Here is a 118,593-nt window from a genome sequence, read left to right on the forward strand (position 1 = left end):
GCGATGTGCGAATGGAACCGCCTGCCGCTTAGCAAACGCGCTTTAACGGGAAGGGCGTAGTGAAGAGAAGGAGGGGTAGCGGAGTGACACCGGAAATTCAAACTACTTCCTGTTTGTAGCTGGTATTCGTTAGCCGCGTTTTCATTTGAACTCCAGTTTGGTTTGACTTGATGGATGGCTACGGCGCCGATTTGATTTGTTTTCATTGTAACAAGCCTTTTATTAGCCAGCCTTTCCTCCTCTCCTCCCTCCCTCTGCTCGTAGCTCCTCCTGCCTGACTGCCTGACACATCACTAATACCAGCCTCTGACCCCAAAGCCATCCCATTATCGGCCTTGGCGCGGAATTTCGGCGAGCGTGCTTGTTATTGCCCTTATTGTTGCTACTGGCTTGCACAGTGGAGCATTTGCTCATTTGTTGGCGGAAATACTTATGAGAGGCACGCTTTTCTAATTACTAAGTCTGTGAACTCTAAAAGGCGCTGTCGTTGCGATTCATTTGCTTATTGAAGAAGTGTTCGTTTACTTAGTTTTTAATCAATTTTCAGTCGAATGGATATTACCTACCATTTTATCAAAGCTACGCTTTGTGGTCAACAGCTCCACTATGCGTGGCTGTGGCGCTCTTCGTTAAATGCAAACACTAAAAAGGGTTTTCAAAAAAACAAAAAAAAAACACCAACAATCAACGCCAACAGCAACGGCAATAGCAGGAGCAACCCATCCAGAAAGCCAGCAGGAGCTAGTGACCGTCCAGCCAACTAGTACGACCACTTGCTCTCGTAACTCACCAGGGGCTGGAAAGCAGACGGCAGTCGACCCAACGAAATAGCCAGGGGCGCAACAGCGGCACCAATGCTGCCCACCGCCAGTGGCAGCAACCACCCCTTTTCGATTCTGTTTGCTCGGCCCTGGCGGCGCACAGTGCTGCCCAACTGAACAGAAACGATTGCGAATTCCTCGATCTGGGTTGGCTTCTACGTATCTCTCTCTTTCCGACTTTCTCTCTCACTCCCTCTATCTCTCTCTCTATCTATCTATGGGTCTATCTGCCTTTGGCGTTATTATTTTATTCGATGAATATTCAACTGTTATACTAAAGCCCTATTCGAATGAAGCAGACTGTATTATTTTTTAATTGCAAGACATTGTGCGTTTATATGTATGTGTTTGTGCTTGTGTGCGTGTGTGTGTGTGTTATTGTCAGTCTGTAGCAAAGCGATTTGCATACAAATTTGGCACGAAGTGTAAATATTTAAGCAGATACAAAGTGTGAGTATTAAATTTTTGATACTAATTAATTATGCATGTGTAAATGTTGCTATGAAAATTATTATAACGCCATATTTCGGCTTACCACTTCAATGGTGCACACACACACGCGCACGCACACACATCAGTTCGATAATTCAAATTAGCACGCACACAAATAAATTCGAGCTGGAGAGCTACACAACAATACAAAAACAAAACAAAAATCAAATGCACTACACTTGATTTGAATGGGATCCTTGTTTGCATTTGGACGCTTGCGCTGCCCAATGTTGACGAGGGCTTTAGTTAATTGCGTAATCGCGATGCAGGAGACTGCCTAGAGAGGGGACGTGCACCTGTTTATAGCTACACATAGCTATCCTTCGGTTCATTTACCTTCGATTAATAAGCCGTTCGAGTAAGTCGGACAAAGTCTTGTAAAGCCGAACGAAAATACCGCTCGAGTGAGCATTTAGCTCGCAGATACAATATCAATAGAAGCAAAATAATAATAAGTATCGAGAAAGAAATTCTATTAAAACTTTTTCACTTTTCGCTTTTCACTGTGTGCGCAAATGGGTCGCCGGCTCAATGCCATTTGTTGGTTCAATTCAAAAGCCAAAAATACCAATAAATAATTTATGTACACCCACACATGTATAGATAGGCACACACACACACACATACATACATATGTATACGTACTTCACATATATATATGTGTGTGTGTCTGTGTGTGCTTCTGTAGAACTGATATCTAGTGCAGTCTTAAAGCGTATTAGCTGCGAACCGGCCAACCGGCCAACCAGCCAACCGGCCAAGTGGCCGAGTGGCAGACGGACTCCGATGATAGTAAGATAGCTTGGCGAGAGTAAAGTGCTGTGGATAAGATATTGAGCTGCTTGCTAAAAGAAAAAAAGCAGTGGGAATGTAGTGGAGCCCAGCCGACCACATAATACTTGCTCACGCAGCTCCTTATTTACAGCGGCTCTGTGGACATAGCGAACAGATTTCTGCACATGATTAGAGTCTCTAACTCCAAAGAGATGACGGACCGAAAAACAGCCACTGCAGAAAGCCAATATAGCCACTTTACTCTGTGAGCAAGTGTAAAGACGTAAGCTCAGCCCGTACAATAGGCTATGGGTGCTTGTCGCTGAGCTTTGGATGTCCTTCTCTACCAGCAGTAGCAGCAGCAGCGGCGCAACCAGCAAGTGCGAAACTGTCTACAAAAGTATAATCTATGGCCCAGACCACTGCAGACTATTTGTATTAATTTGTTGTTGTTGTTATTGTTGTTGTTGCCGCAAAAGGCAGCTATTGAATATGAAAACTGTACGCTGGCCAGCCAGCTAAAAACTCTAAGGAATTTGTCCTTGCATTTTTCGCAAAATGATCCTTCTATCGTACGTTGTTTCATAGGACTGCCGCTGCCAGCCATATTGATGCAAGTCGCAGGGCAGCGACTGAGTTGAGAGCAGAGCGGAGCTATTAAAATGTCTGCGCGTACGAGAAGATAAATGTTACAAACACAATCCAGCCGGCTACAGTCAAATAGATAACGAACCAAACCTTAAAGTGGAGAGGACAGAAAGGAGAAGAACTTGCTTTCTTAGCTCTGTGCCACTTCTACTCTACGAATCCTTGAGAACAGAAGAGAAGAGAAAGAATAGAAAGAACCGCAGAAAAGAGAATCGCCCCGTTCGAGTGCTTTTCTTTGCCGTGTTCCTATTCAATTTCCTGCGCTCACGGACCCCATCTCACTTGGATAAACCTCGCACTTGCTCAGCCAAATAGTCGCTAAATGATGGACAGCTCCTGCGTCTGTCCGCCTCCTCCCATGGAGCTGCTCTGCCAGTCGACCATTAACTACGGGTTTTAATTCAAGCCAAGCATATCGGATGCAAAACTTGCAAAACGTTTCATCCAATTAGAAAAGTGTTGTTTTATTGTTAATTGCCTCGGCGGATAGTGCTGCTGATAGAGATGGTGATAGAGATGGAGATGGAGATGGTGGAGCTGGAGGTGGAGACCGGGATGGAGATGGAGATGCAAATACAAACTCGGCCGACGCGACGACAACCACATCTAGATTGCTGCCAACAGCGCAACTTTTCTTTCCTTTCACCGCCATCCTCGTCGTTCTCCTCGTTCTCTTCCTCCTCAGAATACTCAATGAGCCGTAATTAACTTTATCCGAAAATCTTTGCCGCAACAGCAGACGAGTGCCAACGAATGGTCGATACTTGACTGCTTGAGAGTTGAAGCTGAAACAGAAACAAAAGCTAGAACTGGAGCCGGAGCCGGAACCGGAACTGGAACTGGCGACTGGCAACTGTAGCTTTCAATCTCTATTGAAGCCATAAAAATGAAAGTAAATAATGTAACGAATATTAAACAAAACAAAACATTCTGTTTGTTAATCCTGAATATGATATATACCTAAAATACATAAGATTTGTCGCATTCTTATTCAGGGAAACATGTTTGGATAGGTTGGAAAAGAGGCTAAACTGACAGCACTGCCTACGGGCGTACATCCAGATCTGGATGTGGATGTGGATTTGGATTTGGATTTGGATTTGGGCTTGGTTAGTGCTCTACATGGCTGCCGCTTTCCAAGCTTGAGTTTTTATTAAGTTAAGCAGCTGCAATTGTGTAAAGATGCTTTAATTTATTGTAGGCGGCCATGGGCGTGAGTGTGAGTGTGAATGTGAGCGTAGGCGTGTACGTGTGCGTGTGTCTGTGCGTGGTCATTTGGTGCGTGTCAGGGAACTCGACGTAGCAAAGCAAACACTTAGGGCACATCTCCCTATTATTCTTACACCCCCGACATCTTACCGTTGCCCACTTGCCGCTTGCCGCTTGCCGCTTGCCCCTCCCTCTCATACTTTCAGACATTTCCTTTTCTGTTGTGCCTTGTTCGTGTTCTTGTTCTTGTTCTCGGACTGTGGTCGTTATCGTCGGAAGGCTTCGGCCATACCCTCTTGTAGCAGTTGTTGTTGTTATTGTTGCTGCTGCTGGTTGTTTCCTGATTATTTTTGTAATTGTTGTTTAAGTTGTTGTGGTTACATCAGTCGCATTTGCCTTTATGTAGCATCTAAGCTGCTGTTTTTCGGGCGTGATTTAATTGAAATCAATTAACGGTAATGAGAAGTCATTAAGCCAGCTTACCAGCTTAGCTGCCCCTCGATGCCACTTCAGCAGCATCGCGGCGGTAATTACGTAACTCACTTTGCCCCATCAGAACTTGGCCAGAACTTGCTCTCGACTCACTCCACACTCACTCACACACACACACACACACACACACACAATACACTCGGCTTCAGATTGAGATAGTAATTAACGTTCATGAATGCAAACACATTTAAATGTAAAGCAGCAGCATGCGAATTGAAGGCAAAGTTAATAAATATATTTCAATTAACCGAAACTCAGTCTGAATACGAGCCGGCCAATGCGGGCCAAGCCAGAGTTGGCTACAGCAGCAGCGCCCGCCGCTAACAATAACAAATTAACTGCGCCAGATGCAAGAAGTCTTGCAGCCCCGCTCTCACCAAAACTCAACCCCCCCCCACACACACACACACACCACCATCTCATGGTCTTGCCGCTGCCGGAGAGGTCCGGGGTAAGACCACATATTAAATGGAGGCATAACATTTTCTTTTGCAGTAAACAAACCTAACCAAAAGTATTCAGCAAAAAAGTTTGCTATATAAATTGGTAAATGGACAGTGGGTCGCTCGCACTTAAAACTTTAAGGGACTAGGGCCGAAACACTGCCATGTACATACATACTGCATACCCTGCATTCAAGCACCATCAGTGGGTCCGCCATGCTTCAAGTGGGATGCGTCGTACAGGATATGCTTGGCCCACTGACACCGATGTGCACAGCGATGCCGTCCCCTACAGTTCTGCTGAATGCGGCGTATGCAGGGTATATGCTGTTGATCTAATTGACATGAACTAGTATGCTTATTTGACGTTTATTTACTTCTTTCTTTTCGCTTAATCGAACTCTTCATATCATTGGCTGTACCTTAGAAGAGGTATGCGCTCGCCTGCCCATTCGATTGGCAGCATAATGCGTATGCAATGCCTCCATAGACGCTGCCGCCCAATGCTGGGTATCAGCGCACAGTTGCACTGTTCTGAAATTGGCGCTTCAGTTGCTGTGTTTGAGCTTTATTTTTTCGTTGCCTACTTTTGTGCGCGGTTGGTTGCTTAGGGTGGAAGTGGGACCGGGAAGTGGGGAACGAGCGAAGAGCGAAAGCGAGAGATGCAGGGAGCTCGTAAGCAACAAGGGGCTAAGGGCAGGGTGTCGGTCCACTTGGCAAAACGTTACATCCTTTGCTTTGTCGACGTTGTTGGCTCGTTTTTTAAATTGTTTTGCTGTTTATTGCAAAATTACACAAAAACAATGCACGTTGATGAAGACGGCAATGTTGACGACGACGACGACGTCGACGCTGATTTCGACGTCGAAAAGTAAATGGTAAAGGCAAAGGCGATGCCAAAAACAAAGGAGATAACGGCCATGGGGCGGAGATATTAGAGCGTTTTCTACATACATACATACATATATATGCAGGCCTGCTTATGTATGTGTGTGTGTGTGTGTGTGTGCGTCTGCGTGTATGAGCGATTGTATGTGCGTGTGTGTGCTAGCAGAAGTGAGTGCAACTGCAGTAGAGACGCCACAAAACACAAAGTTTTCAAAATGGGAAAACTTTTTTACTCGGCGAGGACAACAAGGACACTAGCAGTAACAACAACAGCCAGCAGCCAGCAGCCAAGAGCTAACAGCTAACAGCCAAGAGCCAACAGCCAACAGCCAACAGCTTACAGGCCAGGCAACACAGCGAGGCCAGCGCCAGTAACGAGGCAAGTTGAAAAATCTTTATTGTGTATCAAACCATTTGTATTAATTAGGAGCAGAAGCAAAATAATTACAAAAGTATAATAAAAAGGAGGAAACAAACCGAAAACCAAATGCTTTGTGCACTTCCCTCTATTTTTTGTGTTTTTGTTTGTGTATGTTTCGGGAGAATTTCACATCTAGTTTTCAAAATCTATTTAATTTGAAAGTATAAAGTCGTTCACAAAGCGTTTTGCGCCCTGTTGAAGGTACTTGCAGTGGGTAACATGTTAATTAGTGGCAGGTCCCAACAGAGACCTATTCAAGTCAGCTCTGTATGTGGGAATTAAAGCTGTAATTAATATAGCTTCGATTGCAGCTGCATCACTTCAGTTCCGGGGGGAAGGGCAGAAAGGGGCTAGCCAGAGATAAGCTGTAAAGTTTTTGGCTGCGAGCACACACAGCAAATAGACGCGTCTAGTTTTTGGGGACCGACCACGAGCGACAACGGCGCGATAATAAACTTATTTATTGCATAGTTTATGCGCACCAGCTATCACTCATACGACATGGTGTCGCACATTTAACATGCACCCTTGTGTAAAAGGCGATAGGAATAGCAGCAAGTGCGTCCGCAGACCAAAACCAGAATCTGAAAAACGAAAACGAAAACGAAAACGAAGCCCAACTGGCTGGAACAAGCGGGAACATAGACATACATATGTATATATATGGAGGCATGCATGCAGACATGCACACATGCACACATGCAGACACTTGCGCATTATCTGCTTGTATCGAATGACGAGACGAGTGGAATATCTACAAAAATATAAGTACCTACAAGTATAATGCGATCGTAAAAAGTCCTTTCATTGCGTGCATAAAGTATTAAGCTACTTTGCAGCATCTTTGCATGCATTACCAAGGATAATAAACAAATACACAAACACACAGCATCTGGCTTAAAGGTACCCTCGGCAGGCACAGTGGATCGCCCCTTGGACAGCCTGTCAACTTGAGGAGTTTCCCACAGTACATCATATGCATATAGACAGACACACGCCATAGCAGTGGCTGGGGGAGGCTGGCAGCGTAGGCAGCGTGATTGAAATTCAACTTAATTTACACATCGCTTGATTTAGTCAAAATAACACTGTCAATAACAATGTATGTAGCCATTCAGAGGAATGGGAAACGAGTCTATTTCCGCAAGACAACTTTCTCTTATTCGATCCAGTACAAATATGAGTGCACCACTGTGCAACCACTCGGAGCATCTAGTGAGTCAACCAAACCCAGCCCAGTTCCCGTCGCAGCGCGGCTCGTGCCTGTCAAAAATATCTCGAAATACATATGTATGTATACATTTCGGGCCTTTCTTGCTATCTACTCGACTAGGCCATAGGTTATGGGCTATAGCTGGCTTTGGGCCTGGGATATGGCTCGATTATATATCTGGCTTGCCAACAATGTAATTATTGCTGCAATACGCTAGCCCAGCCAGCAACACCTCCGAATGGGACTAGTTAAGTGGCAATTGCTTCGATTATCCCCTGCCTGGGTTCGTCTTTGATCTAGGGATGAACGAGCGCTTATGTATCCTCGCCTAATACCAGTTTATGCTCCATATATTCATATATGTCTGTTTACTGTTCATAAATAAATGGCAACCAGGCTCTGCCATCAATATGCTTATGCATGTATGTATGCACGTATGTATGTCTATATGTCTGTATGTATGTATTTATGTACGTATGTATGTCTGTATGGCTTTGATGGCTTGTCAAAAGGATTAAGTGAAGAAAATACGCGAAATTGAATTCCCTGTCATCGTTGTTGTTGCCCCCCACCAACCCCCTTGCTTACGCGCACACACACGTACAAACACACACACACACACACACACACACACACACACACACGCACACACACATGTTTTATAACTTGTTCAAGGAAATGAAATTGCCATTAAGGACGAGTGAGTGTACTCGAGTTGCTGATGTGAACCATTTCGAAAATACCCTATAAAAGCGACAGTTGTGTATTTATACTTGCGGCTAGAGCCTCTCGAGCTGTTGAACCCAGAGCGTGTTGCAGCATTGTTGCACCACTTTGTTGCAGTGGCAGCACAGATGCAGACACAATACCGACTCCGTATCAGTCGAGTGGATCTGTCAACATCCTGCTCCTAACTAGTTAGTTGCCCGCTGTCCATCAGGCAGACTGCTCAGAAGTGAGCCACGAAACTAAATAAAATCTAAACTCTGATTGGTTTTTTCTACAAACAAAACGACAAACTCTCTACCTCGAAATAGGTGTGTGTGTGTGTGTATGTGTGTGTGTATGTATTTGCGTGCATCTGTGTGTGTAGTCATAAGTTCTTTAACGTTATTAGAATTATGTGAATGCTAAGCCGCTCTTAAGATATGCGACTTTGATTTCAGTTCAGTTTTCAAGGCGAACGGATCGTTTCACTCTGTCATTCTTATATGTATGAGCGACACATAGACACATACATGCACACACATACAAGCAACAAACGGTCGGTTGGTCGGCGACATTTTCGTTTTGGCATTTCGCATGCAATTTGCGGTTCATTGATTCGGAAGTTTTCCCATTTAACTTAAGCCTCTTTAACAATCCTATTGACGCAAATTTCTACTTACCGCTGCTGAATACCTGCCGGACGGGCACAGGTGTAGCTGCAGGTGCAGTCCAGATGTCATTCAAACTGAAAGCACAGGCTAAATTTATGCTTTTTCATCACCAATTAGACTTAATTGAATCTTGGCCGGCTTTTTGCTATTGCCCATCTATCAAACTATATCATATATACTTAATATGTATGTATATGTATATGCATATGTGCTTACATATATGCATAAATATTTTTTTATAACATTTCGCTGCCAGCCGAATGACTGACAAAATGGTAATGCAGGCTAAACGGCTATATTAGCCCAACACACCGCAAAACCGCAATCTCGAGGCAGTTGTTGTCTCGTCGGGCATGCTCGACTGTCAGTTGCCCTACAGTGTATGTGCACGTGTAATTGGCGATAGAGCCGGCTAGACTAACCTAAGTGAGCTGAGGATGTGAGCGTAGTCGATAGTTTTCCGAATTATTCTTCCGACATTTTTCCTTCTTCAAGCCTTATGGCGCATTTAAGCCAAACAGGGTATAGGTGGCTTGGGGCACTAACCGGTCGGGCAGTTGATGACAACGGCGCCAGCTTTAACCAGGTGCATCCATAAAAACAACAACAGCAACTGATATAAGAGCAAACAGCTACAAGGAGATGTCATAGAATTACCCTAAAGCCGCCCACACACACACACACACACATACACACACATTTGGCCACGTACACAAAAGCTGGGCAGACTGAAGCCGTAAACCAAAATGCCGTCCAAAAGACAGGTGCAATGTGCAATCTTTTGGTATTTTGTTGGCTTTGCACATTTGGCGTAATGCCAAAATACAAAAAAAAACAAAAAAACAAAAAAAAAACGATAGAATAAAATAAAAAAGAAGGGAAGAAAGAATTGGAGAGAATGGGAGGGAAAGAAAGCAAAGCAAAACAAGTGCGGCAACAGCAAAGACAAGTACAATGAAAATTCAACACCTGAAAAATGCAAACACTTAAAAGACGTCCCGCCAAACGACGTCAAGAAGCAAACTCGACGTGGACGGCAAGGGCGAGGGCAATATCGATGTGCCAGCACTTCAGCGCCACTGATGAGGGCACAGTGAGGGGAGTGGGGAGAGAGGAGGGTGAAGAGAGGAGAGTGAAGAGTGAATAGTGGAGAAAGCAGAAAGGATAAAGAACAGATGAGGAGAAGAGGAGGCGGCTGCTCCTGAGCCTTGGTCTGAGCTCCGCTACAAAAACAGCAAGGACGTGCATTCATTCAAATCGACTACGGCTCGAGTCTTACCGTTGCGAAGCACAGCGCATACAAAAGAAATTCATTTTAATGCACAGCCGGCACAGCCGGCACTGAGCCGAAGTCAAGTCGGAGGCAGGAAGCCATTGCCAGTGAGGTCGTCCTTCGGGGTCGGAGTGGTGTCGGTGTCGGAGTCAGAGTCGAACCCGGAGCCGGTGCCGGAGCCGGAGTCATAGTCAGTGTCGAGGTCTGCGTGCGCCTAAACGCGGCAAATGCTTTATTCTTCGCGCTTGTTGAATTTAAGCGGCCAAAGCGCATTGCAACTGGAGTTGCGGGCGGGGCAGCTGGCAGAGGGTGCAGACCCGAAGCTGGCAACTGGAGCTGTAGGCGGCCAAGTGGCAAGTCAAGCCAAGTTGAGTCTATAATTTTTGTTGTGGTTCCTGTCTATTGTCTTACGCTGTCTCCTCCTTGAAGCCCGCACCATCCGCTCCACCCGCCCATTCGTTTTTTTGCCGCGTGGGCCGTTTCCCTTAAGCTAAATGGTAGACTAACTCCGACGCTTGCAATATTCAAAGTAGACATTAGCCTTCGCCTCTGCCTCCGCTTGTGGTGCCAATGCCGATGCAAGCCTGACTCGCAGTTCTGAATTAAAAGAGACCACGCTGAATGCCTTTAAAGACGCACTTAACAGATTGGAACGCTTTCAAATATGCTTTCAGTATGCTTTATATATACTTTAGGCCTGGCTAGAACATATTTTCAATATCGTAGCAGGATCTTCAAAATTCAATATATGAATCAGTCAATTGGAATATGTTTAACAATCGATTACATTTAGCTAATGCCATAACTAACATTATTATTATTTTATTCATTTTCCTTATATTATTTTGAGTAAACATATTTAATGCCACCTAATATATCCATAATAATTAGAAAATCGTATTTTGATTAAACAAAAAGAGGAAAATGACTCAACTGCCCAACGCCCTCCAGTGAGAACGGCTATATGCCGACTGAGGCTAAGCTAAAACTTGTTGAAGCCAAAAAGCTGGCTAAAAGCACATGTGTTGAGTGAAAGCTCCGGAATCCCACTCAAAACAAAAGCGCATGTGCCCAATCGTGGAAGCAGCTCAACATTTGTGGGTGGCGCCAATTTGTGCTCAATTTTTTTTTTTTAACTTCTCGTTCGGACTGGCTGTCGTGCTTGGCATGCATCCTTTGCTAATTGTCGTTCTGTGTGCAACCTGGCTTCGGGCTGACTTTCGGGCCAATTCGTCTTGAGCCTTGCAAGGGAACTGACAAATCAGTACTCATCCGAAGCTCTGATCATTGTCACCGACAGACCGATAAATCGACAGCCCGACAGACCGAGAGACCGCCATACAGGTCTAGGCGACTTATATACTTATATACTTATATACATACTCTTTAATGATAAATTGATTATCTGTTGATTAAGCCAATTCGTCATTTGTGTCTCGTGAATCTTGGACATTGAATTAGTAAATTGTCAAATTGCTCCATTACTTCCGATTTAAATTCGCCCGCCAAACAACTGCTTAGCCAAGACAAGAACCTTGCGCTTGGTTGCATGTCTGCATATTGCTGTAATGTTGCTCAATGATATATCGATAACTTGCCATCGATGCTGTTTTTTACATCCCTACGCCAAAACAAGCAGCACGAAAAAAATACAACAAAAACAAAAGGCAACATAAACTGAACGCAAACCCGATAAACTGCGACGAAAACAACGAAATTCAACAAATCAATTTCATAAATAAGATGGTAATTAGAAAAAAGCAGCAACTCTAGCTAACTGGTGTCCATTCGTTAACCAAACGCCAAGTGGACTTGACGCAATTATGCAAGTTGCAACTGCGGCAACAACTAACTGTACTTGGTGCTAAACCTGGGTGGGTTGCACCAATTCAGTCAGCACTGGGCGGCGATGCTCAGCGCTTGCAAATCGTTATAATCACACTAAAATCGGTAGCCGCAGAAGCAGCAGTGAGTAGAATATGCAATGCGATGATGGGAATTCAATAAATCGGCTTACATTTTGTTTCGCAGCAATGAATACCAAACATTCCGAACCATTCTATATATCATCCAGCCTGTTCGATAACAGGCGCCTTAGGCGCCGCATCAGCAAATGGATGGAGCGGCTGAGGGAACGTCAGCAGCTGTACATGACCCACTCGGCCGCCTCGAAGACTGATCGCAGCAAGCGACGTTGCCATCTGATGCTATCGCGGCGTCACGTGGCCGCTGCACTACCTGCTGACATCACCATTGACCTGCTCTCTGATGACGACGGCGACGAAGATGACATATCCCAGCCAACTGCACCAGTGCAGCCTGTGTTGGCCAATGGGCTCTTACGCCATGGAACATCTGCCTCGCCTGAAAGTTATCAGTTATCAAAAGTACCGAATATCACTTTAGTCCCGGTTGATTATGCGCCGGCGCAGAACTCGACGTCGATGCACCTGATGCCTGATGCCAGACGCTTGTTTCGCAAAATTAAGCGCCCTGGAGGCGTTACACCGAGCGCAGCAGTCACAGCATCTGCGTTAAACGAGAGCATAGTCTTGACCAGCGATGACGAAGATGTCAGGCTGAACCATAACGGGCGTCAGCTGATGCGCTCTCCGCCGCCCCTGGCGCCACTGACCTTTTCCGATACCATCGAGGAGGTGACCGTGTCGCTGGTTCCGCGTAGCTCAACCACAGCCAATTGCCAAGCACGTCAGCGACGGCGACAGCCATGTGAGCTGTCCTTCAACAGCAAACCCAGCACCTGCAGCACACCGAGCACCGCGTCCCCAAGAAATCACTACGATGGCTTCTTGAGGGTCGATGTGCCCAACGAGGAGACGGCTGCGCTACCGGATGAGACAACCGTGCATACGGTGATCGCAAATCGCATCTATGAGCTGTCGCTCAGCAAGCTTCGAGAAGGACTTGCCAGCGGCGTGCCAGAATACGCGAATGATATGTTGCCGGAGCAACTTCAGAAGCTTTCACCGGCGATGCGAGCCAAGGTAGCGCCCATGGTGGCACCGTCGCCTCCTGCGCCCATCTCTCTGAAGCTGTCGAGCGACCTAAGCATCTCCCTGATCTCCGATGACGACGATTGTGATAATGGAAATGCGGGTGCAGGCATGGGCGGATGTGGCGTGGGCAGAAGTAGCAACGATCTGCTACAGCCGGTGGTGGCGGCCGAGGCGCATGCGGCAGCCAAGTTGCTCAAGCAACAGCAACCCCAGCTGTCTGTGGTGCAGCATCTACAGTATCCGGGCCATGGTTCACCCGTTGCTCTGCCTGTTATGGCACTTGCGGCTACGCCCCCAACTGTGCCAACGCCCTCGTCGACCAGACGTCGCAAACTAGGTTAAGGTTCATGGAACGCCACTGAATCATTCCCCGACCCAAACGCCTTCATCCACCCACTCACACACAAATGTAGCGGTCCAGAATTATATTATTTTTATTTTACTAGCCTCTAGTGCAAATATATAAGTAATATACCATATAGATTTGTAGCTCCTAACCGATTTCAGCTGCAGATAGCAGTGCGTCTCTTTCGGGCGCAAGCTTACCCCGAATTCTCTCTCTTTTTCCCTCGTGTATACATCCTCCGTCTCACACGTCTCTCTCTCTTTCTCATACTTTAAGCCAGTTGCTCGAGAAAACATAAAATCAGTAACAAATTCTAATACTTATGCAAACGGGACACAACAAATTATACAAGCAACAATATATTATGAAATATATGAAAGCACACATACATATATATAAATAGATATATATCCGAGGATTATACAACTGTTATCTGTACAACCGGTCAACGTTAGGTCAGTTTAATTTGTACATACTAAAATATCTTTTTGTAATAATTGTGCATTGTTGTCTACATATATATACATAAGCGATGAAAAATAAGACAAAATACATTTTTATATGCAATCGAAACAATCACACACTTCTACTACTCTTTATCCCTACGGTCAAATGTAATAATCTAGAGAAGGGTAAAGGATATGTAGGTTTTGTTCCACCATTATATGGTTATGCAGCTCAAATTATTGATTGATACAGGTCCTCCATGGCAGTTGAATATACATATATTCCATCTCTATGCTAAGTGATCCTAAGTCGACGTCACTTATCTCTTTAGAGATGCCTTCAAAGGCGAAGTGTGTTCACCATCTCAAGTTGCTTTTTAAAGGTCGGTGATCACAACATAAGACTTTTAAATATGTAAAAAGACTAAGAAAAAAAAAATCTGTAAATGTACATATCATAAGTATTGGCCACAATTTTGATCAAATTTTTAAAAAGTATTAAAAATGTATACGTATGTATAGGTTATTTATATTTCCTTGCAATCTTTCTCAGGTTGGATTATTTTTCGACTTCAAGCTAAATATAATAGATAATTATAATATATTTTGTTTATTTTTTATTATTAGTTCGTTTTGGTTTTAGCGGCTGTAGGGACTTTGATTTCGATTGTGTAAATTGGCAGCACCAGTGCAGCAATTGTCATCTGCAAATTGGCAGCACTGAAGCAACGATTGTCAACGCATGCGCCATGGGTGAGTATTCCGTGTAGCTTTTAGGGCGGAAACGCATTCTGATATACCAGAAATAATTTTGCTGTCGAGTGTTAAAACGTATCGAACGGGTTTTAAACGCGGTCAATTACGACGACTCCGACAAACGTGAGATGAGCTCAAGCATCAGCCAAATCTAACCGACAAGTGTAGAACTGTTTATTTATATATTATTATAGATTAATATATATATATATACATATATATATATATATATATGTATATGCATATGAGAATACGTTGAACAACCGGCCATGGTAGTGCTCCAACACTTTTTCATTAACTTAATTTTCACGTACATACGCACATTGATATGTATGTACATATATGCGTGTGCTTACAGCCCATTCAATAGTCCTCATTTGTGTATAAACAATTTCAAAATTTCAGTAAATAAGTGAATAGAAGCTCGCATCAAATGAGTTTCAATCAAATGTAAATACGAGCATTCGCATACATATGCATTTCTGTATACTAAAGGCGTCGCTTCTGCCGTACACCCATACATACACCTGCACAGTGCCATACATACATACACATGCATATGTAAATACAGCTGTGAGCGATGCCGAAATCTAATATAAATATGCATTTATCATATTTGTATATTTATATATGCATAAGTGCATATGTATGCATGTATTTACAAGTATGTACATATAAAATGAATTAAATATATCCATAGAAATCAGTTATTCGGGCATATGGATATGTATTTATGCACATACATATGTATGTGTGTGTGTGTTTGTTTGCAGGTGCCGAACGAACAAAAGTATTCGTACTTATTCGGCGTCTATCGATGCTGGCCGTTTTGCCACCACACCCACATTAAATATACATACATATGTATGTATGTACATAGTGCTACATTCCCATACATACAGACATGCACACCTACATACATATAGGAATAAGTAGATATATCCAACTGTTTATTGGTACGGTTGCTTTGTAAGCCGAAAGATTTTGATTAACATACATACATATGTGCATACATGTGTACATGTATTAGTAAATATACAGATATGTGTTATGAATGTACTCTTGGAGAAATCCATATTTACATACATATGGGGATGCCGGCATCAAATGTAAACAAAGTTTATATGAGACAGGCTCTAACATCGACTTGTATGCATGTATGTATGTATGTACTTATGAATGACAATTTAGCAATGTACATACATCTATCAGCTTCCACAGAATACGTATAGTAAGTGTATAAAGTACATATATGTATGCTTATTTACATACTTACAATATGCATACGCTGGTAATGTATGCATATAATGCTTATACCTACATAGTACATATATAAATACATACATACATATCTATGTATACAGTTGCTATGCTGTCAAATTACACCCATTCAACAGCACAATGTATACATACACACATACTACAAGTACATACATCATATGCATACATACATAGATGCGTGCACATTATGTATTTTCAAGTGTACATATGTATGCACACACATAAATAATTGCGTCTTGTGTGTATGTACATATGTACATACTCATATGTATGTATCTGTAATGCAGAGCAAGACTTCGGCCCATTCCTGTTGCAGTGTACGGAGTTAACGCGTATGAACTTTTAAACGAAACAGATTAACTGATTGCTCAAATATAAGTATAACTTGTGAAGCGGCAAAATGTTGATCCGCTGGAAGAGTAAAGATAAAAGTGCATCAACTAATCAGAGCGGCAATGCGAGCAGCAGCTCATCATCGAAGAAGAAGCGCAAGGGACGGGAAGGAGGTAAGCAAAACAAACATCAACAGCATACATACATGCACTTTTTGTGTGTAGTGTGGATGGCATACAATCTGACCAGCATACATATACGTATACATATGTACATCAAGATTAAGGGAATTGGAAAACTAACGGATAGTCTGCACATATAGCCGGACATTCATATGTATGTTTGTGCAATATGTACATACATATGTACAAATAGTCCAATTGGAACCAACCTAAACTATCGATAGTATCGATATGAAAAGGGCTCGGTTGCTAATTATATTCCTTTGCAATTGCGTTTTTCAGAAGAAGACTGGCAAAATGAAAACAAACCGTCTCGCCTGCAGAGTAATGAGCAAGGTAAGAAACATCAACTGCTTATATGTCTATGTATGTATGTATGTATATATTCACTTTCGTGTTTACTTAAAGGTGGCGAAGAGCGTAGACGCGCAATGCGACGCGATGATCCGCGAAGACACACACTCGGCGGTGATATTCTGGTCTACGGCAGCTCCCAGCATCCGCATCCGCATCAAATGGCGCAGCAACAGCAGCGAGCCATGGATCTGGAAGTAAGCATAGGTCAGCTTTATCAATATCAGCAATCAACAAGAAAATCGCTCTTCCATTACAGATGAGCACACGAGCGCAGAAGAACAAGAAAAATCAACCGATGCGCGGCTATGCACCTGTTAATCAAGGCCCCTTGTTCGATGACGATCCTGGCATTATGTCCGAGGTGGAAACAGCCAGCACTGGGTTTCGAAGGGGCGGCAAACAGCGCTCCTCGTTGCCAGTGGTGCGTACGCCCTCAAAGACGCTCGAGCGACCGCTTGGACTCGTCTTCTTGCAATATCGCTCAGAGACCAAGCGGGCATTGCTTCCAAATGAGATCACTTCGATAGATACGGTGCGTGCGTTGTTCGTGCGTTCGTTTCCTCGTCAGCTTACAATGTCGTACTTGGAGGGACCCAACGTCAAGATCTACATACACGATGCCAGCAAGGACATGTTCTATGAGCTGGAAGATGTGCGTTCCCATCTGCGTGAGATACGCGATCGCTCCGTCTTACGTCTGTTTGAATCAACAGAGGTAGCCGCACCTCCACAGATTCTCCCTGGTGGTCCGGGCATACCACAGCCCTTACCACAAGCACCTTCTAGCTGGGATCAGGATCAGAGCTATTTCAGCGAGCCCGAGTTCGATTCGGATTTCAAGCATCAGCACATCCACAAATCGAAGGTAAGACACAGACGGACCCAATTCAGAGACCATTTGGATACTGGCTATTTGTTTATTTATTTATTTGCTTTAATATTATTTCAACACCCACAATTGATATTTGTTAAGATATTTCTATAAATATGTGCATATGTACATAGAGGTGAGAGGGTCTGCTACGATACGATATTTAAGCCTGGGTATCCAGCCATGTATACTTATACCTATATACACTTACATATATTCAAGTACATTCAAGGCAACAAAAAAAAAAAAAAAAAAAAAACAAAATCAAACAAAACAATATATGTATGTATGCATAATAAGCGTTATTTGCAGCACCCTGTTTAAGAGTATATTTTGCGGGATATTGACAGGATTAACTGCTGACTGAGTGGGTGATTGGGAGGGCGGTATTAGAAATTTCCACAGTTGCCCACACTGTGGCCTTTGAGCGTGTTGTTCATGTGCTCCTTGACGTCCTTCCAGGCAAAGACAATGGCGCCTTGGAAAGGCTCGGGATCGCAGTTGCTACAGATTCCCATAACGGCCTTGACCTCCTCCTCGGCCGGCTCGCGATCGTGTGTGCTGATCTCCTCCTCGAGAGTCATCTTCAGCGTCAGATCCTGCTTGAATTGCTGCCCACCAAAGTCGGCCAGACCATTGTACTTACTGAAAACCTCGCTGCTGTCATCCAGTTGGCCATCATCTACCACGGATCCATCGGCGAGCAAAACCAAACCCCGCTTTTGCACCTTTCGCTCCTGTGGTGCCTCCCGCTTAAATTGTATGTGTGTCTCTGTCTCATCTATGAACTGCACATTGGCTGAGTTGCTAAGCATCTGGAAACGTCCCGTTGTCGCTTCATTCGAGGTCGTGGGTATCCCGCGAGGATAGGGCGACAGACCGAGTAGCTGCTGTGCCACCAACCGAGAGCCTGCATTAATTTGCCCATTAACAAAGTTTGTGTTCACTGTAATCGCTTGGTCTGCCACTCCGTTTGGTGGATTCTGTGTGGGCATTGAGTTGGCCAGATTGATGCGGACTCTAGTTGGAATTTGTCCGCTTGCGAGCAGCGAGTGCATCGGCTGTGGTCGATTGATCTGAGATTGTCCATAAATATTACTATTAGCTGTAGAATCTCATTGAGCATACGAACCATTGGAGGAGCACGCGTTGTGCTGGACAGCTCCTGTCCCTCGTGATCAAAGTGGTGCACATGATGATGTTTGTGGTCTCGATGTGCCTTGCCCGCGCTCAAAGCGACGCGATAAATTTGCACGAGCGTCACCTCAAAGTGGAGGCCATGACTTACTTGCCCAGTTATTGAACTGCCGCCCGATCGCAGTTTTCCCTTAGCGGGTATTTTATGGCCTACCAGCTGCAAAATTCGATTTCGAAGTTATGAATTGCAAAACAAATTCAACCAGTTGCAGTGTGGCTAGTCAGGCGCGTTGTCGACTAGCAAATACCCTGAGCCCGTGTCGAGCTGCTGGTTCAGATATTCAGCATACAAAATATTGCGACGAGTAAAATTGACTGGAGTTTATATTTTTGCAACCAAAACTGATCAAGTCCAATGATCTATTATCACTATCGGACAAACAGAGTCACATTAGAAGATCGATTCGGATGTTGCATACACATGGGCACAACTAATATGCCTTGAATCCCCACTCCCAGTGAGTAAAGTAGAGTAGGATTAATGAACGATTATTGACTGATGTGACAAACTGATATTCAATATTTACTGTAACAGCTGCAAGTCAGTCTGGTCTAGTTAGTCGTTTTCGTTCCGTTCCATCGAGCTTGGGTAATTGGAGATTACTTACTGAATTGTGGAATCCACGTCCAATGCGCTCTGCTTTTAGCCAGACCTGCCACTCGCCGGTTTTCCCATTCCACGAGCTGCACATGTGATGCCATTGCCGCATACGCAGTGGATAGTTCAATCTGTATTCCATAATTAATTCGAGGTTCATATGCAGTCAGATATTTCGCTATATCTATGTGTATTGATTAGAAACAACGTACCTGTACATTTGCTGACCTTTTATGGCCATCGATAGGAAACTGGAATTTTGCGCGTTCGCGACCCAGATTTGTATTTCGCGTGGTTCCTTTTCGACTGTAGAAGTGGAGACGGAGTTAATTTGAGAAATAAAAATGTCGATGGCTGTTATGAAATCAGAGCAAATTGCGTGATGCTGAATTGCAATCGGCAAACCAACCAGCCAGCCAGCCAGCCAACCAACTAGCAAACTAAGCTGCCTAATTGAATGTTATCCGAAAAGTGAAAGAAGCTTGATCTATGCAATGCTGCACGACACTGCTACCAATTTATGTTGCCTTCTCAAGCTATACTATTATACTCATACCTCGTATTGTAATGATCTAGTGTGACGAGCAGTCCAGTGGCCCTTTCAACCATTGTAGTAGATGATATAAGTAGATGATATAAGCATTGGAATTCTCTGACCTATAAGTACCTAAAATTTGGTATGCTCCTCTTCACCTGTTAGATGTTATCTTTTCTCTACATCGTCCAGGGTATCAACAATACAATCAATAACTGTCTCTTTGAGTCTAAGAAAATATACATGTAGCCTACTCCATAAAAATGTAATAAGCCTGCCACACTGCAAGCTGGGGTAATTACATACATATATATCCGCTGGCCGGTCGGCTATGATGCCAGTGAGAGAGTAATAGCGGGAAATATGCCGAAAATCCTGTTAAACATAATAGCTGAATATGTAATATCTATTTGCTGAGAGCAGCCGTCTACCAGTTTAGTTGGCTTCCCATTGCAAAATTGTGTTTAGTGGAGATGGGGCGGGTCGATTGATGAGGTGTTGTCGCGAGGGTCAAGACGACATCTCTCAGTTTCTCAGTTACTCCGGAAGCTTTTCACGCAGCTCACGTTGCAACTTTAAAATAATCTCAAGCAGTTAAAATAACAAAAGCAGCAGCAGCCGCAACAACAGCGGCGGCAGCCTACTGCAAACAGGTAAATTTAATGCTTATGTAATACGGTCTCCAGTCAGCGGGACAGCTGAAAATGTTTAAGATAATAGAGACAGTGTGTAAAAACTCTCTTCCTATAGTATGATAAACTCAACTGTCGCCAATTCTCCTTTTCTTTTGAAACATTCTTGACTGCTGGTATACTTATCAATACTTATCATATAAAATGTCGACTATGTTGTGAAAACATTACATGTCAAGATCATCCCAAGTTGTCTTATTATAGTATTATACAGTAAATGAGATCAGCGTTGCCGGCTGACATTTAGAAAACAATCAATATACCCTGTTTTCGATGCGTTCTAGGGTATAATAATAAACCGTATTATCGCATCATCACGGCTAACAATGTTGACCATCAAACAGTTGTTAAGCCTCGTCATCATGCAATCATCTCATCTCATCTGTCAATTTCACATCAACAACATCACAAAACCCCGTCACATCAACAACATGAACAACAACAACAATATTTGGATCAGGAAGCTGAATCCCTTTCACTTTTTGGGGCCATGTTTCGACCCACAACTTTTGTTGGTCACAGATCTCGCAGCTAACGTCTTTTGTGCTAGTCGTTTCGCTGGCTACGGGGGCCCGAATTATGTAAAAGGTCGTAGCTGATTTTGATTGTGTTTATGATTAAAGAAAGTATCTGCAAAGGTCTTGCCTTCGTTTCCATATACAAAGTGATGTAAGCAACGAGACAGTAGTCGCTGTGCTTGATGGATTAGCCTCGCACTTACCTTCGTAGGTCAACATGACATGGTCGCCGCTGTGATTTGTGAAACGCATCCAAAAACAAAGCGTAAACTGATCCAGCTCGGGCAACTCGTTATCATACTCCACTGCCCCGTCTTGATTGAATGCAAACTTCTTGACACTGCAGCGATCGGAAGCATAGAGATTAGAGCGCGGAAAACTAATAGTGGGCTCTTCGATTGCATCATCTTTTAAGCCATATGACTTGTAGTGATTATCGTGATCGTCAATCAATGTAATGGGACGCGAAGACTCAACTCCATTTATTAGAGCGGCTCGCGTCAAAAGCAGATCGTCTTCCTCCTTGGAATCGCCGAATTGAGCATAGCTGGTGGCCAGCTCGTGGCTGCTGCTCGCCTCGCCAGGATGCGATTGCTTTAAGCTGTAGGATGTTATGGGGCTGCCCGCTGACGCGATTGGCTTCCATCCGAGGGAGTTGCCGACTTGAACGAGAAGAAGAAACGCACTGAGCACTAAGCTCGCGCCCCAGCCTGTTTTCCAAAACATTTTACCGGGATATTATGTTTTTGGGCTTTTGTTTTTGGTCTTTTTATTTTGTAATTTAAATCGCAGCGATTGTACGTCCGTCTGCGGCGGTGTCTCGCACTTCACTAGTCGGCTACGCATGCTCCAACGCTGTGCCGACCGTAGTCGAAAAGAAGAAGAAAACATAAAAAGCCAAACCGCATACACCGAGCCCGTCGCCACGTACAGTGGAGTTTTAAACAAATTTGTATGGAAATATAAAGACTGAGAGTGCATGATTATTTTTTAATTAGAACATTTTTTAGAGGAAGACATCCTGTACATAAAAGATACTATTAAAATCTATTTCAAATGTTTTTAATCGGAATGTAAATCAAAATTTCAACGGACACAACATTTATTCCCACTGCTATGCGAGAATTGTGAGCGAAAAAGACTTTAGAAACTGATATCATTTACATTTATAGTATAGCATAGTCTAGTAACTGTTCTTTCTCTTTCACTATAGAACAATTGGTTTGGTATGATTTGACAACCGTTTATGAGTCATGGCCCACTGTGCGATGTTTGTATGAGTACGTCCGTCGACCAGTTGTAACAAATGGTAAAATTGTATTGAAATTGAAACTGGTTGGGTTTTTGTAATGCCCTGCGCTTCTGCGAAATGGGTATGCAAGATCTCGGGGCACAGACTATTCCGAGCTGACCTTAAAACACTTTTGGACTTTGCTACAAACCGTTGCCGTGTTGAGCATCTTTTCAAACAACAAGCGCACCAAATTTATCAGCGTTACTGAAAAACTCTTAGAACTGCTGCAGGGCATTTGCTAGTCGAGCATACTCGAGCTGAGCACTCTCACTTGTTTTGTTTTTGTGCGCTGTAAAGCCGATCTTTTCATTTCAATGCAACAACGCTATAGCCACATATATGTGTGTATGTATGTATACAATGAAGCTAAGCATTACTATCTGCTAAGCACCGACATACTCGAAGCTTCCTCTCTGGCTAACCCTAGTCGCCGGGACAGTTAAATGCGAAAGTACATACATATGTACATACATGCATAAATATATATGCTTATAATAATAATATATGCATTTATACTTATGAACTAACTGTCTTCACGTTGTCTGTGTTAGCTGCACATCATTAATAAATCAGTCAACATTCCAGTGGCAACTATTGTGTAATGTACAAATAAGAGTAATAAACTGCCGATCAGAAATCGCTTCTACCAGAAGGAAAGAATGAATGACTGAATATGTGCAGAACGAATATGTACAGAAATTTGTATTGATTCTTTTGATACAAATTTAGGTATGAGATTAAATAAAAATATAAAAGTCGACCCATTAATCTGACAGCTCTTAAAAAGTACTTTATCTTAATAGAAGAAATACTGTTGAAACAGCTACTAGTTCTTATATGTATGTACGTCTTATCAGTTTTATTTGCAGTGCAAAGAATGAATATAAATATTATATGTACCTGAGAAAGTGAAAGCCTTTTTAGTTTCTACACACAAAAATAATTGGCAAAGAGTTTGATTGCCTGGGTGTGTACTTTGTTACAACATTGAATCATTTTTTTGTTTCGCGATTTGTTGGCCCAGCCCCTGGGGCTTCCAGCTATAGTTGTTTTCAACTGAATATCACAATTGACTTCAAATCTATACGCAATTCATTATTATTTCATCCCAATGATATGTAATTGAAGAAATTTGTACATTTTTTTATTTGCACGTTGTCAAAAAAATTATATATAAATATATTATTATATAGTAATGTATTATATGAAATTGTTTTAGATTGGTAAACAGCCAGCTCCGTATTATGTGGGCTCGTCGCAGACCTTGCCACGTGGGATGTACGGATCAGATCGTAACAAAATCTCAATGGGTAAGTAATATATGAGCTCATGGCTTATCACGCATCTAATTTTCATTTATATTTTAAGAACCTATCTATGTATATATTTAAACATTATTTTGTGACCCAAAGAACGTCGTACAAGGTCACATATGTGTGTACTTACATATACTTACATATGTATATACATATACTCATATATATTATGCATTCTAGTTCTACAATATCAAAACAGCATAAATATGTATACGATTGTTGAAAAAAAACTCCAATGTAAATGTTTTATGTATTTTTAAATTAAATATGAAATATAAACAAGAGTCTGGGCTGTACTATGGAAAATCTTTGTATTGGTCAAATGCACCAACACAGAAAATCGAAATTCTCTAGGTCTAGCAATATTCGATTTACGCTTTGCTAATCGATGAATATTTTTCAAAAATATTTATTTATTGAAAAATACTAAACTGTGCGGCCTTTCAGATGGATATACCAGCTCTCCAGAGCGGAGTACACGGAGCAACTATGAGGAGCCATACTATAGCCAATATGGTACGCGCGGACCTGTCGTCGCGCCTATCATAGATGAGGAGCAAAGGTAAGCTGGAACTAATTTCTTTCCGCTTACCCCAAATTTAGGAAAAACCTTTTTCAAATGCTAGCTAACTTTCATCATGGTTACCATTATTGCGCTCCACAAATTTTATTAGGAAAAAAGAGAAATCAGGAAATAAGCTCTAGGGGCAAGCAATACAAATATTGTCGATTAGATATGTATATGCTATAAGTCAATTCAATAGTAAATCTCCTAATTTCGCTAAAGGCTTTGTTTACCTATACAGTAGGAGTAAGAAATGTTTTCTAAATTGATTATTCATAAATTATCAGAAATCAAATACAAATAATGATTACGTCGACTTTTTTGACTGTATCGATAGAACTGAATACTGTGTAATATTGTCAATATGCATTCTTTCTCTCTCTCTCTCTCTCTCTCACACATACTCTCTTTAACACTGAGTTTCACTCTCTCTCTCTCTCTTTCACAGCGATGTCGCCCTCGTGGAAGATCAATATTCGTTATATGGGATAAAAGTTGGCCCAAATCGTCTGCCGCACCGTGGCAATCAGATCTATGATCCGACCAGGTGAGCACCATAGGCCAATTCTTGATCACGCACGGAGTTATTGTATGTCGCATAATTACCAAAGAGCAAATTCGAAATGTGAATCTGAGCATTGTGGATGCTGCGGCGGCGTCTACTGCGCCTATAGATTTTTATACGCTTCACGCTGCCATTTGTATTCGTAGTGGTAGCTGTAGCAACCGGGTGGAAGTAGGTTGTACCTTTGCTTTTGATCGCCTGCACTATGAGGCACAGCAGATAGCCGCCAAAGGAGAGAAAGGCCAGAGCAGTGATGCTGATCTGAAACAGGGTCTGCAGCTTGGATGGCTTCTCTTCAACCCAACTGGCTACAGGATCACTTTGCCATGGATGCGAGGAGCCAACGGCCGACGTGCCTCGATCGCTCCTTTAAAAAGATACGAAAACCAGTTCTAAGGAACTTCTGTAAATTAGTATGCTTCCTACCGATCGGCAGCCATCAAAGCCAGTCGCTGGGGTCCATCAGTCGTCTCACTGCAGCCAGCAAAGGCCTCGTCAACGTTTGTCTCGTGGCTCTCTGCGTGGCCCATCAGCTCCATTGATTTCTTCAATACCAACAAATCGTGTATCTGAAAATTCGCCAAACAGCTTGCGAATCGCTCTTGCGTGCTGGTCACTGTTGGGCAACAACAAAGCATCGAATGTTCTTCAAACTGTTAGTTAAGGCCCGCAAATAGAGTACATATCGCTTACCGCTGCAGTAGGCCATGGTGCTGTATTTCCTCCACACCTAGTCGACGCGCATGCAAGAAGCGACTGTGACCAAGAATGGCCATGGATGAAATTGTGCTACAACTCGTACGACTGCAGCAACAGCGCTGGCAACGCTTGCTTGACTCAAGTATTTCGACTGGTTGAGTCAACAGGGTATACTGGCCTTAAAAACATTTTTATTAAAAGCAACAGTCATCTGCGACCAGACGAGAACTAAATAAATGCTAAACTTTCAGCTGAAGAGCAATTCTAAATAGAAAAGTTTTTGTTTGATTTCGATTTCATCTGCATATGTGATTCCTGAATTATTTCCTGATAGTCATAGATCAAAAAGGCGCAGAGTATTCGCTAGCAGCCACTGCCCATTATAGCACTCGTACTTGTCAAGCTTGGCTGATCAATTAGATCTTGCTGACTTGTCACAAACAGTGGCTCCGACCTATGTGTGAATTATAAACTGTTAAATTTGCTCAAAAGCGTGTCGAATGTTACATTTCCTTTTATTTTACAATATTTTAATATTCTTTATTTTGTCTAAATATTTGCAGGCCAGAAGATTTGCATCGCATACGTGTTGAGCATATGGAGCGTCAATTGGCGAACCTGACTGGATTGGTCCAAAAGGCATTAGTTAACCAAAATCCCCAAATTGCGCCGATACCGGTACCCACACTGGACTCCAACTATCTCGTCGTGCCAACCCAAATGCAAGGTATATAATTTTCTTTGCATAGCTATAATAGCAGTACATTGAATAGAGTCAATTTTTAGAGTAGAAATAAAAATAATGGGGGCAAAGATATTATTCGTATATGCAAATGTGTATCCTGTTATATTATTTATATTGTACTATATTCATATTTAGAAAAGTCGAGCTTAGCCATCCTACATGTATATTATCACGATCAGCAGTCGAGTATATCTAGCCATTTCATTTTGTATGTTCCTCCGTCCGTCCCGGAATCTAAAAGAACTTGAGCTTTAGTAGTAGATTTTCCCACAGATTGCGCATATCAATAGCTTTTCTCATTTTTGATGTGTTATGTATATAATCGAATATTGAACGAACTCTGTCTTATGTATATTTATATTTAGCCAATGGTTCTGCCGATGAGCTATACATTAGAGAAAAGGCACCTAAACTTGGCAAGAATTCATGTCGTAAGTGTATCCAAAGCGTTGCCACATGCCTCAGTATCCAAATCCATTTTTTTTTTTTTCAGAAAAATCCGTGTCCTTTGAGAAATCGGTTTCATTTAGTGACGATATACAGGGAATACCCAAGTCACATAGCCCCCTACATGCCGGTAAATACAAAAAAAATAATTAATTATTTATAAGCCATCATTTTCTGTTACATTCTTTATTTTAGCTTTTTTGCTTCGCATTTGTTTTAGTGTTTTTTGCTTAAATTATTTTGTTCTTCCTAATCATCATACGTATTTAGTTAAGACTCGTCGATGTGGACAATTTATGCGTTCGTTGACTTTGATTTCATTCTGACATTTAAGAGAGAGCGTTGTAAACCTATTCCCACTGAGAATACAGATCCAAACTGTTTTGTAATTATATATTAACACACATACCCTATTCAAAAAATAATTCTCTGTACCGGACCCAAAAGCTGATACGAAACCAACCAAGCCGGCAATAAAGTCGTCTACCTTGCCACGTACATCCTCCCAAGGTAAGAGCGATATATGAAAGAAACGAAGGCAATTATTTCATTAGTATTATAATTTTTATCAAAAGAATCACGCATGTATTATACGCAAATCACATGTGCCATATATATATATATATATATACATATATATATATATGAATGCTTATTGACTAATTACATTTATATTTTCCATATTCTGAACCGATATTATCTTTTTGAAAAGAAGAAAGGAAGAAAGTTCACCTACCTCTCTGTCTGTCTATGTCTCGTTGATCTCGAGAGCTACGAAAACTAGAGCTTTGAAATTTCAAATATACTAAAAATACCAAAGTAAGTTTGTAGTCTCTCGTAAAGTCAACGCAGATTACAAATGTTTCCGATCTTCAATAAAGACTCACCATTATTATTATAATTATTTCAATGAAATAAAGCTTGAGCTTTGCTGCAAAAACACAATTATGTTTCATATTTAAGTCCTGAAAAGAAGAAGATAATACATCTAGAAGCGCAAGGTTCAGAGTATCAGCTAGTCGGGTATGCCCGACTAGGCTATCACTCTTCATTGCTCTATAATTTAATGCAATCCACAGAGCGCGACCGCTTAAAGCCTCCGCCACCGCCAAAGCCGATTGTGCTGGCTCAGACTGCGCATCCCAACTACAGAGCAGACATTGCACTTGCCCCCGAGGTCTACAATCATTTGCGTGGTCTGCAGAAGAAGGCGAAGGACTTGCGCATGGAAGTGCGCACTCTAAGAAGGCTATCTCAGGCTCAGTCCGTTGCCGTACGGGAGGACATCAAAAGTACCTTCATGCGTATACGTGCCACATTGTTGGCAAGCAGCGGTGGCAGCTTTTGGGGCCAGGGCGATCAGGACACTACGCGTATATCGCGAGAAGAAGAGCTGTACAAGCAGGAGGTCATACGGCTGGAAAAGGATCTCAGTGACTTGGAAGCTTCGGTTGAAAATCTTCGGGGCGAGGTGATCAATCGACGTACGCGCGTCAATATGACTGCCGTCGAGGACATGGCCCTGGTTTTAAGTCGCGCAAGGTATGACCTGCTACCATTCGTATTCTATATGCATAGCCCAGCTGAGTCTCTGTCCTTACAGCAAAACTGTCGCTGAGCTGAAGCTCAAGTTTCCGACTTTGTCAAATGGTTTGCGCTGCATACTGTCCAACGAGATGGAAAAAGTAGTACGAGAAGAAAAGTTCCTAAAAGAAGAGCCCGATCGGTTGGAATCGGCTTTGCGTCGCTGCAAAAAGTTAACGGGCACATTAGTTACACTTAAACGGTTTGTAGATTTCCCACACCATTTTTTGTATACCCTGAAACCCATAGTGAATAGCTAGGCAAACATATATCGCGTTTTGTAATTGTACATGAAGATCATACATTTAGAACTACATGGGTCTAGGGTATCTGGCTAATCGGGCATCCCCGACTAGACCCCTCTTAGTTGCTATTGCTGATGGAACCATTTCTCATTCATTAATTAGTTTGGCGAGCGTACAGGAACAACGTTTGCCCCCTAATGAGCCGTCAGTCAATGAGGAGTCTTTACGTTCCGCAGATATTTCGGTCCCCGACAAGGTAAGTTGCCCGATTGATAAATCTATAGAGATATTTTTGATAAACAAATACACAAAAAAGAAAATAGTTATTTAAAAAACACCTAGGGCTGTATAGCCAATACTAATATTTGCGCATAAAACACCGTTTCATACCGTGTCATACATATTAATATATATATATATATATATAATAATGATTAACGAATATTCTTTGTATTATTTTGATGACAAAAACTAGTTGCTTTTGACCGAAAGAAGTATTTGCATTGGCTGAGTTTCGTTTTAAAAGATGAACCTATTTTGCACATTAGAATCCTTGCTAAATATTGTAAAACCCGCTGACTGAATAACTTAAATAACGTTGCATCGAGTGCCTGAAAGGTGGCCTTGTTTGCATTGATCTAAGGTATTAACAACAAATCAACCTTTCAACTTTACATCCGTCCATTAACATTTTTATTCATACATGTCTAGTCTGTCCATCTATTTACTTCAACAACCAAAATAGAAATTCAATTGCTGATAAGAAATGTTTTATAAAGTGCCCATTAGATGCTGATAAAATACAAAAAATAAAAACAGTTAAAGCAGATTAAGTGATATTTTCTTTTCGCAAGGTGTGTTAGAAAATATGCAAAGCAAATACTTAAATATTTTTTGATATCCATGTCCTTCTCTTCAATGCCTTCTAGTGCGATATTCCTTGGCCAAAGCTCTGTCTAATCCAATGCAAATTGTTGTACTTTCATGTAGTACTATGAATTTTGACGGGAAATGTGTAAAAAAAAGGGGAGCTTAGAAAATCAATAGTTGTATGTCAATTTTGGATAATTTATATTAAACTGTAATAGACATTCCAAATATATTTTTGAGCACCCCGCTATTCAATGCATTGCAAGTGCATTATTTAAACCTTTGTTTTACAAATCAGCAATTGAATGGACATAACAGATATATATCTAATGATATATGTAAGTGGGATTTCATAGACAATTAACTGAATAACAATCATTTGGCCTATGTCCTTGACTGATTTGTATACAAACTTATTTTAACCTCATTTTATCCTTAATACTGCGCATCGACTATTATCGACAGTTTTTGATTGAAATTACAATCTAGTTGTGCAAGGGTTTTATATAATATATAAGCAAGCTATTTAGTGCTACCTTAGTCAATCAATTGTATTTATTCAATTCGATTCATTTGTACGTATGCTTTTTTATAGTTTAATTTGATTTTAGTTCTGGTTCCTCTGTTCATTTCTGTGCTGTTTTTACTATAAACAAGTTGCAATTGGCTGTTAATAAGTAGTTTCGTTTGTTTTAATTTCTACTGCGTCCACTTCATTGTACTTGATTTTGTTTATGTATACATACGTGTAGAGTTTACTCCAATCCCGAAACAGTTTATAAAAGGCGATGGCTTCACCGATATTTCCCAAGGGTTAATATACTCTCAAACTAATTTAAAGAGCATTTTTGTTGTTTTTAGTTCATGTTTGAATTTTGTTTGATAAAGCGAAAGCGTTTTACGTATTGAAACACGAAAATTCATATTCATACGTTTGACAAAACAAACACTACCAAAAATCAAAAGCTTAAAGTCTTATTAAATGAGGTTTACCTAGTGATATCGTTTTCTTCTTCTTGCCCCTTTTTTTCGAACTAACAATTTTTGATATCGTATACAACAACAACAACAACCCACATAGTTTAACTGGCGATGGAGTTCTAACTTCAAAGAGGCAATTACTGAGTAATGACTGAAAACACAAAAACCAAACCAAACAAAAATACAAAATATAATCAAATAATAATTAAACTGAAAACCATTTTCAAAACAAAACAAAAAAATGAAAAACTCTCATTAAAAACTATGTCCATTTTATTTTAGCTGAAACATTATTTGCTCCGCATTTAAAACATAACTAGTTTATATTTTTGTATACCACTTACTAAACTTAACTTCTAAACTAATACAAAACTCATCAAATGCTATCTATAAGAACAAAACACATTTACCAACTGCAATTATATATCACTAGTTACCTAAATACATATATATGTATATAATATATATATATATATGTATACATGTATATAATATATATGTGTATATACATATATATGAATGTGTGTGCGTAATGTGCTTTCCAAAAGGGGTTTCTCTGAGCTATGCGTTGCAAACATCTCGGCTGCAATACTTTCAAGGAATTTACATACATATAAATGAGCTACGGATCAGAGTACTTGCCATACTACCATACCACTATAAGATAATGTAGATCGAAATTTTTGTATCGCTAGTCAAATTTCAAGTAAATCAATCAGTGAATCACTGAATCAATCAAGAAAGGTAAATAGCATTGTAACACAATTTATTATACATGTTTTGAAAGACTTAAACAGCAACAACCTCTGTGGTAGATAAATCGTTTTGATTCCCCCTTCCATTAACTACATACTTTCTTCCCAGATGTCCCCTTAAAGTACTAATCAAGAATACAAAATACAACAACAATATCAACAACAACAAATTAAACAAATATGTGATCTCCTCAACACCTTCCTGTGTGCTCAAATGTTTCTATTATTAATAATTGTTTTCAATTGCTTTCGTCTGTGATCGCCCCTGCACCCTTCTACTTCACACACATCCTACTATTTCTATACTGTTTGGATTGTAAAGTTATCATCAAAGGGGTACAAAGGGTTAATTTATAAATTTCATTATATTATATATACTGGCAGGCAAAACAGCTTTTGAAATGTTATAGCAAAATATACTGTTAATCAATACTTTTCATTATAGAGCAAAACAGAGCAATACCTAATTACTTCTTTCCTTATAGAGTAGATGTAAACAGTGTAACAGTATTACAGATTTTGCTATAAAATCATTTTCACTGTTTAAAAATATATGATACTTAGTATCATCATATGTAAATCAATACTTAGCCAACCGACTACAACAGTATAAGAGATTTTGCTATAAATACATTTTAGAATAGAGCAATAGACATATATAATTTACTACATATATATAAATCAGTTTCAAGTCAGCTGAATATAGCAGTATAACAATATTACAGACTTTACTAAATATATAGAAGATAGCTCCAAACCGAGCATAACAGTTTGGCAACATAACTGAATTTACTATAAATACAATAGAAAAATGTGGATGTGGAAAACATCATCTCATATGGCGAACAGTTTTAATACGACAGAGTGTCCCTTATCTATGCAACAGACAGACAGTAAAAACATTTGTTTACGAATAAATTCTTTTGGACATTATTGTTATTATTTGATAGCAGTTGGTTCCGAAATGATGAGATAATTTGCAATTGCAACCTTTTTTCCGCTTTTTGACAATTAGCGAAAAATTCCACATTCTTTTCAAACTAACTACAATCTGTTTTCTACATCGATTTCTTATTTGTGTTGATTGATTATGTTTTTCGCATTTCTTTCTGTTTTTCTTTTCATTGGTATTCCTTTTGTAAAAAGCTCAAAAAGTTTAAATATGATACTTAATCAATTTGTGTGCATGTGCATATATGTGAAGGCCCCGTTAACTTTCTACTGGCTAACAAAACCAAATTGTAAATTTAATTTCTGTGCTTAATTCATCGAAAACGCATCAACAACTCTGACAACAACAAAATTACAGCATTTTCAGTTCAGTTCACATCTAAGAAAAAGACAACAAAAGAACACAAATTAATTGAATTAAATAACTTTTTCCCTGGAATACAGCCGCCGAGTTCTCCAGATTCACGAACAAAATATTACATGCAAAAAGGACGAAAATCAAATATAAAACAACTTTTGGAAAGATATTGCTTCGGAATTCCGAAGACTTGAAACAAATATGCAAACATGTTTATAGAATGTTAATTTGCAAGAAGAATTTCTTTTTTGTTTGTTAAGAAAAGCTAGTTGAAAATTGAAAACAGAACAACAACAAAAAAAAAAATAATAATAATAATAATATTTTTGTATTAATGTTGTAGTTGAAAAATGAACTATGTCTATATACAAAATCTAGTATCAACCTAAATGTACCTTTGTTAATGTATACACAAATCATTCTTTTAAGCGTGCAGTCAATATACCAAATTAATCAAATCAATCCAATTGAACAAATCGAATTCTAAAGCTCAAGCTCTTCAAAATGTTCTCACTCATCGATTGTTGTCTTTGAAGTTTTAACCATCTAACATGTTTACCCATCCATCATCGATTTCTCTCTTTCTCATTACGTACATATATATATATATATACATATATATATATATATTATTTTGTGTTCTTTTTTACTATGACTACCATGTACCTTTGCTAAAAATATGTGCTTAGCAATATATGCCGTACTATCTCACAAAATATTTAATCGGTGGAGCTTTGTTTATGTATATATATATACATATTGTATATATACGTATATGTATCTCCCATGTAATTCATTGTTCCTTTTTATCTTTTTTTTATTTTTTCTTTTTCTTTTAATAAATGAGATAATTAGAAATCGAATTCCAAATTATTAATTGTGTAAAATTTATTGGAGCAAGCATGCCCTTTAATGCATTGCATGCGATTGGAGTAGTTAGAGAAAGACTGTTCAAAATATTACTTTTTGTTATATTTTTGTTATTACTAGCAAAGCCAGAAAGCCTTGAAATTTATGTTTTTACTTTTTATTTTTGCATGTCATGTTAAATTAAAACTACCAAGTCATTCGAAAACAGAAAAGATTGGGTTGAGTAATGCGAAGCGTGTTGTGGGTGAGGTATCTGACTTCAAAGTGCCTTTGAAGCAATTATCACTTACCTTCAACTATAAATCATTTTCGCAGTGGGTGCTAGACAGACGTATGACTTCATATAGCTCTGTTTATCCTTCAATGCTAAACATGCGAGCAATGCAACATGGCAAACATACATAAAGATGTCATAAGTTAGAGCACTTGCGACCGGAAATGCTCGACTTAAAAATACCTTGCCGGGATGCTATTTCAAATGTTTCAGCAGCATGATTAGGACTACAAGGGCCTCAAGGCATCTCACAGTGGAACATGACCAACTGCTTTTTGATTTGTTTTTGTATTTGCCTGTATGTTGTTTTATTATGATTGCTGTAGCGGATTTTATCTATATATCCTAAAAACAAATATGTACGTTATTACTATGCACAGCATGATTTATTTTTCGTATACACACATTATTACATTGACTATTTTTCTATGTTTTAGCCTGTCTCACTAGATGGGTTTTCATACAATGTATTAATTCTACAATACAGTACCACATAAGTAATTATATACATTTATATGTATAAATGTGCAATGTTTTTTTATTAAACTTCATTTGATTTCACAAATTGTTGGCAATTTTTTACATCGATTTACAATTTTACTGTAATTATGTATTCTTTATAGCCAATCCCAACACCCAGGATGGGGTCGTTCCCTGTCGGCGGGGGACTCGCACCCGAAAACGCACTCGATGCTCTGCTAGACGAGTTAAAGACATTCTCAAAGCCAATTGCCCAACAACAACAGCAGCAGCAGCAGTTGCAGCAACAACAACAACAACAAATGCAACAACAGCAGCAACAACAACAACAAAAACCACCATTTGAGGTAAATGATTAGGCTCCAAATATATATAGATCAATTTCCATTTTGACATTGTATATACATATACATATATCACGAATATATGCATCATAGGTACGCCCTGAAGATTCGACATCTGATGAAAGTGCTCAAGCAGCGATACAGAGCACCGTCACCACGCAAATATCTCAGGCACGCCTGCTCACAGAGGCGAACGTCGTCAATATGCAACAGGCGACCACCAACAGCATGGTCATGGCCGTTTCTAGTGCTAGTGGGGCAACATCGCATTTGTCGCGTGGTGCATTGACCCATCAGCAGTCGCAACAGCAGCTGATGGTGCATACCAATATAGGAAGCTTGCGTCGCCTGCATTCATTTCCCAGCGAATCTGACAACGAGCTTCCACCCCCACTCGCTAATGGTGGTGGCGGTGGTGGCGGTGGTGGTGGTGTTGGTGGTGTCAGCGTCAGCAGCAACAACAATAAACCACCAGTGCCCGAGCGCAATGCCGATTTGATAACAAGAGTGGGTCACAAGCGCATACCGCCACCACCGCCGCCGCGTACCAGCTCACGTAGTCCACTGGCCAGTCCGACAAGCCCAAATATGCCACAGAACATAGCCGCTGCCACAGCCGGTGCTGCTACCGCCACCGCTGCCAACATGGTTGACAATAATATGATGAGCATCGAGACTATCGTAATCGGTAGTGGTGACACTTCAAGCGGCGACAACTCCAGTGGCAATGAGTCTGGCAACGATCACGCACAGCGGCAGGTGGCACTTGAGATGCGCCACCAGGAGTTATTGAAGAAGCAAAAGCTATTGCAGGAGCAGTACCAACGATTACAGCAAATGAGCAAGATACCATCGGTTGACATATCCGGGCCCCCACATCCCGGCAACGAATCGAATATACAGCAGAAAATAGCCGCAATCAATTTGTTGGCCTGTGAATCCATGGGCAGTGATCCGGCTGCAGCAGCGGCGGCGGCAGGAGCTGCTGAGAATGCAGCGGGTACAAATGGTGTATTGAACAGTGATGCTACGGGTGGTGTGGTTGGCAGCGTTGTTGGTGGTGGTACAAGTGCAGGAGCTACTGCTTCTGCTGCTGTTGCTGCTGCTGCAAACACCACAATGACCACCAAACAGGTGTACGAGACGGAGATACTCTAACACAATTGGAAATTGGCGTGGAGCGAAACGAAAATTGATATTTAACTGTAGCATCATTATACATTCTATATACTATATATACACATACATATGTATATGTGTCTCTGACACGTCGCACAAACTGCAGCTTAGTATATCTCTATCTCACTCTCCCTCTTCCACTCTCAATCTTTGTCACGATTGTATATGTCTCTCTGTCATATGCATGAATTTCTGCTCTGATCTGTATTACACTCTTACACTCTTCCTTCCCCTCTCTCTCTCTTTCTCTCTCTCTCTCTCTCTCTCTCTCTCTCTCTCTCTCTCTCTATTTGTCATCCTTGCCAAACACAGACATCAGACGAATCATATACGAAGACTAAAAGCCTTCGGCTCTGTAATACTATTAATACTTGAATAATAGGATTGTTAAGAATGTTAAGCAAGTAAGAAGTACTCCCATGCGTGTTAAATCTAAATGTCTTATATATATTCCATAATACGTTTGTGTGCCAGGCTACATGCATGTATGTATTGCCGAACGAAAATCAAAAATTTAATGAGAAACCCAAAAACAAAAATATGCGATGTAGCTCCATCGCGATGTAGATGTGCATCGAATAAATGTACGCACTAAGCTGTTTTGTCCCTGCTCAAAATATTTTGAGAAAATTGCCAACATTAAACATTATTAGAATAGTTAGTAAGACATGCCAACACATTAATTGAATTAAATTGCCTATCCTCCACACAAAACAACAAAAATATATGAAAGAAGCGGAAGTGAGAACAACGACCATCTTACTTAGCTAAGAATGCGTGGGTGAATATGTGTCGTATAGTTAATGGTCGTACATGGAGGAAAATTAATGAGAGGTAGATACTTTGCTATTTAACTGTTTGATCAAGTTTACTTTCATATATGTCTCATTTTACCTTTTTTTTTGTTCTTTGGTATGGGACGTGAGACTGATAGTTCTATATATCTAGGTCATCAAAAAAGTGAAGAATTATCTTCAATAATAAGTACGAAAATATTTCTTAGAAAATAATACTAGCTAATTTTATTCCAGTACACGGTAAATTCTTTCCAAAAATAAATTTAAAAAATATATATAAAAAACCGACATATTCTGCATGCCGTTTGTTTTTGAAGACCCAACGTTTTGGTTAACAATATTTGATTTTTGGGAAGATTCGTTTTCGGAGTTCCGAAAATATATATGTTATAGTTGATCTGTACATCCCATAAAATGGGACTGGGGGTATACATTAATTTACTTCTCTATGATCGATTGTAGTTAAAAGTCATATATTTGATATCTTTTTATTGCACAGCACTTCCTAGCTAAGGATTTTTAGATACATATAGGTTTAACACATGATTTTAGCCAATCGGAATGATTTTAATTTAAAACAAACGAATTTTGTATATACCATACAAACTTTTAAACCATATTAGAAAAGTCTCAAATATTACATTTAATTTAATATTTCACCCATACGCCATATATGTAGCTATGGTAGATCCTTTTTTACTTAAGTCAAATATTTTGTAAAAAGTCATTAATAATATATTTCCTGGTTCATCAATGCATATACTATAGACGCATATATCGACATTGATCGATCAATTTCAATTCTCACTGTTTCGAATAAAACCAAAATGTGAAATAGTGTAAAGATACTTATATGTCTTAAATTCATATATATATTATCGCTCTAACGATAAATAATATATAATATATTACAAATCACTGTACGAAATATCTTATTGAGTTTTGAATTATTTAGTCAAATGAATAAAAAAAGGAAGCGAGAAACGATGCGCTCAAAAGATTTATACACATTAATACATACTATTTATGATAATAGAAGGCACTTTGTTCTTGTTTTTGTTATTGTTTAATTCGAAATTATTTGTCATACATACAACGAAAAAAAAATAAGAATTTTGATTACAGCGATAAGAAGTACGAAGCTACATATGTGAAAGTATTTATCTACTATAAAGCTGCAAACATAATAATATTTATAATATGCTACTTATAGCAAACTATTTTAAAATATTGTAATCTGCAAGTGTATGCGTGTATTGTATGAATACGTAAATGTTTTTCTTATAAGGCACAGTAAGCACACACACGATTGGAAAACTTATAGTGAAAACCTAAAACGTTCATGAAATTACGTATTATGAACATTAATAACAATGATAATAATACAAAAATCAATATCGAAAATCATCATGCATGGAAATGTAAACATAACAGATGCGCATTTTTTTTGTCTTAAAATTATTGTAATAATAATAATATAAAATTAAATTGCAAGAAACCACAAACAATAAAGATATCATATGCAAATTGATTTCCACTGTGTTTTTAATTAGCAGTGTAACAGTATCATGTTCGATAGCATTTTCTATGTTATTCACGATCAACATCAATTTACAAAGTTCACATGATTCTTAGGCACGTAAGATGCACATACATAGCATCCCATTTCAACTGTGTATATGTGCTATTTAAAAATAGATACATTGTTTAGAAAAGGCACATTAATATTGATATACATTGTAATCTGTCATGGTCAAGTGACAATGGGATATGTTACTTTTTATCTACTTCGATTCATTTTATATGTAGCTTTATAGCTAATCTCAAAAATGTACTTCGACGCTTGCTTAAAACAAAAGATGTACATATATATCAGCTATATAAATTTGTAGTCGAGCTCTACATTTTAACTTATCTATGATTCACAAAGACAGTCGCAAGGCAGTTTTGGCATTTTGCTAGCTGGCCATGGTAGATAACCAGCTGTTTTGAAGACCCAATAGTCGTACGAAACTTTCGTGATCAGAGCTAGCAAGAGAATTACCTCTGCGGCTATTAGATAGTATATGTAGTCAGTCCAATCCGGTGGCGACTGGCAGAGCTTTGTCTCTTGCAATTCAATAACACTCTGAGGTAAGTTGCGACATCTAATATCCATGTAGTCTGGTATATCTGTGCTGCGCTCCTTAAGCCAGTTTTGCAGTGTTTTTGCCGAATTACAATCACATTGAAGTCGATTCTCTGCTAGATAAATGCGACGCCCAATGCCAGTATCCATAAGAGCATTGTTCAAAAAGTATTCGGGAATCTAAATATAAAATAATATAAAGTACATATGTGTAATGTATTTTTTAAATATGTGTTATATATTTACCTTAGTCAGTGAATTGTTGCGCATGTAAAGGCGTTGAAATTGCTCAATAAACTTTGTGCCCTCAAATTCGTAAATGGATGATATATGATTGTTATCGGCGTCCAGTTTGACAATATTGTAATAGGTGGGATTCGTATGGAAGTGATCGCCAAGAGTGCTTATTTTGTTGTTGCTTATGTTTAAAGTGAACGTATTGTCCGGCAGCAAAGATGGGAGTTCAAGCAGGCCAAGATTTGAACAATCCACATGGCAAACGGTACGAGACTGATCACCCTGTATTATCATCATATTATATATGTTACAAGAACAGTTCCCATGGTTCGGAATAACTGGGCACTTGGTACCGCACTTTTTTATACTCTCAAGCTGTTTGACCGACACTAAATTTGTTGAGTTGAACCACTTGTGTGTCGCATTATACAAGCAAAAAGAGTTTTCCGGATTTACAAAGTTGAATGAATCACCGTATATAATCTCGTTTAAAGGCTCACAGAGCAAACGCATGTTCCCACTAAAGAAAATATTTCTGTGTAATTATAATAAACTTGATTTGCCGTAGAACGTGAAGCTTACCTAATATCTAAAGCTATGTGTTTGTTCTGGTTGCGATTCGGAACACGGGACAGCAGATTTTTCGATATACCAAAAAACTCCAGTTGAGGCACATCCTTTACGGCTCGCGATGCGATATCTGATATATTATTATTTGATATGTTAAGGCACTTCAGTTTCGAATGACGCGGAAAGGCATTTGTTAATTGCATAATATTGCCATCCGTAACGGCGAGCGACTGCAGCGATCGATATATCGGATTGGAAAGGTTCATGGCCTGCACGCTGAGGTTACGCACATGCAAATTCGTCCACTTGGATATGTTACTGCAACTTGAGATCATCGAAATGTGCGTAATGTTGCAACAGTACCACGAGTTGGCTCGAGTCGGATGCTCCCGGCACTGACAGCTGTTCGCATCGCGATCACGAGCTTGGAGATTCTGGGATTGCAATAGACTGCCATTCTGCGCACTAATCGCAGTCATATTGTCCGTCATGTTTTCTTCACCATCATCTAACTTAACACCAGAGACATCCAAACGATCGAGTACAGGTGGCTCATCGCCACTACTGCCATTGTGGCGCCGCCAGTTGAGACACAACTCCTCTTCTGCGTAAAAACAATTCTTCAAATAGTCCGGCAATTCAGAAGAGACTGCAGCCGACGGCGCTGCAGCGGTTGTGCTTGCCACTGGTGTTACAGCGGGCACTAAATCCGCTTTCTCAACCTCAATTTGCCTCTCGATGACCGCCTGATGCGGTATGGGTGGGGGCGTAATAGCAGACGTCTCCATCGATTGCGTTACCGACTGGGCCGACGATGCCGCGGGTGTTGCAGCCAAGGACAGTGGTGGAACTGTTTCTGCTGCTAGCTCTTCCGGACGTGCGCATGCGTGAGCAAGCATTACGATTAGAACTAACTGCAAAAGTGGAATTCAAACAGTAATTATCTGCTGATAGCGGAAATCATAAACAATATGTATGCATGCAAATATTGACAGTGTACGCCCTCAATATTGACGGAGATAATTAACGCGCAGCTGTAATTCGATAAGACGAAGGCTTGGCCAGCTGTTAAGGCAATTAAGTTAAGTGTGGGTCAAGGGGCGAGGGTCAATAGAACCCTTAAGCCACCCAGCCGAATTCTTAGTTTGCGGCACAGCAGGATTTATTCAAATAGTAATTAGATATGTCAGTAAATAAACACATACATATGTATGTGTATGTATGCATGCAAATGTATGTATAGCATATACATATGTACATATGTACGTGATTTATGGATTACGGCTACACATCTAAGATGATTGCAAATGCACATACCTTTTGATATCCATTTACAAATATATTCTTTAGCATGGACAAACATTGAACTTTATGGGATATTTTACAATGTATTATCAGATACATATATGCACATATGAACATTTTGAGTGAGTTTTGCAAATTCGCAATGACAAAATGCAGCTTAATGCCATAATACATGACTTTATGCACGAAAGATGTACAAAAGCAAACAGTTCAAATATATCGCACTTTGATGCCGTTTAATTACATTCAATAAATGCCTTTGATAAAGCTTAAGCACACAAAAAAAAACAACAACAAAACACAAGTGAATATTTATATATAAAGACCCCATTCATATGTACATATGTAGGTATATACAAGCCGTATACATATGTAGGTGCGTATGCGCGTGTGACTTACATCTTTAAAGGCAATCATTGCATTTGCTGCGTAACGCATCAACGGAAATTGCGATTTGGAAAATCAGCGTTTTTATTTTTGAAAAACAGATCACATTTTATAATAAATCTTAATTTTTAAACTGTCTGCGCATGCTAAAAATACAATATTGCAGAATCGTTCTCAGCCATATCAGTTAGGCACATACGTTAAATAAAAAAATTTTACTTGCTTAAAAACACTACTTAAACAAAAATACAGAAGTATATATTTTAATCAGAAATGTAGAAAAACAAGATATTAGTGTATGTTATCGACAACAATGCGAACGCAACAGTGTTAAGGCTTCCCAGACAAATCGTGGGTGTTTTGCACACAAACGAAAACTAAAATGGTACTAAAAAATACTATGCTCAAGAAATAATTCAGTATTTTTTTGTTTGGCATTTCATTTCATAGATCCGCTCTCTTCATACAAATGTATAGATGGGCTTAATGAATCATAATTTTATTGACTTTAATATTGCGATCTCTTTCTAAAGATCTAGCAAACAAGCAAGTAGCTGTTCTTTGTACCATGACGCGTTATCAGATGTTGCACCGAAGTGTCAAAGAGAATCTATCGCGGATAATTTAAAGCATTTGAATTTCACCAATTAAAACATCCTTAAGTTATTTTTCATACACTGAAAACTAGAATTAATTAAAATGCCAATTGATACCCGCGAGCTAATGGAAGCCATTGCCATCATAGCCGATGAACGAAATATTCGGGTTGCAGTAAAACAATCAGGAAAAGGAACAGCGATTTGTGCTGCTTGCTGCTTTGCTGGCGGCTTATTAATGGGTCCTGTGGGCCTAGCTGTTGGCGGCGCTGCCGGAGGAATTGCTGCCTATAAATTAACCAGTGGTTAGTTTTTTAGTGTTACATTACTAACTCTTAGTAAAACGTGTGTTCATTTATGTATATATGTTACAGGTACATTTAGGCCGCTGGGGGAAGTTATATTGAACGACTTAACAGACGCACAACGCGAACAGCTGGTGCAACATGTAACAACAGCCGTAGCCGACGTACGACCAACGGATTTAGTAATGTTGCTGCCTTTGATAACACAGAACGCATCTATTCAACAGGCAGTGCTCAATACAATTATGTCCTTTGTTACAAATGAGCTACGGATGCAGATCATTGATTGAACTGTTAAATGCGAGCATGTGATTTTACCTATGTACCATAATTCTATAAATAAAAATGCCCTAGAAATTATATGTATAGTCTTATCAAAAATGCACAAAAACAACAAAGCCGTCGAAATTATCAACAGCAATATTAATGTAACTAGGTGTTTAAATTGTCCCATAAATAATTAATTGCTACAATATAGTACAATATACTGAAGAAGAAAGTAAATACGACGTTTTACTAAAGTACGTAACGTAATTTTTTTTTTATTGATAACAAAATATATGGCCTAAATACTATATGTACATGTGCACCATGTTAATAACTGAGATGTTTCTGCTATTCCCACTCCACGTTGACCTGATCCCAATCGTCAACGAAGGGTTGATCAATGGTATCGATTAGTAGTCCACAATATAGACAATCGGCGGCAAGGATATCTTCAATCTCCGTTTTGAGATCAGCGCGCTTCTTTAGTTGATCAGCTGTGTTATCGGACGATCCGATTGTTTGTGCCATTAACGTTTCCAGCTGTTGCTTGAGTAACGTTAGCCGGCGACTTTGGTCCTTGCTGATCATGGGCATCACCTGCTTCTCCAGGCAGTCACTGTGGAACTTATGTCCACAAATGTACACAAAGAAGGGCTTAACTAACAAAATGAGATCACATATATCGCAGGCGTCCTGCGCTTCCATCCGAATGCTGTGTGCTTTTAGTTTACGCAACTCCTTGCAGACCCGATCTGATTGCTCCTTCGACTCAGCCATTTCTCGCTGCAGCTCCTGTATGCGTTGATTATAGTCCTGCGGGAAAACTCATTTAAACTTAAAAAGCAAATTTAAAAAATGTGAATTAAAACCTCACTTTTAGAGCATCACAAATAGCCTCTTTAAAGTTATCAATCTTCTCAAAGTCCGAGAAAAAGGGTAGCAGATCCTCAATTCGCAGTAAATCGCACTGCTTTAATAAACTTAACGCCTTCTTCACGTCGTTTGTACCCTTTATGTCATGGTATGCTACAAGTTTAAAAATTTTTTATATACTTTCGGTTTCTGTTTAAATAAGCACAATTGGATAAAATCTTTACCAATTCGTAGCCACAATTTGCGTCTTGTCTCTCTGTCCTGGGGCTTGGACGCCGTGTCTTTGGCCAATTTCATATCGAATTCCAGGGCCAGGTCGACTGCAGTTGTCCACATGCAGAGCATGCACTGAAGGAACACACAAGCTACCTTTACATCCAGCTCGGTGCACACTTTCAAAGCAAAGTGAATGTCGTAGTGCACTAAGGACTCATCACGTCCCTGAATCTCTAGATATTTCATCAGCAACTTTTGATCGTATTTCGCGTACAGATGCAGGAGAAAGTTGTGTATAGCTTCGTTTACAGTGTTTAGTGTGTAGACGGCAAACTCAAGATAGCGTATCACCTGCTCACGCTGTTCCTTCGTATCAATTACCACAAGAGTAGGCACTACTTTCTCTATCTCTAATTTGGCACCTTGAGCAATTAAGGCATCTATAGTTTGCTTTGGCAGCCGTTCCATAAGCTTGGGTGCATATTTGTAGTATAGCGTAAGATCGCGTTGCTTGCACAACGTTTGCAATGCCATTTCATACTGATCTGCATTCAACTGTTGCCCGATCACCTCGTCATAGTCGTCTATAGAGATAGCAAACTGTGCCAAATTATGTGGATCGGCATGCTCGTTAATCAATTGACGGACTGCTGTGCGATGATTTCTTGTAATAGTCAAAACCGTTGGTTCACGCATAAACTCATCGTACTCGCTTTGCCATTCATTCCGCCAAGGGGCGTCCTTGCCGGGTAAATTGATTTGTGTAAGATATAGATCAATTAACCAGATAATCAAAGCCTTTACAGCATCAGTTTGGTTAGCATCCGCACTTGCGGTCAGCTTGTTGAGTCGCTTCTTAACGTAGTTAACTATCGGTCGTTTATCGGGCAGAACCATAAATTTAAGGCATACCGTTTCGAATGCCTCGTCGGTTTCAGCATAGTAATTGGCTGCCACTTCGTAAGAGCCCTCTTTGAATGCAGCTTCGGCCCGCTGCTCCAATACTAATTTCAGATTTTCAGGCACTTCGGCTGCATATGCCGTTGCCAACTCATATTGGCCGCGATTTAAATATATGCGCCATATGTTTCGCTCTTCATGGACTATACGAAGCGTGAACACAATTTTGTCCGTGTAAACATAAATGGCACCGGTCACGGCATCCCGCTCCATATTCAAGAGTTTGCCAACTCTGGGCTCATCAAATGTCTCATGATAGACCATCTCCTGGTTAAGCAAGCATATGGCTTTTATGTAGTCTGAGTAGAGGAGAACGGCATGGTACTCCGTCAAAACAAAAGACTTGGGGACATTTATACGTCGCTCATCATAAGACATATGTTTGCTCTTCTCAAAGTCGAGATTTATCAATGTATCACCTAGTAGCGCGTTGCTTCCGTTTGCATCTATTGAAAGCTATAATCAGAAAGAATTTGTTTTAATTTCAGTTTAGAGGTGTGCACCACATACCTCTCCAACGCGAAGACCTGAGCCGCAAAGCCACGCCCATTGTTTTGGATATTTACTTTTGGGTGGAGCGAAGAATCGTAGCACTGAGTAACCCAAATCAGTTTTGTGCTTCTCACAGTGCGGCTCCCGTTCGCCATTTACATAGCTTGCAAATATAGGCTGTAGGCAACGCTCCTCCTGCTTGAGCGTTTCCTGGAATGTGTAAATACAGTCGGGTGTTGTGACAACGACTATCCAACGATTGCTATTGGGCATTCGTAGCACCACCAACCCATTAATTGGATATTTGCTTAGACCCAATCCTAGGTCATAAAGCTGTTTACGTTGTGTATCGCTAGCTGGCCCCAGCTCCATCTCAAAGATGAGGCCACGACTTGTGCCTAGGAGTATGAAGCCCGTTGTTGATTCATTGCCGTGATACATATTAAAAGCCACTGCTGTGATTTCGTGGTCTTTCAACTTCTCGATTCGGCGCACTTTTAATTGTTGTGCTTTGGTTGTCTCGGTGCTGTGTATGTACAAAAAGTCGGATGATACACCCGGGGATTTGGGCACCAATGAAATAATTAGATGATGGCCAGTACTATCCAGAAACATATTTGTTATTTTATATCCAGTTACATATTTCTCCAATCCAGCCTCTGTAATCAATTGCACATTACAATCTACATACATGCATACGTACACATATAAAAAAAAAAAAAAAAAAAGTTTGCTCACGGCCTGGTGGTATTGCACGTGGAAGAAAAAAACGTAGCAAAGTTAGTCGTCCCTCTGCAGACAGCATACAGAACAGCCAATTCTTCGAAACGGTTAAGTTTGTCAAGCTTCCAGGACAGTTACTCGGTATATTGAGCGTCATCTTTCGTTTACTGAAAATTTCTTCGTCTTCTGACTCAAAGGGATTTCCTCCGGCGGTGGCAACGTACGTATTTGTGCTCGCCGATGCATTGTTTTCGACACGGGGCAAAAATTTTGGCTGCGATGTCTTCGCCTGTGCCATTTTGAACGGTATTTGTCTTTACTGTCGATGGGTTTATTTGTAATATTTTTCAACTTCAATTACTTGTTATATTTCATCAAACGCCCAAAAATGTGTGACCAGTAGAAATTCACTAAAAAATACCAAAATATACATTTCAAAATATACAAGTTCCATGACGTAAACATACTAAATTTAATGAAATTTTAAAAAATTAAATACAACTTTTGCTTAATATTATACGAATCTGATCTAATTATTATTTACTATGTAGATAATTTGCAAATGAACCTTTTCGTTTTTGACCATTTCCCCAAAAAACACCCATTTTTCATCAGCCAGATGCGCTTATTGATTATCTGAGCGTGCTTTTGCCCTAAAACCGCCTCCAATTCAAATCGACGTCGCCTTTTCCGGCGAAAGGCCAAATTGTTGGTTAAGACGAACTGCAAGACAGTATGTTATTATTAACTTATAAATTTAGGCTAGGATGTCAGCACTTACGGTTAAATTATGCTTCATCTGCAGTTTACGCATAACTGTATGTAGTTCCATCAAAAGTTCCGTGCGTGCGAGTATGTTGTCCAAGCTTCGAATTGCAAACGATATTGAGTCAACAATAATCAGTTTGATCTGCAAGTAAAACCACTTTTTAAGCAAGCTTCTTTACATTGCAACTATTTCATAGCGTACATTGGGTTCCCTTGCCAAATACTTGTAGCAATTCAATAAGCCAGCTACCAGATGGGCTGCAGTGTGGCAATCAACATAAAACACATTTCTTAGCATCTCAGTTGCTGTGGGTAGTAATCCAGACGTTTGTCTAACGCTTGGGCGTGTTACAAGCTCTTCAGCCAATTCTGGGTAGATTCCGAAAAATATATGTTACTCGGCTATAAATACATATATATAATACTTACGTACCTTTCAGCCTAATAGGATCAAAATCCTTTCGAGTATCAAAATATATAGCTTTGGCCTCCGATCCATACTCATATTGGGGTAATTGAATATTTAGGCAGAGCCTCATGCTACAAATACCCTTGCTTAGTGAATTTTGAAAGCAATAAGTATCAAGAGACTTGCCATAATTGTGTTTTCCCGGAACCTGCTCTGCCTACCAGTTCATATACTTTTCCTTGCTGAAGACCACCGTTTAAATATTGATCGAGCCCACTTATGTCAGTAGCAATGTTTGCAGACTTGGCGTACTTAAGACACTTAGCACTCTTTAACTCCATTGCGATTGCATTGATTCGTGCTGATACTTTTAAATACCTTGGGCTGCTATCGAGACTTTGATCGTGTATCGATATATAGTCAGCTGTAGCTATCAGTCCACTGTTAAGTTCATCTTGTAATAAATATTGAGTGATAATAGGTCATGCAGAGCAGCCTGTTAAGTTAACAGTGTGACGTCAGGATTGGAGAAATTGATTTTTGTATGAAAATAAACACCTTTGACATTGCTATCTATCTAACAAAAAGGAAGCGTGTGGTCAATCGAACAATATAAGGACTATACTAATTCTTACTAATAATTGCTAATAGAACTGTTAATCAAAATTAAATGATAAGTATTAATCATATGGATACTATATAGTTTTAAAATCATATGAATACTATTAGTTTAGAATAGAAAATACCATTAATTCATATGTTTTTCATAGTCTTTGTTGTATCATAAGCTCATTCGAAAATGGTTGGTAGAAGGAAAAAAACAATATTTATATTTTTGAAATTTTTAGAACTTTTATTTATAATTTGTGGCTTTCTGTATACATGTAATTGTAGTATGCTATAACTATATACATATATATATATATATATATATATATATATATATATATATATATATATATATATATATATATATATATATATATATATATATATATATATATATATATGTGTGTGTGTGTGTGTGTGTGTGTGTGTGTGTGTGTGTGTGTGTGTATGTGTGAGAAAGTATATGTATGTATGTATATTGAATTTTATGCTTTTGTTGCTCATGTAGATATAATTGTTTTATAATTCATAAATGATTAGTATACGTCAACATACATGGTTCCTTGTGTTTCTTTGTATCTTCATACGTATGTACTATGTATGCAAGACAGATGTATATAGATGTAACATGTGTGTACATATAAATATATGTGTGCTCATTCATGTACATATAACTTCGATTTCAACTTCGGCCCTCTTTACTTTCGTTTCTATGCTATACAAATGCATTCATGTACGCGTGCATGTGTATTTATATATGAATCTAAGCATACACATTAAAATTGTTCTCTTGTCTTTGTGAGTGCAATTGATTTGCTAATTGTTGTTGTGTGTGTTCTACATTTTCTTATTCTTCTTATATAGCATTTATATAAATTCGGACTTTTTAAGTGTTCGAAGATATAGCTCAATTATCCTAGTAAAATCTAAAAAAAAATAATAATATACATATATATATATATATATATATATATATATATATATGTTCATGTATTCATATGTATGTATTCATACACATATATCAATATATATATATTTGTATTTGTTTTTTAGAAAAAACGCTAAAAATGGAGGTGTTACAAAAAAAAAAAAAATAAATTAAAATATTTATGTCGCAGTTTTCTTATTGAAAAATGCGTTTAGATACTCGCTTACGCAGTGAAGTCCGATTGCAGACTTGGAACTCGGAGCATATAAGTAGTCTCATCCTAAGCTATGTGGAAGTCGTGCTATAGTTTTACAGCTCATTGATTAACGACTATAGATCTACAGTCAATTGCTTTATCAGCTGGATCATAGTCAGCTCAACTGGGCAGTTGCAGCTGGGAGCGAGATTGTGCCGTCAGTAACGCCCGGCAGCTAGATGCCACTTATATAACTTGAGAAATGCAACTGTATAATAAAAACATTTAACTTAGCAAACATACTCAGATGTAAGTTTGTATAAGTTTTTAAAATTTAATTTTGTTTTTCTCTCGTATCTAGATATTTAAACCAAAAGAAGTTTGTGTTAGATTTGATTTAGAGTTGAATTGTGGCTTTTGTGCTATACAATTTGTTTTTTTTTTTTTTTTTTTTTTTTTAAATCTTTAAATCGTTAAATTTTGTAGGTAATCACAGATTTTTTTTTAAATACCGAAAAGTTAAGTTGAAATCAATGAACAGCATAGTTTCAAATTTATTTGGCTTTTTTTTTATTTATTTATAATTTTGACTAATAATTTTCAATTATCTAAATGTTTGTCTCATATCTGCTGTGTGATACATTAACTCATTTTACATTTTGCTTCCAAGTATTTCCTTGTTTCATAATTTGATATGCGTTGCATTTTCAACAATTATTTAAGTAAGTGTGTGTGTAATATGCATGTTTCAAATAAAATGCAAACACAATGGTTCGCCTCGCAGTCTCCCCAGCGACTTCGTTATTCTGGCAAATGCTTGCGAGTTTGATTTCTGTTTCTGTTCAAGAGAGGGCTGGATAGTTGTTGCTGGCGTGTGTGTGTGTGCGTGTGTGTATGCATACATCCATTAGGTAAGTAGTTACACCTGTCGACCCAAGTGGTGTGTAGGGGTATAAATGTTGTAATTACATTATACAATTAAGTTTTAAGCTATTAATTACATCAATTTGGGGAATATTATTTATGACTTTCTCATACTCGTCCGAAGAATGTTAACCGAGTATATGGTTATATACAATATTCGTTAGATTTGATATTTTTAAGTGTTGGGAGTGTGGATCTGCTATGCTCTGCTCCTGCTACCATTTCGTAAGTTTGGACAGAGTTTGTCTTTCCTTGTATATTAGAGTTCCCCTGAGTTAGTATAGTCTATTTGTAGTTCCTGATCAAATATAATATATTGTATGTGAGTTTTACTTTGCCACATCTATGTATTAGCTTATTGAGCGGTCAACCGAAAGAGGTGAACAGAAGACACAAAAGATACAAATATCTTGAAATGTTCATTGAACATGTTTCTCTTTCGCTTATTCAGAAAAAGAAAATATGATAAAAATTAAAATTTGGAAAAAAAATCATTTATTTATAAGCGATTTATTCAAGTATATATTTTTGAATACAAATATGTAAATAGAAAAAATTTACAAAAAATAATACAAAAGTTTGCACTCTTTGCGTTCACAGTTACAGACAAGTTGAGAGGCCTAAACAACAATTTTGCATAGTAAATAATTTAATAAAATTAGTTAAATAAACTAAATATCCAAAACAATGAATTTTTTGTACAAAGAAAACAAAAATGTTCACTTTTTAACGTCACACAAAGATTTTGTTGTAAATCACAGTTTGTTTTTCTTCTTTTTTCATTTCATTTGCATTATTTTTCGTATTTGTGCTTTTTTTTTCTTTTTTGATTTTGTATTAAGTTTTAAAATGCTTAGGAGTAAAAAATGTGGCTTTAAAATTTTAATTTTAATTTTAAAATAAGTAAGGGATAGGAAAGGAAAGCTTACAAACAGCTGAAAAAAATAGGGGTGGCCGAGACAGAGAAAGTGGGATAACGCTTATATGTATATTAAATATATCTGAATATGTTTATTCCTGAGTAGAGCTAAAAGTAATTTTGTTAGATTCAATAAATTATTTATAAGCTATGTAAAAAAAAATAGAGCCGCTCGAATTAGAGGTAGCATATGGTTCAACTCTTTGCCTGCAGACAGGCAGACTAACTGACAGATCGATAGACAGAGGGAGCGTTTCTAAGGCTATACACATCCATGAACTCTGATTGACTGTGGTGAATTGGACTCTGACAGCTTCCATGGTAAGGATGCGTCCCCGCTGAAAGACCCACTTCCACTGCCTACTTGACATCTTCACTCTGCTTCTGGGAGCTTATTGCTAAACCGAATGATCTTTCACATCTGCTTTACTTACATACATCAAAATATGTCGCATACATTTGCAAATTGTTTTTTGTTTTTTTTTTTTTTTTTTTTAAGAACTTTGTTCCTTAATGTATGTTTAAATCCTTACATTATTTTTAAAAAAAATTTTATTTGTGTGAGAAATTCCTGAGACAGTTTTTTTTTTTTTTTTTTTTTTTTGGATATGTGTGCAAATAACAATGTTGACAATTTTTTGTACAGTTTTTTCGTATTATTATTATTTTTTTACTCTTTTCTATGTGCTGTGTCTTATACTTAGCATTTGTTTTTGCTTTCTGTCCATTTTCATTTCGAGTGTTTCAAAATATTTAAATATATAAAGGTAACTCAATTGTTTTGATTTGCATTTCAATTGTTGCCTTTTTGCTGTTGTTTACTCTAGATTTACTTTCTTTACTTTGCTTTCATTTTTTGTATTTCTTAATTTTGGGTTCCCTTTTCTTCTTCTTTTATTTATTAAAATTTCTGAATATTTGTACTTCACTGGTAGAAAATCACTGAGTTAGTTAGCGGTTTGTTGTTGTGCAAAAATTGTCTGCGGCTTGTATAAATAAACATACAGATGTGTATGTATGTATTGTATATATAGTACACACATATATATATATATGCATATGTGTATGTTTGCGAATGCATAAATGCCAATTTGCTTTGTATGTAAATACATATCGTATGCTTTTTGTTTTTAATATGTTTTCGTTTACAATTCTGTTATTTTATTCGTCTTAAATATATTTTATTTATTTATATATATATTTGTATATATATGTTAATATATATTTATAAAAAAAAATGCTTAACTCTAGATACTTGATATATAATCCCTGATAACGTTTTACTTTGTTTTTGTTTATATAACTTTTCTCTCTACTTTTATTCCTGTGTTAGGTATGTATCCAAATGTATAGATTTATATATATGTAGATATATATATTTTCCTTTCTTTCTTTTGGAATATGACTTTTTAGAGAATTTTTGTTTGATTTTAAACTAAAATTAAAGCTAAAAAATATATAAGAAAACAACAAGAAAATTGCTAACGCAAATGTTTTGGGCAGTCTGGAGCTCTCAGCAATTCGCTCTCTGCTTTGACCCTCTCTTTCTTGATTTCGATGAGATTATTGCGTATACGCCCTGATATGTGCCAATGTGTGTATCTACTTCTATACGCATTTACCAAATTCTGCCCAAAGACTAATTGATTTGCTTAGCTCTTAGCTTGGTATAGTCCTTCGCTCTCTTTCCTTTTGTTGTTGTTGTTGTTGTTGTTTGTTTGTTTGTTGTTTTGTTATCTGAATAAATCTTAATCTAAGCAAAATGTGTTTGTTGTTTAAAGTAAATTAAATTTAGTCCAGCTTATTTACACAAATATTAGATGCGCACGTTGTAAATGATTATTGATTATTATTTCCTTTTGTTTGCTTTGAGGTATTGCACATGAAGCAACGTTGCCTGTCTCCACGTTGCTTCAACTACTAAGTAGTTGGAGAGCATAATTTTAAGATACAAAACCAATTGATAACATTAAATTAATTTCTAAATAAGATACAATTAAGAATATATATATATATATATATAATATTATATATATATAAAAAAAAAAAAAAAACATTGATGTCTCTCTAATAACTAAATGTGAGCACGAACAATGGCCTGTGTTGAGGAGCCTATGGCTCACTGTCACAAATATATATAAAATTGTGAAAGAAGTGGGGGTGTGTGGGGGAGGGCGAAGTATTTGTAGCTGGTATCTGGACACTAATTCTCTAAAAAATTGCATTCCAACGTAGATCCTATTGTATGCCCGGTGGGGGCTGGCCCAACTCGCTCTTGAAGTCGAAGAGGCTGCTGCGCGAGTGGGTAAGCGAGTGATGGTGATGGTGGTGCGGATGGGCATGATGACCACCAACTAGGCCGTGCTTTATGGCGGACGTCTTCAGCAGCCGCTTCAGCATGCCGCTCGAGCCACGGTGCTGCAGGCTCTTATGCGTTGTCAGCGAGTTCTTAGTGCGATATCGTCTGTGGCAGAACTCGCACACGTAAAGCGTGTCGGACTGCTCGTGCTTGTCTTGAAAGTGCCGCTTCAGCGAGTAGTAGCAGGAGAACGTGCGTCGACAGTAGGGGCACTCTTGCGGCTCGTTGATCCCACCACTGGTTGGCGGCGGCATGCGCAGCGGCAAAGGTGGCACTGGGACAACACCAACGCCAACTCCCACGCCTACGCCCCCATTACCCGACTGGGGCGAAGTTGATGTGTTGTTCAGGTTAGCACTGGCATTGGCATTGGATGGACTCATATTGTTGCCATGACTGTTGCTGTTCACATTCGCATTCGAGGGCGAGCAAAGGTTGCTGCCATTGCCGCTGCCGCTGCCGCTGCCACTTCCCGGAAGCGGCGGCGACGTCTTCAGATGGTACACGGCAGCAGCTAAGCTGCCGTTCAGCGAGTAGGTCGGCGAAGTCAACGCGTTGGACGGCGACGGCGGCGATGAGGTAGAACTGGTTGGAGAATTGGCCGCGGATCGTTTGATATTGAGTGTTCCTTCATGTGGAGAGAAATGGACATAGATAGAAGATATAGAAAGATATATATATTAATCAAGGCGAGTCAAAGAGTAATTCATATAACTTCATTTATGTATCGAATTTTACTTTTTATAGGTATTTTGCGATTATTGAGAAAATGAAACTAAAAGTGCAAAGTTAAAAGGTGGAAATACAAGTTTTTTTTTAATATATGTGTGTTTTCAGAAATAGGGAAATGTTCAGATATGTATATATAATATATTATTTATCTCCTAGATTTATACATGTATACATATACATATATATATAAATATATATATATATATATTTAAAGATAGCAGGATAAGCGTTATATAGATTACTAGTGAATTTCTTTTTTTTATTATGTATAGAATCGATATGCTTTACAGATTCAAGAACCGAAAATCGAGGTGTCCTCGTATTTTTGCAAATAAGAAATTTCAGATTTTTTTTTTTACAACGGAATAGATAACAGTAGGATATATATATAGTTTATCTATACATTAAATTTTGGCCAATACGTAATTGTTTTTGGGTATTACTGGGTATTTTATAGATACATAACTAACATTGACTACATCACTTTGCCTATACGATGAAAATCAGGCCAAGTTGTTGAGAGTTGTATTGAATGCATGCATGTTTACGGAAACACGAAGTGTTGTTAATAAGTAAGCTGACTTTTCACATCTGGCAAGCTGTACAATGAAACTAAGAGCTAGATACAAATGATAGATACATTACAGGTGCATACAGGTAAGAGAACGTGCAGATCAATTAACATTTTACAGTTTATAATTTAAAAACAGGCCAAAAATCAAAATAAAAGAAAGCAATACAAAAGCAAATGTAAATGCATATGTATGTATGCACATATGTGTATATATGTATGTATGTATTTGCAAGGTTAAACCACGGCAGTGCACATGCTTAGACATTAAGTAGGTAGCAAAGTCTTTCTTAAGCAAAAGCAAAAAGCAAGTTATCAAAGGAAAAGCAATGAAAATAACTTTTTCAATTTATATTTTTTATGTGTCGTCGAACTTAAGGCGGAAATAATTGGTATTAAAGGAAATGGAACTAATAACTAAACTGAACGCAACAATCAGCTGCTGTATGAGACTGTATATATGACCGAGGTGTGCTCAAAAATTATTTTAAATATAATCATTATTAACTCAATATAAAAAAATGCTTGTAATATACATCTGAAATTTTTGAGCGCACCTCGCTTAGCTGAGGAAATGCTGAAGCAACTCCTTGTTGCCTAACTCAATATTCAAATTTTATATATTGCTGGTGTAGTAGAAGAAGTAGTAGTAGTAATAGTAGTAGAGAGACAGATAGAGAGAGATATAGAGACTAGGAAGTGTTTATCAGAGTTCGTATATTTGTATATATATTTCATATAATGACGCAAACTTACCAAAAAGAAAAATGAAGTATACAAGCACTTAAGTAGGTAATGTTAAGTTATATAACTTGTTGCTTTCGCCTCTTGTTATATTTATTTGTTCATTGGTTATGAAGCATATTTTGTACAGTTGATTCAAAGCGTGGAGCATTTGGCAAGGGCAGAGTGAGACAGAAGAAATATGAATAGTGACAGAGAGAGACAGAAAGGGTTTAGAAAAAGCGATCAACGTGTAAAGAGAGCTGTCGTAGCTGAATGGGGAACAATTGCGAGTAGAGTCCTTGGGGGAGTAGAAGCAACGCGCCGAGACAAAAAAGTGATTAAGAAAAGGAAGAAAGCGGGAGACGAGCGAGTAGAAGGGCGACTCAGCGAGTACTTACACAGCCTAGAGTGTGAACCGTTCATTACAGGACATGAATTAGATATAGAGAGCGGAGGAAATGGGTCTTAAAGGTACAGACAAATTCGAGCTAGAAGACTGAGAGTATGGTACGTATGTATGTATATCTATGCAGGTGGTAGGTTAGCTTTACAGATGTGTTAGTGTAAATGAAATCAATATACATATATACATATACTCTTAGAGAAGTAAAGCAAAGAGTTTCTGAAGATCTTTTCGCAAGACTCTCGATATTTGTGCTCTCTAATAATTACATAAGCTTATATAAATATATTTATTTTTGTAGAGACAGAGAAAAGACAGAGGTGAGAGCGACAGAAAAAGAGAGAGAGAACTAGAAAGAGAAAGAGACAGACAGACAGAGAGAGAGAGAGAGAGAGAAGGAGGGGATTGAAGACTGGAGCGAATAGACGACCTCTAGCAACCATAAGATCTGAATGTCGACCAGTCAGGCAATACAGATTTGAGAGAATATATTTATATATTGCGATAGTGGTGAGAATTAGACTGAAGATTGCCTACACGAATAAATAGATGAATGCAAAATAGTAGTTCCAATGTAGGTTCATTATATGTAGTGTATATCTATAGCAGAGGGGGAAAGTAAGAGAGTAAGAGAGGGAGTTCGTCTATATACGATGAAATATAGTCAAGTTAGGAAGATATACATAGATGTATCCATATATACATATAAAGAAAGGCGGAGAGAGAGAGATAGAGTCCAGAGCGAGATGTAGTACCGAAGTGTTTGCCAACAAGCTGCAGATATTGATTGATTTGTATTTTGTAAACTAATTGCGTGAATACTTTTTACAGTACCGATATATTAAACTATCGAAAATGGCTTGATGAACGTTCTCTACACATATGCATGTAAGAGTTATTTATCAACTGATAGATATATATATATCATATATATTTATATATATATATATGATACATGTTGTATAGTGAGAGGGATAAAGAGAGAGATAGAGAGAGAGAGAGCGATACACTTTATACAGACTGGAGTATATATAGAGAGAGAGAGAGCGAAAGAGAGGATGGGAGAGGCAAAAGATTGAGAGAGAGAAAGCGGGAAAGAGAGATAGAGGGAATGGCAGAGACAGAGCATGTTGTTTATATACTAACTACGTATCTTCTCATTGTTTTTTTTTTTTTTTTTTTTTTGCTACCAATGTAGTTTTTAAGAGTTGTTAGGCTAACCTTTAGCAAGACTGACTAGCCGGGAGTACCGGGATAAATCGTTTGGGTACACCCGGATAGTGGACACTGAGTACCGGGAGAGTTAAAGTTGTAGCAGTCACGTTTTATAGTTGGCTTGAAGTCTGTGAAGTGAACTCTCAGCTCAGCTCAGATCTCTCCATTTTGACGCTACGACTTTTGGGGGTGTTATGGATGCTTTACTTTGCTCTCTAGCTCCAATCGGCAAATTGTGTATATATGTGCTGCTTGTTGATTGCTTGCTTGCTTGCTTCTCGTTGTTGTCGTTGTTAATCTCGTTGTGGAGCGGGCTCAGCACTTTTAACACTAATCACAAGTTCAGCGGCAATTGTCATTTTGTTTGTATTATATTCGTTTATAAATTATATATAAATATCTATATATAGATATATATTCAGTTATTTATAGCGATTCTTTGTATACATATAAAAGTGTGTCAGTATGTGTTCGTGTGTATTGAGTGTATTGGTGTTGTAAAGTCAAAGTCGATTAGAAAAGTTAGTCAAAGTCGATTAGAAAAGGCAACTTGTGCAACGTCCTACGATTTCGTCGATTGTAGCATTAATCCAAATTCATAGCATTAACAAACAAAATTTGACTACGAGTACGTTGTATGAGGTATAAAGAAGGCCACAGAGTATAAGCAGTTGCCCAGCTGCATATATAGTTAATAATGCCACCGTATATGCATGGGCGCTACTGCTTTATAAGTTTGTGTGTAAATGGTCCAATAAGCATGAGTCGTTACATAGATACATATATCAGCAATAGGTCAACTTGATGTTGATGTACACCGTGTACATCTTACATCACTACGTCCATAAAAAAGAGTACTAAAGTGTCAACTATATCTAGCTTAGAATCTAAATGTCTTTTCTCGTATATGTTCATAGTGTATAAGTATATGTATGTATGTACGTATAGTATAATGTAAGTATGTAAATTATAGATATATATATATTTGTTTTTCTTTTTGTTGTCTTTCGTATGTAAACGTATGTATGTATCACTACAGAATGGCATTGCTTTAAGTTTAAGTTTAAGTTTTAGTTGCGAGTCATCTAATTTTAGTTAAGGTTTAGTTGTATATGTTTTTACCGTTAGTCGTTCTACTATGCTGCTGTAAATAGTAATCGTATAATGTCATCAACTGTCTTTCTTGTGTATAATGTGTATTGTTGTATTGTTGCTGCTCGTGTGACAACACTGCATTTAGCTGCTGATGATGATGCAGGTAATCGAATTCTACATCATGGATAGTTATATTGTTGTTATTGCTGTTCTTGTTCGAATGAAATTGATTCGCATTGATCTTAGCTTTCAGATATTTGTTTTGATATTTTGTCACGGCTTTTTTCGCACTCTGAGCAACTGTTGTCGCTGTTGCTGCTGTTGTCATTGCTGTTGCTGTTAACCCAGACATGGATGTTAAGTCTCAGATAGACGAATTAAACTGATTATATAGCTTAATGTCCTTCATTTCCATTTCGCCGGGCCGAGACTTGTGATAGGTATAAATGTGCGTCATTAGGGAATTGCGAGAGCAATACACCCGCTCACAGATAGCACAACGATACTCCTCTTGTCGCACGGCATGTTTATCGGCAATGTGTCGCTTAAGTGAGGCTTTCGAGCAGAGGAGCTTACCGCACAGTTGGCATGAGAACAGTTTCTTGGGTGAATTTCCTGTAAATTGGTTTTGGATGTTTGATGGTTTTTGTATATATTGTTATATATATAGATATATATAGGTGATAGTTTGCTTGATATTTCATTCAGGTATTTGCGTTTAATTTGCTATATTTAGTTTTCCTTACTTTGTTCATTTTACTTTTGGTTTGGATTAAACTTATCAAGGATTAAGTTATTGGATGTATATGTATGAATGAATGTGTGTGTAGGTAGGGTCATACGTGAGACATATATTGGGCGATAACGCGATATATATGTATATATAAATATATCGTGTGTGTAAAAGTATAAACATTTTCCTTTGTATATGACTTGAATTGCAGAACAAAAAATAAAAATATAGCTTCAAATATTACATTTAGATTTATATATATAATATATATAAATCTAAATATATACACGTTGCACAAATAACACAGATAACAATATGTAAATTATAACATTAAATCATTGTACCTTAATATATTTTTGTAGTGAAACTTGTAGATGGGAACGAGGACGGGGACGGGTACTGGGGCAGGTAGCGGTGGGACGGTGGGACGGTGGGGCCAACAAATTCATTTAGCACAATGTAGGAGTGTCATTTGGTATTTGTATAATGTGCTTTTGCATATAGAGATGGCAGTAGTATGTGTTTGCGTATATGGCATGTAAGTAGAGACTTTGGACTAAAAGTAACTCGTTTTAGTGCAATGGATTAGATAAGGCTCTGCGCACCATTCACTTGAACAATAAAGACATAGACATAGTTACATAGATGAGCGTATAGTAGTTCAACATTGTTAGTGCAGTGTTTATATACATATATATGCATATATGTATGTACATATATATGTATATATATAGTACTTGTACGATTATGTATATGTTTACCCTGTCATATATAAGCGTACACATACAACACAAAGTGATATAAAAGAGGAGAGGAAAGTAATAAAGAGAAAAAGACATACAGTTAGAGGAAAGAGAGAGATACAGAGAAGAAGAAAGAAAGAGAGAGAGAGTATATATGCCTAGAGATGATGGGAATGTATGACAACGTACGTAGCTCAAAACGCTTTTAGTTAGGTAAACCCTCTTAAAACGCACACACATGCACACGCTCGCGTATACACAGAAAGGTATGTCGTATTCATTGGTCAAGCCTCACCCGCAAAGGCCTCAATCTTGCTAAGTCCAAAAGCACATTTGACTAACATAAGTATAAAGTAACAACGATTAGCTCTCAAATCGGTTGGCCTAGCCGACTACAGCAATAGCTGAGAGCAATCCCAATACACATACATATATACATATGAGTGGATATATATGTATGTAGGTGGTCAGCTCATCTGGGTTCCGGCTGAGCAGATAAGCCACATGGTTGAACGTAAATGAAAGCAAATTGTGGCAAGTTGCATTTTATGTACACATTGAATTTTTATTTAAATAATAACACATTTTTTGTTGTTGTTTTTATTTTTATGAAAATATTTACTTTCATTTTCTTGTTTTCGTTATAAACTTTACGAATTTATGAATTAAAGGATTTCTCAGTTTGGTTTTCAATTTCATTCTTTCGTTTTACTTAAGGTTTGTCTATTTGACATTTACATAAAAGTATTTTATTTTGTTCCTTAATCGAAATTCATATATTTATTTTGTGTTTAGTTTGTTTCTCATTTACTAAATGACTTTTTTGAAATAGGTTTACTTCATTTATCATATATACAAATGTTGAGAATTAGCTTTTATTTCGAACAGAAGCAGAAACTCAAGAGTTTACCTTGATTGCAGTTGAGAGATGAGTGTGTGTAAATGAATCCAAGTTACGTTTATTATTTATTGATTGCATATATATACTGAGTGTATATATATACTGTATACTGTATTCATTAATACAATTATATATGTTTGTGATACATAAAGTATATATGTATTAATTGAGTGGACAGTCGAGTGCAGAGAACAAATATTTTCTATTGCTGCTATTACTCTTGCTGTTACTGTTACCTTTGCTGTTTTTGTTACTGTTACTGTTACTGTTACTATTGCTGTTATTGTTACTGTTATGAATTTGTCGACCTATTTTTGATATTTTTCTAGCCCAATTCCCAAACTTTGTTTATTCTCTCACTCGATTTGCCTTTTGTTTCAGTTTGAGTTTAACACTCCACTGATTCTTTGTTATAAATGTTCATAGATTATGTTTATACTCAAGTAGTAGTATATGATATCGGCTGTTGTCGTTAGTTACTGTTGCTCTATTTAAGTTGTTGTAGTTGCTTTCTCTATGGGATGTATTGTAGTACTGTAATTATAGTTTATTGTAAGCAATATATTTATATATGTGATAAAGAGTGCGGCTTGGAGCTAATGTTTCATTGAATAAACATATATGTATATATACATATATATTATATATATTGTTTTGCTTAAAATGGACTGGGGAAAGCATTTTAAGTAACTATTTTAAAGCTGGAGAAACGAAACGGTACTCATTTATTACCTCTTATTCTTTTTGAAAACAGAGAACATATTTACTATGGATTTCATTGCTCTTACTGTTACGGTCACTGTAAATAACTGTTAGTGTTTCTGTTACTATTACTGTTAATGTTTCTGTTAATGTTTTTCGAGTATGATATTTATATGCTTAGTTGTTTTTTTGTTTTTGATGCCTTATGGTTTTACTTTAGCTTGGATTAGCTCAAAATTTGAATACTGTGTATTTTTCTTTATTTAATTTTATATAGATATATTTATGTTTTTGTTTTGTTATGGAGTAACCTGTTAACATAAATAAAAATACAATGATTGAAATATAGTTTTTGTAGTTTCTTTCTATGTTTTTGTTTCGGTCTATGCATCGTTTCTAATCATACAAACAACATTTAAAGTGGAGAGCATTGTGCAAATTGAATTATATATTATATATATATATCTGTACACGGCTATGAACTAGGTATGTAAATTTGATGTAAACCGTATTAAAAGTATGCATTTATCTTATATTCTATTGTTTATCATTTGTTTTTGTAGCTGTAAATAAAACTTCTTTTTAGTATTTGCTTTTTGATATTTACACTCATAGTTTTTTCTCCATATCCTTTATTTTATTTCATTTATTTATTTTTTTTTTTTTTTTTTTTTTTTTTTTTTTTGGGCATTTGCTATGTGAAAAAAAAAAGATATTCAATTGAAATGCTTATGACACAATTTCAGAATAATAAGTAATAAGATATATATATCTTGCGATAAGGCTGTAATGGTTGAGCCATCAGTCAACAATCAATCAATCAATCAATCACATTCCTGCGTAATCGAAGGTTTTCTTATTGTTTTTGTAAACTTATTTGTAATGCCTAAAACTTTGCGTTCATAAAATTTGGTATACAAAATAAGAATTATATATAATAATAATAATAATTATAATAATAGTAGAATAGTATAAACATCAGTTGGGTATATATATATATATATATATATATATATATATATATATATATATACAAATTAAAACGATTTCTCAGACTTTTCGTTGTGCCAAAAAAAAATTAGTTTTCACTCTCTCAACGAGTACCGTTTATCTTCACATGGATATAGCTATGTATATATGTATATACATATACATATGTATGTAAAAATGCATAAAAAATAAAATTTCACTACACGGTCTACATATTTATGTATGTATGAATGTAAGTATGTACGTATATACATTTGCATATGTTGCTTCCCATGTACATCATGTATGATGCATAAAACCACGAGTAAACTTTATTGAGAAAAATATGAACATTAAAATGTAGATGTACTTCATCTGATGCATGCATAGTAACATATTTCATATCCATTTACATATATACATATGCATGCACTGATGTAAGCAAAGGGCTAAATGATGTACAGTATTCACGTTGTTCGTCGACTATTCCGAAATTGCACGCTTATCAATAATGCTATTCGTTCTTTCCTCCTCTCCCTCTTTCAATTGCTTTCAATTGTTTTTGTTGTTTTGTTTTAAGGATACTTCAAAAGTTCAGTCTTTAAAAATCAATATGTAATGCAAATGAAAGTCTAAAAATACGTCGTTTAGTCCGAATTCATTTTGATTATACATTCATGAGTTCCATTTCAATTAGTATCTTTTCGGATTTATTTATGTGCCAATTGAGAGTTACTGGAAACAAAACACGTCGTCCCGTTAGGATGGGCAATTAAATTGCCATACTTCTTCTTCTTCTACACCAGGTTAATAAAAATGTATGAACATAATTTGGATCTCTTATAATAATTTTGGATTAATTTGCAATTCGCCATTTGGGTTGTGCCTAAAAACTATCAGTCCTTCTAGCTTTATCCGTTTTGAACCTAAGAAAATCTCTGCCAAAAGTCCTTAATATACACGCATACATACATATGCATATATGTATGTGTATATATTGTTAAATAAAATTTTGGTTTATCTTCGAACCAATTTGATGATCGAAGGCTACAAAATGTAAAATCCGTCGTTGTGTATATGTAGTTTACGTAGCTATATCTGTGTATATACAGAACTTTATACAATTTCAATTCTTGATTTTAGATATACTTAGATTGATGTGCAAATTATACATAGCATTTTTCTCGCTGTGTAATTTGTCGAATAAATTGAAAATCGACTAATGCTTTTCTTATATGTCAACATGTACATCTGATATATGTATGCATTGATTTACATTCTCTCCATTATTATTATCGATATATTGTACACATATGCATAATTATTATTATTTCCATAGTTTTCAGTGTATAGCTACAAAAAAAAAAACACACACACAGTTATGCTTAAGACTAAATACTACTACAAGTGGTTTATAATATATATATATATTTATATATTAGTTGTTTTTTTTTACATTGATTTTAAGTCTAAATGCTTGTGTATATATATAGTATATATTTATATAATTATGTGAGTATGTTTAAAAAAAATTAAAAAAAAAAAGAATATGTATAATATAAATATATATATATATATATATATATATACATATATTATACATATATGAATATAAAAAAAAATTGAGCATACGCGTGGATAGTTTGTTGTACATTGAATGTTAGTTAATATGTTGCATGTTGTATGTTGCATATTTTGCTGTTGCCGGCCAACAAGCAGTATTGTCAAAACGGAAAGTGTTAAAGTAACTAGTGTTGTAAAGTAGTGTGTAAATAAGTAGTGTTTGCAAAGAACTGTTTATGAGATACAAAATTCAGTTTGTTGTTTGTCATTTAGGAATATGGAAGCTGCTACAATAATGACAAATCAACCCTATTCATGTACCTATATATATATATAGATATATATACATACTGCTGGTCGTTGTGGGCCTGTGGTAATGAATCATCGTATCTATCTGTCTCTTTGTCGCGTGAGTGTTGCGGATAACATGATTAATACTCAAGAGGTAAATTATTCTTATTCTTATGAATGAATGCAGCATGTGCGTGCATGTGTATGTGCTGTGTCTGTCTGTTACTTCGTTTGTTTCGTTAACAGTCTTTTACGCTTCCCTCGTTTTCCACGCTATTCTCATTCAGTTTTCCTACACTTAAAAAAAAAAAAAAAAAAAAAAAAAACCCTATTGCATTTTGGCTTAGCCAAATTCAGTTTTTTCCATTAAAAAAAACTGCGCGTTCTCAATTTTTATTTAATTACAATTTTTTTTATCGCATCCTTTTCAAAGACGTAAATTGTGTTGATTTTTCATATTTTTTTTTTTTTTTCTTTTTCATTTATGTTTTTTATATTTATAATCAAGTTTTTGTAAAAAATCACAGTTTTTTCATTCATTTGCCTAAACATGTTTTATCTTCTTCTTCTTCTACATCCTCTTCTTCTTAGTTGTTCCATTTGAGTTGTTGCTTGCCGAAACATTTTGTTTTTTGTTTTGTTTAATTTTAATTATTGCAGTTTTCCGCCATGTTGAGATCCAAAGTGTATGCAATTTTGCATGTGTGTGAGTGTGTGGGCGTGTGCGTCTATGTATGTATGTATATTTATATATGTATATCTATGTATATAGATTCAGTACAAGATTATCCGCTCTGTCCTCCTCAATCTGTATGTTTGCATTCAGTAGTAGATCATCCGCTATCCGCTATCTCCTTTCGTCTCTCTCTCTCCCTCCTCTTTTGTCGTATATCCTCCGATTTCCTACGAGTGTGTGAGTATGTATGTTATGTGAACGGGCTCATCGGGCGATGACGTCACGATTGTGTAGTATTCATTTGAGCGCTCTGCTTATTGGTCTAATAAATTCATTCGTTCATAGCGATGATGATGCTGGGCATGAGTATGGCTATGCTGGTGCGGATGCTGGTGCTGATGCTGATGTGGGTGTGGCAGGGAGTGGGAGTGTGGATGCATATGGGCCAAATGGCCGTGTTGTTGTTGCTGCTGCTGCTGCTGTTGCTGCTGCTGGTGCATATGAAGGGCACGCAGGTCTGGAACTCCCCCATCCGCTGCTGCCGCAGCTGCCGCTGCTACGGCCGCCGCCGCATAGACACCGCCGCTGCCCTGGTCCAATTGGGTTAGATCAACCGTTGGCGTGGCACCCACCTGCTGGCCGACGTAGTCGCCAGGCTGGGGCTGGCAGGCCGATGCTGCCGCCGCTGCTGCTGCTGAGTTGTTGAGTGCAACATGGAACAGCTGCTGCAAGAGTTGATGCTGATCTTATAAGAAGTCTATGCATGGCTTGACTATGTTCGGCGAGGACTGCTGCTGCTGCTGGTGCTGCTGCTGTTGCTGCTGCTGCTGATGCGCCGCCGCCAGTTGCAGCGTCGAGCTGGCCGTACCCCCGGCGACAGCAGCGGCGCCCACAATCGGGGACAGCAGCAGCTCCGCAGCAGCCGCAGCGGCAGCCGCAGCAGCAGCCACAGCATTGCCGCCGGCGCCACCGCCACCGACGCTGTTGTTCACAGCTGCGGCAGCGGTCAGCGAGCTAAGCGACTGATGCAGCCGACTGCCGGGACTGCCCGCCTGGCCAACGACTCCGCCACTGTGATGGAAATACGAGTGGTGATTCTTCTGCCGGCGATGGTAGATGCTCTTGTGGTTGTTCAGCGAGTTGAGCGTGCGGAAGACCTTGTGGCAAAGGTTACATACGGCGTTGTTCAACGGCTGCAGATGCTGCTGCTCCTTGTGCCGCTTCAGCGTTAGCTTCGTGCTCAACAGCTTGCCGCACACATCGCAGCGATGGCACGCATTCAACGGCAATGGCAGGAGCAGGCGGTTGGCCTGCGCCACATCGCTGGCGCGCGCTGAGCTCAGCAGATTGCTGGCCGCATTGCCGGCGGAGCCGCGGCCGCCGCCGCCGCTGCTGACTGACGCCGAGGGCGACAGCGAGGCGCGCCGATGGTGCTGATGCAGCAAGTGGTGGCGATCCACAAGCGGCGAGGCGGCACGGGCCAGAGCATGCGCATGATGTGCAGCAACCACCGCATGGGCAGCGCCAGGCGACAGCTCGTGGTGCGAGTGCAGCTGATGCTGGTGATGGCTGGATAGCATAGCCAGCGGATGTTGACTAAAGTGCGGCGGTGGTGCTGGATGTCCGTGATGCGATGTCTGTGATGGCGGGGGTGTTGCGCCCGGCGTATTGCTCCGTGCTCTTTCAATATCCCGCTCCCGCTCCCGTTCCCGCTCCCTCTCCCTCTCTCGCTCCCTTTCACGCTTGTAGCTGGCATTCGGCGACGGAGTTGCGCTGCTGCTATGCATTGCCATGCCCTCACTGATGCCACACTGCGATGAGCGTGAGAGGCTGCGCTCGCTGTTGCTGTGTAGATCACTCGCCTTGCTGCTACGCTCTCTATCTCTATCTCTCTCACGTTCACGTTCACGTTCTCGTTCGCGTTCACGTTCACGTTCTCGTTCACGTTCTTGGTGCAGTTGTTGTTGTTGTTGTTGTTGTTGTTGTGGGTTATGTAGTGTGGAATGATGTTGTTGTTGGATTTGGAGTTGTTGTTGTTGGAGTTGGTGTTGTGATGTTGGCTGTTGTTCTACTTGTTGTTGTTGTTGTTGTTGTTGGTTGTTACTACTATTACTAGGGTTGTCACTACCACCGGGCACTATGACGCCGCTGAGTAGGCTGGTGCTGCCACCTATACGTCATATAGGAAGAGAAGAAAAAAAGAGACAATAGTGACTTTTCTGTATATTTGACTTTGTTGCTATTGTTGTTGTTGTTGTTCTGGTTGTTGTTGTTGTTGTTGTTGTTTTTGTTGTTGTTATTGTTGTTCTGGTTGTTTAGGGTTTTTGTTTTTGTCTGTGGTCTTCATATGTGGTTAGTACGTACACACACATACACATACACACACATACAAACACAAGCATATATATATATATATATATGGATGTACTTGTCATGTAGTTGTGCATATAGAAGTGTGTGCGTTTATCCGTGTCTCTCTGTCTGTGACTGTGTCTGTGTCTGTGTCTGTGTCTGTCTAGTGAGTTAAGTTTTTTGTGTTTTGTTTTTAGTTTGTTGTTGTATTATTTTACATTATTTTACACTAACAAATCCAGGCTCAAAACCAAATTGAAAACTTGCTGATTTTGCTATTTATATATCGAAATATATAGTTTATAATTTTGCTTGTTTCTGTTTCATTTGCATTTGCATTAAAATCATTGAAAAAAAAACGCTTTTTGGTTCTTAATTTTGGTTTTTGGTTTCTCAAAAAACATGAGTAAATAAAATAGTAATAAAAACTGTTTTTCAATTTTCTGTTGTTGTATTTTTCTAGCTGTTGCATTTTCACTTGAAAATTTTGTAGTTTTTGCGGCGCACAAACAAATTTTTGTTTGATTTCAATAAACAATTTTTTTGTTTTTTTGTGGAGTTCGAAGAAATTTCTTGTAGTTGTTGCTGTTGTTGTTGTTAACGTTCGTTTACGCTCGAAGGAAGATTTTCTGTAGCATACCCTAAGGCTGCTGCGTGGTGAGTTTCGTGAGAACTCACCACAAATAGTGTTTAGACAGTTAAATTTTGGTGACGCTACCAATTGTGAATGTGTCGTAATTTTTTGTTTGTTTTTTTTTTTTTTTCTTTTATAATATTTTTGAATAACTTTAAAAACCAATTAGTCGTTTATTGTTTTGTTTTTTTTTTTTGTTTTTTTTTTTTTAGCAAAATTTTGAAACATGTTTTGGCCTGATTGATTTGTTGTATATAAAATGTGTTTTTAGTAATATTTTTGTTTTTGTTGTAATTTTTGTTATTTTGTTTGACCTGGTGCAGCGAGCACCAAGCACTCTAAATTTCTGTTGTCACTAGTGTCTCTTTTTTTCAAACTCAAACGCAGCAGCACCTTTTGTTGCCTGTGTGTGTGATGCGATTCGATTGATTTGGTTGGGGGTTAAGATAACAACCAAAATATACCAGATTTCAAATGTGCTTTTGGAGGGTAGGCGGGTGGGGCATTTGGGGCATTTGGGGGTGTGTGCATCAGGGTAAGTAGGGCGGGTAAACACACAATTTTTTAGATGTTACGCCTTATACAATATATATACATATGTACATATGTATACATACATATGTTGCATAAATCGACTTTTTGACAAATGTAGGGAATTAATAAAATAGGTTTATGTGTGAAAGAGAGAGTGTGGGTGCGAGTGTGTGTGTGCGTGTGTGTGTGGCATTTGGATTGATACTTAACATTGGTAGATTAGAACAAAGAGCTGCCCCATTGGCAGCTGTTGTTTGGTGATTCGGGATTCGGGAACACAGGTACAGCTAGCTGGTTGGCCAGCTATGGGAGCACTAGAATACTGGATGCTGAGTGGACTTAGGGGTAATGGATAGTATTGTAGAGGGATATGGTTTGTTTTTTGTTTTGATTTGTTTAATAAGATTAGTAATTGTCGCTCAGAGAGAGAGAGACAGAGACAGAGAGAAAGAGACAGAGAGACTTAAGTACAAATAAATGGTTGCGCAATAATCGATTCTTCTATTTCCTCTTCTCCTTCTTCTTCCGACATAGTCCTTCCAACTCGAGTAAAACAGCGAATTTAACACAAGATCACATGATGCAGCAAGGACTCGCATACATAGACGTGGTGTACTCAAGAAATAAGTATGACGTTACACAAATACACAAGTCGGAGGCAAAGTTTGATTCAATAATCGATTACGCATGATGTTTTGCATGTTTGTCATCGATAAGAAGTGAATAAGTGCATTCGATTCAGTCACACTTACTTATCGAGCACACCTCGCATATGGTAGCTAAACTGTACCACGCGACAGAACTCTACTCACAGGGTATTTCAAACACTGACCCTGGCGCTCACAAATAGTTGTTACATTTGTATGCGAGATAAACAAACAAACAGTTGGTATAATGAGGGAGATGTAAATGAATGTGTGTGTGTGTGCGTGTGTGAGTGGGTGTTAGATATGTGAGAATATGTGTGATGATTTTAAGATATGATTTTACTGATTGATTGATTGCTTGAACTAGCTTTGCAAGAGATCTGAGTCGAACGAGCGATCGTTCGATCTGCCGCGTAAGTAAGCCTTACTTACATAACATACTGAACTTAAGAGCTGTTTAAATCAAAATATATTTATTTTCATTTTCTGTGTAGATTTTTTATTATTATTATTATTATTATTATTATTATTATTATTAGATTAATAATTAAAAGTTTTCGATTTCTGTTGCAATTGCAATTTGCTTACATTCATTCAGCTACGTTAAATGTATGTCGATGTGTATGTGTATGTGTGCGTGTGTGAGTGTGTGTATGTGTGTGAGTGTGTGTGTGTATGTGTGTGTGTGAACGTGTACTTATTTGCTTTAGGCATTGGGTCTTACCTAATAAAAAAAAACTTATAAAGTCTAACGAACACAGGTGCACTCATAAAGTATCCGGTTAACATATTACATGTGGGCATGTGTATGTGTGTATAAGTATATGTATGTATGTATCTACAAGTTTTTTCTTATTCTCTTAAGACTAATATAAAAAATATATGTATATTGAAAAAAAAAAAACAGAATTTACCCTACGTGTTAACAGATTTCATATATATGTATGCATGTACATATGTATGTATGTATAATGAAAATTGTATAGTAATACGATTTCTTTATATAAAAATGTTTAAATTATACCTATAAAATATTATATATATATATATATATATATATATATATATATATATATATATATATATATATATATATATATATATATATATATATATATATATATATATATATATATATATATATATATATATATATATGGATGTACATGTGAACGTGTGTATGTGTGTGCTTAGCTTATATCCCTACATATGTGTATATGTATGTATATGTATATATATATAGTAAATCATCATGCTCCATTGGTCGGTCGTTCGGTCGGTCGCTAAATCCTGATATATATGTGTATGTATATATCATCTATATAAATACATATCAATTGTATCGCTTGTATGTAAGTCTATGCTATGTATAACAATTACGAAAAAAAAAATCATGAGCTTGGTCTTAATGATGTATACAAAGATTTAAAGGCTACAATTTGCACAACTGCGATTTGATTTGCGCTGCTTAGGCCTAACTAATTTACTTAGTATCTGTATTTGTATTCCTAACATGTAATTTGTTTTAATATTTCTTTTTATATAATTTTTTAAATTTTATTAAAGCCATTTTGAAGAATTCACTACCGGCACCTTTTGTAATTTTTCATTTCTCTTTACTACAAATCAATACATGTATATGTATATATATGTATATATACATATATAAACAAGACAAATGGACAAAAATTGATGTGAAGTGCTATATATATAGAATAATAACTGGAGCATAGCTTAAAGCAAGTGCTGCTTGCAGCCATATCTACATATGTATATATGTCTATGAATCTGTATCAGTATCTGTATTTGTATCTTCATCTCAATCTGCATCTTCATCTTTATCTTTATCAATATCTTCCATATTTAACGTTATCTGTTTCGGCTTAAGCTACAAAAGGCAACTAAGTGTTACTAGCCTAGACTGAAATTATTTTTTTATTTCATTATTTATTTCCTCTGCCCGGGACAAATACATCAGCGTGTACATTGAGTGGATACAGAGGCAGTGCTTGTTGCAACAAGAGAGAGAATTACGATTCCCTCTCTTTCCATCCAACTATTCTGTAAATGTCGGGCATGTGCGTGTGAGTGTGTGCGTGTATATTGTATATATGCATGCATATTAGCGCTGCCCAAATCAACACCTGTTCTTATCCGCTCTTTAACCTCTGCCTACAATTTAGCAACAGAGGCGTTAGGGTCAGTGCTGCGCACTTAGCCTTATTCTCGATCAAATCTATGTAACTTGCTTCCTCATCATATCATTATATCCTCATATGCTTTAATTTGTAGCTTTTCTTAAAAATGTTTTACTTTTGTTTCGTGAGAAATGATTTGGCTATTTAGACAGGAATAGATATATATAGATATTATCAGCCAGACCTACGAAGAATAGCTTAATCTTTAGATCATATCTAGATGGTATACACATGATTTGTAGGCGAGGCGATAGGGCTTATTGGATTTCTTCATTCTTGTAATTTTTATAAAATATCAATATTTAATAATATCTTGACTTGTTTTTATCCATCTCGATAGGCAGCTTTGATGCACATATCTGTGTATAGATGTGTCTACATACGTATATTGACATGTATGTATGTATATATAAGTTGTTATAATTTGATTATAATGATAAAAAGAGTCAAACTCATTTGCAAATTGAACTCGCATTTTCACAAACTTAACAAAGATTTTCTTTACTCTCTTGCTCTTTCCCCACACATACATGTCCGCATGTGCACATGTATGTATGTATGTATGTATGCATATGTATGCACGCTGCTATGCACTCCTCAGCTCAGCTTCAAAAGTTCGCATCCGCCTGCTGATAGTCAAAGTACATGAAATTCTATGAGGACGAATGATGGTGATTCAACTGCTGGTGGTAGTAGCTGTTGGCCGATTGCTGATTGGCTGCGCCGGCTGGCTCCTGCTTGGGCTGCTTGAGGTTGCGATGGTAGATGCTCTTGTGATTGCGCAGACTGTTGAGGGAGCTGTAGACGCGCTTGCAGATGTTGCAGACGGGCTCCTTAGTGGGTCGCATGTGCACGTTCTGGATGTGCCGCTTGAGCCGCGTTAGCGAGCTCAGGTTCTTGTTGCACGGATTGCAGCGAAAGTCATCACCGCCGCTGGACGCGTTCAGACTGCCGCCCGATGTATTCAAATTGGAATTGTTGTTGTTCAGCGAGCTGTTGCCGCTGACGCTGGCCGAGGCCGATGCTGCTGCCGTTGCTGTTGCATTCGCTGTTGCTGCCATATTCGCCATAACGGCCGCAAACATTTGCTGCTGTGCGGTTGCCGGTGGACTACAGGTGAGCATACCATTCGTTACCTGGCTGCCGACATTGCTCAACTGGTGTTGTTGCTGTTGCTGCTGCTGCTGTTGTTGTTGTTGTTGCTGTTGTTGCTGCTGTTGCTGTTGTTGCTGCTGCTGCTGCTGCTGCTGCTGCTGTTGACTTATGCTGCCGCCACAGTTGCTGTTGCTGTTATTGTTGTTGTTATTGTTACTGTTGTTGTTGTTGTTGTTGTTGCAATTGGCTGCGAATGTGGAGAGATTTAGCCCACATATGCCAGAGGCGTTTGTGATGGCTGTATTTAGATTGGTTGTTGTTGTTGTGGTTTTGATTGTTGTGCAGTTGTTGTTGTTGTTTGTTTGTTCAGAGTATGACAGGTAATAGTTGTTGTTGTTGTTTGTTGTAGAAGTTGTAGCATTTGTCGTCAGTTGACCTGACGACAAGGTAGGAAAGAAAGTCAGAAAACGTCGCATTAGCCCAAGTACAACGATTTTAATTATTCTTTTTATTATTTTAGATTTTTCTTATAATTTTTTCGAATTGTTTTAGCTTTTTCTTTTTTTTTTCTTTTTTTTTTTGATTTTTTTGAAAAATTATCATTAATAATTCGCAAAGCATTTTTTTCATCAAATATAATTTCTAAGTACATATGTATACCCTTATATATACATAAGCATATGTATATATAATTGTGCATATATATGTTTCCTTTTTTGTATTTAGTTTAATTTTAATTTTAAATATATATTGCTTCCCATACTCTAACGTTTCTTAATTTTTCTTTGGAATTTCAATTTAACTTTGGATTTATTTGATATAATTAGTATATTAATATATATATATATTTGTATATATATATAATACAATTTACCAATTTAGCCTATGTACGTATCAAATTTTGTGGTATTTGTTTTGATTTTTGATTTATTTTTGTTTACTGTTTTTTTTTCTTTTGGTTTGGTTGTTTTTGCATCGGATGATTTTTGGGGGGTCAAAGAAGTTGAAAATGCTCTCATCTGCCTGTTCCCACATCAATTGGTGGGACAGACAGAGAGTGAGAGAGACAGAGAACGATTTGTTTACATGTATGTGTGTGTGGGTGTATTTGTTCTTCTTCTTTAAGAAGAAGAAGAATTTTGTTTTTGACACTTTAGCTAGTGGATAAATTAATTTCTTCTTTGATTGTTCAATTTCAATGCAGCTCGAAGCTAAGAAAAGTTATCTAGATGGCATATACTGACACTCACAGTCATGGGTCACGATTCAGAAGTCTCGAGTCATAAGTCGCGGGTCATAAGTCGCAATCAATCACATTTGTCGAAATCTGAATCTCTCGTATAGCTGAATCAAGCTGTAATATTGCTACTAGCTAGGGATCAGTCACAGTCAAGAATCACGAGTAACGGAACACGGGTCAATCAATGACTTAACTAATCCTAAACTGTATCTGATTCTGAATTCAAGTCGTCTGCTGAGAAATCGCCTTCAGTCACGGTCACAGTCACAATCACAGTCACAGTCACAGTCACAGTCACAGTCACAGTCACAGTCGCAGTCACAGTCGCGAGTCACGGGTTTCAGTCTTAGATATAGGGTTCGAGTTATACGGAATCTTAGTTCAAAACGCAGTCACAAGTCACGAATCACGAATCACAAATCACGAGTCACGTGTCACGTATCACGAGCCAATCAAATAAAAGTGTGCTATTTGAAATCTGTATTTCCATTGTCTTTACTTTTTCAATTATCTTTCGGTTCCTGGTTAGGCAGAGGGGGAAGTGGAGTTTAGGGTCTGGGGTTTCTTTGCATTATCGTTGCTGCTGTGGTTGTTGTGATTGTTGTTGCTGCTTGTTTGATGTAGTCGTGACTGTTACACAGAGCAGGAAGAGTAGCAAATCAAACGTGAGGAGGTAAAACTTTCGTTTTCTCGCTGCAGTTTCTTGTATCGTTGAGTCTGCGTGTATGTGTGTGTGTGTGGTTGCCTGTGTGTATACGTGTAGCTGTGTGTGTGTGTGTTTGTGTGTGTTAAACACCATCACCATAATAGTTCTTAGCTTCAATCTTGTTCCTGCTGTTGCTGTTTGTGTGTGTGTTGTTTGTTTCTGCGTGTGTTTGTTTGCTTGTTGCATTCAAATTTTCAGGTTTGTTTCTTTGCTTTCGTTTCGTTTCGGATGTGTAGATGTTTGTGTGTGGGTGTGTGTTTGTGTGTACATGTATGTGTGTGTGCCACTTAAATAAAGGACTAAAAATTAACCATTTCCAAATATATTCCTGTCACTCATTATTAGCAATCGACATCGACGTAATTCATCGTTATTTGGAGCCATTGCATGTTTCAAGTTAGCAATTTTCTTTCATTTTAATTTGTTGTTGAGTATCTGTGCATTAAATGTTGTTGTTGTTGTTGTTGTTGTTGTTGCTGTAGTTGTTTTCTACACAAATGCCGGATTTATTTATTTTTATTTTTATAAGTTTTTATATTGATTTAATCTTGTATTCTTCTTTTGGAGTGGTTTAGTATCGTGTCTGGAGATGGTGGACTTTTATATGGGGAGAATGGGTGTTGGTTGTTGTTGCTGGTTGTTTTGGCTGCTGGCTTCTAATTTATCACCAAGTTGGTGTTTCATTTAGCATTTATCAATGTAGTAGTTACCGTTGTTATGCTGCGACATTGCTAGTTTGGCAAATTGCAAGGAAAGTAGCTGGAATTTATGAAATTAGCAGCAGAATTCCATAAACAATGTAAAGGGCTGGCCTCAAGAGAAAACAGAAAACTGAACAATAGAAGTAGAGTATTCAGGAAGCTAATTCCTTCGAATTATGAAATGAGGTTATTCGATTATAAGATCGATTACTCGATTAATAGACGGCTCGATTGGAAGTGCTGCAGTACAATGCGTATCGATTGATGTGCCTGCAATTTAAATTATTCACATCAATTCATTTGATCTTTCGATTTATTGATTATTCGATTAATCAATTTTTCTATTGCAGGGGATCGCCGACGATTTGTCGATTAAATTATGTACATATCAAATCATCCATACTAATTAACTCGATTATTCGATGATTCCGTTGGAAGTTTTAGCTGTAATTCGTTTTGGGTTATACGAGATACGAGTCAATTATTTTTCGATTATTTTATGTATTTTTTCTTTCGATTAGTCGATTAATCATTTGTTCAATTGTACCAAATGCTGTGCAAGTCAAGTTTGGGATTGATTTTTTTATGTTATATGGGATACGAGTCAATGCATATCATATCAATTTATTGGTTTATTATTATCGAATAGTCGAATCGATTACTCTCAATTCGATGACATGTGGTCTTGTTGTGTGTGCTTAAAACTTAACTTGAATAATTTACAATTTTTATTTTATATTTTTGCTTAGTTATCACCAATTTATAAACTTAAAATTAGTTAATTTCGATTTGCGAACTAAATTAAACTAAATTCTAAGCTTTAATTGTATTTGTATATATATTTGTATGTGTATGTGTGTGGATCAATCGTAATTTTAAAGGAAACAGCGACAAATATACATATACATATATATATATATTTATATATATACAGAAGGAGCGTAATTTTAAAGCGATTCATTCAACAATTTTTTTTATATACGTAAAGCTTTATATATATGTATATATGTGTTTGTATTTGTGTTAACTTAAATCTGTTTGCTTGTGTGTGTATGTGTGTATTTAAAGCACAATTAATATAAGTTTTTTAGAAAAACACTTTAAAAAAAAGTAATTAAGCTACTTAATTGTAATTGTTGTTGTAATTATTTTGTATTTGTGTAATGAATTCGTATGCGTTCTTTATTCTTAATAATTTCGATAGTTTTTGTTGCTAGTGTTTTTGTTGTGGTATTCTTTGATATTCTCTAAACATAATTTCGTTATCGTTTTTGTTGTTGTTATGATTGTTGTTGTTGTTGTAGGAGGGTTAAATTTTTTTAGTATTATTTGGAAAGTAGGTATAAATATACATGTATATATATTTATATACATATACATATACATATGTATATAGGCATATTAGTTATCATCATATGGTTAGTTTTGCTGCTGGGTATTATTAGATGTATGTATGTATGTGTATGTGTGAATGCATGTATGTATGTATGTATGGTATGGTATGGTATGGTATGGTATGGTATGGTATGGTATGGCATGGTATGCATGTGTGCATTAGAAGTGATGTCGAGCGCCTACTAAATTTGTATTTGATGGTTCGAAACGGTTTAGTTTCTAGGCCTCTCGCAATCGCTAATAACCGTAACACTTGAAGGATGCTTAAACCTGTCTTATCATGTATACATATACATACATATATGCGTGTATGTAGATAATATATAAAGGGAGTTTTCGATTGTGCGTGTGGTAGACCAAGACCATTTTGTGAGCGTGTGTGCGAGCGAGTGTGTGTGTGTGTTTCTGTTGTTGTCTGCTCAACTATATACGAATTATTCACCAATTATACGTGTATGCGCTTCAGTGTATGTGTGTGTATGTTTGTATGTGAGTGTGTGTGTGTGTGTGTAGTTGCGTTTGCTACAGCATAGATCTCTTCACATACACACAAACATACATAGCTGCTGCCGAATACAAATACACACAGATATAAATCTATATATGTATATGTGTGTGTGTAGCAGTGCTAACAGCTACATATGTGTACCATATGTCGTACGATCTGAGCTGATCTGGTCGGAATGGCTATAGCCTACACATATGTATACAAATGCCAATTTTATTGTTGTTTCAGCTAAGGATTCGACTCTCCTCCCATTCCTGTTTCCTTGTTCAAGCTAAAACATTTGATTTGCCACAAATCTACAGATAACAATGCAACAATTCGATTAGCCAATTGAATTGCTCCTCTACGGCAAGGGGCGAGTAGGTGTGGGTGGGCGTGTATGAGCTTTAGTATTTGTGTATACGGCAATTGGAACATTCGACTTCATAAACGATTAGCCAATTGGGCTGCCTGCCACACAACAAATGCGAACATTCTGGCGTAGTCTGTGTGCGCTTCTGTATTTGTACTTAGCGAATTCTCAAGCTTTAAATTTTGGGTGAAGGCGGGTAAAGGGGGGTGGCGTGAGGGGAGATAGACCAAATATTGTTGTAATTACATGTATATAAGGCATACATACATATGTATGTATATAGGAGTTGTTGTGGGTATATGTGTGTGTCTGTGTCTGTGTGTGTGTGTGTACATACATATTTGTTATGCCAATGGACGAATGTCAAGGATGAATACATATATGTTCATAAAGGGGAGACAACACACACACACACACACACACATACACCCACACACAAACGTATATTATATATAAATACACTCTCGATCTGCATGTATGCATGAGTGTGTGTGTGTGCGTATGTATGTATTTGTTGTTTGTTTCGCTTTTCGCATCTCACTCATTCAGGGTGAAAATTTTGTTGTTCGACAATTTTGAAGCCATATTTGAAAACGAATCGAAACAAAAAATTTGAAATTATTGAAATAATTCAACGAAAGACACATTAAAAATAAAGTTGCAATTTATATATATGTATATAGATTTTTAATATAATTGTATTTTTGTTTTTGTTTTTTGTTTTTTTTTTTTTTCATTTTGGTTTATGATTTAAAAGGATTAGTTTTCAATGCAAATACATATAATTGAATTGAAGCTTTTCTTTTGCTTTTGCTGTTGTAAATATATACGGATCATATCTGTTAGGGGGGGAGTTACGGGGGAGGGGGCGCAGGAGGTTTGGCTTTGGAGAATTGTGGTATACTTAGTTTTAGACACAAGCACGACGACGTACAAAAGTAAATTTAAAAATTTCAATACATAATATATATAAGTATTTATGTATATATATATATTCGATCGATCTTATAATGCGGTTGCATTTTACAATAAAACATAACGGTAAAGAAAAAACTAAACACAAAAATGTGGGTGGACACCAAATCAAATGGATTGCAAAAATATGATGTTTAGTGTTGTTGTTGTTGTCGTGTGAATGAAACAGAAAAAAGGAAATCGAATTGCACTGAAATCAACAAAATCAATTGTACAACAACAATAGTAATGTAACGCTAAATAAATAACTCTACCGTCTATCCAATCTCGGTCCCTAACACTTCAGATCTTTTTCTCAATTTATCCCTATCTATTTATGTATCCCTACCCCTCTATCTCCTCATCTGTCTATCCTTGATTTCCTATAGATGCTGTAATCCACAACATTAACGAAGAAGCCTATTCAAATCTACTAAGTATATTGTCAAGTGGCTAACGGAAACAAAAATGCAAACCGAAACTAAAAGATCAAGTAAACAATAGAAATAAATCATTCTTTTCATTTCGCATTAAGTATACAACTAAATATGTATATATATGTATGTTTGTATGTATGTTGGCAAGTGTAGGTATATGTATCATTGAAGGTATGTGTGTATGTGTGTGTGTATGTATGTATGTGTAGTAGAGTATAGCTCTGTGATATGCAGTTGGTTTATTATTGCGTTTAAATACGAATACAAAATTAGCACACAAATAAACGATGGAAAAGGAACGTAAAACGTGAAACGTAAAACGTAAAACGTGAAACGTAAAACGTGAAACAAAGAAATAGACTCATTAAAAGTGAACAAAATGACAAATGCTGAGAAAACAAACATGTAAGGAACATACACTTATATTTCCTGCTTAACTTTTAGCCGATGCTTAGCTTAGCTGACTAGATCTAATTAGATATCCAATTGGAATTCACTGAAATTTCAATGTCGATATACGTTTGGCGAATTGTGTGATTGCAAGACAGAGAGAAAGAGTGAGAGGGAAATATAGAGTGTGTCTGTGTGTGCGAATGTGTGAGAGAGAGAATAGAGCGATGTTATTTGATGACATATATCGAGAATAGCGTATATCGTATATCGTATATCATATATCATATAAAATTTATCGTTTATCGCTGATACTGATACTGATTTGACATGTGTGGACATGAAGTAAGCCAAATGAACTAGAAATCTCGAAGACACAAAAAAAAACACACTTCTCTTCACAAAGGCAATAAAAGCAGCCCGAACACTGAACCAGGCCCCCAATCATCGCAATCCCAGACCTAATTAGCTAGTCGACACCTCCCAAATTTATCCTAGTTTTTCCCTAGTCCCTCATTCCCTTGCTCCTCCACAGTTTCATGAACTGTCTAGCATCACACTTAGCCGTATACAGTGTCTCTACAATGTATTCGCCAACCAGATATTAGAATATATCTATATTATATATACGGCATATAATGAGCTTCAACATTTCTAACTCTAACACCACGGTATGTGTACGCATGTTTGTTGTTGGCTCGTTCGTCAGTCGGCTCGTTGGTTGGAGTTGGAGTTGGTGTTTGTTGCTGTGTTTCTCCTGGGGGGGAGGGGGGAGGCGGCCGCAAAGCCGCAAAGCTTTTACGAACACATTTTACAGTTAGACGGCTGGAGGTGTTGCTGGGCATGGTGGCAGGGGGCGTGGCAAATTGTTGTGGCCTAACCTCAGGATAACAGAGGCAATTAAAATTTACCGCCACGCACTCACACACACACACACACTATTTTGCTAAACACTCTTGATGCTTCGGATGCTCATTCGTTCACTTAATTAGTTTAATGTATTCACACACACACACACACACACACACACACACACACACACATACACACACACATGTTATTAGCTAATTTCTTTAGGCATTTTTTGGGTCTGGCGCTTTTTACTGGGGGTTGAAGGTTCAGTGTTCTAAGCCGTTTTTAATGCGTAGACGAGTATTGGACTTGGATTTGCTCGGCACTATCTCAACTGAATGATCATTTGCATCGACCGTTAGCGATCATTATCGTCAACATAAGCATTGGCCATTTGTTATACATATGTTTGATAGACGCCTGACTGCCGTTTGTTCTTCTTCTTCATCTTCTTCTGCCTCATATGTATGTTTTCGCAGTTGCTCTACGTTAATGTTTTGCTTATTTATTTGTATTACGAAAATGAAAACATTTACCATCGAAACAATCAAATAAGAAACAAATTTGTACACTTTTTCGATTTGACTTGAAGATGCAAAGGAAAGAAAAAAAAACAAAACAAAAATGTAATTAAAAAAAATAAAAAAAAAAACTAGTTTTTACTTTTGTGTTGACTTTTACGTGTTTTTGCAATTCTAATAAAAAAAATATATAACTCAATTATGAAAAGTCCACGTGAAAAGCGGCCCAGCTGCAACAGCAACAGGCAGCTGTACTTCGTAATACCCTGGGCCGCCCTTGAGTGGGGACGTTTAGTGTGTTGGTTTACTTTGAAATCAAATCGAATGGAATGGATAAATATAATCAAATATATATATATTCGTGTTCGTGTGTTCTCGGTGTGTTTAAATAAATCAAAAGTTAAATCAAATTGTAGTTAACACACACATATATAGCCGATTTATATGCATGTACGGATGTAAGTATTTTTTTTTTTTTTTCAAGTAAAACAAATGATACAGACACATTTCTTCAACGTTAAAATATTCGGATTTCTATTAATTCCTTTTCGTAAAAAATATTGTTTTTCTTCTCTTTTTTTTTTTTTTTTTTTTGATTCTGGGTTTTTTTTTTTTATATTTTGGTATATTTGCATTTGATGTAAAAAATGTAATAATGAGCTTTTGAGCGCAAATAGAGCGAAACAATAGAGTAAATAGAGAAATGCTCGGACTCACCTTGTGGAGAGACAGCGAGTTCACCAGATTGTTGTAGCTGGGTATTGAGGCCTGATCGGTAGAGAAATGAAAAGAAGAAGAGGAGAAGATTAGTCAGACTGCAAAGAGAAACGCATCGATGTATTACGCACCAATCAAGGCTGAGGGATCGAGATTGCTAATCGGAAAATTGAATGGACCTGGAAACAATTTGCTCTCGGCCGGCGACATAATGTAGGGCTGTGCGGCATGATGGGTGGCTAGGTTGTCGTTGATCTCATCGTCATTGCCAGAGCTATCGATGGAAAGAGAGAAGAAACAAAGAACAAACAATTAGGCGTATGCTAAGCCACTTCTACATAGGACCGACTGGACTGGACTCAGCATTGCCCAGCCTGACTGGGGGCTAATATACATATATATGTATATAGGTACTCCATGGGTTCTACAGTTCTATATTTGCACATTTTGTTAGTAGTTACCTCAAGGAGCCTTTGCCGCCGTCGCCGCTGCTGGAGCGATTGGCGTCGTGCTCGCCTGTGGAGTCGTTGCTGTGCTCATCGTTGACGTTGGCGTTGGCATTGTTGTTGTTCGAGCAGACCAGCTCCATGGGCTCCGACTTGACATCCTCGACACCGCGTGCCAGCGGCGAGGGCGTCATACTGCCGAGCTTCTCGCTGATGGAGATGCCGTTGCCATTGCCGTTGCCGTTGCCATTGCCATTGCCGTTGTTGTTGTTGTTGCCGTTGTTGTTGTTGCCGTTGCCGTTGCCCGAGTTGCCATTGCCTGTGGAGCGATTGCCTATAGTGAGAGAGCGGGAAAGTTGGAAAGATGCGAAAGTGCGAGAGTACGAAAGTGAGAGAAGTGAGTCAGCCATCGCTGTCTCTCCCACTCTCTCTCTCTCTCTATCTCCCTCGCGCACTTTCTCTCTCTCTCTCTCTCTATCTAAGTGCTGTACTTACGCTTCTCCTCCTTGAGCGGCGGCGTGTTGTTGTTGTTGTGGTGCTTGATCGTGCTAAAGTCGGCCGGCGTCAGCTGGGGCGAGGCGCTGCGCGCATGCATCTGCAGATCGGGGCTGCCGTTGTTGTTGCTGCTGGCAGAGAGGCCGTTGTTGTTGTCGGCGCTGCGCAAGCGCTTGAGGGCGTGCGATGTGGTCTCGTCGACGACGCCGCCGCTGTGGTGCATCATGGCCATGCGCTTCAGCAGATTGTTGTTGATGTGCTGCGGCAGCTGCTGCGGCGGCGGAGGCGGCGGCGGCGAGCCGCCAACCTGGCGACTGCTAAACAGTGTGGCAGCCCCCTCATCGTGCAACGACGAGCCATGGTGTGGATGTGAGTTGAGCGGCGTGCGTATGCCCGCATTGGCCAGGTTCTGTATCTGTGCCAAGTGCTGCAGAGAGGGACAGAGAGAGTGAGCTGAGCCCATACGGGGGGCGGGCGCCACTGTACTTACGCTGTGCGTGTCCTCGGCCTGCTGCTGTGTTAGGCCCGAGACGCGCAGCACCTCGGCGGTCTTCAAGAACGACTGCAGCGACTTCTGGTGCACGTTCACCTCGCCGTGGTATATGAACTCCACCAGCGAGTGCAGATCCATGAAATTGACATCTTGCAGCAGGATGACCGGGTGTTTGCAGGGTGTGCTCTGTGGCGAAACAAAGCGGGAGTGCGCGTTTAGATCAAGTCAGTTGGCTGCGATGACCTTCGGCCATTGGCTCAATGTCGAACGAGCTGCAACCCGAGTGTGTGCTGGCTCTATCTCTATCTCTATCTCTGTCTCAGTCTCTGTCTCTATCTCTATCTCTATCTCTATCTCTGTCGCAGTCTCTGTCTCTATCTCTGTATCTGCCTTCTTCTTCTTCTACTTCTGCTTCTGCTTCTGCTTCTGCTCTGCCTATCTTTCTTCTTCCCTCTGGCACACACATGCATGCCAACTGCTTCAAGTTGGCCCCACTTTCCTCATACCTCATCCCTCAGCCTTCCCCCCTTACCTCATACGACGCCAATCTACAGCTGTGTGTAAATTTCACTTTATCATCCGAATGGCAAAAGCCAACAAAGGGCCCCAAAATTGGGTCAAGTTACGGCGTCGCTGTTATTATTTCGATTGCACGCATTGCGCGCCTCCAGTACCAGTTGCAGCTGCAGTTGCAATTCCAGTTGCAGTCCCTATGCCAGTCCCAGCCCCAGCCCCAACACCATCCCAGGCCCCAGCATCAGGCACGATCCTATATACCAGCGTCTGCCTTGACTTTACATGCTTTGTCTCTGCTTCCATCACTCTGTCTCCGTCTCGCTTCTTGCTGGCTTTATCTCCATTTTGCTCTCTCTTGTTTACTATATCGCAATTTATTTTCACATTCGCTATACATATGTATTCGTATACGTATATAGGTGCCTGTATGTAAGCAAGATACACAAACAGAGGCAGAGGCAGAGGCAGAGGCAAAGGCAACGGCAGAGGCAGAGGCAGAGGCAGAGACAGATTGTGAAATTGAGGTCAAGACGGCGGCGATCAAGTGATCGTCACATCCCAAACGAGCACCTACAACAAGTTTATGCCAAAGGGAGAAACCCAGAAACAACAGATAGAGAAAGAAAGAGGGAGCGAGATGGAGGTGGATGTAGAGATGGAGACAGACAAACAAAAGCTATTAGCAAATAGCAGGCGAGAGAGAGAACGAGATAAAGAGGGAGAGAGAGAGATAGAGTACTTTACTCTCGTGAAGGATCTGCGATCTAGAAAGGTTTGCCACAGAGAAAGCGGCAAAGGGAGCAATCTCGCTTAGAGAAACCTTTTTTGGAGACACGTGATATGCCATAGAGAAGAGAAACAGCTAAGGCCAATGGACGAGAGAGAAAGGAGGCGAACGAGTCGTCGTGTACCAAATGCAAATTGAGTGTCTTTGCTAAATGGGCGTGGCAGCAGACAGTTTTCAGTTAACTGTTTTGCAGTTAACAGTTCACAATTCACAGTTGAACAAAAGCCAAAATGCTTTTAGAAGCGCTTAACTCACGCCCCGTTTCGGACCCAACGCCCCTTCCCACTGAGAGTGCTTCATTGTGTGTTGTTGTTGTTTCTGCTCTTGTTGTTGTTGTTGTGTGTCTGCTTTGCAGTTTTACACCTAATTAAAATAATGCGCTGCAGTTAATTAAATATTTATGCATAGGCACAAGGCGACGCCAGCAAGAGATCAAGAGAGAGACAAAGACAGATGCAGGGAGAGAGAGAGACAGAAAGAGAGAGAGAGAGAGAGAAGCAGCAAGCAAGAGAGAGATAGACAGAGAGCAAAGTGGCAAAGTGTCGCCAAACCGGAGCCGGACTCAAGCAAAGGCTGGACTTTAGCTATAGCATGTCTGTTTGTGTCTTTGTTGCTGTTGTTTACGTTGTTGTTGTTGTATGTATTTCAAATTGAATTTACAAACTTCTGGCTGACTCGTATTGTTGCACTGCCAACAAAGTTTTTGTACTAATTTCTTGGTATATAATTATTTTAGCATTTTCTTCGTCTCCCCCTTCCTGCTGCTCCTCCCCCTCCAGCTCTTCTTCTGTCGCTTTTTTCTGTTCCCTCGTTCTTGGCATTGTTGCAGTTGCAGTTTGCTGCGAATTTAGTTGGCCTTTTTAACAAATTAAATGACGACTTTCAGTTGCCTGTCTGTCTGCCTGTCCGTCCGTCCGTTCGTCTGTCCGTCCGCCTGTTTGTCTATTTGTCTGTTCTTGTTGTTGTGCTTCATTATCATAGCCGTAGTTTCAGCATTTGGCTAAAAGTTTCGGCGGAATTTATTGGCCGGACAGCTTGTAAAGCTACAGCTCGGGGTACACCGTGTCGTATACACAATATGCCACGACACACACACATACATACATACATATATACGCGAAACGGTTGACGTATTGTCAGCTGTAAGGCAAAGCCGCCAACCATTAGCAAAGGCCGGTGCCTAAAAGCACCAAAAGAACCGAATCGCCCATTTCTCCCTTTCCCTCTCTCCTCTCTCTCTCTCTCTCTCTCTGTCTCGCTTTCAGTTTGTGTTGTTCATTTGTCTGGCTGCGTCTAAAAAAATGTACACAACTCAAAGTTTTCTATCATGTTAACAAATCACGTCGCAAGCGAATATTTACCAAGCCGAGCAGCAAAACTAAGAACTGAGAAGTTTGTAATTTATATAATTTCAGCTGCAATGCCAGAGCTGGAGCTGAAGGCAGAGGCAAAGGCAAGGCAAAGGCTTTTCCTCTAACCACAACCACTAATCAATCCACTAACCAATTCGCTAACCCAACAGTCCAAGCCCCAAGCCCCAAGCCCCCAGCTCCGACCCCAATGACAGCTCAAACAATGCAAATGGCAAAGTTTTTGGCTGGCAATTGCAAAGGAGAGAAGGGAAAGCGGGCTGGGGGCTCAAGGGGTAAGCAAGTCTCGAGGCCTGCTAAAAACCGCAATTGCGTGCAAATATTTTCAATGCAGTCGCAAATTTTTTTGTTTTGGCGGACAGGTAAACGAGGCAACGACTTCCATAATTTTAATGTCATAATAAAAACATGCACGACTGCTCCAGTTGGGCATGCACGACTAGCACATACCCAGCAGGACACAGCAGCACTCTACTACACTGCACTGATGCATGGCATCCCTCCAGGATGGAGAGTGCCCGGACTAGCATTCTCTCTCTCGATAGATCGAGCGAGATCTGAATGGATGGCGCCAGGGGGCGTGGCCAGTTTCGACTGCACTGTTGCCTCCGTTCTGTTCCCCAGTCTCAGGACTTCAGGATCTCGGGATCTCAGGATTTCAGGATCTCAGGATCTCGGGATCTCGTTAGACGAGCTCCGCTTGGGCAGTGCCTCGTGGTCCAGTCACATGTTACTCAAATAATGGCCCGCTTTAAGGCAGTTGCAGGCGGAACTTTTTGCGCTGGCCTCGACTGTACCTCATGGCCCATAATGTTGCAGGCAATTGCCGACATTTGGCGTGCTGTCGTCTCTTCCTCGTCTTCTTCTTCTAGTTGTTGCAATTGTTGCCTGTTATACTTATAGTTGTTATAGTTGTTGCGCAACTAAATAAATTAAAATCCAAACAGAAGACGGCAGCCCCCGAGCCACGCCCCCCGCTAACTAGCTGCCATCATATTTTTTAGCGAAATGCACAGCTAAGAACTTTTTCCCTAACTGTTTACACCACGCGCACGAAACGTTGCAAGCAAACAAAATGCTTGCAACATTTGCAGGCAGACAAAAGTCAACTGACTCTCCTCTCTCTCTCTGTCCCTCGCTCTCTCTCTCACACACACTCTTTGTGTGTGTGCATGTGTAGCCATCGTTTTATTAATTAGGCTGCCATTAAAACTGGGCCGCAGCAGCGACAGGCGCGAGCGCATGGATTCATTTGATCAACGCTGCGTATGAGTAATATATACATATATATGTATATGTACATATATGCACTGTAATAATATACATATATCTATATACTTATATGTGAATCAGGATGTATTCAACAGACAGCTGAGGCACATGTGCTCTCTCTCTCTCTATCTCTCTCGCCGCTCCTTATCTTGCTTCTTGTCTGAGCTAAGTAGGTCAGCAAAATGTATTTCGAGTTGCGAAATGCAATAAGCAAAAAAAGAAAGAAACTAAGACTTTGGTAGCAGATCCAAAAAGATCTCGCCCCACGACACCCCAAGCAACGATATGCTAAAGAAGGCTGTGCACGAATTGAAAAAGAAATGAAGATGGAGAAGAAACATAATCATAGCAAAGCCTGGGTATATATCTCTGCTACTGTATACGTATGTATGTGTGTATGTGTGCATACATGCATACATATGTATATACGCTTGCAGTGCTGACAGATCTCCAGCTAGCTGAACAGCTCTATGGTGGAGCCAAGGTAAGGTCAAAGGATCAACACATTCCCATAGAAGGACTAGAATGGAAAACTGTTCAACTTTCTTGGCCACAACTCCAACTGGAACTGAAATGCTCTCCTCATGGTATCACAATTCAATGATCTATTGCCATTCAATCTAGCTAAATATGTTACTCACATACATACATGCATATGTAGAGGGCCAAGTGCAATTCATCTCACAGTTACAATGGACTCGAATCAGTTAGATATATTTGCTTATCTTTATGTGGGATGTTCGAACCCGTTCAAAGTTGTGAAAAACTTTGTGGAAGTTTTAGTCTCCCATTTCGGGCCTATACAAATACGTATGTCTGTATGTATGTGCGTATGTGCGTATGTATAGTGGCTCGGATTCCCTCCCAAGAGTGATCTTCACTGCAAATATTATCGGACTATTCGAAATGGATGCCAACTCACCTTCAGCAGATCGCGGAAGTAGGGGCTGCATGCGGAGAGGACGACGCGATGGGCTTTTATGCTCCGTCCCTCGCAGGCGAGCGTCACGTCGACGAAGTCCTCGTCGTCGCGAAGATTCTCGAATGCCGATGTGATGCTGCTCTGATAGTTGTTCCATCGCAGACAGAAATGCTGTGTTTCGTCCATGTTGATTTGTTCGTCTTCTTCCTCTTCCTCTTCAATTGCTGCTGTGTAACGGTTATTCAGCTCGACTGTAGCCGTGGCTGTGCCTGTTGTTGCAATCGGAGTTGGGGTTCTAGTTGTTGTTATGGTTGTTGTTGTTGTTGCTGTTTTCAGCTGCCTAGCGTTGTTGTAGTTGTAGTTGTTGCTATTGTTATTGTTGTTGTTGGTGTTGTTGTTATCTTCGTCAACTGTGGAAACAACGCTGGCTTTCTTCGTGGTCACCTTTTTGCGTATTTTGGCGGCTTTTTATTGCACCGAGGGAAAAAAAGTTTTGTGCTCGCTGCTGCTGCTGCTGCTGCTGCGTTTGCTGCTCACATGCGCACACATACACGCACGCAGACACACGCACGCATGCACTGCTTAGCGGATTTGCAGTTGTTGTTGCTGTTGTTGTTGTTGTTGTTGTTCCCTTTGTCGAATCCAACGATGATAATGCTGATGCTAATGCTGATGCTAATGCTGTTGCTGATGATGATCACTTTGACTATTTCACTAATAATTAATTAACTGCAAATAGACAAAGACAGGGAGAGAGAGAGAAAGAGAGTTAAATTAGTAATTCACTTGGATTGCAAAAGTCATTAAGCTATAAATCTATATATGTATATGTATTTCATTTATTTATTGTTTTTTTTTTTTTTTTTTCTTTCTTTAAATAAACAGTTTTAATATTTATTTCTCTATTTGTGATATTTGTATTTAAATTTTGTGTTTGTTTATAGCATATATAGTTAAGTAAATTATAATCTACATTATCTTATACTACTAATTTGATATTGTATTATTAATATTTATCATCAGTATTTATAAATTTTAGCTTGAGCAAGCTTTAAAATTATTTATATCACTTTTCCCTACTTTTATCTGCACTTCTTATATTTATATATAATATATAATATACATATTAAGAGTTTAATTATTTTTTCGGATTTTTATGAATTTGTGTTTATTTTTCCTGAATTTGTTTTTCATTATTCGAATCGACAATTTATATTTACATTGTCTAAGCATTATAATTGTGATTAAATCGCATAAATTTTAGTGTCAAAAGTATAAGTTAATTATATTATTCTATATACAACTCGTTTGACTTGTTTTGATAGCCAAAACTGTATTTTTGCGCATTCGTTGATTTTGTCTTTCCCTCACACTCGCACACACATAGCGGCATTCTCATTTGCCGGCAATCGTGCGCGAGAGGGAGAGAGAGAGAGAGTGAGAGATGGGGTAAGCTTTTTTGCTGCTTGTTTAATATTTTACGCTGCGGCAAAGTGCAACAAATGCAACATTTTGCAAAAATGTTCGAAAATTGTTAACAAATGCACTTTAAAAATTTATCCAAACCACGGCGACAATTTGTGTGACATAGAAACAAAAATGAAGCAAAATAAAAAACCAAATCAAAGAACAATCCATAAAAAACTAACCAAGCAAATGAAGAAGACGCGACAGCAGCGAAAGAGACAAAATGCAATTAAAACGAGTACAATTTAATTTTGTATGTTTTCTTTTCACTCATAACGACTGCAAAAGAAACAACAACAATAACAATAATAACAGCAACGGCAACGGCAACGGCAGCAACAACAACGAAAAAGCACCCAAGCGGTAAAAATTTAGCAAACGCATCGCAAATAACTAAAACACTTGTAGTGCACAAATTTCGATGTGCTTTTCGCTTTTTGCTTTTCGCACTTCGCATTTCGCATTTCGTTTTTTCGGGCTTCTGCTGCTTGATCTGTTTCTTTTTCTCTTTGCGTTCGTCATTGTCTTTGTCTCAATTAGCAAAGGATAGTTATGCTTCTCCTTCTTGCTCGCTCGCCCGCTCACTCGCTCGATCTTTCTCTCGCTAGGCATGTGCACACATACATACACATACATATGCATACACATGTATGTGTATGTTCAGTGCGATAGAAGAGCAATGCAAAGCAAAGCGAGCACACAGACGCGCACAAAAGCTTGCCCATGCACACATACACATACACATGTGTGTGTGTGAGTGTGTGACATTGAAAGTGAAAACTATCAGATAATAAGTCAAGGCGTGCCTGCGAGTGTGTGCGCTGCACTTTTTAGCTATGCTAAAAATAGACCAAAGCAGCGACCCCAGCTACTGTGTGAGTGTATAGATGTGTGTAGATATCTGCGGTCGCGCTCTCCCCCTCCACTCTGTGCTATATGAAATGCAAAAGCTGCATCGTTTGGAGTACATACCTTCCGACTGGGTGCGCAGCCACTGGCATCCTACTAACAAGCTATGCACGAATGTGTGTACGTATGTATGCACGTATGTATGTCTCTAATAGTTCATTAGTGTTGCGAATGCCAACCGAAATAGATTATTATTATGTGTGCAATTTGTTGTAGGTGAATGTCGCATAGCAAACATTTTGTTGTTGTTTTTTGTTTTTGTATTGGTATTAGATTCTGTTTATTTTTTTTTTTTTCTTTCTTTCTTTTTATGTATTATTTATTTTATTTTTGTATTTGCTTTGGCTTGGTTTGAGTTGAGGTAGAAATTTGTTTGCGTATACGTAATATGGTAATTTAAGAAATGCTATTCGCTGCTGACTTGAGATCTTGGCTTATACGTTAAATGCAAATAACATTGGCACTGAACGAAACAATCAAGTAAAAATAAAATGTAAAAAAAAAGTAAAAAAAACACACACTTATTAATTACCGAACCGAACCGAACCGAACGACCGACCGAACACGCACTAAAAACTATTTAGCTACATATGTATGTAGATGTATGTGTGTGTGTATGTCTACACATATAAGCGGTTGCATGTATTGTATCTAGGCATATGTATGCATGTATTGGAGCCGAGGTAGAAGCTGAGCTGCATTGCGTTAGCGACGCTTGCAGGATCACTTGGAATTGTCTTGTGGTGCTGGAAGCTCACTTCCAGTGAACTGAAACGCTGAGAACGGGAACGCTGGGAAAGCAGCAGTCGGCGGCCAACCAGCGTGTTGGGCTTTTTGTTGCGTTTGATGATTGCAAGCGTAGAAACTCAACTGAATTCATGCTAAAGAAGAAGAGAGTGCTCGAGTGCCTCAGGCAGGCAGGCAGCGACGGCAGCGTCGACTGCGCGCAGCACCAGCAGCAGCAGCAACAGCAACAGCAACAGCAGCAGCAGCAACAGCGGCAGCGATAGCGCACAAAAAAGCGCATTGGGCAGGGATAGGGGCGACGGCAGTCGAAAGCACACACAAACAAACAAAAAGAATGAACAGAAAAAAAAAACACACTAAACTATTCACCGAAATTTTGGCAACAGCCGCAGCAGCAGCAGTAGCCGCGCCTGTGTGTGTGCGTGAGAGAGACAGAGAGCGGGACAACAACAAACGTGCGCACGCTCTGTTGCGTCGTTCGCTGTTCTGGCCAGTCCCAGTCCCCCGATCCCAGCCCCATCCCTATCCAGTCAAATGCTAGGATCGTCAGGTAGGCAGACAGGGACAGGAATGTCAATGTGTATGTATGCAAGTGTGTGTGTGTGTGTGTGTGTGTGTGTGTGTGTGTGTGTGTGTGCATATGCATGTGTGCTCAGTGATCTGTACATATGCATATATGTATGTGTTGGGGTAGGGGAAGCCGAGGGGGCTAGGAGCACACAGTGAATTGAACCTGAACTTGAGTATTAGAATGTGTGCGCTTGTGCTTTCGATTCCCACCACTACGAAACATGCTCAGCGACGGACCAGACTGAACGCAGACACATAAGCACGCTCACACACGCACACACTCACACACTGCTGCAGCAACGCGACGCACTCACTCTCGCACACACACACATATGTAGAAGCAGTGCCAAATAAAGTTTTTGGCACAGTCCAGTATTAAATTTTTGACTCTCGATCCCTCACCCTCTCTTTCTTAGGCGCGCTCTCTCTCTCTCTCTCTCTCTCTCTCTCACGCTCGCGCTTAGTTTATACTATGTATGTACATATATACATCTGTGTCCGGCAGTGTGTGTGACTATTGTGCATAGAACAAAACTCCGTTGCGGTCGACGACGCAGCCACTGCGCTAACGCTGACGCTGACGCTGAGGCTGAGGCTGACGCCAACGCTAACGCTGACTAATATCAACAAAATGAATAAACAGACACACATGCATATGCGTGTGTGCGTGTGTGTATCTGCCTATTCATTTTGTTGCATACATGCACAGAAGAGACAAACAAATATAAACTAACAGGCTGCGCGATTAACAGTTTCGCCTTCCCACTGAGCAACTTTTGACACTTTCAACTTGCACTCGGGCACATGCATGTGATGTGTTTTGTGTGTGTGTGTGTGTGTGTGTGTGTGTGTGTGTGTGTTTCGCGTCTAATTACCATTACGAGCAACAAATTCGTAATTAGCGCCCTTGCCTCTCTCGCCCCATCTCCCTCGCTCTTCCTGAACTATCGCATTACAATTGCAATTGCATTTCATTCGAAGTGGAGCCCGCCGGTGGGCCAAACGGTGGGAAAGACTCAAGTTTCTAATGCAAACCAAAACATTTCATGTAAAAAAGAAAGAAAAAAAAACACATACACAGCGCCACTCTCATCGGCAGGTACGGCCAGGGGGGGCAGGAGAGCGGCAGGAGAGCGTGCGACCGTGACCATGGCCCAGCAGCTGCTCAGCTATGAAATATTGGAATATGGAACATCGAATTAAATATATCCATTTGCTGTATCTTATATTTCGACTCATATTCGTCTGTGTGTGATTCGAACTCGAAGCATTCGACTCCCGTAGCCAACTAACACTGTGCAGAGTCCACAGGCTTTCGTCAGCTTCGTCAAGTTCGCTAAACTAGCATTCTGCATGCAGAGTCCACAGGCTTTCGTCAGCTTCGTCAAGTTTGCTTTGAATCGATTCTTCGATCTGCTGTTTTGTTGTTGTTTTCGATCCATTTCGAATTGTATTTAATGTGACTTTTTGTACGAAAAACAACAACAGCAAAAATCAAATAAAATAAAAGATCTTCGCTCGTAGTGCTTACGAACTTTCAAGGCTAAATACTACATTTGTTGTTGTTGCTGTATTATTATTAAATTTTGTTTGGCGCATTTCTCTACGCCAGCCAGAGCAAGCGTGAGTGGGAGCGGGACAGTGGCCGAGCGGGTGTGAGAGCGCGAGCCGGCGACGCCGCCGTCACAGACACAGTCGCCGTCGCAGTCGCCGTCGCAGTCGCTGCCGAGCAGCTTTTAAAATAGTTCTAGAAAAAAGTGCTTTTTTTTTTTTTACTTTTTCTGCTTGTTTTTTGGCACTGCAGTTTTTTTTCCCCATTTTTTCATTTTTGCAATTTCGTCCGTGTGTGTGGGTGTGAATGTGTGCGTATAAAGCAATTATTTGGTTGAATGCGCGAAAAAAAGCAACGCCAAACAAATGAGATTAGATAGACAAGTAGTTTGTTCGGTTGGAAACTAAACTAAATTTAATTATGTCATTCACAATGGATCCAAGCACACTCTTCGTTGTGTGTATGTGTGTGTGAGGACGAGCATTTTTTATCAAACTGGATTAACTGTGATACGTTAACTAATACATATAAAATAACTAAATATGTATGTATATCCAACACACATACATACATACACATAGATTGATGATGGACACTGCTTGAATCACACACAGACATGTCTATGTGAGTCCTTCGTCCACTATATTACATTACTATTTACAGGGTATCTATCAGTGTTCTCTCACAATACATGCTGCATTTTTTGTCTGCTCTCTTTTTCACTCTGCTTCGCTTGGCCTGTTCGCCATGTGTGCGGCGTTTGCCTTTGCTATTTCAAGGTTAGCTTTAACTGCGTTAGTTCTATATATACACGCACATACATACATGTGTATATACATATATACCAATAGCGAGAGAGAGAGAGAGACATACAGGCAACACAGACCAGTCTCCTCTAGTAGTTCTCTATCAGTTGACTCTGCTCGCCAAGCCGCTTGGCAACGCGAGTTCCACTTCGCGCAGATAAGTAGAGCGCTTGCGGGGGGCTGGGGATTGGGGGGCTGGGGGTGGGGAGAGGAAGATGCTTGTTTACAGAGCGCTCATTGAACAAGGTCAGTCCCACCCGCAGACACAGAGCCATAGAAGTAGACATAGAGATAGACACACAAACACATCGCCACTTGTTGCCGACAGATGGAGACCCGAGTCAACAGTCGCCTTGCGTGTGTGTGTGTGTGTATTTGTGAGTGCCTACCATTTGTCGGTCTCCTGGTTTTGTTTTGACTTCGCTCATTCCTCCAGTTACCATACACGCACACACATGCGCGCACACACATTCATACATATTATGCCGGTCAAATGTAAAATCTAACGTCCGCACACAAAGAAAACACACCCACACACACATACTGGCAGACAGTCAGGCACACACAGACACACACACACACATGTATATACACATAGTCAAGCAGCTACAGCAGCGAAAGCGAAAGTTTTATGTAAAAACTAGAACGAGAGACGACGACGACGACGACGACGACGACGACGACGGCGATGACGACGACGACTACGACGACGACGATGACGACGCCAGCAATGACGATGACTATGACGACGACCATTACAAAAGCAGCGTAGAGTGGGACAGTTCTGTCTGCACATGCGAGTGTGTGCTTACATGTGTGCGCGTGCCTGTGTGTGTGTGCGCTCCAGTGGGCTAGACAAAGGCTAGACAGATGCCGGCATGAGCACACACATACATACATACATATGTATGTTGTTGCGGAAAGCGAAGAGCAACAAGAGCCACAACAACAACATGAGTATGCAACCACATGCAGTTGCAACAAGCTTGTTGCACATGTTGCGTGCTGCGCGTGTTGGTTTATCTGATTTGTCTATTAATTAAGCGAATAGACTAATTAAATGGAATTGAGTGGCATCTGCTGGCCGCGACCAACCAATAGAAACCCGCAGAGCTTGCTATGGAAGAGCGAGAGGCGAATACCACAACGACACACAAAACAATTCATAACAAAACCCAATTTTTCAACTCGTAAACTGAGTCCAAGTTCAAGGTCTTGCGTTCAACGTTGCTGGTTCTGCCCCTGCCTCTGCCTCTTCCTCTGTCTTTGCTGTCTCAACTGCTGCTGCCGGCAGTATTGCTGCCTAGAGGCATAGTGTGTGTACGAGTGTGAGGGAAGCAGCAGCTGAGGCGAAGCCAATGCGCCATTAGATTGCCGAAAAAGCTTCTCGCGCTCTATTGCTGGCCTCTCTCTGAGTATGTTATGTGTGTGTGGAGTAAGAGAGCAAGAGCGCTTGTGAGCAAACGCGTGGCGTTCAACAAACACTTTCAAACAGCCAGCGCCAGAGACGCAGGCGCAGACATGGACAAATGCAAAGACTCAGCGCACGTTTTTGCACTATATGCGTACATACATATGTATGTATGTATGCATGTGTGTGTGTGTGTGTGTTTGTTTCCTTTGTTGGCGTCTGTCTATCTTTCAATACATACTGTACGTACAAAAATACATATGTACATACATATATACGAATGTAGATATGTATATATATGTACGTATGTATGTACGTATTTCGGGATGTAGCCAACCACGCAAAAATTAGAATCGGGAACTGGCTGCCTGGATGAGCTCAACAGAGACTTTGCGACTGTTCTATGACTGGGCTGGGGACGGTGGAAGGGATTGCTCACGATGCGGGCGACTCTTCAGACACAAATAAAAGACAACTGCAACTGTCTGTCTGGCTGTCCCTATCCTCTCCCTGTGCGTCTCTCTGTTTGTCCTCCTGTCTGCCCGTCTGCCAGTCTGCCTGCCTGCTAAGCTTTGCTGTTGTTGTCTGGAGTTCAACTTTCTATGCTTGCCTATGTATGCATGTATGTGTGTCTGACTGTGTGCTCCTGTGTCTTCCTGCCTGCCTGCCAGTCAGCGCGTGGTCACGTTTGTCTACGCTTCAATTTCTTCTCTTCTTTGCTGTTTGCGTTTGCCTCTGCTTACTGTTGTTGTTTGTGTGTTATTTTAGCTGCTCGATCGCTTTAACGCTGACACAGTTGATTTCTATTGTTGGTGTGCGCCGCAGTCGACGTTACTACCGCAGCCGAAGTCGCTGTTGTGCTGCCGCTGCCGCTGCTGCCTGCCTTTGTTGTTGCTTTATAGCATTTTTTTGCTAATTTGACCTTCACCTTAACCTAGTCATCGTCTGTCGGACATTCGGTCGTTTACCTCATGCCAAAGTCGAAAGCAACAACAAAAATCAACAACACAAGCTCAATCACTACTTTGTGTATTTGTACATACATTCATATGTAGGTACATATATGTCTGTATGCACATGTATTTGTGTGCTTGCAAATGAGAACAAACGGTAGAGATTTCAATGCTGATGCCTGTCTAACTTGTTCCCTTACACATCTACCACGTAAACACACATACACACTACTGCATACACACACACGCTCGCACACAAACACTCAATAGTGATCGCGCAACTATTGCCGTCTGCAGCTTTCACTCAAAAAGCTCCATTCGGCCCTCGCTCAACTAGTTTCTGCTTGTAGTTTTCGTTTCTATTTGAGTGCTTTTGGCTTATCTAGCGCCGCACTCGCGGCGCTGCGCTCTGCCAACAAACTAGCTGTAAGTTTCCCCAATCGAGCAGCTGCGTCGCTGCTCTTGAGCACAAATAGTTTCTGGGCTAGAGCTAGATCGAGTCGCGCATTTTCCAGTGTTGCTTAGTTGAGTGTGCGACGCGTTTGGCTTTAGTCGCTTGCCGTTAGTTTCGTTCACCAAATGGCACCGATAGTGATGAAATTTGCCAAGCGGAAATTGGAAATTGGAAAGTGCAAAGTGCAAAATGGCCAGGGGAAAATGCATAATGTCAAAGAAAAAGGCCCAAATGCAAAGCATTTATATCGCAATGTGTGGCAAAGGTGAAGTGAATTTGTTATTATTATATTATTATTTTTTTGGCTGATTTCGCCGTCGCAGTCGCTGCGTCGCTGTCGCGAGGGCTTTGAACTCCCGACGTTCGCGTACCCGTTCAACGGCCCGCAGATCGCAAGTAACGACACCGCCCCCGCCCAGTTGCTGTAGTGAAAAAGTGTAACAAAAATCAAAGTGCGCCGAGCTGTATTATCTGGAACGCCTTAGATAACCGCCTCACCCCCACCCCCTGCGAGCGGAGCAGCGAACAATCAGCTATTGACCCCGCTTCTGAGCATTGAACTGCGAAATGGGCCATCAACAAAACTGGATGTACATACATATGTATATGTATACATACATATACATATTGCAGCTACATGAAGGTGAATATATGAAATATATTATAATGCAATGTACATCCATTATCAGTTGAAAGTGGCTGTGCAATGTTTGAACTTTAACTGAAATAATTTAGTTAGATTTACATACCAATCATCTTTGAGGTTTCTAAGCGGAATTCGAGCTCGAGTTCGAATTCGATTAATTGGAAATTGAAATACTTACTGTTGTACTTCAGCTTGGTTTTCCAATTAGTTCGATCACTTCTTATTGGGCCATTCTATTCTCGTTATGTACATACATACATACTACATACATCCATATGTATGCACAGAAAACTAAGCCAATCGAAATCGCAGGACCGTTAATCTGCTGGCGCAGCACTTTGCAGTCACCGTGAGGCCCACAAAAAGCAAGAAGGCACTTTCAAAAGTAATGCAGAGCTGGCAAAATTTCTTGCCAGTTGAAAAATGCATTTAATTTTAAAATAACTACATACATACACACACACACACACATAACACAACACTTACACGAATTGCTGGCATGAACAAAAGCCTACAACGCAATGCTTTGCAAAAAAGACATAAAACAACAACAAAACAGCTCTCCCTAGGGTATGCGTGTGTGTGTATGAGAGAGCAAAAGCTAAAACAAAAGTTAGCTGCGCATTGGACTTGCTTGCACGCTCTTGCTCTCGCTCGCGCTCTCTCCCTCTTTTACGCGCTACGCTGCTCGCGCGCTCTCTGCAGTGACCGATCCTTGTGTGTGTGTGCATATGCGTCTATGGATGCCTGTATGTATACATATATGCATGCACGTACACATATTCACAATTTAATTCGTATTACATGGCATTTGCTTGTTTGCCTTGCCATTTACGCAGCACTCTCTATTTGAGTGAAATTGTATATGTGAGTGTATGTATGTATGCTATATGTGTACATACATATACATGCGTGTTTGCGAATTTCTGCACAAATAAGCAAACTCCTACTTGCTGCAAGAATTGTATTCAATTGACACACATACGCAAATACACAAGTGTGTATGTATGTATATATATGTGGCATATATATGCACGCATATAGGCCTCAAGTAGTCCCGTTCCCGTCTCTCCTCCCGCACCCAACAATACCTACACGACGACGACCAAATTGTCGCCTGCGTTCATGTGCAGTCCAAGCTGCATTCGTATTAGTGAGCGAGCTATATTTTTTTTAAGCTCTGTGCGTTGTCGTTGATTATTTGCTCGCGAATGTGTATGTGTGTGTTTGTGTGTGTGGGGCTTGCATACAAACGCCGAGAGCACGCGTATTAGCATTTTTCATCAAAAGCTGCTCGGCGCGTAGCTGCGCTGCGCTGCTGCTACTGCGGCTGCGGCAGCGGCTGCGGCTGCTGCTGCTGCTATGCCGGCGAGGTTAAGAAACTTTTTGGGTTTAATAACATTGCACAAGGTTATTAGATAAAAATGTGTTCGAGCAAAAATATGCGCTCGCAGTCAACACTGGGAAATGGAAATGAATCGGCCGCCGACAGCGACTGTGACTACGATCGCTGTTGTATGTATGCATGTGTGTTTGTGTGCTTGTGCTTGGAAGTGTGGGAAGGGGAATTGAATGGAATGGATGACTATGACCGGTTCGCTCTTTCCCACTCGCTCTTTCTTTATATGTATACATATGTAGATGTGTGTATGTATGTGCATATTTATAGTCGTAGTGCTAAAGCTATAGTTAATATATTTTATACAATTTATGTACGTGTTTATATGCATAGATATGTATGTGTGTTTTTGCAGTGCCATGTGACTTATTCTTGAGTTGTTTAAGGCTTTGAAACTTTTGGGTGCGCCAAATGCCGTTATACAGCCGATGGCGCGAGTGTGAGCGAGAGGGCAAGATCGATGCATTGACGAGCGCGAACGAGTTCAATGATCATTTGATTTGCTGACTTGCTTAAGTCGTCTCTCTCTCTCTCTCTCTCTCTCTTTCTATCTCGTACACTGCTTGCCTGCCTGTCTGTCTGTCAATCGCATTTTCTAGTAAAGAACGCATGTGTTACGTATACGCCACATGGTCAACGAGAAACCTGTGTTTACCGTTACTAATATCAGCAGACACAGATCATATTACAATCCATGTGGCTGGCTGCTATGCATATGCATAAAGCGAACAGACTAAAAAAAGAATGGGGGAGGGGAGGGATGGACAGCGGCAATGATGTAAACTGAGACTCGGTTTGCTTCGCTTCGGCTCGCCACGCGAGACTAGGCCAGGAGCCATAGCAGAGAAAGAGGAAAGGGGAACGAAACTGAAGAAGAACAAGAAACAGCACAGAATAAGCAGCAGACGGAGACAGCGTGAGCTATGCACATGACACCAATGACCAACTGACTGACTGACTGACTGCAAAGCTGCAAAGCAAAAACTAAGGGCAGTAAAAGGAGAGGGAGAAAGAGGAAGAGAAAAGAGAAAGAAGAGAGCAACATCCGTCTCGCTTTCTCTCCGGCTGCAGCTTGGGGTCTGATGGAGAGTCGGCGAAGCAGCAGCAGAAGAAGCCTCTTTCCTGCGTTTATCGGGTACAGTTATTATTTCTCTTTTCCCTACGTCTGCAGCTTCGTCTATGGCAGCGCCGTTAGCAACATTTCGTGGTCTACGCCGATGTTCATTTGTCAACTCGCTGCTTAATCATTGCGTGGCCTTGGCGCAGCCGCTTCCAAGCATGGCAGCCGCGCGAGCTAGCTGCAACAGTTTCGTCTCCATTCCCACCACGCCCCACGCCCATGCAGCGCCGACGTCTGCCATGCCAGACAGCAGACCCTCGCATTTGTCTCTCTCTCACTCACTAACTCTATGTGTGTGTGTGTGTGCTTTGTTGCATTTTGCAATTCTCGCATGTGCTCGTGACTACGGCCTTGGAATGAATTGAAGGCATCGTCATTATCAATGTGCGTGTGTGTGAGTGTGTGTGCGTAGACTTTGCTAGAACTTTACATGCATGCATGCAGCTGCATGTGTGTGCGACCTATTGCTGAGTCATCCCATCCGTCTGCAAAGACGACGGCTCCCATTCGCGACCATTCGTCCATCTGTCCGTCTGTCCATTTGGCTGGATGCCCTTCAATTGAAGGCAGTTGATGTTAGTTTATTTATTATTTGATTGGCTCTCAAGGCCAGCGGAAGTGTGGAATGGCTTTGCAGGCTAACAAAAAGGGCGGGCACTTCTAATTACTCAAAATGAGACAGAGAGAGCGCGAGAGAGAGCGAGACAGTGGGGGAGTAACAGACACACACACACACACACACATACACACACAGGCTGTGAAATAATGATGGCAGCGACCGACTTCTGTCATTTTGATTAACTGTAAATAACAGCTCAATTTTGCTGCAAGCGAGAAAGAGAGCGTGAGTGTGGAGAGAGGGAAGAACGAGGGAGAGTGAGAGGAATAGCAGAGACTGGCGAAGCCCTACGAAGGCTTCCGCTGTGACTTGTGGCTTCAATTTTACTGTTACATTTTTTTTGCTCTTTCTTTCGTTCTTTCGCCCTTCATCTTTTGCTCTTGTTGCCGTTGCCGTTGTTGTTGTTGTTGTTGTTGCAGCGTTCCTGGAAATTGGCTTCACTGGGCTCTGGCGCGCTGTGCATATTGCGTTTGCCTTTTGCCTTTTAGCTCTTTGCTTTGTTGTAACTGAAACTAAAACAAGCACAGGCCAACACAGTCACACACACACACACATGCACACACACGCACATTGCCTCACATAGATACATACAAATATATATGTATAAAAAAGAAATAACAATAAAAGCAACAACAGAAGCAAAAACAATAACAAGAAAACAAGTTGTGCGCCGTCAACCTTGAATGTCGGGCACTTGCACACACACACGCACACACACACACATGCAAACGCTTTCTAGTGCCCTCTACGCAGCCACAGCCATTTGCCTAGCATCCTCAGCCCCAACAAATCGTCTCTGTCCTCTGTCCCTCTCGCTCACACTCTGTCTGTCTGGCTGCGTCTGCCGTCTCCCTAGTTGTTGTTGCTTTTTTTTTTTGCTTCTCTCTTTATTCGCTAGGCCAAGCCAGACCAGGCCACAGCAGGCCAGGCCAGGCCAGGCACGGCTCCACGTTCGCTGCAATTTTCATTCAGTTTTTCCCGTCTTCACGCTGCCGCCACAGGCGCATAGACGGACGCCCGGTGGACGAAGGGACGGACAGAAAGGCGGACGGCTGGCTGGGGCAGGAATGTAGAAAAATGTGTTAGTGGAGTAGTTGGCATTACGTCACCTCTGTGTGTGCATCGGTGCATCTGCATGTGCATGCCACATGCACTTATGCATGTGCTAGTGTGTGTGTGTGTCTGTGTGTGTGTATATATATACATATACATATACCGGTCTTTGGCTGCATTCAGGGTCTCTGGGCTTGGGGTCTCGGTCGCCCCATAACTGAACAGCCGCAAATAGCAGACAGACGGCTCTCTTATCTCTCTCTCTCTCTCTCTCTCCCGACGACCATTTGACTGAATGCACTACTATTTATTCCCTTGTCGTGCCCAGTTCCTAGTTTCGCAGCATTGAAAAGCGAAAGTTTGCACACGCAGACATCCATATGTATGTATGTATGTGCATATGTATATGGGTATTAATGTGAATGTGTAGTATATGTCTAGGTGGGGCTTGTTATGCTTAGTTGAGATTCACTTGTCACTTGTGTCGCTTACCTGTCAACGGTAATTTCGCAATTGCCGATTCCTGAGAGTTGAGTGCGGCTTTTAGCCTGGTTAATTGTACGAGGTGTTTAACGGCTGTGTATCTATGTATGTATTCTATGCTTCTACTGACTAATTGTTGTGAACTGTCCTGAGTTGTTGTTGAGCTTTCTTGGAGGCAACAAAAATACTATCCGAGATATAGCGAATGACCACACAAACAAACAAACAAACAAACAAAAAAAAAAAAAACAATATTAAACACGAGAAAACATAATGCGGATGGAAGGAAAACAATGTAACGCACAGTGTAAACATACATACACATATAATATATATATATATGCATATATATACATACATATATATATATATATAGAATATATTAGCAACAAAAAAAGCACAGCATCAACGTCCTTTCAGCTACATGCGAATGTTTGTTTGTGTCGCGTGCATTCGGGATGCTTCTCAACGTGCAAATCTTTGGGATGCAATTTTCTGATGCCTGCCGCACGACGTTTGCTCGCTGCGACGCTGAATACTAAACTGCAGGCGCAATGCCAATGCCAAAGCCCTGACGCCCGATCCAGCGCAATGCAAAAAAAGATCCTCCATCGCCGCAGCAGCAGCAGCAGCGCGAGCAGCAGCAGAGCAGAAAAAGGCAACAAAGGCAACCGAAAGACACGAAGCGAAACACGAACGCAACACGAACTAGGCACGAACGCAGCGAACGAATAGCGTTCGTTTGCTAATGTTGTTGTTGCTCTTCTTGTTGTTGTTTTGTTGTCGGGCTACTGTGTGGTAACGACTTCCTGCATATCGGCTATCGCCCATTCCACCTTCTCATCTTCTCCCCCTCTTCACTCACCCATACGCTCTGTCCAAAAGTGCCTGAGAAATGCTTCTTATACTAAATATTACACGTACACACACACACACACACACACACTGTTTAAATTCGCCAGCGAAGGGCAACGGTGACTCAAAAGTGCTAATGATCAAGCGCTGGAACTGCAACGGCGATGGCAGCGCCGAGTGCGACGGCGGCTGTTACTGTTACTGGGACTGTAACTGGCAACTGGCAACTGGAGTTGGAATTGGAATTGGAATTGGAACTGGAGCTGGAGCTGGGATGAAGAGCGCACAAAGAAGAAGGGGGAATGGATGCGCGTGCCCGCTCTCTCACACACATGCAAACACACACATACACACGCACTGTCTGCTAAGCTCAATGCAGAAAATTGGCACAAAACAAAAATGCAGAGAGCGAGAGCGGGCGATCGAGCGAGAGAGAGAGAGAGCGAGAGAGAGAGAGAGAGTTGCACGAAAATGAAGTTCAACTTGTGCTCGATTCAGTTGAACGCAGATGAGCTGATCAGATGCATTCCCCCACCCTCTGCGTCTGCCACTGCCTCTCGCGCTCTTCCTCTTTCCTGTGCTTTGCCCAAAACTTGCTCTCCCGGATTGCATGAGTCAAATGTCCTTCTTTTGCGAGGAAAGAGTACATGTGTGTGCGTGGGTCTCTCTGCCTCTGTGCTTGTGTGCGTATGTGTGTGTGTGTGTGTGAAGTGCAGCACTTCCTTGAATCAGTTAACGACTGCAACTGTAGCGTTCGCCCTTAGCTTTCGAGCACATTCTGGTCTGCTTCCAATTGGAATAGAATTGAGACGTACCTGGGTAGCTGGAAGCTGGAACTCCTGCAGTTGTTGTTGTTCTTGTTGTTGATGTTGTTTGTGTTGCAACTGCAGCTGTGCAGGCTGCGTCTTGACAAAAAAATGAATTTAATTTTTTCTCACATGGCGCGACATTTGCGAACTTGAAATAGCTGCAGCTACTGCTCCTCTCTCTCTCTCTCTTCTGCTACTCAAATAGCTTATTGCTGTCTCTTTCAGCAGTTCAAGTTGGAAAGTCCTTGAAATTGCAAATTGCAAATTGGATTTAGATTCAATTTTTTTTTAAAATTTGTTGGTATTTGTTTTAGGCCACAATGCGACGTGTGTGTTTTTTCACTTGTTTGCAAAATGCATAAAAATTGTTTTTTGTTATTGAACTTAATGAAGAACGTAAAAAAAAGAAAATAAACAAAAATAATTGTTGAGCTTTTCGATCCTTGCACTTGTTGTTGTTGTTGTTGTTGTTGCACTTGTGTAGGACACTTGAGGCACGTTCTCTAGCTGTGCTTTGTCTGTCTATGACTGATCCGCAGATTCGCATCCGCATCCGCACTGCACTGGCCCAAAATTGTTGTTGCTGGCACTGCTGCTGCTGCTCTGCTGCTGTCGCTGCTGCTGCGGCTGCTAACAGTGAAATTCGAATTTGAATTTGAAATTGTGCGTTTTGGCTGAACTAACTTTAGTAACTGAACCGATCGAATTAAAAAGCTCAACTGAGTTCCGAAAAAATGCAGTTAAATGTGTTGATATGTTGCCGCTGCCGCTGCTGCTGCCGCAGCCGTTGCCGTTGCTGCTGTTCGCTGCGCAAGTGTGTATGTGTGTGTGTGTGCGTGCTGCCCAATTGAATCAGAGAATTCCCTGACATTGTGTGTGTGTGTACCGCCTGTGTTTGCTCTTTTCTTCTTTTTTTTAATACAACTTTTTACACATTCACACACACACACACGCAAATAAACAGAGAGAGAGAGGGTCGCATACATACATACATACATTTCCTTCATTTTTTGGGCTTGCGATTTGCCATTGTGCAGTGCAGCGACGCCGACGTCAACGTCAACGTCAGCCGAAAAACCGAAGCACACACACACACCGACGAGCGATCAGAGACGCGTCGCGTCACTGCAGTCGCCGCTAAGCGCTGCCCGCGCACATTACAGCAGCGAGAGGGCAGCGCAGTCGCCCAAAAAAAGAGACGAAAAAACAACAACAGCAACAACAATATTTGTGGCTCATGCTCTTCTCGTTTTTCTTTTGACATAAGCAATATAATAGAATAAGCTTCGCTGTATGCAGGCATATGCGTGTGCATGTGTGTGTGTGTGTGTAAGTGTCTTTTTGTTCCTGTGCAGAGAAATCGGACAAGCGAAATTAGGGATCGCTGCAGTTACTACTATGTATGTATATATGTATGTGTGCGAGCAGGGCAGGCATAAATTTGTTGACAGTTATGCGCTGCCCTTGTTGTTGTAGACAACAGTTTCAGGGCAGCAGCGAAAACTGTTTGCATTTGCTCTGCTCTGGAATTGAGTTCATTGCAGATCCGATGCCAGCAGCGGCGCGCACTTGCAGCGCACTGACTTTCACTGTATTGGTGTATGTGTGTGTGCGTGTGTGTGTATGTTTATGTGCATATGGAATATGTATGGATGTCTGTGTGTATGCACATATGCATTATTTAATATGTGTATATATGTACATATGTATGTATGTGTGTGTGTAATATACGATCAACGGGCATATCAAAGCGTTTATCAGCTTCGTTTTCGATTTTCGTTTTCGTTTATCGCTCTTGTTGTTGTTGTTGTTGTTGTTGTTGTTGCTGTTGTCGGCTGTTGAAATCGTCGCCAATTGAAAGTTGTAGCCCACATTTTGTTCGCAATTTTACAAAAAGCCCACCAACAAAATTCTTTGGCCTGCTTTTCTCTCTCTTTCGCTGTGTGTGTGTGTGTGCATTTGCAATTTGCAGTTGATGAATTTTGTGCTGATGCCGATTGGTGATTGGCGATTGCCGATTGGTCAACGCATCGCACTTCACTCTACTCTCTGCCTCTGTGTGTGTGTGTGTGTGTGTGTGTGTGTGTGCGTGTTTAGACATGACTTGGGCCTAACCTAAATCCAGATCCATAAAACATATTGCATTGCACACCTATTGCACACCTACTCCCTTCTACATTCCCTCCCTCACTCGCACTCTCGCACTCTCCGCCCACTCTATCCCTCTCCCGCACTCTATCTCTTTCTCTGTGTGTGGCCCTGAGCTCGCTGCGCAGGAACTAGTTGGGAATTGCACGTCGAATTGCATCTTTTGGTGCATTGTTTTTGCTGCTTCTGTTTTGTGTGTTTCTTCTTCTTTGCTTGTTCCATTTTTGCTGATTTTTATATAATTTTTTTATTTTGCTGGGCCTTTTTTTTACTGTCTGTCGTCTGTCGTCCGTCGTCCGTCTTACGTCGTCCGTCGTCTGTTTGCTGAACTCAATTTTTTTTTGTCTTGTTGTGTTTTCATGCGTGGCGATTTAATTTTTTAATTGTGCTTGTCTCGCACTTGCGTCTTGCCCATTTTTTCAGAATACGCATTTTTTTTATTTGTTTTTGGTTTTGATACCTCGCTGTGTTTTTTTTTACACTGCTGTTTGCCATGGCTTTTTGGCACTTGTCTTGACCTTTCGAAGATGCGAGCAGCGCGCTGCTGGCTTGAATGAAAATCTGGCCAACATTTTGCGCTAAACTCGACATTTTTTTGGAAGCAAACACAGATGTACTTGGATCTTCAATTGCGTGTGAGTGTGTGTGTGTGTGTGTGTGTGTGTGTGGCTGATCATTGGGAGCGGCTGGAACGGCACGGAATGGGAATGAAACTGAAAGTGTCGCTGCCAACTGCAGTCAGCCTTTCATATAATTAGTTTTACTCTATATAAATTCGATGGAACGAAATGGTATTGAAACAGAAATTAAAGCTCCATTCTGCATTTGGTATGCAGCTCTCTTCGCATGATACGAAATGGTACGAAACCTTAGGCTGACTGGGAAGGGAATGCAGCTCCCTTTGCCCCTCAGCTGATTTGCCTTACCTATTCCACATAATACTCTAATGATTTGTGCAGAGCGATACGAAATCTGAAATTGAATCGGATAACCCTTTTCTATTTACATTATAGTCGAAGAACTGATATGGAACAGAACGGAAAAGTATGAAAACTGGAACTGAAACTGAATCGGAACTCCCTAGGCAGCTCTCTACTCGCGTTTTTGTTTCCCTTCTTTGATTTAGTATTGAAACGGAATTTTCCATTTGGCCTTTCATCTCTCTTGAATTGCCGCTCCTCCGCCCCATGCTCGCTCCTCCAATAGTTGCCAATTGCTCAGCTGCCGCTTAGTTGTTTGTGCGAGCTGCTGCTTTTGACATTAACCCTTCGTACGACCTCGTATTAACAACACACAAAACAACAGAAACAGCAGCAACAGCAGCAACAACAACTACAACAACAACTACAACAAACCGCAATAACAACGACTACAAAACGCAATGATCTGGCAATGCGATCGCAATGAACCCGCCGCTGTTTGTTCTAATTGTTGTAGATTGCATTGGGTTACCGACACCGACACACACATACACATACACACATGCACATATGCACACACATCGACACACACACACACAGGGGCATAGGCGCTGAAGGCCTAATAAACGCGGCGTCCATTGACCGCGCTCGCGCTACGAAAAGCACACAAAAAAGTAAAAAATAAAATAAAATAAAATAAAACAAAACAAAACAATGCAAAGGCATAAGGCAAACACAAATAAAAAATAAAAAGCGACGCTAAACGCGGCGTATACGTAATGTGAATTAGCGCGATCATTGCTCTAGCAAGCGCGCGCTCTCTCTTTCCCTCTTAGTCTCGCTGTTTCACTCTTCTGCTCAGCGCATGATATCAGCGTTAGATATGCTCACAGTGAAGACTCACACACACGAACACCCAAGCGTAATTATCTTGCAATGTTTTACAGTTCACAAAAAATAATAAAAACAAAAACAAAAACAGGAAAGAGACGAAGACTAACGCCACGTCACACCGAATCTGCAATGCCCTTGCGATCGACCAGGAGGAAATCAATGACTGAGGCATGAGACGCTGAGAATGCAGTAGAGGCCTTACAATGCATGTGGACTGTCCTGCCAGAGGCATCTGCCACGTTCGTCCGATAGACCTTAGCTATGAGCAGGGCCTTACGATCTCTCGTATCGTATATTTGCTTTCTCTTTGGTTCTTAGGCTTTGTAGCATCAGTGGTGTAGCAGAAGATCGAGCTCCCAAACTCAGATATCTCATCGAACGCTTCTCAAGTTATCAGAACTATTCCAAATTCTACCTAGAGTCTATTCCACATTTCAATAAGATATGTGGATTGAAATATAATAGTACTCTCTTCTATTAAGGCAGTCAGCAAATACATGTTTATTCAGTTATATACATCTGTGTCTCCATTTGAGACACATAGCTCTACCTGTCTCTATCGCTGGTGAAATTGTAATGCCCACATGAAGATAGGGCAATTCAAATCAGTCGAAAAAGCTCGCAAAGTTCAACGACTTGCCTTGTTTTATACATTTACGAGCGAGAGATATCGTATAAGACGAGCGAGAGATAGAGTGATATATAGAGAGAGAGGCAGATAGGGTGAGAGAGAGAGAGAGTTCGTATAGAGTGCAGTTCCATTCTCGTCTCGTGACTAAGAGACCCCAAAAATCTTGCAACACAGAAACAATTGCCGTCACTTCTGCCCCCGCGACGAATACGACTTACGCCCTATCTGCCGAGTTATTCGAGATTACCTATCAATGAAATTCGCCTACCTTTGGCAGGTAATCAGCAGGTGAGAAATGACGAAATTTCTGTTTTCCTAAATTGTGTATTTGATTCAGCAATGTGACGACTCCTCAGAGAGTTGCAGATTGCGAATTCTATTTCCTACCGAATTGGGAATTAGTCAGTTAAGCGCCCTTGACTGTTGGCAAAAGCATCGAGAGATTGATTAGAAAGATATTTTGGTCTTCCAAAAGGCAAACTCATATGGAAGGACACAGTTATTAACTTAACTTATTATAATTCAATTTGTGGCATTCATCTCTTAAGAACTTAGTCTATCTAACATAGTCTAAAGATAGGAATTTCCCTATACTCATAAGCTTTAATTCTTTCAAAACTGGTAGAAACTACTAAAGCCTAAGGCGGAAATATTTTAACCGCTTAACAGCTTAAAGAGAATTCATATAGATTTTCCAATTGTGAGTTGATTTATTCTCTCTGAAGAAAATAAAATAACTTCCTAATTTTCTTATCCTGATCTTTTGTTTTTCATTTTCCTTCCTTATGCATACGGAATAGATACAGAATATTATTTAAAGACGAGTACTTGAGTGGTGCCAAGAGGGCTTACATGTTTCATATATAAGATATTATTAGATATGCACTAATTTATCTAGACTTGATTCTTTTACTTATGATATTTTCAGCTTGTTTAGTAATTAAATTGATTCACAATTGGGTTCGACTTTTGACTGGTCTCTCCAAATGAACTAAGGGACTTGCTAATGGACGTGCCTTTCACTTTCTAATCATTCCATTTTGCATTGAGCTCAGATGGTTCAAATACATATATTTTACTACTATAGATCATATAACATTGGCAACAGTTAGATAATATAACATTGTTGTAATATTGTTATATATCTTTTCACCGATCTATTCTAATGGCCTTACCGACTTTACTTTCATGACTTGATTTCCTTGCTATCTATTCTATATCCTACGTAGTGGCTTGCATTAATTCTGTGCCTTTCTCTACTCTCTATCTCTCAAAGAAGCCCAGTTGGTTCAGATATTTGAAATGTATAATATAACCAGGAGTTCCCATAGAGTTTCAGACTATTATTTCGTGGCTGATCTCTACTCGCATGAGTTAATTTCAGTCCTAACTATGTTCGCAGACATTGTTCGTTCAGATGGGACTGAGATTGGTTCATATATGTAATATGTATTGTCATATATTGTTGAAATTGCCATTGTCACTTCTGATCGTAGATATATATTCACTATTAGGAAGTCTCTCTGGAGTTTCATAGATTGCTCTGAGAGATCTCTCACAACTAGATCTACTTGCATTGCTTGGTCAGCTTTACTTACATGATTTGATTTCCTTCAGTGTGTTGTTGTTGTTGTTGTCGATTGCACTTTGATATTGTTCTTTCTGCTGTTGCTGTTGCTGCTGCTGCAGCTGCTCCTCGTGGTCGTCTGCAGCAGGTCCTTCTGGCACTTTCGCTTTCGCTGTGCGATTTGTGGCTCGAATGTCGCGAGCTTCGCCTGCTTTGCTGTGTTTTGCTTTCTTTCTCTTGTTGTTTGTTTGTTTGTTGTTTGTTGTTTGGTGTTTGTTTATCTCGTCACACACTCGAATCACACTGGACCACAGGCGCTGCAATGGGCCACAACAGACGAAATTACTCGGTATTTGCTATAGATGTGTGTCTGTGTGTGTGTCAATTGGATTCTATTCGATTCGATTCGATTCGATTTGATTCGACTCGATTCACTAATTATTATTGCACGTTCGACTGCGTTGCATTCACAATAAAAAAAATGCTTTATTATTATTTTTGTTTTTCAAACTCCGATTTCGAAAAAAAATTAAATAAAATTAGTTCACAATAGTTGCTAAATATGAATTTTTGTTTTTTGCTTTAATAACTTTTAAAAATGTATTTTTGATATTCTGAATGAAATGTCCTTTAGCTGTGTTCTCTGTTCTCTGTACTGTTTGCTGTTTTCCTTCTTTCTATTTGTTTTTTTAATGTTTTCAGTTTTGCTTATATTTGTTTTTCTGTTGCGCGTCGCAACACGCGCACGTAACGAGCAACAAACAGCAACTAACGTTATTTTTAAAAACGGAACTCAATTGAAGTGAGCCAAGTAACGGGCAAGTCACAGCCACAGGACGAGCCGGCAGCAGCAGCAGCAGCAGCAGCAAAAGCAGCAGCCGCAGCAGCAGCCGTAGCAGTCGCAGCAGCAGCAATCGCAGTCGCAGTCGCAGCGTGGTGGCAGCGCAGCAACTGTGGCTAAAAAGAGTCGCGCTCGTCCTCGTCCACGTCGTCCACGTCGTCCTCGGCGTCCTCGTCGTCGTCGTCGCCACACGAAGCCGAGCCGAAGCAGCAGACATCGCGACACGAAGCCAAAAGACGACGCGCTGTTGATGCTGCGGCTGCGGTCGCTGCTGCGCAGTCAGCGCGACAATGAAATAGAAAATTTAGCACACAATTGAAGCCATTACATACGCAGAGCACCCCCACCCCACCCCCTTTCAATACACACACACAGACACATACACATAGGCAGAGTGCGCCAAATGTTGTGCTATGATTTGAAGGCGTCGTTGGCGTCGACTGCGACGCCAGCAGCGACAGTGGCCGGCATTTTTTGGCTCTTCTAAGGGCATAATTGCCGCTACTGTCCGCTGCCGACATCGATGGCGATGGCGACGGTGACGGCGACGGCGGCGGTGACGGTGACTGCGACGCCCGCCAAACTACACACGAGCACTAAACACTCTCATTACTCATTGCCATTGCCACCCGTTCCACCCATTCCACCCGTTCCAGTCGTTTCACCCTGCTTTGCGGCCTATGTCATGTGGCGGCAGCAGCCAACCCCAGACCCCACCCCACCCCCAATCGCGAGCAACAACTAGCTTTTTTTCATCTCCTGTTATTTTTTGTTTTTATGCTGCGTGCGGCGTTAAAAAAGGCTGCGAACTGCGACGTCGGCAGCGACGGCAACGTCGGCCAAAGGAAAATCGCAAACAAAACAAAAAAAAAGTAAAAACGAAAAATGCTAAAACCAAAAGCAGCAGCAACTACAACAACAACAACAATGAGCTGAAACAAAAAAGAAGAAAAGAGTGAGCGCGCATGTGTGTGTGTGTGTGTGTGTGTGAGCGAAAAAAAAGGAAGCCCATAACCAACCCCGCTGCATGCTGCGTTCACTGCGACTGCGGCGCCAACGTCGCTGCCACAAATACACTCGCACACACACACACTAACAGCCCCCGTGCGACGGCACGAAATTTAAAAAAAAAACAACAACAAATTGTAAAGGGCAAAAAATCCAAAATACAACTATGTGCAGTAAGTGTGGTGGGTGGGTGGAGAGGGGCGCAGGAGAAGGAGAGGTAGGCAGAGGGGGGAGGGGTTAAGCTGCCACCCACTGGCGTTGAAAAGGGGAAATCGACGGGGCGACGCACAAAAAATATATTTGAGCCGACAGCAAAAAAAAAAAAAAAAAAAATTCAGCGAGTCGGCTGCGAGTGTGTGAGTGTGTGTGAATAGATTTATTTGCATGTGTCTAAGTGTGTGAGTACTTTTTTTTATTAATTTTTATTTTTAATAATATAATTAATAATATTGTTGCAAAAAGGGGAAGCAAATGAACCGACTCTCTCTGTCTCTCTATCGCGCGTTATCTCTCTATCTCTGTCTCTCATTCGCATTGATGTTAGGTCACATCAAAGAACAGTTAGTAAATCACAGCAGCTAACATTGTCATTCACATTCACAGATTCCCAGTTACAGTTACCGTTACAGCTGCCGTTACCGTTACCATTACCGTTACAAGCGCAAGCAACACGTTCTAGCCTGTCCGGCGCTTGTCCGAGCGAGCTAACTGTTATTGTAGCTGCCTCTCCGGCTGCGGCTGCGGCTGCTGCCGGCTGCTGCTGAGGCGAGCCGGCAAACAACAGAAAATGTGAAAACACAAACAGAGAACAGAAAACTAAACGAGTAAAGCGAGAAGCGAGCAGTGAGAGGCGAAGTGAAGTGCAGCAAATGGGCAACCCACAAATGAAGCGAGAATGACGACGGGACGAGACGAGACGACCGCGACGTCTTAACAGTTACTAACTGCCTTGCAAGACGCTGGCGATTTGGTCCTGCTGCTGGCTGACTGCCTGGCCGAAAAAACCAAAACCAAGAAGAAAGAAAAAAATAAATAAGATGAGAAAAAAAATGTAAGATGAACTCAGCAGCCGGCAAAAGTCGCCGTGTGAGGATGGCGACGGCGGCGACGTCCTTCATTGCCGTCGACGTCAACGCTAGCGCTGGCCGCGACGCCAGCGTCCATCACAGTAGGAGGTCAAAGTAGTTCACTCTCTCTCGCTCGCACACTCAATCTGTCTCCCTCTCTCTCTCTCTCTCGCTGGCAGTCTGCGAATCTATTCTTATAATTTAGTTTAGTGGTTATGGGCGTCAAATTGAGCAGGCGGACACACACACACACCCATACAAACACACATGCACACGCACTATCCATACAGCCACTCTGTGTGTATGTGTGTGTGTGTGTGCATACAAATGAGCGTAATAAAATCAAATGTTGATAGTGTGTAGTTGTAAGCATTACCTTAAGCTAACCACCCACACACGCACACGCACACAATCATAAGCCCAAGCACTACCACTAGCACACACACACACTGGCAGGACACGCACAAGCCACTGGACCCAGCAGCAACAACAACAACACAAAATGAAAAAGAAGCACAAAGAAATCTACTACACGCAATCTTCATTTTCAACGCCATCAAAGCCATTCCAATCATCATTATCGTCGCCATAATCATCAAGTAAAGTACCCACCAGTAGCGCTACGCAGCGGCGCTGCTTTTGCGCTCGCCTCGTCTCGCCTCGCCTTGCCCTGTCTTGCTTTGCCTCAGCGCGCTCTACTGCGCTCTTCGCCTAGGCTGCGCTCTTCGCCTCGCCTCGCCTAGCCTCTCCTCGCCTCGTGCCGTGGCTCGTGTCTTGGCTCGCTGTTAAGTATGCTATGCTCTCTTCGCTTTGCTCTTAGACGGCGCGGCGACTTTGAGATGCCAACAAGTGCGCCGACATTTCTGTTTTTTTTCCTTATTTCTATCTTTCTTTCTTTTTCGCCTTTTTACAAATCGTAAGAGCGCGCCCGCCTGCTTCTGTGTGTGTGTGTGTGTGTGCGTGTAGCTGGGAGAGCAAGGCCAAGAGACAGTGTAACACAATCGACGTGGATGTTGACGTCTTCGTTGTAGTTTTATTTAGCGCTCCCAACTAGACAAAGCGACGAATATGGCGTGGCGTTAGTGCTTTGGTGGGGGGCTGGAGTGGGCGAGGGGACTTGTATGAGGTGTATGGGGGTCTAGAGTAGAGCAGGCAAATGCTACAAATTATTTGAGCTGCATGTGGCTGTAAATACTTGTAGTTTGTTAGCGGTTATTGTTGCTATTGCTGTTGTTGTTGTTGTTGTTGTTGTTGCTATTGCCAGTGCAGCCAACTTCATTGTGTTGTATAAAAATCTAAGATGCTGGCTGTGGGCTTGTGTGTGTGTGTGTGTGTGTGTGTGTGAAGGGGGCGCAAGTAGTGTTTCAGCTTGGGTCTGTGTGGGTGCACAAAATTTTGATTTACTCGACTCACACACACATTCACACATGCACACACACACACTGTTACACTTGCCTTGATTCTGAGTTTGCTTTACCTTATTTTTTCTTTTGCTGGGGTAAAGTTTCAGCATATTTTCTTAGACATGAGCAACTCGTCGACGACGACGTGTGTGTGTTTTCTTTTTTAAATTACACAGGCACACACTCGCACACACAGACGGAGCTCACACGCGCATACTCATAAGCCCAAGGCATTGATGTACGTATGTATGTATGTATGTAACATCTTATGTAGATTATTCGCTGTGTATAATTTTTCAGCTCGTTGTAATTAGCCAATAGGAATAGCTGTTTTGCATATGTATGTAGTGGTTGGGCGTGTTTCAAAACCTGTGTATGTGTGTGTGTTCGGCCCCTTACTGTATAGTAGTGTATGTGTGCGTAAGTTTCACTAGATGGAGATTTCAGATCGTAAAATTAGCCTTGGTCAAAACTGATTTCTTTTCAGATAATTCCAAAGTAAAGGATCTTTTTTTCTATGCATGAGAAACCAGAGCCAGAGCCGAGTTCGAGTTCAACTGCAGTTCAATAATGATTGATGCCTGCTCCACAGCTGATCTATCAGTTCAGCTGGATCTGTAGATCAGTCAGTCTGTGGTATGTGATTACGTTCGAGTGCTATGTGCATTTCGAGTTTTTCGATATTGAGACTGCGCTCCAAAGATCATATATGGGCTATAGTTAATTATTCTCGAGCTCTATTGATAATTGAAAACTGATTTGTGGACATATCTGAAACTCTATGTATAGACAGTCAATCAATTAATAATCATTCAAAGAGTTGAGCGTTGAAGTGATAGAGAGAGGAGTGAGAGGGAGAGGTAGGTTGGCGAAGGCGGTGTGGCGGTCCGGTGGACGCAGCAAGTGTCAGCGCTCAGTTTTACAGCTCCACCTACTTTTTTTCTTCATTTTTGTCGCTTAATATATTACGCACATGACTCGCTGCCTCTAGAGCGGGCGTCGGCGGAGGGGCTGGGGCGGCGCATGGGGGGCGGAGCTATTTGAGTGTGAGCCGAACAGCCTACACCTATCTGTGTGTGTGTGTGTGTGTATGTGTGTGCACTTATGTATATACACTAGCGAACCCACAAAGACTCCGCGAACGCCCACACACATACATATAAGCACACACACACATGAGCACACGCACACGCATTGCCCATAAACGAGCCAAAATATTAACCAAACAGAGAAAAGCGCCAAACGAATATCAACCCTAACACCCCGCCAACCTTGCCACGCTGCCAGTTACCTCCACTCCCCAAGTGTACCCCTCGAGCCACCACCGTCCCCGCCCTCGCCCCTGCTCCTGCTCCTGCCGCCCTTCTGGCCTACCCAGGCATGAAACGATGCGCAGCAGTTAAAAATATTTAAAAATGTGGAGTGCGACGCAGGCAACAAAAAACTGTGCGTATGTGTACCTTTTTTTAGTGGGGGTAGCTCAGCCCTCAGCCCCCTAGCCCCTACTCCCTGCCTGATTGGGGAGGCAGAGGAGTGATGGGCGTCGACGTCGCAGCCAGCAGCACTCTTGGTTAATTGCCAAAAACAACTGCACACGTCTGCTCTGTGTGTGTGTGTGCGTGTGTGTGTGGTAGCCGTGGCATGTGGTATGTGGCATGTGGCAAATGCTGCAAACAAGAAATTTGTAGAGAAGCCTTGCCCGAGTCGATCCTGCAGCACAGCTGACACAGTTTAGGCGACCTATCATAAGTTCGCATTGCACAGAGCCGATCAAAAAAGGCTAATAAGAAAAGCTGAGAGTGCTCTAGGGAGTGCACGACTAGGAGATACCCTGAAGTGAACTTGCATTCGTTTGATATAAACAGTCAATTGTTTGAGTATTAGGGATAGCTGGGAAAAGGATCAACTCGTACTGCGTATGATCTGCAGGAGATCTTTGAAAGGTACCGACGGCCAGACGGAAATAACTAGCATACACGACTACCCCGATACTCGGAATGCCGTATGATATACTGGAATATATAACTGTTTAAAATTAAGATTTTTTAGCTTGAATAGTTCTCGAGATTTGGGGCAGGTAGATAAGTGTATGAATGGATGGATAGCCATATGGATGGCACCCCAAATCAACACTCATATACCCAACATTCAAATTAGGGCATTGCAGAGTATGTCACAAAAAAGAAAAAAGCTAGATCTGTCGAGAAAAAAAGCCAAATTGCCAACACTACTCGAAATAGATCACCTGCAATTGGAGCCTGTTTTTGGTTTTAGCTCTTCGCTAGTTGTCTGTTCTCTCTTTGTTTGCTTCGTTCTCGCTGCTTCTTCTTCTTCTGCTGTTGCTGCTGCTGCTGCTGCCGCCGTTCGCAAAAGAGAATGAAAAAACGAAAAGTTTTTTCTAATTCGCATTTATGTTTAATTTGGTGGCTGCTTTCGTTCTGTCTCGCTTACTGCCACGCAGAGCTCGTAACCCCAGCCCGAAAGGGGAGTCGGAGGTAGGCATGGTCCCGCCCCCGCTCAGTCCATTTCTAACTTTGTGAAGCGTTCGTTGTGAGCCTCTTTTTTTAATGGGGTGCTTTATGACAAACTTTCAACTCGCGCGCCACACACACACACACACACACATACACACATGGCACATGTCTCTACATGTATGTGCGTGTGTGTGTGTACCCAAAAAAAAGTAGAAGTAGCCCGGCACACGCGGTGCTCTCTGCTATCTTCCTCTGTCTCTGTCTGTGTGTCAGTATGTGTGTGTGTGTGCTTGTTTGTGTGTGTGTGTGTGTGGAGGTAGTAATGTCGCCTTTACAATGGGCAAGGAAGGATCCACGCAAATTTCTAACACCGCCCACTAATGCCAAATGTGTGTATGCGACTACATATGTGTGTGTGCGTGTGCACATACAGCACACATATACCAGTTGGCCCCCTTACCCCTCCCCCACGTTCCAGTCATGTAAATTGTTTGTGTGCGCGTGTCTGCGGAGTAATTTTTTAACTAATTTTCTATACAAATTTTTAGCATGTCGCTGGGGTCGTCGTGTGAGTGCACACACACACACAAACACACACACACACACATATATATTTATATATATAATATAATATACTATATATATTACGCACATTCCTTTACTGCTTTCACGTTTGCTATACATGTAAATACATATACGTACGTGAGAGAGTGTGTGTGTGTGTGTGTGCTCTGGAATTTGAGTAAGTTCCAGCTTTGAGCTTTGACAAGCTCATGTTGTATTTCTGCTTCTTCTTATACTTCTATGCCTTCCTACTTCATTATCTTTTTCGCTTTTTCAAGCTCCCTTTTTGTATACATATCTCTTCTTCTTCTTCTTCTTCTTCAGTTTCTTAATACCCCCTTTTTCATCCTCTTCGTCGTCTCCTTCCTCTTCCTGCATATATTTATTTTGTTCTCTTCCTTATCCTCTTAGTCTTTTCCTTGTTTCTCTAGTTCTTTCCACTTCCACTACTTCCACTTAACTATCTATATCCTTATCACTTATCAAGTCTATTAATATACCGAAAGAAAAAACAACTTCACACTACAATAATGAAACAGAATTTGCCTCAGGCGAAACACAACTACAGTGAAGCTTCCCAAGCTATAATAAATTGTTGTATATGATGTTGAAAAACTTTGAGCTACTCAGATTGGAGATTGTTTGGATCATCGTGGAGTCACTACCCACATATATGATAAAACCCAATTCTTGTATTTGTATATGTGTGTCTATATCTAGGTCCATGTCTGTAGTCTATATCTTGGTCTGATTGATATTCCGATGCAAAAGTGAAAAGTTAAAAGAGCTTTCCTTTGTTTTCTCATTGAGGGCTGGGAAATGCTTTGGCAGCTGCCTTTGTCTGTGATTCGCGTTTGTTTGTTGGCCTTAGTCAATGGCATTGTCTAATAACGTTAGCAAACACTCTTTCTTTTTAGACAAACAATAAGCACGCACACACATGCTCACACACACACACACACACATACTTCTAGTTAGAAACTGTTGAATTATGAAAAAATGTCTAGGTTTTGCCGCTCGCTCGGGCAATGGGCAAGTCATGTTGCTGCTGCTGCTGCTGCTGCTGCTGTTGTTATGACAATTTGGCAGCATGATATTCATTTTGCTGTGCTTACAGTGAGAGAGGGGTGGAGAGGGGCGCTGGGCTGGCCAGGGGTCAAGCGGGTGCTAGACAAGCGGGGCGTGGCAGAAGGCACAAGGCCAGGATCGGTCAGTCATTGTGATTCCCATTGTTTGCTATTGCCGGTGTCAGCTGTCAAGCTGAGGGAAAGAGAGGGAGCGAGTGAGATAGAGCGAGAGAGCGAGTGTGTGTGTGTTTGAAATTAACATTTCATTTGGCTGCCATTCCTTTCTTTTTGGTTATTTTGCTCTCGCTTCATCAATAAATTTTTGCCAACCCCAAAGCACACACAAAATATTTCCATCATTTTTTCATCTATTTTTTATTTATTTGTTTTTTGTTTTTGTTTTTTTTTTTCGTTTGATTTGTTGTTTATTTTGTATGCATTCTTTTGCAATAAAAAACCATTACATAGGCAAATATGAATGTCGAAAAAGAGTGGAGCTGGAAGTGGAAAAAACTTTGCCATTATAATTACAATATATAAAAAAGCATCTGACGTCAAATATTTTGCGCTATTATTCATGAGGTTTTCTCCTCATTTATAAAGCAAAAAAACCATTTCGATTGTCGCGTAAATAATTTCACATGCGAGGCTATCTAGGGGCAGAGACAAGCGCATAGGTGTGGCAGGGGGTGTGGCCATAAATTAAGTAAAATGTATGGAAAAGTGTTTGGCGGGAAAGCAAACGATCAAAACAGTCGAAGCGAATGCCGATGCGATGCGATGCGATGCGATGCACTCTGCTCTGCTCTGCTCATCTCATTAAATTGGCCATGACTGTTTTGGGCAAACATGAGCCTAATTGGCTAATAATTCATGAATATCGATTTATAATTGATGACTAGTCTATGAGCACCGATAGGCAGATGAAAGCCACAAGAGATGAATATATTATAAATATAAATATATATTTTGACTGAGCACAAAGAAAATCGATTCGATTTTCGATTGATCGATTTTTCGATTAAGTAAGCATACAGAAATCTGAAATAGGAATAGGAATGTTATCGACCTTTCGAAATTTGTACTCTTTCGACTGAAGGATTAACGATAACTATGGGCAGATCGATAAATTATGGGAAAGAGTGTGTAAAGGTTTTCTTAGCTACCTTTGGCTCTCCAGTTGGAAACAGATCGACTATTGTCGCCATCGAAATTAGGGATTTTTAATACATCTACATACACATTAATCAATTGAATAATTAACCCATTAATATTCTCGAAAAGTGGATTGTTTCTTAGTTATAGAATTGATACGATCAATTGAAGGATTGGCCCTTGAGAGCACACTTTATGAAATCAGTCCCTCATCCGTATTAAATATATACATATGTGTGTATGTACATACATATGATACAAATGTGTGTGCTACAAAGGCATCGTAAGGGCTTCCCTCCTACCCACACCTGAAGCACACCTGAGCGTAAAGTGAAAACTTACAGCCAACTCATCTGCATACCTACATACAGACAAAGCACACACATGTATGCGTATATGAAGATATGCGTGGGGCGGAGAGTAGGCGTGGTTGTTGACTGAGGCAGAATGCTATTTTACACAACATATCGCGCTC

At 40.1% G+C, this 118,593-nt stretch overlaps 9 protein-coding genes and 2 long non-coding RNA genes across 22 annotated transcripts; 4 read left to right on the top strand and 7 right to left on the bottom strand.

The window, feature by feature from the left end:
* Positions 1-11,690: 11,690 nt before the first annotated feature.
* LOC6585752 (protein a6) lies at positions 11,691-13,989 on the top strand. The gene is made up of 2 exons (XM_002011342.4): positions 11,691-12,021; positions 12,085-13,989. The coding sequence occupies exon 2, from the start codon at positions 12,087-12,089 to the stop codon at positions 13,410-13,412; it is 1,326 nt and encodes a 441-aa protein (XP_002011378.1). The 5' UTR covers positions 11,691-12,021; positions 12,085-12,086; the 3' UTR covers positions 13,413-13,989.
* Positions 13,990-14,657: 668 nt separating this feature from the next.
* Positions 14,658-38,032, top strand: LOC26527245 (coiled-coil domain-containing protein CG32809). 5 transcript variants are annotated; one of them, XM_044011667.1, is made up of 17 exons: positions 14,658-14,782; positions 16,187-16,405; positions 16,697-16,750; positions 16,823-16,965; positions 17,028-17,636; positions 23,696-23,786; positions 24,240-24,354; positions 24,806-24,904; positions 26,185-26,348; positions 26,732-26,797; positions 26,860-26,943; positions 27,261-27,323; positions 27,893-28,355; positions 28,417-28,599; positions 28,805-28,898; positions 30,594-30,637; positions 31,042-31,129. In XM_044011667.1, exons 2-17 carry the CDS (start codon positions 16,300-16,302, stop codon positions 31,112-31,114), a joined length of 2,451 nt encoding a protein of 816 aa, XP_043867602.1. In that variant the 5' UTR covers positions 14,658-14,782; positions 16,187-16,299; the 3' UTR covers positions 31,115-31,129. The 5 variants fall into 5 exon arrangements, with proteins under 5 accessions (XP_043867602.1, XP_015016497.1, XP_043867599.1 ...); XM_015161011.3 differs by lacking the exon at positions 31,042-31,129 and adding an exon at positions 34,325-34,469 and having other exon boundaries at positions 14,659-14,782; XM_044011664.1 differs by lacking the exons at positions 30,594-30,637; positions 31,042-31,129 and adding exons at positions 34,325-34,528; positions 34,619-38,032 and having other exon boundaries at positions 14,660-14,782.
* Positions 17,675-22,302, bottom strand: LOC6585751. Its single transcript, XM_002011341.4, has 5 exons — positions 21,386-22,302; positions 19,650-19,743; positions 19,448-19,568; positions 18,775-18,996; positions 17,675-18,718 (listed from the first exon to the last, which is right to left on the bottom strand). The coding sequence occupies exons 1-5, from the start codon at positions 21,906-21,908 to the stop codon at positions 18,032-18,034; spliced, it is 1,647 nt and encodes a 548-aa protein (XP_002011377.1). The 5' UTR covers positions 21,909-22,302; the 3' UTR covers positions 17,675-18,031.
* LOC6585750 lies at positions 24,890-25,767 on the bottom strand. Its single transcript, XM_002011340.4, has 3 exons — positions 25,616-25,767; positions 25,349-25,538; positions 24,890-25,289 (listed from the first exon to the last, which is right to left on the bottom strand). The coding sequence occupies exons 1-3, from the start codon at positions 25,629-25,631 to the stop codon at positions 24,890-24,892; spliced, it is 606 nt and encodes a 201-aa protein (XP_002011376.4). The 5' UTR covers positions 25,632-25,767.
* Positions 28,660-30,686, bottom strand: LOC122757904. Of its 2 annotated transcripts, none has more exons than XR_006358096.1 (2): positions 30,259-30,686; positions 28,660-28,920 (listed from the first exon to the last, which is right to left on the bottom strand). It is a non-coding gene; the product is annotated as an uncharacterized LOC122757904 (long non-coding RNA). The 2 variants fall into 2 exon arrangements; XR_006358095.1 differs by having other exon boundaries at positions 28,660-30,179.
* On the top strand, positions 31,258-34,076 carry LOC122757903. The gene is made up of 2 exons (XR_006358094.1): positions 31,258-33,676; positions 33,743-34,076. It is a non-coding gene; the product is annotated as an uncharacterized LOC122757903 (long non-coding RNA).
* Positions 38,029-41,471, bottom strand: LOC6585748 (protein halfway). Of its 2 annotated transcripts, none has more exons than XM_002011338.4 (4): positions 41,141-41,471; positions 39,449-40,350; positions 38,876-39,386; positions 38,029-38,809 (listed from the first exon to the last, which is right to left on the bottom strand). In XM_002011338.4, exons 1-4 carry the CDS (start codon positions 41,177-41,179, stop codon positions 38,417-38,419), a joined length of 1,845 nt encoding a protein of 614 aa, XP_002011374.2. In that variant the 5' UTR covers positions 41,180-41,471; the 3' UTR covers positions 38,029-38,416. The 2 variants fall into 2 exon arrangements, with proteins under 2 accessions (XP_002011374.2, XP_015016495.3); XM_015161009.3 differs by lacking the exon at positions 41,141-41,471 and adding an exon at positions 40,754-40,951.
* Positions 41,472-41,598: 127 nt separating this feature from the next.
* LOC6585747 (protein C19orf12 homolog) lies at positions 41,599-42,389 on the top strand. The gene is made up of 2 exons (XM_002011337.4): positions 41,599-42,029; positions 42,099-42,389. Exons 1-2 carry the CDS (start codon positions 41,828-41,830, stop codon positions 42,317-42,319), a joined length of 423 nt encoding a protein of 140 aa, XP_002011373.1. The 5' UTR covers positions 41,599-41,827; the 3' UTR covers positions 42,320-42,389.
* A 150-nt stretch (positions 42,390-42,539) lies between these two features.
* Positions 42,540-45,953, bottom strand: LOC6585746 (vacuolar protein sorting-associated protein 18 homolog). The gene is made up of 5 exons (XM_002011336.4): positions 45,576-45,953; positions 44,856-45,496; positions 43,394-44,801; positions 43,171-43,322; positions 42,540-43,109 (listed from the first exon to the last, which is right to left on the bottom strand). The coding sequence occupies exons 1-5, from the start codon at positions 45,856-45,858 to the stop codon at positions 42,645-42,647; spliced, it is 2,949 nt and encodes a 982-aa protein (XP_002011372.1). The 5' UTR covers positions 45,859-45,953; the 3' UTR covers positions 42,540-42,644.
* Positions 45,882-47,229, bottom strand: LOC6585745 (DNA repair protein RAD51 homolog 3). The gene is made up of 6 exons (XM_002011335.4): positions 46,924-47,229; positions 46,762-46,868; positions 46,531-46,697; positions 46,342-46,470; positions 46,129-46,283; positions 45,882-45,970 (listed from the first exon to the last, which is right to left on the bottom strand). Exons 1-6 carry the CDS (start codon positions 47,076-47,078, stop codon positions 45,925-45,927), a joined length of 759 nt encoding a protein of 252 aa, XP_002011371.4. The 5' UTR covers positions 47,079-47,229; the 3' UTR covers positions 45,882-45,924.
* Positions 47,230-50,776: 3,547 nt separating this feature from the next.
* On the bottom strand, positions 50,777-109,325 carry LOC6585742 (broad-complex core protein isoforms 1/2/3/4/5). Of its 6 annotated transcripts, none has more exons than XM_044011653.1 (8): positions 108,571-109,319; positions 86,527-87,255; positions 81,657-81,845; positions 81,167-81,593; positions 80,687-80,990; positions 80,357-80,499; positions 80,226-80,276; positions 50,777-53,300 (listed from the first exon to the last, which is right to left on the bottom strand). In XM_044011653.1, exons 2-8 carry the CDS (start codon positions 86,710-86,712, stop codon positions 52,552-52,554), a joined length of 2,049 nt encoding a protein of 682 aa, XP_043867588.1. In that variant the 5' UTR covers positions 86,713-87,255; positions 108,571-109,319; the 3' UTR covers positions 50,777-52,551. The 6 variants fall into 6 exon arrangements, with proteins under 6 accessions (XP_043867588.1, XP_043867586.1, XP_043867589.1 ...); XM_044011651.1 differs by having other exon boundaries at positions 80,687-81,005; XM_044011654.1 differs by lacking the exon at positions 50,777-53,300 and adding an exon at positions 56,327-58,029 and having other exon boundaries at positions 80,687-81,005; positions 108,571-109,320.
* Between the last annotated feature and the right edge of the window lie 9,268 nt (positions 109,326-118,593).

The sequence above is a fragment of the Drosophila mojavensis genome, unplaced genomic scaffold (assembly GCF_018153725.1).
Source record: "Drosophila mojavensis isolate 15081-1352.22 unplaced genomic scaffold, ASM1815372v1 contig_136, whole genome shotgun sequence".
Lineage (NCBI taxonomy): Eukaryota > Metazoa > Arthropoda > Insecta > Diptera > Drosophilidae > Drosophila > Drosophila mojavensis.

Bases quoted from the DNA above. Each gene is read 5' to 3' on its own strand.
- LOC6585752 (XM_002011342.4), top strand. From the start codon at position 12,087: ATGAATACCAAACATTCCGAACCATTCTATATATCATCCAGCCTGTTC.
- LOC26527245 (XM_044011664.1), top strand. From the start codon at position 16,300: ATGTTGATCCGCTGGAAGAGTAAAGATAAAAGTGCATCAACTAATCAG. The intron at 26,944-27,260 runs GTAAATACAAAA...CGGACCCAAAAG, and splicing joins ACATAGCCCCCTACATGCCG to CTGATACGAAACCAACCAAG. The intron at 28,600-28,804 runs GTTTGTAGATTT...TTCATTAATTAG, and splicing joins ACATTAGTTACACTTAAACG to TTTGGCGAGCGTACAGGAAC.
- LOC6585751 (XM_002011341.4), bottom strand. From the start codon at position 21,908: ATGTTTTGGAAAACAGGCTGGGGCGCGAGCTTAGTGCTCAGTGCGTTT. The intron at 19,569-19,649 runs GTACGTTGTTTC...TATGGAATACAG, and splicing joins AAAGGTCAGCAAATGTACAG to ATTGAACTATCCACTGCGTA. The intron at 18,997-19,447 runs GTAAGTAATCTC...CGAATTTTGCAG, and splicing joins GACGTGGATTCCACAATTCA to CTGGTAGGCCATAAAATACC.
- LOC6585750 (XM_002011340.4), bottom strand. The intron at 25,290-25,348 runs GTAGGAAGCATA...ATCTTTTTAAAG, and splicing joins GCTTTGATGGCTGCCGATCG to GAGCGATCGAGGCACGTCGG.
- LOC6585748 (XM_015161009.3), bottom strand. From the start codon at position 40,915: ATGTATTATGGCATTAAGCTGCATTTTGTCATTGCGAATTTGCAAAAC. The intron at 39,387-39,448 runs GTAAGCTTCACG...TATTTTCTTTAG, and splicing joins CACATAGCTTTAGATATTAG to TGGGAACATGCGTTTGCTCT. The intron at 38,810-38,875 runs GTAAATATATAA...TTTTATATTTAG, and splicing joins GCAACAATTCACTGACTAAG to ATTCCCGAATACTTTTTGAA.
- LOC6585747 (XM_002011337.4), top strand. From the start codon at position 41,828: ATGCCAATTGATACCCGCGAGCTAATGGAAGCCATTGCCATCATAGCC. The intron at 42,030-42,098 runs GTTAGTTTTTTA...TATATGTTACAG, and splicing joins TGCCTATAAATTAACCAGTG to GTACATTTAGGCCGCTGGGG.
- LOC6585746 (XM_002011336.4), bottom strand. From the start codon at position 45,858: ATGGCACAGGCGAAGACATCGCAGCCAAAATTTTTGCCCCGTGTCGAA. The intron at 43,323-43,393 runs GTAAAGATTTTA...TTAAACTTGTAG, and splicing joins CAAATTGTGGCTACGAATTG to CATACCATGACATAAAGGGT. The intron at 43,110-43,170 runs GTGAGGTTTTAA...GTTTTCCCGCAG, and splicing joins CTATTTGTGATGCTCTAAAA to GACTATAATCAACGCATACA.
- LOC6585745 (XM_002011335.4), bottom strand. From the start codon at position 47,078: ATGGAGTTAAAGAGTGCTAAGTGTCTTAAGTACGCCAAGTCTGCAAAC. The intron at 46,698-46,761 runs GTACGTAAGTAT...GAATCTACCCAG, and splicing joins TGATCCTATTAGGCTGAAAG to AATTGGCTGAAGAGCTTGTA. The intron at 45,971-46,128 runs GTTCATTTGCAA...GGTATTTTTTAG, and splicing joins AAATGGTCAAAAACGAAAAG to TGAATTTCTACTGGTCACAC.
- LOC6585742 (XM_044011649.1), bottom strand. From the start codon at position 86,712: ATGGACGAAACACAGCATTTCTGTCTGCGATGGAACAACTATCAGAGC. The intron at 81,006-81,166 runs GTAAGTACAGCA...CTCTCACTATAG, and splicing joins GCCGCTCAAGGAGGAGAAGC to GCAATCGCTCCACAGGCAAT. The intron at 66,163-80,225 runs GTGAGTCCGAGC...TATGACGTATAG, and splicing joins ACTCGCTGTCTCTCCACAAG to GTGGCAGCACCAGCCTACTC.